Source organism: Pongo pygmaeus, chromosome 14, assembly GCF_028885625.2.
Source record: "Pongo pygmaeus isolate AG05252 chromosome 14, NHGRI_mPonPyg2-v2.0_pri, whole genome shotgun sequence".
Classification (NCBI taxonomy): Eukaryota; Metazoa; Chordata; class Mammalia; order Primates; family Hominidae; genus Pongo; species Pongo pygmaeus.
The window spans coordinates 123,698,900-123,840,680 of record NC_072387.2 but is presented as its reverse complement, the minus strand read 5'-3'; the positions used below and the strand labels follow the sequence as shown (position 1 = coordinate 123,840,680).

General features: G+C 53.2%; 3 protein-coding genes and 1 long non-coding RNA gene across 14 annotated transcripts; 1 reads left to right on the top strand and 3 right to left on the bottom strand.

Annotated features, from left to right (window-relative positions):
• Positions 1-24,525: 24,525 nt before the first annotated feature.
• LOC134738023 (uncharacterized) lies at positions 24,526-27,261 on the bottom strand. Its single transcript, XR_010123500.1, has 2 exons — positions 27,084-27,261; positions 24,526-26,363 (listed from the first exon to the last, which is right to left on the bottom strand). It is a non-coding gene; the product is annotated as an uncharacterized LOC134738023 (long non-coding RNA).
• GAS6 (growth arrest specific 6) lies at positions 27,260-75,721 on the top strand. 2 transcript variants are annotated; one of them, XM_054447099.2, is made up of 15 exons: positions 27,260-27,564; positions 27,656-27,822; positions 43,218-43,242; positions 44,672-44,734; positions 56,042-56,164; positions 57,981-58,103; positions 60,315-60,437; positions 61,278-61,399; positions 63,171-63,289; positions 63,435-63,624; positions 68,020-68,184; positions 69,584-69,752; positions 72,689-72,864; positions 74,060-74,288; positions 75,252-75,721. In XM_054447099.2, the coding sequence occupies exons 1-15, from the start codon at positions 27,480-27,482 to the stop codon at positions 75,404-75,406; spliced, it is 2,034 nt and encodes a 677-aa protein (XP_054303074.1). In that variant the 5' UTR covers positions 27,260-27,479; the 3' UTR covers positions 75,407-75,721. The 2 variants fall into 2 exon arrangements, with proteins under 2 accessions (XP_054303074.1, XP_063506745.1); XM_063650675.1 differs by having other exon boundaries at positions 27,267-27,564; positions 74,060-75,721.
• On the bottom strand, positions 75,639-83,756 carry LOC134738022 (uncharacterized). 5 transcript variants are annotated; one of them, XM_063650681.1, is made up of 4 exons: positions 80,860-81,526; positions 80,604-80,648; positions 76,741-76,803; positions 75,639-76,606 (listed from the first exon to the last, which is right to left on the bottom strand). In XM_063650681.1, the coding sequence occupies exons 1-4, from the start codon at positions 80,909-80,911 to the stop codon at positions 76,077-76,079; spliced, it is 690 nt and encodes a 229-aa protein (XP_063506751.1). In that variant the 5' UTR covers positions 80,912-81,526; the 3' UTR covers positions 75,639-76,076. The 5 variants fall into 5 exon arrangements, 3 of the variants coding, with proteins under 3 accessions (XP_063506751.1, XP_063506753.1, XP_063506752.1); XR_010123498.1 differs by lacking the exon at positions 80,604-80,648 and having other exon boundaries at positions 80,860-81,523; XR_010123499.1 differs by lacking the exon at positions 80,604-80,648 and having other exon boundaries at positions 75,639-75,933; positions 80,860-81,516.
• A 46-nt stretch (positions 83,757-83,802) lies between these two features.
• TMEM255B (transmembrane protein 255B) lies at positions 83,803-140,305 on the bottom strand. Of its 6 annotated transcripts, none has more exons than XM_054447103.2 (9): positions 140,149-140,304; positions 133,099-133,241; positions 130,198-130,260; positions 101,977-102,066; positions 96,889-96,969; positions 95,260-95,345; positions 94,197-94,356; positions 91,218-91,361; positions 83,803-84,303 (listed from the first exon to the last, which is right to left on the bottom strand). In XM_054447103.2, the coding sequence occupies exons 1-9, from the start codon at positions 140,192-140,194 to the stop codon at positions 84,136-84,138; spliced, it is 981 nt and encodes a 326-aa protein (XP_054303078.2). In that variant the 5' UTR covers positions 140,195-140,304; the 3' UTR covers positions 83,803-84,135. The 6 variants fall into 6 exon arrangements, 3 of the variants coding, with proteins under 3 accessions (XP_054303078.2, XP_063506750.1, XP_063506749.1); XR_010123495.1 differs by lacking the exon at positions 83,803-84,303 and adding an exon at positions 92,680-93,573 and having other exon boundaries at positions 91,222-91,361; positions 140,149-140,305; XR_010123496.1 differs by lacking the exons at positions 83,803-84,303; positions 91,218-91,361 and adding exons at positions 91,405-91,744; positions 92,680-93,573 and having other exon boundaries at positions 140,149-140,305.
• Positions 140,306-141,781: the final 1,476 nt, after the last annotated feature.

Sequence of the window (141,781 nt, the reverse complement as noted above, 5' to 3'; positions counted from 1 at the left end):
ATTTTAAAGTTTATGTAGAAAGGCAAAAGACCCAGAATAGCCAACACAATACTGAAGAAAAACAAAGTCACAGAACTGATACTACCTGACTTCAAGACTTACTATACAGCTATGGTAATCAAGACTATGTGGTGCTGTTGAAATAATAGACAAATGGATCATTGGAGCAGAATAGAAAGTCCAGAAAAAGACCCACACAAATATAGTCAACTGATGTTTGAAAAGAAACGAAGACAATTCAAAAGAGAAATGATAGTCTTTTCAACAAATGGTGCTGGAACAATTGGATATCCACATGCAAAGTTTAAAAAGTGAAATTAGATACTGATTCTACACTTTTCACTAAAAATTTATTCAAAATGGATCATAGATCTAAATGTAAAATGCAAAACTATAAAACCCCTAGAAGATAACATAGGAGAAAATCTAGATGACCTTGGGTATGGCAATGACTTTTTAGATACAACACCAAAGGCATGATCCTGTTGATGACAAAACTAAACTCTGCAAAATATTTTAAAAGGATTATTCTGAGCCAGTGTGAGTGACCATGGCCTGGGGAACAGTCTTAAGAGGTCCTGAGAAAGTGTGTCTGAGGTGGTCAGGTTACAGTTTGGTTTTATACATTTTAGGGAGACAGAAGTTATAAGCAAAGACATAAATCAATACACAGAAGGTATATATTGATTGATCTCAGAAAGGTGAGACATTGTGAAGCAGGGGCTTATAGGTCATAAGTGAATTCAAAGATTTTCTGTTTGGCAATTGGTTGAAAGAGTTAAGCTTTGTCTAAAGACTTGAAGTCAGTAGAAAGAAATGCTCGAGTTAAGATAAGAGGGGTTGTGGAAGCCAAGGTTCTTGTTACGTAGATGAAGCCTCCAGATAGCAGGCTTCAGAGAGAATGGATGGTAAAGGTCCCTTTTTGGACCTTGAAAGTTGTCAGAGTCTCAATTAATCTCTCCTAGATCTGGGGAAGGCCTGGCTGTATTAATGGAGATTCTCTACGGATGTGAATTTCCCCTACAAAAGGTGGCTTTGCAGGGCCATTTACAAATATGTCAAAGAAATATACCATGGGATAAAATATTTTCATTTTCTTCAGGGTTTGCTATCTGTCTTGTGATGCTATGCCAGAGTCAGTTGGAATTTGGTATCTTACTGCCACAGAGTCTTTGTCAGTCTCATGATCTCTATTTTAATGTAAATGTTGGTTAGCTGTGCCTAAACCCCAACAGGGAGGGGTTATAATGAGGTGTGTCTGACCTCTCTTCCCATCATGGCCTGGAATTTAGTTTTTCAGGTTTCTCTGGGATCCTATTGGCCAAGAGGGGGTCTGTTCAGTCAGTTGGGGGGCTTAGGATTTTATTTTTGGTTTACAATCCATAAAAGAAAGAATTGATAAGCTGGACTCCATCAAAATTAAAAACTGCTCTGTTAAAGACATTGCTGAGAGAATGAAAGGACAAGCCACAGACTAGAAGCAAATATTTACAAAACACATACCTGATAAAGGAATGGAACTTAAAATGTACAAAAGACTCTTAAAATTTGACAGTAGGAAAAAACAACCCAGTTAAAAAGTGGGCCAAAGATCTGAACAGACACTTCACCAAAGAAAATATACAGATGGCAATTATGCCCATGAAAAGATGCTGCACTTCATATGTCATTTGAGAATTACAAATTAAAACAGCAATGAGGCCAGGCCTATGGCTCACTCTTGTAATACCAGTGCTTCAGGAGGCCAAGGCAGGAGATTGCTTGAGGCAATGAACTCAAGACCAGCCTTGGCAACATAGCGAGACACCATCTACCAAAAAATTTAAAAATTAGCTGGGCATGGTGGCATGCACCTGTGGTCCTGGCTACTCAGGAGGCTGAGGTGGGAGGATCACTTGAGCCCAGGAGATTGGGCCTGTGGTTAGCCATGATCATGCCACTACACTTCAACCTGAATGACACAGCAAGACTCCATCTCAAACAAACACAAACAAACACCACAATGAGCTACTACTACACACCTATTAGAATGGCTAAAGTATAAAATATGAACACCAAATGCTAGGAAAGATTAGGAGCTCTGAAACTCTTGTTCATTGCTGGTGGGAGTGCAAAATGTTGCAACTGCTTTGGAAAACATTTGGCAGTTTCTTATAAAACTAAGCAACCTTTACCACATATATATAATGAAAACAAACCAAACTGTCTTCTCCTACTATACTGTCAACACAGAACACTTCTGGTCCTCAAAATGTGGAGGGGCTTTCTCCACAAACCTGTAATTGCCTGACGGGTTCTTCCTGCCTGCCATACAGACAAAATCAATTCATGAGACCATGGCATTGTAGTAAAGAAAAGAGTTTAATTGATGTGAGGCCGGCCCACATGGGAGAACTGGAGCTATCCCTTAAATCAGTCTCTCCAAAGGCTTAGAGGCCAGGGTTTTTATGGACAATTAGGTGGACAGGAGGCTATGGAATGGGTGCTGCTAAGTGGTTGGGGATGAAATCACAGGAGTGTGGAAAACAGTCCTCATGTGCTGAGTCAGCCTCTGGGTGGGGCCACAGGACCAGCCTAGTCATGAGACAGGAGTCCAGGTGGGGTCAATCTAAAAACATCTCAAAAACCAATCTTAGGTTCTACAGTAACGATGTTATCTATAGCAGTGGTCTCCAAACTTTTTGGCACCAGAGACAGGTTTTGCGGAAGACACTTTTTCCACAGACCGGGGGGTGTGGGAGAAGGTGTTGGGATGAAACTATTCCACCTCAGATCATCAGGCACTGGATTCTCATAAGGAGCTCACAACCCTAGATCCTTCTCATGTGCAGTCCACAATAGGGTTTGCACTCCTATGAGAATCTAATGACACCGCTGATCTGACAGGAGGCAGGGCTCAGGCGGTAATTCTTGCTCACCTGCCTCTCACCTCCTGCTGTGCCTCCTGGTTTTTAACAGGCCATGGACTAGTACCTGTTGGGGACCCCGATCTATAGAAGCAATTGGTAAAGACACAAGTCTTGTGACCTCTGCTCACATGACCTGAGCAGTAAGGGGTTATAGAAAGCATGCCTACATCTCAACAGATTTCAGTTCCTCCCATAATCCTATTCTTCTAGCCTTTCAATAGTCTTACAAAGGCAGTTTTCAGTCCTTGAGCAAGGAGGGAGTTAGTTTTAGGGAGGGACTATTATCCTTGCTTTCAAGTTGAACTATAATTCCTCCTGAAGTTAGCTTGGCCTACACCCAGAAATGACCAAGGACAGCTTGGAGGTCAGAAGCAAGATGGAGTCAACAATGTTAGATTTCTCTTACTGTCACAATTTTGCAACAGTGGTTTCACACCAAGCAATTCTTCAGCGCACACCAACAGAGTGCCCCATAATTCAATTTAATTCTGACACTAACTGAAGTTAGCACAGATGCCACAGGCTGAGGTATCTGCCTCACAAGATGGCCCTTATTTCCAATGCCAATTGCAAGTCCCAGGTCATTTTACCTGTGCTTCCAACCTTCTGGCTATCAACGGGGGGTTCTCGTGGCCCTCCTTGTGTTAGATTACTTGCTAGAATGGCTCACAGAACTCAGGGAAACACTTTACTTATGTTCACTCACGCATGATAAAAGGATGTAAATGAATAGCCAGTTAGAAGAGATGCACCGGGAGAGGCGCATGGGAAGGGGTGAAGAGCTTCCACACTCTCTGTGGGCACCACTCCAGGCACCTCCATGTACTCACCAACCAGAAGCTATCTGAATTCTGTCTTTTTGGGTTTTTATGGAGGCTATCATGTAGGCATGATTTGTTAAATCACTGTCCATTGGCGATCAACTTGACCTTCAGCCTTCTCCCCTCCCTAGAGGTTGGGGATGGGACCACAAGTGCCAACCCTCTATGCACATGGCTGGTTCCTCTGGTGACCTGCTCCATCCTGAGGCTGTCCAGGCATCCCCAGCCCCCAGTCATCTCATTAGCACACAAAAGACGTTTGTCATTCCACAGATTCCAAGGCTTTAGGAGCTGTGTGTCTGGGAAATGTGAAAAGGACCAAATGTACATCACAAGATCATGCTATACAACCCAGAAATCATGCTCCAAGAGATTACCCAAATGAGTTCAAAACCACACAAAAATGTGCACACAAATGTTTATAGCAGCTTTATTCATAATTGCCAAACTTGGAAGCAACCAGATGACCTTTCATGGGTGAATGGATAAGCAAACTGGTTCACCCAGACAATGGAATACTAGCCAGTGACAAAACAAAATGCGCTGCCAAGCCCAGAAAAGACATGAAGGAACTGTAGCTGTGTTTGCTAAGTGAAAGGAGCCAATCCAAAATGGCTGCACACTCTGTGATTCCAACCATATGATATTTTGGGAAAAGCAAAACTATGGAGACAGTAAGAGAGGAGTGGTTGCCAGGGGTGAGGGAGGAGGGAGGGGTGAATTGGGAGCACAGATGAGTTTAAAGCAGTGAGGCAGCTGCAATGCTAGAGTGGTGGACACAGCCATGACATATCCATCCAGTACACACAGTGGGTGTAGTGCAGACCATGGAGTTTGTATGACAGTAATGTCTCAGTGTAGCTTCACCTATTGTAACAAATGGGTCACACTCATGCAAGCTGTCATGTGTTTATTATTATTGTTTTAGAGACAGGGTCTCACTCTGTCACCCAGGCTGGAGTGCAGTGGTGTGATCTCAGCTCGCTGCAGCCTCGACCTCCCGGGCTCAAGCAATCAACCTCCCAAGTAGCTGGGAGTACAGGCACGCACTACGCCAGCTAATTTTTTTTTTTTTTTTTTGTAGAGATGGGGTCTCACTTTGTTGCCCAGGCTGGTCTCAAACTCCTGGCCTCCAGTCATCCTCCCACCTCAGCCTCCCAAAGTGTTGGGATTATAGGTGTGAGCCATCAAGCCCAGCCTGCAAGGTCTTAGGGAAAACTGTGGTGGTGGGGAGGGAACACATGGGGACACTGTACTTACTGCTCAATTTTTCTGTTACCAACCTAAAGGAAGAAACTGAGGCAAAACTAATGTGATTTATTTGCACTGAGCTGAGGATGGCTTTCCCCAACGTATGCCCAGCTTGCCTTGGGGAGTGCCCTCTGGGCCCTTTGTTGCAAGCAGGTTTTCAAAGGCAAAAAGGGGGCTCAGGGACTGGCCTGACACCAAGTTGTTCATCAGGAATTCTTACCAGGAGCAAGTGTGTCGGTGACAGGACGGTGGCCAGGCCCGCCTTTCCCCTCGTGATGGTCATCGTCCTCGAAATACCAGGAGGCAGCAGGACACCCCAGGGTCTAGGTTCAGTCTTTGGAGATGCAGTCCGAGGTTCTGTCTGCAGAGCCTCCATTCATGCAGACCAACATGGAACAGGACTCACGGGGGCACACGTCTCCGCCTTCCCATCAACCAGATTCATGTGTGAATTCCCACCCGGCCCTGAGTCACACCCAGTTTAGTGCTTTCCCTGGAGGAACACCTGCCGTCCTCACAGCAGGGATCTCCAAGGATGGCCCAAGCATTAGCTTCCCAGTGATACTGCTCGTTCCTGCTCGGAAACTCCTTTTCCACGGTGGTGAGATATTGAACTTGACTCATGGAATAGAAGCTCCCCGGGATGCCACCACCGTGTGAAATAGCAGGGTCCAATGTTTCTAATGCCAGGGTCCAAAGAAGCCCTCTGTTGCCACCAGATACATTTTGAACCCAGTTCATTCAGAAACCATGGTTGGTGGTCATCATCTACTTGTGTTCTGAGAAACCACAAAGTTCAACTTCAGCTCTTCAGTTATGGTCTTCTCATATTATTTTAGAATGTGAAATTTATCCCTCCTTTTATGTCGTGAACACAGCCTGCTCCGTATGATGCCCAACTCTCCTGTGACCCCTGGGCTTTCCTCGTGTCTAACGTTCTGGTTTTCTCCTTCCTTGAGGTCCCTGTGGCCTCTTCAAGGTCCTGCCTTCCTCCCATTTATTCTTTGTGGTTCTGTACAGACTGATGCATTTATTTTGCCTTTCCTAACTAAATATTCCTCACTCCATTCTTGATAGAGGGGAGAAGGGAGGGCAAAGAAGTTAAATTTACTTCAGGGCATCAAAATGAATGTCTACTTAATAACTTTGTAAAATGTAAAGTGATATATATAATTGTAAAGTAGTGTTAATTTTACCTAATAATTACAGTTAAAAAACATATCATTGGTTTACAGAAGTAACACTGCTTAGTGATGAGCTACACATCATCACCCATGCTGTGGGCATGGGTTATGGGGTCCAGCATGCAGCATTTTGGGGTTCATTTGCAGCTGTTCCAAGAGATGAACCCGCAGCTCAAGGGGGAGTGGGAAGTGGCTGCAGTCTCTTTTTTTTTTTTTTTTTGAAACGGAGTCTTGTTCTGTTGCCCAGTCTGGAGTACAGTGGCACCATCTCGGCTCACTGCAACCTCTGCCTCCTGGGTTCAAGCAGTTCTCCTGCCTCAGCCTCCCAAGTAGCTGGGACGACAGGCACCTGCCACCATGCCCGGCTAATTTTTGTATTTTTAGTAGAGACGGGGTTTCACCATATTGGTCAGGCTGGTCTTCAACTCCTGACCTTGTGATCTGCCCGCCTTGGCCTCCCAAAGTGCTGGGATTACAGGCATGAACCACTGCGTGCAGCCAGCGGTCTCGTTTTAATGTCTCCCAGGGCCTGATATTTTTAAAGGGCTCAAATTCCTCAGATAAGAAAAACTTATATTGAAGCAAAGACTGCTTCTGAGTAAGAACAACAGAAGCAACCCCAGCGCCTGGAATATTGGGGTTCTAAAAAGCGACTTCTTACATGAACTTTTAGGTTTTATTATTTTATTGTCTATGGTTGGTAGCATTTAATGATTAATCTGAACGTGACTTTGAAACATACACTATGGCACAAAAACAGAATTCCAATTCCAATCAATGATGGGAAGAGAATGTGTGGCCTGGGAAGACCTGGACCTTGTCTGCTTTGGAGTTATGTCTTCACCTCTAACCCTCCTGGCATACATTTGTGTAACTTGCAAGCTTGGAAGAACACATGTGCCTGATGTCCACACCCCATCCCCTGGAATCTGTGGATTGCTTGCTTACACCGCACCAGGGACTCTGCATAGTGAGCTCGGTGATGAATCTTGAGATGGGAGATGCTCCTGATGACCTGGTGGGGCCCAGGTAACCTGCAGGGTCCTCTTAAGGACGGAAAGGCTTGAGGCAGAGACTGGACACTGCTGTGCTGTGGCTGTGAGGATGCGTTAAGGGGCAGGAACCAAGGGAGGCAGAGATGGGACTCCCCCAGTGCCTCCCGACAGAGCCTAGCGGGCAACGCTGCCATTTCAGAACTGTAAAACGACAGATTTGTGTTGTTTTAAGTCAATAATAACAACAACAACAAAGTCAGGCTAATTCTTTCTTTCATTCAATAAATATTGAATGTGGACCATGTGCCCACGATGCTGGGAGTGAGGACACGGCTGTGGAGGACATTGCCGGGCACCTGCACTTGGGCAATGCAGCTCACAGCTGCACCAAGACTCACAGAGCCTCCTGCAGAAGCAGCAGAGGACTTCGCGGGCAGGGGCCAGGGGCGGGTGGGTGGAGAGAGCAGCAGGCGCGGACCGGGCCCTGGGATGGCCAGGTAGCAGGGAGCAGGCAGACCCTCCCTAAGAAACCCAGCACCCCGCTGTCCTCCCGGCTGCTGGCGCCCCCGCGCGCTGTCCCCCACCACCGCCCACCATCAGGCGCCCTGCTGGTCACGAGGCCTCTGCGGCCGCCTCAGTGCATGAGGGTTCCGTGAAGAGGGGTCGCGTGCCCCTCAGCCGGCATTCCCGGGGCTCGGGACCCCGGACCTCCCAGAGGAATCACCCTCCTATGCCAGAGCCTGGCCTCAAGGGAGACGCTGGCGTGAATCTACCCCGGCCCGCCTGGGAGGGGATGGGGCTCCGAGCCTGGTCTGGGCTGTCCACCTGGGCGTAAGCCTCACAGCCACTGCCAGGGGAGGGCCAACCTGGCCAGAGGCCCCGCCGTGGGCTGTGGAGCCAGCGCCTCCACAGCCCCGTCCATGCGGGGCAGGCCTGGTGTTCCCTGGCCACGGCCCGGTTGCCCATACAGCCGGTGCTGGAGCCTCGCGAGGAGGGGGTCGGGGACAACCGCATCCGTCCCAGTTCCCGCGAGGGCAAGGCGGGGCGCTGTCCAGGAAGAAACCCTGTGGAGGGAGGGGAGCGAACCTCAACGTTTCTTCCTTCCACTCTTGCAGGAAAATTTGGGGGAAATGTTATTAAGGCAGAAAGAGTGACCCTGTTCCTTTTTTGGTAACTCCATTCACTCCACTTCAACCATAAGAATCCCAACCAGGAAACTTACCAAGCATCACAAACCACCTCGAAAAGCAACACCACACAGCCTACACGCGAGGCCACTGAGGGGACGCACGCAGGGCCCCTGAGTGACGTGGGGATGCACGTGGGGGCGCTGAGGGACGTGGGGTTGCTGAGGGATGCATGCGGGGCCTCTGAGGGGACGTACGCGGGACTCGAGTGACGTGAGGACGCACGTAGGGCCCCTTAGTGACGTGGGGACGCACGACGGGGCACTGAGGGGACGCATGCGGGGACGCTGGGGGACGTGGGGGCGCTGAGGGACGTGGGGGCGCTGAGGGACACATGCAGGGGCGCTGAGGGACGGGGAGGGCGCCAAGGGACGTGGGGGCGCCGAGGGATGTGGGGGTGCTGAGGGACGTGCGGGGCGCTGAGGGACGAGGGGGCGCTGAGGGATGTGGGGGCACCGAGGGACGTGGGGGTTGCTGAGGGGACGCCCGCGCGGGGTGCTGAGGGGAGGCACATGGGGGGCGCTGAGGGACGTGGGAGTGTTGAGGTAACGCAGGCGGGGGACGCTGAGGGGACTCATGCGGCGGGTGCTGAGGAACGTGGGGGCGCTGAGGGGATGCATGCGCGGGGCAGTGAGGGACATGGGGACGCTGAGGTAGCGCACGCGGGCCACCATCGGCCAAGGATGAGACCATTAGAACATCTGCAATGGGTTGAAACGCCTCAAATGCAGTAAGATCCAGGAGTAATAACGATACTAAAAATAGCAACAATGACCTAAGTCACCTTTGGACATGCGGAAAACCAACTGTACCTCAGGATGACCAAATAGTTGATGAGGAAAAATCCCTCTTCAGAAAAGTATTACAGCTCACAGGTGAAGAAAGAAGACACAAAATCGGAGCATCTTCTCTCCGAAGCCCCACAATGGAATCAAGGGTGCAGGGAGATGGCCAGGCCTGCGGCACCCGAGAGAGGCCGTCTGACCCGGGTCCTCTGTGCGGGCAGAGAGTACTCCAGTGTTGTGTTCCCTCCAAAACTGGCCGCGAATCGCAGATGATGATGCCAGGATCTGCGCCCTTGCAGGAGAGACAGGGGTGTGGGGAGGATGCCGGCAGCCCAGGGCAGAGTCCAGACCTGGGGACACCGCAGGACAAGAGACAAGTCACGAGAGGAAGAAGCGGATCGAGCCAAGGATTTTTTCCTGGTTGGAAAAAACAAAGTCTTAAAAATCCTGTGGGATGCCAGGGAGTCCTGGGCGCTGATATCTGGCGGCATTAAGGAGTCACCATCAATTATTTCAGGTATAAATACAGAACTGGGGTTGGGTGGGGTGTTTGGTTCTTATCTTTGAGAATACTTTCTGAAGTGTTTATGGATAAAATAATATGATGTCTGGAACTGTTTTAAAATAGCCCAGTGAGGAAGCGGGTGGGGTGCTGGCCTTGGCAGGAACACGGGGCCATTGTGCTGGTCTCCCCACGTTGTATTGGAACTCACTATAAACAGCACCAGCAAGAGACGGCAGCCTGCCCTGTGCCTGCCCTGAGGTCACTCTCACTGTGAACTTGGCTCCCTCCAGCCCAGCTCTCACAGGGTCACAGGTGGCTTCAGCCAGTGTCCTGTGCAGGCTTCTTCCTGAAGGAACACAGAGTCCTGAGAGTGGGATTTCCTGCGGTGATTCTTTGGTCTCAGAGGCCCAAGGGACACGGGTGTTTGAGAATCTTCTCCATTTCCATCTGTATGATCTTTGCCTTCATTCTCCTCTCCTATTAAATAGAGGCCATCAGCACACTTAGACATGCCTGCCAGCTTTAAGAGTTTAGGGCTAAACAAATGAAGCACACAGTGCACTTCAAAGACTTTGAGAGGAAGGCTCAGTGTGCACAGAGGCCCTGGGAACCCTGAGCTTCCCCAGGATGCCCATCCTGAGCCCTTGGGGGGCATCTAACCCACTCAAACTCCAAACACTAGTCCCTCCACCATCACAAGGAAAGACAGGCGTGGTCCCCCACCCATCAGCGGTGTTGCTGAATCTGGCAGCCACCGTGTTTGTCAGACCTGCCTGCCTTGTTCAGCAGGGAAACCACTTGCTATGATGAATGGAGCTGCATGCGAAACTTAGATAAGCAGGCAGGTCGAAAACACCTCCCGTGCCAGCATTCCAGTTTTCTTGCTTGGCCCAAGAACCTGGTTTCATTTTGGAAAGGTGGAGGGAGTGTGGGGCGACCTTGTTGCCATTTTCAGGCATGGCTGGGCTCTCACACAGTCACTCTTAGAACAGACATGTCCCTGCCTGGAGGCCAGGCCCTCTTGGGTTCTGGGAACCAAGCCCAAAAATGTCAAACAAGTGGCAAAACCTTTAGGGTAATTTTCCTCTAACTCAAAAAACACCCGGCCGCTTCTCCTCCGCAGATGTTAAAGGTCCTTTTATTAGCATTGTCCTATTGTGTTTTTTTCATCTCTCAGACACAGACACAGGAAGCATCAACTCAGAGGCTTCGGCCAGGATGTGAGCCTGACTTTCGCAGCCCCAACTGGCAGGCTGACCTCATTTGAACTCCCTGGCGGTGGCATCCTGGAGACACCCACATAGCTGAGCTGGCACCGTAGGGTGAGGGCACCAGGGCCATGGGGACCCTGGTTGCTTGCCTCAGAAGCGGCCAGCAAGGGAGGCACAACATGGGGCTGTTGAGTGAATGTGTGAGAGGCTGCGGGTCCCCACAGTCCAGCCACCAGCGGCCTCACAGCATCGTAGGAGTCTGAGGTCCAAGACACCGGACTCACATCTCAACCCTGCCCTGTGCTGCTCAGAGCCAAGTCTAAGCTGCTGTGACAAAGAGGCCCCCACATGCAGCGGCTGCCACAGAACATGGTCATCTGTTTTTCATGCACACTGTAGCCCTGGTCATTCCAGCCAGAGCCCCCAGGTTTTGTTGCTCTTCCAGGGCACATTCTGGGCTGTGTGATGGAGGCTGGGCTGTGGGCTCCTCTGAGGAGGTAGAGGGATGCACACCAGGGCCCCCGTGTTGAGGCTTGGCTCCCGCCCCATCACCTCTACTCTGGTGAGGACACTTCCTGCAAAGGCAGCTGGATGCTCCTGCCTGGAGCTGCCCCTGGACCACAGAGCATCCAGGAGATGAATGCACTTCCAGCCCCGCCACCCTGGGGAGATGTACAGCTGAGGTGGCAGCTTCGGAGCAAGCAGGGCAGAGATGCTTCCCCCTGAGGTCCCTCCCAGCCCTGCTGCCCTGTCACTCAAGGTATGGGTTGGTTGTGTTCCCCAAAAATACATGTTAAAATCTGAGTTTCCAGCACCTCAGAATATGACATCATTTGGAAATAACGTCATTGCAGATCTAATTACCATAGTGCCCACTTATCCCGGGGAAAATGTTCCAAGACCCTGGTGGATGTCTGAAACCTCAGATAGTACCTAACCCTACATACACTGTGTTTTTTCCCATGTGTACAGACCCATGATAAAGTTTAATTTATAAATGAGGCATAATAAGAGATTAATAACAATGATAAAATAGAACAATTATAACAATATACTGTAATAAAAGTTATATGAATGTGGTCTCTCATTCTCAACATATCTTACTATAGTGTATTTTCCCTTCTTCTTGTGATGATGTAAATTGCTGTAAAATGCCACGTGGTGAGATGAAGGGAGGTGAGAGATGCAGGCATTGTCATGTACATGGAAAATTCCAGAAATAGACAATTCCTCGGTGTTCAGTTATATGCTGTTCCGAGCCATCCCATCCAAGCCTGAGTTGTCATTGGCCACTTGGCAGCCATCCCAGTGACTAGATGGGCTGTGGTGTCACAGTGCTTGTGTTCAAGTCACCCTTCTTTTACTTAATAATGACCCCAAAGCACAAGCGTAGCCATGTAATATTTGTGGAGCGTGGTTGACCGTGAGTGACTAAAACCCAGAAAAGTGAGATGGAAGACAACGAGGACCACTGTAGTTAGGATGAAGTTGTGACTGTGTCCTTATAAGAAGAAGGGTGACACAGGAGCCCATGTGGTGGTGGAGGCAGAGATGGAAGCTGTGAATCCACAAACCCGGGAGTATCTGGAGCTTCAGAGGCTGGGGAGGCAGGAAGGACCCTCCCAGCTGTTGGGGGAGCACAGCCCTGCTGGCACCTTGATTTTGGACTTCAGGCCTCCAGAGCTGAGAGAAGATACATTTCTGTGGTTTTGAGCTCCCCGGTTTGTGGTACTTTTCCAAATGCCCCAGGACACTGCTGCACCAATGCCCTTGACCTTCAAGGTCGCATTCTGGCTGATGGAGCTGACGGGCACCCCGGCTTCACTGCCCTTGGGCTCCCGCTCTGACTGGCCTGTGCTGAAAGGTTAAAAATAGCTCTGCATATATTAAAATAGCTATGTCAATTCTAAAGGCTCACACAGCTGCTCTAAATGTCTTGGATGCTCTTCAAAATAATATTTATAGGCCTCTTCAGGCTCTGTCGAACCAGCTTTTTTAACATTAATTAAAGCCAAGCTCATTTGTTTGTTTACAAGTTGGACTTGGCACACTTTTTAGCACTTAACAGGAGATGAAAACTGCAGTTTGTTCAATTTCCTTTTAATAATTTTGTTTACATTTTTGCCAGCACTCATAATCCAGGTTCAGTTTCTGCCAGCACTGATTTGGTTTATTCCACATGGCTTGGGCCACTGCGGGACTCCGTTTGTTCCAGGGCCACCTTCCTGTCACCTTTTACTGTTTCTTGAGTCAGCAAGAAAGGCAGATCCGACTGAAGACTCCAGCACTCTCCTCAGCTGCAGCCCCCACAAAGCTCCGTGAAGTCCTTTCCCCCACAGGACAGATCTGAGGCACCCACCGTTAGAAGAAAAGAGTAGAGAAATGATATGCAGGAAGAAGGCCCATTCTGATTCACCAATCGCGTGGACGCATTTTCCTACCAGGCTAGGAGGGAGGAAAGTGGAGCCCCACCCTGACTGCTAAGCCGTTTGCTTTGGTGTCATGAAAAAGAGTTCAGCTTCTCAAATCAGAGAGGAAAAGGTTTTCAAGGGGTCCCCTATTTCTATTATGTAAGCTTTAAATGACAAAGTGGACCTCTGGGGCCAACATGGGTGTGTGATGGTGGTTTTGTGGGATTCTCCCCATAGCCCCATCAGACGGCCTCACCTTATGGGTCTCAGTGGCCCCAGGTGCAACACAGCTCCTCCAGAAATGATGACAGCCCTGGCGACCAAGGACTCCCTGTGCCACTGGGTTTGCGCTCAGAAGTATATTCAATGATTTCCCCAGAAAATTCCAAGTCATCTCCTAATACTGTTTGTGAAAACTAAATGAATTGTCATGGTCTTCTTCAGGGACAGTTTGCTAGGAAGGTTGGTTATTGGCATAATTTTCCAAATCAATCAACTAAGTTATAAAACTTTCTCAAAGACCCTGATGGCTGTTACAAAGACAGAAAAGTGAATGGTCAGAAAGAAGTGTGAAAATTCACCCAGTATTGAGAGGACGAGGCAGGCGGATCACGAGGTCAGGAGATCGAGACCATCCTGGCTAACACAGTGAAACCCCGTCTCTACTAAAAAAATACAAAAAATTAGCCGGGCGTGGTGGTGGGCGCCTGTAGTCCCAGCTTCTCGGGAGGCTGAGGCAGGAGAATGGCGTGAAACCTGGGAGGCGGAGCTTGCAGTGAGCTGAGATCATGCCACTGCACTCCAGCCTGGGTGACGGAGCAAGACTCCGTCTCATAAAAACAGCCCAAGACAAACAACCACACGGCACACAGGCCTTCATCCTTGGCTGTGACGGATGCGCGTCCGTGTGGAGGGCCAGGCCTGTTTCTCCCATCACTAATTGAAGCCTCTCTGAGTTTCCATAAAAGTCTCCCCCTCAGAAGGGGCTCTCTGGAAATTTTAAATTATGTTGGTTAGGATAGTAACATACGCTTTCGCTTAAAAATCAATGGGTACAGAAACAAAAGCATAAAGTACGAAGTGGGATTCCCCTTCTCAGCCAGAGGCAATGATGTCAGCAGATCAACCCCAATACTGCTGCTCACTGCTTGAGGAGCCTGTGTCTTTCCTTATGTACGGTGGTCATGACACGGCCACCCCTCCACACGAGAGCGGGGGCATCGACTAAGGCCAGAGCCAGGCACCGGAAAGGCGCAGTGGCCCGTCTACCTTACAATGGTATCGCTAGGACCCACGTGCATTTGGGGCCCCACATCAAAGCTCCCCAAGCACTCCCCTTGAAATGACTTTGCTTATAGCTCACCTCCAGGAAGGGCCCTTCCCTAGAGAATAGAAGGACACAGTATCCCTCAGGCTCTGGGAAAGCAGCCATTATCCTGGAAACCAGGACTCCCAGGAGATTCTGTGCCTCCCTCATGTGGGCCATCTTGATCCCCACACAGACTCCAGACTCAGGTGCTCCTCGAGGCTGGGCATCCCTCCACGAGGTGGTCCTGGTACAGCCCCTCTGTCCTCCGCTCTCAGTCTTGTCTGATGAGCTCATGCCCGTTCACCACATGCTTCTGGGAGGAGGACGGTGAGGCGGGCAGCCCTCCTGAGCCCCTTCCTCCTTGCAGAGCACTTTCCTGGGCCTGATGCAGCGGGAGGAGCTGAGCAGTCCCCCATCCAGCCCAAAACAGGACACCTCAGGGCTCGAAACCCTCAGAGTCCCCACCCACACGCTACCCACACAAGGCCGATGCCTGAGTGTGAAACACAGAACACCTCCTCTGTCTCCATCTGACTTCACTGACTTCCCTGAGCATTAAAAAATAAAAACTAAAAATTAAATGAAACCCTGAAGGGTTTCAAAGCAGGGGAGAGGCCATGTCCAGACTGAAGGAGGCACATTCTTGATGAGTCCCTGGTCCAGCAAAACACCCACCTCAGATCAGCCCAATGCTTTTGTGTCGAATGCCACACATGTCATGGTATCCGTTTGTTTTTCTGGTTTTGCCCAGTCTGGAAGGCTTGGAGTCACAAAGTTAAGGTCATGAGGCATGAATGTGACAATTAAGACTGTCCCCATGACAGGATGTGAATCTGGACTTCAGGGTACAGGTCCGTCCCTCTGAGAGTGAAGGGGAACGTCCTGCCCACACCACAGTGGCACCTACATGACACCTAGTGACACCCACATGGCAGTGACACTGACACTGCAGCGACATCGATGTGGCAATGACACCCACACCTCAGTGATACCCACACTGCAGCGACACCCACATGGTAGTGACACCCATGCAGCAGTGACACCCACACCTCAGCAACACCCACGCTGCAGTGACACCCACACCACAGCGACACCCACACCTCAGCAACACCCACGCTGCAGTGACACCCACACCACAGCGACACCCACACCTCAGCGACACCCACTCCACAGTGACACCCCTACCTCAGTGACACCCGCACCACAGTGACACTTGCACCACAGCGACACCCACACCTCAGTGACACCCACACCACAGGGACACCCACACCACAGGGACATCCATGCTGCAGCAACACCCACACCTCAGCAACACCCACACCTCAGTAATACCCACACTTCAGTGACGCCCACACTACAGTGACACCCACACCACAGTGACACACACACCTCTTTTCTTCTGCAGCCCTGAAGTCACTCCCAGGCCCCAGGCTGAGGACTGGCCTCAGGGCATCATCAGAAACTGCAGAGGCAGGACAGTGCTGTTTCCTCAGCAGCTTCATGGAAAGATCCAGCCAAGCCATCTGAGGCTGAGCTTTGCTGCATCTTCCTGCTCCTGGCCAGTGTACGGGTTTCCTATCCTTGAAAGCAACACCTCACTTCCTGACATCCCAAGAGCTGAACATCTAGGTGTCAGGAACCCAGCGCCTCAAGGATCTGGGCACTCTGGATTTCAGGTGGAGCTGGCTGGTTTCCCACCCCAAGAAGAGGGCACAAGGTTGCTTGGGTGTTGCTGTGGCCCCGGCTCCCGGTGTCCTGCTGGAGGAGCTTTGCTTGGTTTCCCCTGATGCAGCCCCAGCAGCGGCAGCAGCGCCAGCCACATGGCTACCTCCCATCTCTGTGAAAGGGAGGCCTCACTGGACCAGAATTTTGTCAGACCTTCCAGCTGTTTCTGACCAACCGGCAGGTCCTGCAGCATGATGCACATTTGCTGTTCTGGGTGACAACCCCCAATCCCATGACCGGGTCAGACACGAGGGGCCATGCTTCTCTGGAGAGTGAGCTCAGACCATGTTACAGACACAGAGAAGTAGAAAATGTGATGAAACGGCTAATTATGTTGCTCAAATAGACGTGGAAATCCCACATCGTGGTGCCCCTCGGGGCAGGCGGCTCTGTTACCCTCGCTCAGCCACCCACAGGTGATGCTGGCTGGGCCCAGTGTGGCCTTCACCTTCCCCTGAGCCTGGCAACCCCGGGCTGCCTCCTGGGATGGGGCTGGAGCTATGTCTCCCTTGGGGATCAGGCAGCTGTTGGTCTCAGACGACACCTGGTTGGGCCCAGCCCCGCTGTGAGGGTGACAAGTGGAGCTGGAATTCCCACCCAGGCAGCTGACGCCACAGTCCAGAGCCCACGCCTCATCTCCGTGGCCTGGGCTGCTCCATTCTCATCTAAAATGGGGAGTAAGATAAATGCCCCACTCACCTCCCCCTCCCAGAAAACTCTCTCTGCCAGGCTTCCTGGGTAAAGCGGTGCCTCAGGTTCCAACACGGCTTGGTGCGGGTGCTGCCCCAGGAAAGAACTCCTTTACCAAAAACTACCAGACAGACCCTCACCCCGACCCCCTCCCGCCCATCACCATCAACACACATACACTCTCGACCTCCTTGCTCTCGACAGGCAAGGCTGTGAGCGGTGAGGAGCTGTGTGATGGGAAAGGGGGAACCTCCAGGCCAATGCACTCCGTCCACCTGGAGGGCTCATCACACACCTGCAAGGCCTGTCACATACCTGGAGGGCCCGTCACACATCTGGAGGGCCCACCATACACCTGGAGGGCCCCTTACACACCTGGAGGGCACATCACACCTGCAGGGCACGTCACACACCTGCAGGGCACGTCACACCCCCTCACACCTGCAGGGCACGTCACACACCTGGAGGGCCCCTCACACACCTGGAGGGCCCGTCACACACCTGGAGGGCCCGTCATACACCTGGAGAGCCCGTCACACACTTGGAGAGCCCCTCACACACCTGGAGGGCCCGTCATATACCTGGAGGGCCCATCACACACCTGCAAGGCCCCTCATACCTGCAGGGCCCGTCACACAACTGGAGAGCCCGTCACACCTGGAGCATCCATCACACAACTGGAGGGCCCGTCACACACCTGCAAGGCCAGTCACACACCTGGAGGACCCGTCAGATGCCTGGAGGTGAGCCAATGACTGCCTGCTCATGGCCTGGGGAGAGCTCTGACATCACTCAGAGGAGAAGCCAGGCAGAGCCCGATGACCCCTCGAGTGGGGGCAGAGCCAGGTGACCAGGAGGCTGAAGCAGCAGGGCATGGGGAGGAGCACGAGAGAAGAATGAGCCTCATGGAAAAAGGACTTTGGAGATTTGCAGAAGATCTTCTCCGGTTTCCAGCTAAATCACCACACCCTTGAGAAGAAATGACCCAAGGCCAGAGAAAGAACTACCTGGGCCGGGCACGGTGGCTCATGCCTGTAATCCTAGCACTTTGGGAGGCCGATGTGGGTGGATTGCCTGAGCTCAGGAGTTCAAGACCAGCCTGGCAACACAGTGAAACCCCATCTCTGCTAAAATACAAAAAGTTAGCCGGGCATAGCGGCATATGCCTGTAATCCCAGCTATTCAGGAGGCTGAGGCAGAAGAACTGCTATTCCGCCTCCGGGAGGCGGAGGTTGCAGTGAGTCGAGATCGGGCCACTGCACTCCAGCCTGGGTGACAGAGCAAGACTCTGTCTCTAAAACAAAAAAAGAACCACCTGAAAGGAGTAGAGGGACCAATCCCGTAGCTCTCACAGGTCCCGAATAGTTCCCGTTTCCATCCCTCAGCGTGGAAAATCTCATTATCCACAGGACATTAGGGTGAGTGCTCACAAAGGCTTTGCCTGGAGTGGCAGCTTTTGCCCTGACTCCCTGTGGCTCTGGTTTTGCCCTAACAATGCCTAAAAGCAAGACTTTAGAGATAAAAAATAAATTGTCTGAGATGAAGGATATACTGGATATAATTAACAGCAGATATGACATTGCAAAAGAATAGGGAACTTGAAGGCATAGTAACAGAAGCTAACTAAAATCAAACCCACGCAGAGGGGGAAAAGACTAAACAATGAAAACAGAATAGCCTTAGTGAGCTCTGGGAAAACTCCAAGCAGCCATCTGTATGTGTACCTGGAGTTCTCTAAATAAGGAGAGCATCCTGGGGACAGAAAACAATATTTGAGGAAATAATACCTCAAAATTTTCCAAATATAAAAATTAGAAACCCACAAATCCAAGAATCTCAATGAACCCCAAGCACAAGAAACTTGAGAGAAACTACAGGGCACAATGTGATAAAGTTTCTTGAAATTAGCGATAAAGAGAAAATCTTAAAAGCAGCCAGAGGAAAAAGACATGATGTACAGATGAACAAAGAAAAGAATGATTGCAGATTTCCTGTTGGAGACAATATATGCTAAAATATGGGAGGGCAATGTCTTTGAAATTAAAAGGCACAGGGGAAACTGTCCATCTAGAATTCTATTTCCAGTAAAAAAGATCCTTAAAAAAATGACTTTTAAAGACATACAAAAACTGAAAGAATGTGTCACCAACACACATACACTCAAGAACATTTTAAAGGTTTTTATTGAGGCAGACAAAAAAAATGATACCAGATTGAGTCTGCATCTACTCAAAGAAATAGCAGTGCTGGAAATGATAAAGATATGAGTAAATATTTTTTTCTTATTATTTAAATATTTTTAAAAGCATTGTTTAAAGCAAAAAATAGTACTCTGTATTGTAAGGTTTATGACATATATAGAAGTAAAATGCAAGAAAACAACAACATAAAGAGAGGAGAGAAATAGAAGCAGACTGCTGGAAGTGAACAGGTGACTCTAATAAGTTAAAGCTGTATAATAAAAATCACAAAGCAACACCAAAATAACACAACAAAGAGTTACAGTTAATAAGCCAACAAGGGAGAAAATTCTATCATAAAAAATTTGGTTAATCCAAAAGAAGGCAAAAAATAAAATAAAGGAAAGGAAACAAGAAATGGGAATAATGGAAAACAAACGACAAGGTAGTAGGTTTAGACCAAATCATTTTAAAAATTATAGTGAATGAAAATGATCTAATATCCCAATTAAAAGGCAAATATCAGATTGGATTAAAAAAAGGAAGACTCAGTTACATGCTACCTACAAGAAACCTACCTTAAACATGAAGACAAAAATAGGATAAAGGAAAAAGAATTTTAAAAATTATATATATATATATATATATATATATATATAAAACGCAAACACTAATCAAAAGAAAGCTGGCATGGTTATTTTAACAATCAGACAAATAGATTTTAGAGAAAAGAATATTATATCTCATTATGATAAAGGGATCAATTACTCAGGAGTACATAATTTTAAATATTTATGCACCAAATAAAAAAGTTTCAAAATACATGAAGCAAAACTTGAATTGTAAGGAGAAATAGACAAATCCAAATTCTAGTTGGAGATTTCAGCACTCTATTCTTAATAACTGATAGAATAAGAAGGCAGAAAATGAGCAAGGATATGGTAGACTTAAACAAGACTATCATCTAACTTGACCTGGTTGACATTTATAGAGCATTCCATCCAATAGGAGCTGAATAAACATTCTTTTTTAGAACACACAGAACGTTTACCAAGATGTACCATCTTCTGGCCACAAAACAAGTTTCAATAAATTAAAAAGAATTCAAGTCATATACAGTATGTTCTCTTTCCACAATAAAGCCAAATTATACATTGATAACCACAAAGATATCTAGAAACTTCCCAAATTGTTGGAAACTAAATAACACAGTTCTAAATAACCCATGGGTCAATGAAGATATTAAAAGGAAAATTATGAAGTATTCTGAACTAAATGGAAATGACTCACTTAAGTGTGGGATTTAAAACATGTAGGATACAGCTAAAGCATGGCTTTAAGGAAAATTTCTAGCATAAACATCTATATTAGAAAAGAAGTAAGATCTCGAATAAATGACCTCAGCTTTCCACTTAAGAAACTGAATAAAGAAGAGCAAATGAAACACACTTTATTTCATTTTTCTTCTGTGGGCAGAAGAAAGAACATTATAAAAATTGATTGTATAATGAGAAAATAGAAAATGACAAATAATAGAGAAATATCAATAAACCCAAAAGCTAGTTATTTGAGATCAATAAACTTGTTGAATCTCCAGCCAGAATGACATGACAAAAAAAAAAAAAGACAAATTGTCACTATCAAGAGAGGTGTCATTAATACATATCTACAGAGATTCAAAGAGTATTGAAGGGCCAGCCATGTTGGCTCACGCCTGTAATTCCAACACTTTGGGAGGCCAAGACGGGTGAATCACTTGAGGTCAGGAGTTCGAGACCAGCCTGGCTAACATGGTGAAACCTCGTCTCTACTAAAAATACAAAAATTAGCCAGCTGTAGTGGCACATGCCTGTAGTCCCAGCTACTCGGGAGGCTGAGGCGGGAGAATTGCTTGAAGCCAGGAGGCAGAGATTGCAGTGAACCAAGATCACTCCACTGCACTCCAGCCTGGGTGACAGAGTGAGACTCTGTCTCAAACAACAACAACAACAACAAAGAGTGTTGAGAAACTATTATGAGCAGCTTTATGTTAGCACAGTAAACAACTTAGATACAATGGGAAAACTTCCCCCAAAAAACAAATTACCAAAGCCAATAAAAAGAAATAGACTATCTATGAAAGTATACATAGAAACAGAGTCTTACTATGTTGCCCAGGCTGGAGTGCAGTGGCACAATCTCAGCTCACTGCAACCTCCACCTCCGGGATTCAAGCAATTCTCCTGCCTCAGCCTCCCAAGTAGCTGGGATTACAGGTGCCCGCCACCACGCCTGGCTAATTTTTTTGTATTTTTAGTAGAGACGGGGTTTCACCATGTTGGCCAGGCTGGTTTCAAACTCCTGACCTCAAGTGATCCACCCACCTCGGCCTCCCAAAGTGCTAGGATTACAGGCGTGAGCCACCGTACCCAGCCTTAAAGAATATATATTAAAGAAATTAAATTTATAGGTAAAAACCTCCCCACAAAGAAAACTATAGGTCCCGATGGCATCATTGTGATTTTTGCCAATCATCTAAGGAAGAAATACGACCAATTCTACACAAACACTTCCATAAAATTAAAGAGGAAGAAATACTTAACAATTCTATGAGGCCAACATTTCTTAGATATCAAACCAAACAAAGAAAGAAAACAACAGATCAGTACCCTCATAAACATTGATGCAAATATTCTTAACATGTTTTTGCAAATTGAATTCATCAATAATTTAAAAGTATGATATATCATGAACAAGTGGGGTTAGGGTTATTTCAGGGACACAAAATTGATTTAACATTCAAAAATCAATCAAGATAATTCACACATTAATGAATGAAAAAAAAACCCATATGATCATCTCAATAGAATAGATGCAGAAGAAAACTTTGATAATATTTAATACACATTCCTAATTTTTAAAACATAATTTGCAGGAAGCTAGAAATAGAAGAGAACTTCCTCAACCTGATAAAGATAATCTATGAAAAGCCTACAGCTAACATTATATTTAATGGTGAAAGACTGGGTTATTTTCACATAGGATCAGGAACAACACAAGAGTACACACTGTCTCCATTTCCAGTCAACATTGCATGGGAGGTTATTAGGCAGTGCAACCAGACAGAAAAGAATTAATTAGCACCCAGATTTGAAAGGAGGAAGTAAAAGTGTCTATATTTACAGACAGCATGATTATCTATGTAAGAAAAATTCTATTGAAGCTACAAAAAAATCAGAACTAATCACTGAATTAAGCAAAGTTGCATAATACAAGATAAATACACAAAAATTACAAGCAGTTTGTAATCCCAGCAGTTTTGGAAGCTGAGGGGGGTGGATTGCTTGAGGCCAGAAATTCAAGACCAGCCTGAACAACATGGTGAAAGCCCATCTCTACAAAAAATACAAAAAATTAGCCAGGCATGGTGGCACATGCCTGTAGTCCCAGCTACGTGGCAGGATCACTTGAGTCTGGGTGGCAGAGGTTGCAGTGGGCTGAGATTGTGTCACTGCACTGCAGCCTCAGTGACAGAGTGGGATTTCATCTTGTCTCAAAAAATAAATAAATAAATAAATAATGCCATTTACAATAGGACAAAGAAAGTGAAATATTTAGAAACAAATCTAATAACATATATATCAGGCCTGTACATTGAATACTATGAAATACTGCAGAGATAATTTAAGAAGACTTAAATAAATGAAAGATATACCGTGTTCACAGATCAGAAGCCTCAATATTGTCAAACTGTTCATTCTCTAAAAATTGACCTATAGATTTAATGCAATCTCAATTAAAATCTTGGCAGGCTTTTTGTAGAGAATGACCAGCTGATTCTAATATTCATATGTAGATGCAAAGAAAACAGAATAACCAAACAACTGCACACTTTGAGAAAGAAGAACGTTTGAGTATTTACACTGCCTGAGTATTTACATTACCTGACTTCAATTCTTGTTATGAATCTACTATAGTCAAGTCAGTGTGGTATTAACTTTAAAAAAAGACAAACAAATAAATGGGACAAATCTACAAATAGATTTGCACATATATTATCAATTGGTTATTGACAAATGTGCAAAGGCAAGTCAGTGGAGAAAGAATAGTCTTTTTAATAAATAGTGCTGGGATGATTGCATTTCCCTAGGCACATATGTACAGATACACACTTTGATTCATACCTCAGCATTTATAAAAACTCATTCAAAATGGATCACCATCCTAAATGTAAAACTGAAATCTACAGAACTTCTGTAATAAAATCTTTGTGACCTTGAGTTAGGCAAATGTGACACCAAAAGCAGAATCCATTAAAGAAAATAAGCTGCACTTCAAAATTAAGAATTCTGATCTTTGAAAGACACTTTAATTTCTTTTTATCTTGGAGACAGAGTCTTACTCTATTGCACAGGCCAGCCTTAAACTCCTGGGCTCAAGAAATCCTCCTGCCTCAGCTTCTGAAGTAGCCGAAGCTACAGGCACCCACTACCATGCCTGGCTAAAGACACATTTAATAGAGTGAAAAGACAAGCCACAGACTGGAAATAAATATTTGCAAACCACACATCTGATAATGGACTTCCTTCTAGAATAGTTATAGAACTCTTAAAACTCAACAAACAGCTCGACAATTGGAAAACCAAACATCCCAAGTGTATTAGTCCATTTTCACGCTGCCAATAAAGACACACCTGAGACTGGGCAGTTTACAAAGGAAAGAGGTTTAATTGGACTTACAGTTCCACGTGGCTGGGGAAGCCTCACAATCATGGCAGAAGGTAAGGAGGAGCAAGTCACGTCTTACATAGATGGCAGAAAGCAAAGACAGAGAGCTTGTGCAGGGGAATTCCTCTTTTTAAAACCATCAGATCTTGTAAGACTTATTCACTATGATGACAACAGCATGGGAAAGATTTGCCCCCATGATTCAATTACCTCCCACCAGGTCCTTCCCATAACACGTGGGAAGTCAAGATGAGATTTGGGTGGGGACACAGCCAAACCATATCACCAAGTAAAGGAAAAGAAAGAAAAACTGAAACAGATATTTCACCAAAGAAGATATCTGGATGGCAATAAGTACAACAAAATTTGTTCAACATCACTAGTTATTTGAAAAATGCAAATTTAAACTACAATGAAATACCATTATATACATATTAGAGTGAGTAAAAATTTTTAAAGTGACCACAGAAAGTATGGGTGGGGATGTGGAGCAACTGGGACCCTCATGCATCGAAGGTGAAAATGAAAAACGGTATAACCACTTTGAAAAAGTTTAAAAAGTTAAACAAATACCTACCATGGGATCCAGACACTCTGCTCCTAGATATTTCCCCAAGAGAAATGGAAGCACATGTGCACACAATGGACACACACATGAATGCCTACAGCAGCTTTATTTGTGATAGTAAAAATTTAGAAGCAAGTATAATGTCCCTCAACAGGTAAATGATAAACAAATTGTGTTATATCCACACAGTGGAATACTACTGAGCAATAAAAAGGAATACACCTGCAACAAGATAGATGATTCTGAAAATAAATATGTTAAGTGAAAAAACAGACAAAAAAGTGTACATACAGTATAATTCTTTTTATATAAAAGTCTAGAAAATGCAAACAAATCTATAGTGATAGAAAGCTGGTCAGCGGTTTTTGCATAGGAACTGGGATATGGGGTAGGGTAGGGACATTTAGGAGGGAGGAATTACCAAAGGGCATGAGAACACTTTTTTGGGTGATGGATATGTTCCCTAACTTGATTGTGATGATGGCTTCACAGGTGTACACAGCTTTCCACCTCATGGCCACAGACCGGTTAACCATCCATATAAAACATCCATTGCCCTGGGTCCAACCTCCTGCCCTCTGTGGAGATGAACTGTCTACTTCACCATTGATATTTCAGGTTGTACAATATAGTGCCTGTCAACTCTCCATTTTTGGAAAACATCCAAATTGTTTTTTATTCATTTTGCATTTCTGCCTTCGAACGAATTTCCTGCACTGGTAACTAGGTGAAGGATTTTGGAGTTATCTGGGGTAATGGAGACATCCTCCCATTGCACCCCATATTTGCTTTCTGTATTCCCCAGTTATAGAAATCAAAACGAGCAGTTGAATGTGAATGCATTTTATCAAACCAAGTCTCTACATGATAGGTGGCATTGTCATTACTAGGATAGTAACTCAGTAGAACGAGTGAATAGAGAATATGAGGAATGAGAGTGGGGTCCAGACTAAAAGGAGGCCAGGGGTCCTGAACTGCCTCATCCAACTGAGGTCATTCTGATACCTACTGACCTGAAGCAGCAGGCCCACGGCCAGGTGCAGATTGTCCCAGATGAACAGGCAGACGCTAGAGATGCTCATTCCTAAAGGGATCAAATAATTCTGAGAATTGCAAGAACTCCATAAACTCTCTTCTCCAAAACTACAAAAATGTGCAGAAAATAATTACGAACAATTTGTAGGAGCTTACACTCTTTGAAGTTTATCCATGGGCTGCTGGAACCCTTAGGAAATAATGGCTAGAAGTGCCTCAGACACTGCCTGGCACACAGTAGGTGCTCAATGAATTACACTGCCTGGCACATAGTAGGTGCTCAACGAATTATTTGTCTGATGAAGTGATCAAGGAGCCTTGTAAATACTGATTAAAACATGTATCACCCCATCCAATTTTGGAAACCAGTGCTTCTCAAGAACAAGCAGGAAAATTGACGTAATATTGTTTTGAAGTAGCCGTGGTGGTTTCAGGGCAGAAGCCCAGGGGTACTCCTTACTCCGCCTGCTCCAGTAACTAGCTGACATGGAAGTGCCTCGTCATTCTGGTTCAGACACAGGTGCAGATAGATGACCTCTCTATCCCACTTTAATTCTCTTTGAAGATCATTCCCACGGACATTCATTTGCCTAAATTAACATATTCATGCTCGGCCGGGCGCGGTGGCTCACGCCTGTAATCCCAGCACTTTGGGAGGCCTAGGCGGGCGGATCACGAGGTCAGGAGATCGAGACCATCCTGGCTAACACGGCGAAACCCCTTCTCTACTAAAAATAAAAAAAATTCGCCGGGCGTGGTGGCGGGCGCCTGTGGTCCCAGCTACTCGGGAGGCTGAGGCAGGAGAATGGCGTGAACCCAGGAGGCGGAGCTTGCAGTGAGCAGAGATCGCGCCATTGCACTCCAGCCTGGGCGACAGAGCGAGACTCCGTCTGAAAACAAACAAACAAACAAACAAACAAAAATTCATGCTCATAATCCCACTTTCAAACCAGTGACCTCAAAGATTTCTAGCAGCAATCCTATTCCATTCTTCCAATTACAGAAAGCAAAGAGAAACTGGATCTGGGGATCTCAGCGTTGAGCCTGCTGAGCAGAACGGCCATCCATTTTGGGGTTGGGTGCTGACTCACTGCCCCTCTACATTGCATTTTGGGGTGTGGGGATTTCCAGAGCAGGATTCTCCAGAGAGGAGTATCCAAGCTACCTCCTCCCCGCAGCAGGGGGATGCTGGGCTAACTGCCTGGTTCGGTTCCCCGTGAGTGGTCTGCTGTGTTTTGGTTCTGTTTGTTTGTGTGTGTTTTGCCTACGACTTTGCGAAATATTCCAAGACAAGAGCCAGAAAGTCTTGGTCTCTGAAGACAAGCACAATGTTGCTTTCAGCTTAAATATCTACTGGGAAACCTCAAGATTTTGAATGTCATCATTATGAAAAACAGAGATTACAAAAGGAAACCGTCGCATTTCACTCGCTGGCCCCCAGTGGGATTGGATCTGACCTCAGTGTATCTTTTTCTTTGGTAGGTTTTAAGTCTTGACAAAATGTGCCTAAGAATGAAGACTCCAAAAAGGATGCAGTAGATTCGGGGGGAGTGCGGGTTGGAAAGAGGCTTAAATCTTCACATGATACCTGGAATATGGTCAAAATGTACCTGCTCAAGTTGAACCAGGTATTGCGTCCTCCTTTTACCCCATCGCTAGTGAAGACAACCACCGCCTGGGGAGACGCTCCTTTTCCGAAACACTCGAGTCCCGCCGCGTCCCGGACGCTCCGCTTTCCCCGCGCCCGGATCCTCCCGGGAACCCGCGCCCCGCCCGCGCGCTGGTCCCGCCCCCGCCGCCTCCCCGCGCGCAGCCGCCCGAACACGCCCAGACCGAGCGCTCGAGGTGCCGCCGCCTCAGCCACCGCCGCCGCCGCCGCCGCCGCCGCCGCCGCCGCGATGTGACCTTCAGGGCCGCCAGGACGGGATGACCGGAGCCTCCGCCCCGCGGCGCCCGCGGCTCGCCTCGGCCTCCCGGGCGCTCTGACCGCGCGTCCCCGGCCCGCCATGGCCCCTTCGCTCTCGCCCGGGCCCGCCGCCCTGCGCCGCGCGCTGCAGCTGCTGCTGCTGCTGGCCGCGGAGTGCGCGCTTGGTGAGTCCCGCGGGCCCGAGACCCCGTCCCCGGGCGGCGGGAGGAGGCTCCGGGCGCGGCTTGACGCGTCCCCCTCTCTCCCTCCGGGCAGCCGCGCTGTTGCCGGCGCGCGAGGCCACGCAGTTCCTGCGGCCCAGGCAGCGCCGCGCCTTCCAGGTCTTCGAGGAGGCCAAGCAGGGCCACCTGGAGAGGGAGTGCGTGGAGGAGCTGTGCAGCCGCGAGGAGGCGCGGGAGGTGTTCGAGAACGACCCCGAGACGGTGAGCAGCCGGCGGGCGGGATGCGGGGGAACCCTTGGCGCCCGCGCGCCTCCAACCCCTCCCGAGAGGCAGCGCTGCTGCCGCCCCCCAGCTCCGCCCGGCGAGGCCTGGCCTCAGGGTCCCAGGAGCCCCAGCCCGCCCCGCGTCCCCCACGCCCATCCCCCAGCGACCCCAGGATCCCCGCGCAGGCCGGTGAGACGCTGCGGGGCTGTCCGGGAAACACTCGCTGTCAGACGCCTCCCCGCGGGGAAGCCGGGAGTCGGTTTCCAAAGTGCGAAAGAAACACAATGGTTAAAACCCAAACCGCTTCCCCGCGGCCCTCCCTCTGCTGGGCTGGAGGTGAGGGACCCCCGGGCCGCGCCTCGTCCTCCTGAGAGGGGTGGAGAGCAGTCCCCTCCCGAAAGAGGAATTGAAAGGGCCGAGGGCGGGAACTGCTTGCGGCAGCAGGTCCAAAAATATGATTCCAGGAATCGAGCGGGGCCGCATGCGGGAGGGGAGGGCGGCTCCGCGGCCCCTTTCTGCCAGGTGCTCTCCTAGAGGCAGCGGGTGCGTTCAGGAGCCCGGCGGTGCTGGCCCTGGCACCTCAGTTAGGAATGTCCTTGGAGAAGGCGGGGCGCCCGGGGGCAGCCTCCCGCAGGAGCCGCCGTGTGAGCACGGCCTGGCCACTCTATCCTGCGGGCTCGGGAGCGGGTGACTTTGGAAAGTCCGAGAAGGTGTGGATTCCCATTGACGTCCCTCCCTCCCTGAAGTCAGGGTGATTTCACAGCGAAGTTTTCCGTTCTGCTGGAATGTTCCTTTTAAAGAATTCTCCTGGGGTGGAATAAATGTCACCTGAGATGAAAGAGTGGTTCTGGATGAACCATGGAGGCCTGTTTCCGCTTACATTTCTAGTGGTTGACTTGATCCCTCTTAGATCTGCCTTTCTGAAAGCTCTGAGGCCGTCAGATGGCCACTGTGCACTTGTGGACATAGCTCATCCCTGCAGAGATGACGCACCTGGGGCTATTCCCCGGGGGCTGCCCACAGCCCCACAGGCCCCTGCCCTCCTTCAGCGCAGCCTAGCTTGGTCGCTCTCCCCGGCCTCTCTGTTTTCCCGTTTCTTTAATGATGAATCCTGGCCTGTGCTGCTGGCTGAGGCAGGTGGGCCTGTGTGCCCTGGTCGCTCGGAGTCGCCGCCAAGCTGTGGGGGTTGGTCGTGTGGCTGGTGCAGTGTCCTCCAACAGCATCCTCGTCCAGAACATTCTGCGTGCACAGGGACTGTGGCATGGGGCGTGCTAGTGATGGGAGTTGAAGGCAGCAGGGTCACCCCCATCCCACAGTACCCGCTCCGCGCAGCCCTGCAAGGCCCGGCCGCAGTCCCTCCTCGCTGTCCTCCAGGACCCGCAGGGCCCATGTCAATCAGACTGGACGCTGCCTGGACGTACTGTGCTGTTCTTCCCAAGTCAGTCCCCTACCTGGTTTTCCAATTTTAATTTAATAACTTTATTTACAAAGGTGTGAAATGAAGATAAGAAAATGAAAACAGCACTCAGGACCCCATCACTTTAATACAACTGCGGTTGCGTCACATGGTTTCTGTGCTGGCATGTTCATCCCCTCACCCTCCTGCATGTGGCTGAGTGGCTTTGGTGTCGTGGAGGCATCCCTCCCGTCCTCGCACAGCCTGGCCCTAGCAGCCTCTGTCGGCTTCTTTTCAGCATCATCTCAGTTCCCAGAGTTCTGCCTTCCTTCCCAGCCCCCACGCCAAATGATAACAACCCGCTTTCCCTCTGGTTTTTGGATCTGGCCATTAGCTTGCTGTCTGTTTCTGTTTGTTTCCAGTTCCTCCAGGCAGGTGGATGCTGGGGAGAGCCTGGTTGGGGCAGGGGCAGGGGCAGGGGCAGGGGCAGGGGCAGGGCCCAGAGGCTGCCTCGAGTCCCAGCCGGCTCCAGCACACCAGGCCCACCCCTCCTGGGATCCTAGTCTCCACTGCATCCTCTGCCACACTCTTGGGAGACCCCAGGCCCGAGGGGACTGTCCAAGCACAACTTCCTGCTAATGCATGAAAATCATCCACGAACTTCTCCCTATCAGAGGCCAGGGGCTCCTTGTCTTTGAAATGTTGCACACTTTGCATTTTGTGCAGTGAGGCTGATTGAGGAAAAGGGCTGTGGCCTGAGCTCAAGAGGTGACCAGGACCTGGCCATGGTGACTGTCAGAGCATCCTTGGGTCCCTGGCCTCCCCAGGCCCAGGGTCCTGATGTGTGGTCCTCCACGGGTGGTTGCAGGAAGATGGTCCCAGCCCCCTGCCATTTTAGGATGTGGGAAATGCCTGGCTGCCGTTAGTTAACACGCACCTACCCAGCCCTGGCTGTTTCCCCTGGGCAGGCTCCTACGACGGAGGGAAGGGACAGCTGGAGCCAGCTCTCCAGTGTGCTCACCTTCACGTCCACCTGCTAAGCTGCTAACCTGCCCGAAGCGTGTCCCACTGCCCCTCGCTGAGGCTTCTTCCTGGTTGTGCCTTCTTCCCGGAAGCACCCGCTCTGCAGCCCTTCCAGCAGGCAGATACTAAGCCCAGCACCCCTCCCAGGCTCCAAGCTCACTTGTGTGCTAACCTCTGTGCCCACCTGCTAACCTGCCTGAAGTGTGTCCCACTGCCCCAAGCTGGGGCTGCTTCCTGGTTGTGAGGGAAGCACCTGCTCTGCAGACCCCCACCTTCCAGCAGGCGGATACTAAGCCCAGCACCCCTCCCAGGCTCTGGCCCTCACCATACACCTGTGATTTAAAGCCCTGTTCTGCTGGAAGGGACACTCCTCCCACCTCCCCAGCCTTCTCTGCTGGAGCCGTGCCCCTCCCCAGACATTCCTCCAGGCTGGGCCGCCCCCACATGCCTTCCTGCTCTCCACCGCCCAGACCTTCTCCTTATCTTGTTTTCCTTTTTATATTGTTATTCTCGCTCCCTGGCCTTGCCTCTCCCTGCTGGGTTCCTTGCCGGAGTTTCTAATTCAGAGACGACTGGGTAACTCCCCACCGTGTCTCTGCTAAAGCTTTCCAGGCCTTTTGACTAAATCCTTGAAGGCCGTCCGGTTCCAGGGCCTGCTAAGGTCTCCGTAATCACCCCTTGATCCCAGAAAGGATCTGAGACTAGAGACTTATCCCAGCCCAGCAGTACCGCCCAGGTCCTCCGGTGCCTGCCTGGGAGCCTGTTTGTGCACTTTGATCCCCAGCCTGTGTGCCGGAAAATCATCCAGGTTGTGGTTCCTGATCCCATCACTTGGCTTTATCTGAGATAGGAAGCACGATATTCACCGAGGGCTGGTGGCCTTCCCTGAGGGTTGGCCTGGATTAGCCAACCTGTACCTGCACCCGCACCTGCACGACATGTGGCCAGGCCTGTGCTCCGAGGCCGGGTTTCCCTTCCCCCATCTCTTTCTTTGTCTCCCTCTGTGTTTCTCTCTCTGTCCCAGTCTCTCTCTTCTCCCCACTGCTGGTGGTGAGGAATTCTCCGCATGGGATGTTGGTGCATCCGTTTTCAAACTTGCTGGCTCGTCCTGAACTGCATGTGCCCTCCAAGCACCTTTTCCCTGACCTTGTGGATTCTTTGGGAACAGCTGGGGAAGGGGTACCCTTTATGGAAATGAAAACCCCTCTGAGTCCCCACTTGGGGACAGCCACTTGGCTGGGACACAGGCCCAGATGTTGGGATGGCCTAAAGGGAGGTCCCCGTTGGAGGGGAGGGCTGTACAATGTGGGGGCGCCTGGTGGGGAAGGTGATGGCCAGGCTAAGACCTCCCCTGCCCTGCCTTGACAGAGGCTGCAGCACACTCCCACACACAGACACATGCACACAGATACATGTGCACATGCACACACATTCACACACACACACTCGCACAGATAGGTGCTAACTCATGGATACAGGTGTGCACAGACACACCCCTACCCAGACACATGCACACATGCATGTATGTTCCCATAGACACAGATATACATGCACACACACAGGCACACACATACTAACAGACATGTACATACATATGCACACATACACATAGACATACGTACACACACTGACAGACATGCACACACATACACAGGCACACACATACTAACAGACATGTACACATACATGCACACATTCACATAGACATGTACACACAGTCACACACACTGACAGACATGCACACACATACACAGGCACACACATACTGACAGATGTACACATACATGCACACACTCACATAGACATGTACACACAGTCACACACACTGACAGATACGCACATACACAGGCACACACATACTAACAGACATGTACACATACACGCACACATTCACATAGACATGTACACACAGTAACATACACTGACAGATACACATACACAGGCACACACATACTAACAGACATGTACACATACACGCACACATTCACATAGACATGTACACACAGTCACATACATTGACAGATACGCACATACGCAGGCACACACATACTAACAGACATGTACACATACACGCACACATTCACATAGACATGTACACACAGTCACATACACTGACAGACATGCACATACACAGGCACACACTAACAGACATGTACACATACACGCACACATTCACATAGATGTACATACAGTCACACACACAGACATGCACACACATACACAGGCACACACATACTAACAGACATACACATACATGCACACATTCACATAGACATATGTACACAGTCACACACTGACAGACATGCACACACATACACAGGCACACATATACTAGCAGACATGTACACATACATGCACACATTCACATAGACATACGTACACAGTCACACACTGACAGACATGCATACACATACACAGGCACACACATACTAACAGACATGTACACATACATGCACACATTCACATAGACGTACGGACACACAGTCATACTGACAGACATGTACACACATGCATAATGACATACACACATGTACACACAGTCACATAGACACATATACACACACAGGCACACATGGATGCCCAGCCACGTGCATGCAGACACACACAGACACATGTGCACCCTCTCACACACTTTTCTCTTTCCACAACTTTGGGGTCAGAACACCACTGACAGCTGCATCAAGATCACTAAAAAGTGAGACAGGGTCCCGGGGCTCTGTGGCCCCAGCTTCCTCGGACCCCCAAGGTCTCTCCACTCCCAGAGCCCCCTGCCTGAGGGGCCGGAGCCGTTTGGCCAAGGCCTTTCCTCCTGGGCCCGTCCAGGAGGACAGCCTGGCCTCCTCTGAGGGCCGTCTTCCGTGCTGGCTCTGCAGCCCTCTCCTGTGCCTGCACCTGTGCAGATGCTTGTTTTCACCCAGGCGTCTGCAGGCACTTGGTGCCAGGCTCCTCCAGGGCTTTCTCAGAGGCAGCCGAGTGCCAGGCCCTACACACGACACCCTCACCCGAGCCGGAGAGCTTCACATCTGTGGAAAACTCTAATTAAAGACGTTTTGAGAAACGCTGAACATCTCCCTTTGTTATTTAGGAACAAAACACCCTTTTAGGAAGCAAGTGCTTATGGCTTCTTTCTTGAGATTCTGAGTAAAGGGGCATTAAGCGTGCTAGCTGGGGCATGCTGAGAACTTCCCAGGTTATGGTTTTACCCCAGAGCGATTGACAGGCATCCAGGTTTCCTCATGCTTCATTTTCCCCTGTTTTCTAAGGTTAAAATTGAGAGCTGTTTCTCCAATGCAAAGCTGATTGTTTAAGGGTTTCTTATTTGATGTTGGAAATGCTCTGGGCTCTTCCGTGGTTTTTATATTCCAGTGATTTCCTTGCAAACCTGGTGTGTATGCCTTGTAAATTTTGACCTTGACCAAGTGAAAGGTTCATTTTAAAAGTTTTAAAATAAATTTTAAAGGGGAGCTGGAAGTGGAATAAATTAAGAACAGTATCAGTTTTGCATTTCACTCTGACAGAGGCACTGTCTGCTCTGACTGACTGGTGTTGATTAAAAGTATAATATTCAAAAGAAATAGTAAAGTGCGTTGGGCCTTGTTAATGTTCTACTGATTTTCTTGGGCTCCGTTTTCAAATTGTAGGTGAAATTTTTTTCCTTCCAGTGTTAGTGCCTATGATAAGAAAATAAATTTTCTCCACATCTGTCCACAAACCTGCTAGACCCAGTTTTGTGACGACCTCCCCTTGGAACTTGGGGCTCCATGGAAAACACACAGCTTGACCCAGCCAGCCCCCAGAGAGCCTGGGCCGGTCACTGCAGTGGCCGGATTCTCAGCATACAAAGGCCAAACATTCGGCCAGGCTGGGACTGGCTCCCATCCAGGACCAACTGTCCACAGTACAGTAAGGCCACTGTCTGAGTCAACACTGTTTCTTTTCAGAATTGCTAAGTTGACCATCCCTGCAGAAGCAGAGAGGGCTGCAGTGTGGCACTCCTGCCCACTCCAAATTAGGGCAGCCCAGACACAGGAGCTCTCAGGGAGGCGCAGTGGGCTTTGGGTGTGTCTGGACCGTGTCCACCACACCTGGAAGATACTGTTCACTTCCTTTTTACACTTGTGGGAAATACATGACAGTGTTTACAGGCAGGCCGGCTTTCCGTTTATTTCAACCCTGACAATTGAATAGTAGCAGCAGATGATGAAACTGTTCACTTCCCGGTCACTCCCGTTCTCAGATCCATCGCTCAGCTCGTCCGTCGCTCAGCTGGTCTGTTAGTCTGAAAGATGAATCATGCACGGGTCCTCCTGAGAGTGCTGTTCTCGGGGTCTCCATGTGTGAAGTTGTTACATCCTCACGACAACTGTGTAACAGCTGTCACTGAGCCACTTTACAGATGTGGAAACTGAGGCCCTGAGAGGCTGTGGAGGGTTACAGTGTGTTCTGGGCATTTGAGCCCCACACTCTGTCATTAACTCCTGTGCTCGCTGGGACTGGGGGAGAGCAGGACGCGGCAGCACCCCCGGCCCCGCTGTGTGCTCCTCTGTGTGCGGGCGACTATGAGCGTACTGGCACCCACGTGAGGGCTGAGTGGTGCTGGTGTGGGCGCATAAAGCACAGGGCGGCTGCGAGGAGCTGGGTGTGTGTCAGTGGCTCGGAGCATGAGTCTCATGAACATGGCCTGCCAGGTGCGTCATGCTGGGCTACAGAGCCCATGGCTCCACCATAAATGGTGGTTTTGTGTTTGAACTTGAGCGCTGCTGCTCAATGAGGCCAGAGGAAGGCACCAACCTGCAGGCCTGGCCCATCCTCACAACACGGAAGGCAACCACTCCACTAGAGAGACATGTGTCCTGGCCACTGGAGGAGTCCAAGCGACCTTTAAGTCTCACCAGTCCTCAGAGCAACCCAGGTGAATTTGGGGCCTGGGCCTGGTCGTCTGGCCGAAGACCAGCTCAACTTGGATAATGCCGGAGGAGAAGCCTGTCCCTCAGGCAGCTGCCGGGGCGTCTGTGATTTCTGCTTGTGTGCACACTTGGCGACTGTTGGTGATGGTCGCAGTCAGGGCATCTGGTTGCCTTTACTGTCCTTACACCAGCTGGGCAGAGCTCAGGCCAGGAGCCCAGTGGGAGAGGCTGGGGCGTGACTCCTGGCGCAGAAGCGGCAGTGGCACACTGACGTCCCCAGCACAGCTGTCCCTGCCAGGCCCCTGCAGGTTGGATCTTTGGGTTGAGTCATGCTCGATGGTGCAGCCATCCTTTCAAGGGAACTGAGCTGTCCAGTGTCCCATGGAGCAGCTCCCCTTGGATCCGGAGAGGCCGTAAATAAACCTCCCCATTTGTAAGCTGGGAACAAACACGAACTTTGCAATCGTATTTGCCCTGGGATCATAGAACGTGGTGGCTGGCAAGACCCAGGCGTCCTCTCATCCTGTGCTTCTGTGAACAGAGGCCAGTAGCCCTCTGTTATTGAGGGGCTGGTCCCAGTTCGCTTTTTGTGGGGAAGACTCCGATGGAAGCTCAGGCCCCAAACTCCAAGGTTAGCACATTTTCTTGGAGCGATGGACACCTCCTAAGGTGAACTTGGGTCCAAGGCATGTGTGTGCGACCTGAAGCGTGGGCGCCATGTGCAGGAGACGCCCTCGCTGGAGGTGGGGACCGAGTCCACATGGTTCTAACTGCAGAATCACTGGCTCTGTGCTCATGACTATTTTATTTTGCTGTTTTATGTGATCACAAAGTACACTCTTGTTTTTCCCAAAGCATTTGCAGTGAGACGTCCCACTTCCTCCCCACGGCAGCTGTTGCGGGCACGAGGCTGCTCCCAGAACAGCGATGCCACCGGGGCCGGGGTGGGTACGGAGGAAGCCCCTTCCTTCCTCCTCCCCACCCTCTGCTCCCCCGCAGACTGGCCTCTCTTTAGTCAGCGCTTTCCCGGGCTCCCTTCTGTCCACCACGTGCAAACAGTCGCATGTCCTGGGCCTCTCTCCTTGTAGTGTTTCTTGTGGCTACATCCCTCCCAACCAACATCTGAGTGGCTTCCTGACTGGCTTCTCTCAGGGCCCGCAAGGATGCTGCCAAATGGCCAGAGACAGTCACTGCTCTGCACTTAAAAGCAGGCAGCCCTCGGCGGGGCTTGCCCTGAAAGACAGCGGGTCTTCCTTGCTGAGAGCCTGTGCTGGCCCAGGGCCTGTGGGGGCTGCAGCTCTGTTCCTTCCCTGCGTCCACGCTCACGTGCTGAATGTTGTGCACCATGGGACACCCTGCTGGGGGCTGTCGGGAGCGTGCTCTGTGTTTGGGGCAGAGACGGGCAGAGTGAGTCTCAGCATTACTGCTGTGCAGGGTGAGTCTCAGCATTACTGCTGTGCAGCTGCTGGAAGCCACTCGATCTCCTCTGTCTCGTTTGCCAAGAAGCCCATGAGAGACACTGATGTGTGTCTCAGGGCTTCTGTGAGAAGAGCTTGGTTACCCACCAGTTCAGGCACCACGTCAGTGCTGTGGGGCATGGAGGGGTGCTCACAGCTGTGCAGTCAGCTACAGAGGCCGTTCACATCATCCACATCTGACTTGGCAGTCACACCCAGGATGAGCTCCCAGGCAGAGGGCTCCCAGCAAGGGAGGGCGCACCTGGGCATGAGCTTGGAGGAGGGCAGAGGCACCTGTCACCACTGACCCTGGGCGCGGGTGGGCGTGCCGGGTGTACTGACTGTGCTTTCCTGGGGCCTGTCTCCCTCCAGGTCAGCCTGGGGTCCTCTGGGCTGGGGGCCGTGGGCACGGCCTCCTGTGGGCAGTGGGATCAGGACTTCCACTTTGCTCAGGGCTAGAGCAGCCTGCTGTGGGTGTGAAGACTTAGGAAACGAATTCGGAAGGAAGGAAAGGATTTTGCACTTCCCAAGCTAGAAGAACATGAATAGAGCCGGGCTGCCAGGCCAAGGGTCTGTAAGACGGCAGCTCTTCAGAGGCTCTGCAAATGCTGAGAAAGGAAGGCTCCCCAAGGGCAGTTCCTGTGGGCGTTACTCTGAGTTTTCTCTTAGAAGTCAAGTTCTTGGAAGACAACATTATGGTCAAAGGGTTAGTGAATTCTTGTGACCATTTCCCATGGAAAATATCAGAGAAAGTTATGGTGTTGATAAACAGAGTCCCTGCGCTCAGCAGTCTCAGCCCACTTGTCAAGTAAGATAAAGATTTTTGGAAACAAAATTTATGGCTGTTATTTGCTAAAGAGAATAATACATTCTTAGCACACTGAAAAATAACCACTATTTGCTGTGTGAATGCAGATGAAACTCACACAAAAAGATTTATGCAGTACTGACATTGGGTGTTTGCAGAAGGTTCTCCACGTTCACTGACCTCTGATCCTCACTGCAGCTCTGCGGGGACCGTGGCCCAAGGATGAGTGAGCGTCAGGTCGGGCCGTGCCCTTAATCCCCTGGCCGCCCCTCACCACCAGGCAGAGACCTTGCTGGGCCCCAAGGAGTTAAAGTGTATTCGGAGATGAAGGTGTTTAGGAAATGTTCTGGAACCTTCCAAACTGACTTTAGGCTGCGTGAGGTGCTTCCAGTTCAGTGCACGTTGGGCCCAAAAGTGTTTCCTGTCTTGTTAACACGCTGTGTTGTGTGCCATCACGGCATGGAGGTTTTGGCCATTTTTAAAAAGTGAATGGGCCCTCCCAGGGTCTAGTTGGATCAAGAGACCACTGGAAACCCTCACCAAGCTGCAGGTGGGTAGGCAGGGGCCCCAGAGCAGGCCTAGGGGAAGAGTCCCCCCCCGCCCCTTGGAGGGTCTCTTCACATGCTGGGTGCTGCTTGATTCCTGCGGCGGCGTGGGGAGGTCACCCCACCTTGTTCTGAACCACAGCTCTGGGTGAGGAAGCCTGTCACCAGGTCAAAGGTCATTTGGGGGTTGGGGCGTGAGAACCGCAGTGCCCTGCTGGTAGGGTTGCCGCATGGGTGGCCAGGCTACAGCCTGGCCCCCGAGGCCGACCCATCCTTGGGGACCCTGTGTGCAGCTCCCTGCCATGCTTGACCTTTGCCCTGTGGGTGGCTTTGAGCGGGGGAGACCTGGGTCTGGTGGTGGGCAGGGCAGGGGCAGAGGTGGGCTTGGGTCTTTGTGACACTGCACCAATTCCCATGGATTCTGCCGGCACCCACTGCCCTCCTGAGCAGAGCAAAGGCAGCAGAGGCGGATGCCAGGGTCCGGAGGTGGCATCTACTCATCAGATACTTTCTGTAGTTTTATAAAAAATTTGGGGCCTCATGTTAGACCCCAGCCAGACCAGGCTCCTGTCCTGGGGCTCAGCTCCCTCCAAGCTGCTTCGGGTTCAGTTTCCTCCATGCTTACGAAACTGAAGGGCAACGGGCGCAGTCCGGGAGGCGTCAGAGGAGGCGCCGACTCTGCTGTTCACACCGGGACCTTCTGCAGACGGGGCTCCCAGCCTCGACCAGCCCCGGAACCCCCAGCAGAGGGACGTCCAATCTTTTGGCTTCCGTGGGCCACATTGGAAGAAGAAGAATTGTCTTGGGCCACACGTAAAATTAACACTAACAGTAGCTGATCAGCTAAAAAGAAGGTCTGTGCCTAAAGCTCATGTTTTAAGAAAGTTTACGAATTTATGTTGGACGGCATTCATGGCCATCCTGGGCCACTAGCAGTTGCGCCAGAGCCTCGGGAGCGCGGGCCGAGCACCTGCCCTGCTTCACCCAGGGACGGGGCCCTGCACTGACCAGGAGGCTGCTGCTCTCCGAGTCGTCCCTGCCAGAACAGCAAAGCACACAAACCTCCGAGAGACCTAATGGCTGCATCCTCCATGCAGTGGGCACCACGCTTGTCACCTAGAAGAGTGGGTTTGGTAGATGTCAGTTAACAACAAGGATGTAAGTTTTAAAATCACGTGGGGGTTTGTAAACTTGAGGAATTACAGCACAAATACTTCCATATTATTAAAAGAAACAGACTGGGAGCATTGATTTTGACTTTTCTTCCAAGTACTTATCTATGATTTAAGTGAAACTGAGCATTCAGTGCTCTGTGGGAGTGAAAACTGCAGAACCTTGCACTTGCCCACTCATTCATTCATTCACCCATCCACCCATTCATTCATTCAACTATCCATGCACTCGCTCATCCATCCATCCACTCATTCCTTCATTTATTCATCCATCTCCATCCATCCAGTCACCCATTCACCCACTCATTCATTCACTCATCTATCCACTCACTCATCCACCCATTCACTCATCCATTCACCCACCCAGTCACCCACCCACCTATTCATTCATTCATTTATTCATCTATCTACTCACTCTCATTCACCCACTCATTCATTCATTCATCTGTCCATCCATTCACCCATCCACCCACTCACTCATCTAGTCATTCACTCATCCACCCACTCATTCATTCATACACCCACTCATCCATCTATTCATTGTTTTATTCATTCATCCATCCATCCATCCACTCACCCATGTATCTACGCATTTATTCATTCACCCACTCAGTCATCCATCACCTCATTCATTTATCCATCCATCTCCATTCATTTACTCATCCATCCACTCATTCATTCATCCACCCACTCATCCATCCACTCATTCATTTGTTCATTCATCCATCTCTATCTGCTCATCCATTCATTCCCATTCACTCATTCATCCACTGATTCATTCATTCATTCATCGATTTATTCATCCATCCACTCACTCATCCATCCATGCATCTGTCTGCTCACTCATCCATCCTACTCACTAATCTATCCACTGATTCACTCATCCATCCATTCATTCATCTGTGCATTTATCCATACATGCATCTATCCATCCATCTGTCTATCCATCCATCTGTTCACTCATTCATCCATTCACTCATCCATCCATCCACCCACTCATTCATGCATCCATCTGCCCATCCACTCATTTATTCACCCATCCATTCTTTCACGCACTCATCCACTGTCCATCTGTCATCCATCCATGTGTTTGGTGATGGCTCCTGAGGCCTCTGGGGGACAGTCAGCACCAGGCTCGGTGCTGGGCAGGTAGATGTTGTTTGTCTTTTTCCTCTTGAAGCTTCAGCTGACAGTGCAGTGGCTTGGGGTTTGCTCACTTATTTTTATCTGTAGCTGTTCAAATAAAACAGAAGCAGATCCCTAGGGAAAGGATTTCCAGGGGCCAAATGGCGCCATTTCCAGCCTGGGAATCCCAGCTTCTTCCCCATGTTGCCCTCACCTAACCCCAGCACGCCAACCCATTACCACAGGTCTTGCTCTTCCTAGGTCGAGAAGAAAGAGAGTCAGTGTGTACGTGAGGAGCTCCTGGTTCTAAATCTCGGCCTCCTGAGTGGTGGCCTCTGCTCCATGGGGACTCCTGGGGGTGCTGCTCTGGAGAGTTGGCTAATGCAGGGCTTCAGGCCAAGGTTTATGCACCTGAACAAGTTGTAGTGCATACAGGGGCGGGAGGGTTTTAAGAACAAAGTGCTCTATGTTTGGTTCTGCAGGTCAGGGAGCTTATCCGGGTGCCTTTACTCAAAGCCATTTCTGGGTCTTACATCTTTGGCTAGAATGTTCTCAGGACAACGTGAAATGTCTTTCTCTCAGGAGTGTATACCAGAATGTTCTTAGGACAACGTGAAATGTCTTTCTTTCTTGGGAGTGTATACCAGAATGTTCTCAGGAAAATGTGAAATGTCTCTTTTTCTTTCTCTCAGGAGTGTATAGCGTTTTTAGGTTTATTCGTCTTAGCTTTGCTCTTGCTTATGGTTTAACCATCTTTCCCCTAGTTTGCTGGTGGAATTAGCACATGCTTTCTGCCTCCATTACTGCTTCAAATAATCAAACATGTAAATTAGGATACAGTGCCCAGGGTTATGTGGTTTCAGAAACCCCATTCCCATAGGTGTGGCGAACTGAGAGGAGATTGGCATAGTTTTTCCATGAATAATGCCTTTTTGCAACAATAAAACTTGGTATTAATACAGATTACACATTAAGTAGTATGACTAGTCTTGATTTTGAAAAATAGAACAGACTTGCTGTAAAGCTGTGGTAATGCAAGCATTTGTGTATAGTTAGGCCGTTTGCTCACTAGTTCTTTGTTGTTTTCAATCCCTGGCTTCCTAAACCTGAAAGGACACCTTTTGCATCCCTCCTAAGTCTTTTATTTCAGAGCCAGAGCCTCCTGCTTTGAGACAAAGCCCCATCACTTCCCTTCTCCTTCCAAGCCTAGAAACCTGGTGCTGCCTCGTGTTGCTCCAGGACTCCACCAGGGCTCACTTGGTATGGCTGTTCTTGCCTTTTCTTGGAGTTTGCCAACCCATGACTAAAATTGGAAGTGAGAGAAATGAGGGCAGGCATGAGGGTGTGTGTTCCAGGTCTGCAGCCCTCCTGACCTTCAGGGCGGCCGCCCTACCAACAGACACATGAGCTGAACACCAGTTCACCCTGACCCTTCCTTTCTCTTAAGGGAGTAAGAATTTAAGAGCATCCCATCTTTCCTAGAACACAACTTTGTGAAAACACATCCAAGCAGGCCTCAGGAGGGTGTTGGCAAGGCTGTGGCGGGGCCTCCAGGCTCTTCCCACAAAAGGTGTAGTGAGGCCAGCAAGTGTGGGAAAGAGGTGGGAAGGAGGCAGAAAGGCTGTGCAGAGCCAGCGGACGAAGCCAGAGGCGCATTGCAGATGGCGCTGGGTACCGCCTCTGTCTGCTACTCTGCAAAATGCTACCAGTGCCTGCTAATCCTGACCTTCATGCCCCCAGGTGAATCCCACAACCATCCTGAAGCCAAGTTTCCTCATTCCTGATAATGGGATTAAAAGACCTTCCTGGGTGTTACTTGTGAGGATTTCATAAAATAGTGTAAAAATGCTGACTCATAGCCAGCATGGAGAGGCCGCTGGGACTGTTCTGCCATGACTATGGTCTCTTGGTTTAGAGCATTTAGGGCCAAACTGCTGGCATGGTTGACCCTAAGCTGGAGATTGGAGGCTACTTTAACCCCAAACTGCTGGCATGGTTGACCCTAAGCTGGAGATGGGAGGCTGCTTTAACCCCAAACTGCTGGCATGGTTGACCCTAAGCTGGAGATGGGAGGCTGCTTTAACCGCAAACTGCTGGCATGGTTGACCCTAAGCTGAAGATGGGAGGCTGCTTTAACCCCAAACTGCTGGCATGGTTGACCCTAAGCTGGAGATGGGAGGCTGCTTTAACCGCAAACTGCTGGCATGGTTGACCCTAAGCTGAAGATGGGAGGCTGCTTTAACCCCAAACTGCTGGCATGGTTGACCCTAAGCTGGAGATGGGAGGCTGCTTTAACCCCAAACTGCTGGCATGGTTGACCCTAAGCTGGAGATTGGAGGCTGCTTTAACCCCAAACTGTGGCCCTAGAGTCTGTGGGCCATGGCAAAAGGATCCTGAAGAAGTTTCCTGCCGGCCTCTGCTGGCCAAGTGACAGGCAGGTGGTTCCAGGACGCGACAGCTCACTTGTGTCGAATGTGGACCTCTTCAGTGTGCTTTCATGGATAAGAAGACCCTTCGTTACAGCCTCCATCCTCATCCAGTACCAATTTGTTTCACCAATACAATAAGTGCAAATCAATGCCCGTGTGCCAAAAAAAAGGTCTTTGGGGTTTTGAGAGACCTTTGTGTCAACAGGGAACTAAGGTCTTTGGGTTTTAGAGACCCTTATGTCAACAGGAACTAAGAGTGGGGTTTTACTTGGAAGCATTCTTGTCCTCCTGGGCAGGCCTCTCCCCTGGACACACCGGGTGGTGCTTCCTACGCAGCTGGAAATGGCCCTGCCTTTGCTTGTTGGTCTCACAGCAGTCGTGCCCCAGTCACTTCCCCTCGGTTCCCTGGGTGGGGCGGCCCTCCGGCTGCCCCAAGAGCAGCCTCTGATTAACCAGCTGATGCTTATGTTGTTTAGAGACCCTCATAGCGTGCCAGTCAGTGCTTGCCTTTTCTTTTTCTTTTTCCACAGGATTATTTTTACCCAAGATACTTAGGTAAGTCTCAATTACTTCTCTACTCTGGTTGTCGTAGAGGCATAGTTGGGGGTGCGTGTTTCATGTTGGAGGAATCTCCTCACCACGTAACTCTTGGAAGGAAGATTCTTAATCACATGGTGCACGTGGAACTGTCCGGAACATGCAGGTCAGAAACACAAGTTTCTCTGTTTATTTTATACCACAGCTTTATTCCGTGTTAGTGGAACCTCAGGCAAATGCTGTTATCTGCAAACCCCTTCTCTGAGTTGATGCCAGGCTCAGCTCCTTGTCAGGACATGTAATTGATTTTGTCCTCCGGTTTTCTGATCTCAGCACTAATCACTTCTGAAGTCACTGAGGACCCCAAAGGGGTCCATGTTCATGTGGGCTGTACTGACTGATATTTACTGTATTCTTAATTAAAACCGAGAACACTGAGTAGTGTTTCTGTTTAATTTGAAGAACCGGAATGCACAGCCATCAGAGCAGTTGGTGCATGTGGGGTGGCCTCTGGAGACCCCCACTGTACACTTGGGAAGGGAGGACAGCAAGAAAGTGAAACCCAGAGACCCTGGGTCAGCCTGTTTAACTGACACCATCTTAGAGCTCTTTGAGTGCATTTCACTTAGAAGGAGAGAAATGTATTCCAGGGTCTTCCTTTTTAATGTTGCAAAGTGCATTTTAGTAAATGTCCTCTTAAAGGGTCCTTCCCTGGGTCCATATCTGGAACAAACACAGTGGGCCTGGTACTGGCCCGGAAAGCCCAGGCACCAGCGAGGACTGAGTTCTGAAGCAGGGGGTGGCCAGCTGTCCACGGCACACCCACAGGAGGCCTTCTGCTGTTCATCTATGCCTTTCTGTGCCTGGATAAACAACAGTAACCTGCTGAAGGGCCAGGTCGAGAGGCCCCGCACCGTTCTGCACAATCTCACGTTTTGGGTCATCCCTGGATGTGCACGTGCCAGGCCTCGCCTCCCCCCACCGCCCTAGCGGGATGTCTGCTGTCAAGCTGTGTCCAGCCAGCCAGAGAGCATGGAGGGGCTTTCTCCAAAGCAGAGTGGCTTTCCAGTTAAGCACAGCGTTTCCCAACAGGGGTCAACTGGAAAATGAAGTTTAGCTTTCCGAGTACTGTCAGGAACTTAGTGAACATTCCCGGTGATTCTCCCGTACGGCAGAAGGAACCCCCCCGAAACGGTGGGCGGTGCTTTACGCACTTGACAACTGTGGGTGCACAACTCCGCTGAGTTGGTGGAGGCGGTTTCCTGTTTGTCAGGGTTGGGGCTAAAATGTTTTGTATTAACACAAGCTAAGCGGCATTGTTTCTGGAGGATGATAGCACCCCAGGTGAGGAGAGTAACTGCCTCTCCAGAGCTTCTCAGAAGTGGAGGCTCTGCAGTCCATCCAGTCTCGTAAGGATGACTGACATCCATTCCCTTTCTTCCTGCAGACTGCATCAACAAGTATGGGTCTCCGTACACCAAAAACTCAGGCTTCGCCACCTGCGTGCAAAGTAAGTCGGCCTCCTTTGCGCCTTCCTGGGAGCACTGTGGGTTTGGGTGGCTTTAGGATTGGCTGTGGTTTGTGGAGGGCCTTGAATAGTTCTGTTTTTTAAGGAGCTGTGGTCCCTTCCCGAGGCCTGCTCCCTTTTCACCAAACTTTCTTTTTTAAACAAGTAAATTTTGACGTTTTTAGCAATAGGCAATAAATGCACATGGAACAAAATGTAAATGTTTCACAGGGTGTGATGTGAAAGCCCATCCCCGCCTCTGAGTCGTCCAGTCAGACACCACCGTAGTTACAGTTCCAAGAATCTTGTGCTTAGACATGTAAACATGTATGAGCGGCCTTCCGCTCTTCACATGCGTGGCGGCTTGCACACGCGGTCTGTCCCATGCCTCTGCAACCCTGTCTGCGCAGGAGACCCTCTCTTAGTGTGTCTCACCTTCACGCTTGCATTTCCAGCCGGTGCATCATGTGAGCTTAGCCCATGCATGTTGGCTGATGTCCAGGTTATTTCCAATTTCCATCATTATAAACAAAACTGGCGCTACATCCTCATGCACCTGTCACCTCCCACACGTCTGAGTGTCTGCGGGATGCGTTCCCAAGGATGGAATCGCAGAGGCAGTCCTCATGTTTCCTTTGGATACAGATACTGCAAATTATCCCAGAGCCGCCTTTAGCCTCCGCCCCTGCAGGGGTGAATGAACTGTTTTTTTAAACTTGTGACCTCTTCCAATGTAACAGGCAAGAAATGACATCAGTCATTTCAGGTTTTGGTTTTTTTTTTAAGTAATGAGTAAAGCTGTGCTTCATAGGTTTAAAAACTGTGTATTTCTTTTCCTATAAACTGTTGTTTATATTTTTTGCCTATTTTTCTCAATTTGTAGGAGTTTGCAAATTAGCCATTGGAATGGCTAATTCCAATGTTGTCAAAAATTGTCAAAAATTTTTTCAGCTTGCCACAAGTCTTTTTTATTATTTTAAAATTATCATACAATAAGATTGATTGTTTTGGGTGTCCTGTGTGAATTTTAACATACCTGCAGCACAACCCACACAGGTCCCCTCACACTGGGTCTGTGGTCCCCTGGCGTCACGTGTGTCTAGTTTTAGATGAAAGGCCACCTTGGTGAGTGCCTGTGGGGGCCGAGAGTGGAGGCGTGGCGGTACAGAGTCATGCTGGGAGAGGCAGGAGTCTCTTCCCAGGCATGGCTTTGGAACTGGATCCCAGTCAGCAGAAGGAGTCAGAGATGGCTCAGTCCCACTCCCCAAGCCCCACGTGCTGTCCGTGGGCGTCCCTAGGCCTCCCAGACTTGGATCACAGACCCCAGCCCAAGGGCCACAGGCAGAGGAAATGCTCAGTGTAAACATGGGAATGGGAGGGTGGCCCTGCCCTGTGGCCCGGCCCGCCCTGACCTGCAACCATGCACAGTAGCCTGGTGCCACGTAGGGCCCAATGTCTGCATTTGGGGCAGAGGCTCCTGTGCGCTCAGAGGAGACAAGCAGATCCTGCCACACGTGTTTTATCTTAGTGATTGCTAGACCAATCTCTTCTTTTAAATTCTGTGTTCACACTTGTTATATTCTCTTAGTTCCTGGGCTTTAGGCTTCTCCCCAAGATTACAAAACAGTTACCTGCTGTTAGATGTTTTCATCTGTGACCCGCCTGTAATTTCTTTTGACATGATGGACGAGGTGGGGATCTAGACTGCAGGCACAGTTCCTGCCCCAACACCACACGTTTGAGTTTATCTCACCCCAGTGCCTCGCCTGTCCCAACACCACACATTTGAGTCTGTCTCACCCCAGTGCCTCGCCTGCCCCAACACCACACATTTGAGTCTGTCTCATCCCCGGTGCCTCGCCTGCCCCAACACCACACATTTGAGTCTGTCTCATCCCCGGTGCCTCTCCTGCCCCAACACCACACATTTGAGTCTGTCTCACCCCGGTCCTCGCCTGCTGCCGTCCTCATATGGGTATTTGGGAGATTTTCTGCCGGGTTTCCACAGGCTGTGGCCACAGCTTTAGACTCGGCCTCATGCATGCGGGTGGGTCTCCTATGCCCTCCTCAGTCTTTTTTCTGGTTGTCTTGCTTATTTTTCAATAAAATAAACCTTAAGAATATTCTTAAAAACCTAAAAAAGCCCTTTGGATATTTTTAACTGGGCTTGCCATTCATATATCGGAGACTGTGTCTGAACAGCGTTGCGCTTTCCTAACCCCGGCACCATCCTGTCCGTCCCTTGGAGCACTTTTCTTCCTGTGCGTCCCGTGCTTCCTTTGCTAAGTTCACTTCTGGCTATTTGCAGCAAAGAAGGCCGTCCTTTTCATGGCATCGCCTCGCTTGCTTGCATGGATGAAGAGGAGTGATTGCTACGTGTTCCTTTCTGTTCCCACCGCCCAATAGCGTTATCTTGTTTTAGTTTATTATTTCCTTTGTGGCATCAGCGTCCCCAAGTGCGGCCAGCTGGGGAGAGGAGGGCAGGGTCAAGATACTTGAGTTTGTTCCCTGTGTGATAGGAAGAGAATCTCTTGCTGTGGCTGGTGCCAGAGGCAACACATGCAGTTTCTAACGGGTCCACCTGCCCCAGGCCAGAAGCTCTGGCCACTCTCCCTGAGCCGGCCCTTGGAGGCTGCCCTGCCTGTGGCCTGGGGCTCTCAGCTTCTCCTCCAGAGCATGTAGCTGGGGCCTCTGATGTTCGTGTGCCTCAAAAGATGCCTGGCGGTGAGGAAGGTGCTTTGGTGGCCTGGTCACAGCAGGCAGCCTTGCACTCCCCTGGGAAGGCGCCTCCCGGAGGACGCGGCGGGGGCAGCCTCGCACTCTGTTCCTGTTCCCTCGTGAAAATGCTCTGACTTGGTGCTCGCGGTGCTGTCCTGGCTTCAGTTCACTGGTTATCGGTTATTGTGACATTAAAGCCATAGCCCCATGAAGTCCAAATTCAGCCCCAGACAAGCAGGCCCCCAGCGGGTCTTGCATGGGAGCCTGTGGCCCTCGGGCTGTCCCAGGACCCAGGCGGCACAGTGGACGGAGGGAGGAGGCCTGGGAAGAGTGTAGGCTGCGTTTCCAGGTGCCCCTGATGAGCCTCTGCTTCCATTTCTTTCCTTTCCCACGGACACATCCAGCTTCTCCACTGCGAACGCGCCCGTCCTGCCCTAGCGGCCACTTGGTGCTTGGATTTCTCAGCTCCTTTGACCCATGGGTTTCCCCAGGAAGGTCAGGTCCCCATAGGCGGTGGCCCAGGCAGCGGTCACTGAGCCCCGGCTACCAGGATCCCACCCCCGCCACGGGAAGTGTCCCCTCGCCCTTCCCTCGGGCGGACAGGGCTCTGGTCCTCGCTCGTCACCACCCAGGGAAGGGCCCTGGCCGCCCACACCAGCTTCAGATTCCAGCCACAGCCACGGCCACTCCCTCCCGTCCTTCAACACAGTCATGGGCCGAGCTGAGATAAACCCTTCGCCTCCTGAACTCTCCACAGGCGCTGGCACCCAGGGCATGACCACAGGCCACCGATGCCCTAGGCCCAGCTTGCGGGATGGGGGTCAGAGAGGTGGGTGCCCTCGGGGGCCTGCAGAGGTTTCTGTCTCCATCACTTTCCCTGTTGTGTGGAGGAAATTCCACAGATATTTGCTGGGCACCAGCTGAGTGTCCACCCCTCAGGTGTGGTTCCGTCCTTGCACCCTGGAGGTATCAATACATTCCCAACAGGGAAATAAACAAATGAGTTGGGGGAGGCCCCGGGGCAGGCGGCATGAGACTGGGAACCGCTTAAGAGCTGGGCATCTGGCAGGAGCAGGCACTGTCCCTCAGCCTCAGGGACAGAGGTCTTTCCAAAGGGCATTCCAGGCAAAGTCAAGACCGGGTTCCCAGCCCTTTGCGGGCAGGTGTCCACTTCTGAAATGGCTTTAATCTCTAACCAAACATCGTAGCGGCAGCGCACAGCATCCCCTAGACATCCCTCCACGGTGGGGGCCTCTGAGGGGGTCAGGTTCCAGTGCCGGAGGGTTGGGCCCTGCACAGGCCGCCTGCCCTGCCCGTGTCTGACTCCCTCCTGCCCCCAGAGCCTCTTCATCTGAGGCCAGGGTGGAGAAGCGGATGCACCCCTCGTTTCTCTAGTCCAGGCCAGACCTCCCTGTTCCAGGCCCTGCTGTGACCACGTCGACATCTCCGGACGCCCCGCGGACACAGCACCCAGGTACAGCCCGGCGACAGCAGTGTCAGGGATGGGGCCCCGGCTGGCTCCTGGCAGCTGTGCTGATGCAGAATCCCTGGTCCTGGTCCTCGTTTCCTCGTAACTCCGAAGGCCAGCCCCAGCCCCTGTGTGCTTCAGAGTAGAAAGCGTTTATAGCGATCTGCTGAAAATAGCATCTTAGAAACACTTCCAGACGCGAGCTCCGTCCACACCCACAAGCGTTCAGTTGTCAGTCATTTGTGCAAAACAAGCAAACTGGAGGTGTAGGGAGGAAACTGTGGGGTGTACGGAGGAAACTGAGGCTTATAGAGGAAACTGTGAGGCAGACAGAGGAAACTGAGGCTTACGGAGGAAACTGAGGCATACGGAGGAAACTGAGGCGTATGGAGGAAACTGAGGCGTATGGAGGAAACTGTGGGGCATACGGAGGAAACTGACGCATATGGAGGAAACTGAGGTGTATGGAGGAAACTGTGAGGCGTATGGAGGAAACTGAGGCGTATGGAGGAAACTGGGGCATATGGAGGAAACTGAGGGGTATAGAGGAAACAGGCGTATGGAGGAAACTGAGGTGTATGGAGGAAATTGAGTCATATGGAGGAAACTGAGGCGTATGGAGGAAATTGAGGCGTATGGAGGAAACTGTGAGGCGTACGGAGGAAACTGAGGCGTAAGGAGGAAATTGAGGCGTACGGAGGAAACTGGGGCGTACGGAGGAAACTGTGAGGCATATGGAGGAAACTGAGGCGTATGGAGGAAACTGTGGGGCGTATGGAGGAAATTGAGGCGTATGGAAGAAACTGTGGGGTGTATGGAGGAAACTGTGGGGCGCATGCAGGAAATTGAGGCGTATGGAGAAAACTGAGGCATATGGAGGAAACTGTGAGGCGTATGGAGGAAACTGTGGGGCGTATGGAGGAAATTGAGGCGTATGGAAGAAACTGAGGCATATGGAGGAAACTGTGGGGTGTACGGAGGAAACTGTGGGGCGTATGGAGGAAACTGTGGGGCATATGGAGGAAATTGAGGCATATGGAGGAAACTGGGGCATATGGAGGAAATTGAGGCGTATGGAGGAAATTGAGGCGTATGGAGGAAACTGAGGCGTATGGAGGAAACTGTGGGGCGTATGGAGGAAACTGTGGGGCATATGGAGGAAACTGGGGCGTATGGAGAAAACTGAGGCATATGGAGGAAGTTGAGGCAGACAGGAAACTCTGAGGCATACGGAGGAAATTGAGGCGTATGGAGGAAACTGTGGGGCATATGGAGGAAATTGAGGCATATGGAGGAAACTGGGGCGTATGGAGGAAACTGGGGCATATGGAGGAAACTGTGGGGCATATGGAGGAAACTTTGGGGCCATATGGAGGAAACTGTGAGGCCTACGGCGGAAATTGAGGCATATGGAGGAAATGGAGGCGTACGGAGGAAACTGTGGGGCGTACGGAGGAAACTGGGACGTACGGAGGAAACTGTGGGGTGTACGGAGGAAACGGGTGTATGGAGGAAACTGAGGCATATGGAGGAAACTGAGGCGTATGGAGGAAACTGTGAGGCATATGGAGGAAATTGAGGCGTATGGAGGAAACTGTGGGGCGTACGGAGGAAACTGGGGCGTATGGAGGAAACTGTGAGGCGTATGGAAGAAACTGGGGCATATGGAGGAAACTGAGGCGTATGGAGGAAATTGAGGCGTATGGAGGAAACTGGGGCGTATGGAGGAAATTGAGGCATATGAAGGAAACTGTGGGGCGTATGGAGGAAACTGTGGGGCATATGGAGGAAACGGGGGCGTATGGAGGAAACGGGGGCGTATGGAGGAAACTGTGAGGCGTGTGGAGGAAACTGAGGTGTATGGAGGAAATTGAGGCGTATGGAGGAAACTGTGGGGCGTATGGAGGAAATTGAGGCGTATGGAGGAAACTGTGGGGCGTATGGAGGAAATTGAGGCATATGGAGGAAATTGAGGCGTATGGAGGAAACTGTGGGGCGTATGGAGGAAACTGTGGGGCGTATGGAGGAAACTGGGGCGTATGGAGGAAACTGTGAGGCGTATGGAGGAAACTGAGGCATATGGAGGAAACTGAGGCGTATGGAGGAAACTGTGAGGCATATGGAGGAAATTGAGGCGTACGGAGGAAACTGTGAGGCGTACGGAGGAAACTGTGGGGCATATGGAGGAAACTGGGGCGTATGGAGGAAACTGTGAGGTGTATGGAGGAAACTGAGGCGTATGGAGGAAATTGAGGCGTATGGAGGAAACTGAGGCGTATGGAGGAAACTGTGGGGCGTATGGAGGAAACTGTGGGGCATATGGAGGAAACTGGGGCGTATGGAGAAAACTGAGGCATATGGAGGAAGTTGAGGCAGACAGGAAACTCTGAGGCATACGGAGGAAATTGAGGCGTATGGAGGAAACTGTGGGGCATATGGAGGAAATTGAGGCATATGGAGGAAACTGGGGCGTATGGAGGAAACTGGGGCATATGGAGGAAACTGTGGGGCGTATGGAGGAAACTTTGGGGCCATATGGAGGAAACTGTGAGGCCTACGGCGGAAATTGAGGCATATGGAGGAAATGGAGGCGTACGGAGGAAACTGTGGGGCGTACGGAGGAAACTGGGACGTACGGAGGAAACTGTGGGGTGTACGGAGGAAACGGGTGTATGGAGGAAACTGAGGCATATGGAGGAAACTGAGGCGTATGGAGGAAACTGTGAGGCATATGGAGGAAATTGAGGCGTATGGAGGAAACTGTGAGGCGTATGGAGGAAACTGTGGGGCGTACGGAGGAAACTGGGGCGTATGGAGGAAACTGTGAGGCGTATGGAGGCAACTGAGGCGTATGGAGGAAACTGTGGGGCGTACGGAGGAAACTGGGGCGTATGGAGGAAACTGTGAGGCGTATGGAAGAAACTGGGGCATATGGAGGAAACTGAGGCGTATGGAGGAAATTGAGGCGTATGGAGGAAACTGTGGGGCGTATGGAGGAAATTGAGGCATATGAAGGAAACTGTGGGGCGTATGGAGGAAACTGTGGGGCATATGGAGGAAACGGGGGCGTATGGAGGAAACGGGGGCGTATGGAGGAAACTGTGAGGCGTGTGGAGGAAACTGAGGTGTATGGAGGAAATTGAGGCGTATGGAGGAAACTGTGGGGCGTATGGAGGAAATTGAGGCGTATGGAGGAAACTGTGGGGCGTATGGAGGAAATTGAGGCATATGGAGGAAATTGAGGCGTATGGAGGAAACTGTGGGGCGTATGGAGGAAACTGTGGGGCGTATGGAGGAAACTGGGGCGTATGGAGGAAACTGTGAGGCGTATGGAGGAAACTGAGGCATATGGAGGAAACTGAGGCGTATGGAGGAAACTGTGAGGCATATGGAGGAAATTGAGGCGTACGGAGGAAACTGTGAGGCGTACGGAGGAAACTGTGGGGCATATGGAGGAAACTGGGGCGTATGGAGGAAACTGTGAGGTGTATGGAGGAAACTGAGGCGTATGGAGGAAATTGAGGCGTATGGAGGAAACTGTGGGGCGTATGGAGGAAATTGAGGCATATGAAGGAAACTGGGGCGTATGGAGGAAACTGTGGGGCGTATGGAGGAAACTGTGGGGCGTATGGAGGAAATTGAGGCGTATGAAGGAAACTGTGGGGCATACGGAGGAAACTGTGGGGCGTATGGAGGAAATTGAGGCGTATGGAGGAAACTGGGGCATACGGAGGAAACTGTGGGGCGTATGGAGGAAACTGTGGGGCGTATGGAGGAAATTGAGGAGTATGGAGGAAACTGTGAGGCATATGGAGGAAATTGAGGCGGACAGAGGAAACTGTGGGGCGTATGGAGGAAATTGAGGCATTTGGTGGAAACTGTGGGGTGTATGGAGGAAACTGTGGGGCATACGGAGGAAATTGAGGTGTATGGAGAAAACTGGGGCATATGGGGGAAACTGTGGGGTGTATGGAGGAAACTGGGGTGTATGGAGGACACTGTGGGGCATATGGAGGAAATTGAGGCATATGGAGGAAACTGTGGGGCGTATGGAGGAAACTCTGGGGCGTATGGAGGAAACTGTGGGGCGTATGGAGGAAACCGAGGCGTATGGAGGAAACTGTGAGGCGTATGGAGGAAACTGGGGCGTATGGAAGAAACTGTGAGGCGTATGGAGGAAACTGGGGCATATGGAGGAAACTGAGGCGTATGGAGGAAACTGGGGCGTATGGAGGAAACTGTGAGGTGTATGGAAGAAATTGAGGCGTATGGAGGAAACTGTGGGGCGTATGGAGGAAACTGTGGGGCGTATGGAGGAAACTGAGGCGTATGGAGGAAACTGTGGGGCGTATGGAGGAAACTGTGAGGCGTATGGAGGAAACTGAGGCGTATGGAGGAAATTGAGGCATATGGAGGAAACTGTGGGGAGTATGGAGGAAATTGAGACATATGGAGGAAATTGAGACATATGGAGGAAATTGAGGCGTATGGAGGAAACTGTGAGGCGTATGGAGGAAATTGAGGCGTATGGAGGAAACTGGGGCGTATGGAGGAAACTGTGGGGCGTATGGAGGAAACTGTGGGGCATATGGAGGAAACTGAGGCATATGGAGAAAACTGAGGCGTATGGAGGAAATTGAGGCAGACAGGAAACTCTGGGGCGTATGGAGGAAATTGAGGTGTATGGAGGAAACTGGGGCGTATGGAGGAAATTGAGGTGTATGGAGGAAATTGAGGCGTATGGAGGAAACTGTGGGGCGTATGGAGGAAACTGGGGCCATATGGAGGAAACTATGAGGCGTACGGAGGAAATTGAGGCATACGGAGGAAACTGTGGGGCGTACGGAGGAAATTGTGGGGCATATGGAGGAAATTGAGGCGTATGGAGGAAACTGGGGCGTATGGAGGAAACTGTGGGGCGTATGGAGGAAACTGTGGGGCATACGGAGGAAATTGAGGCGTATGGAGGAAACTATGGGGCATATGGAGGAAATTGAGGCCTATGGAGGAAACTGTGAGGCGTATGAAGGAAATTGAGGCGTATGGAGGAAACTGTGAGGCGTATGGAGGAAACTGTGGGGCGTACGGAGGAAATTGAGGCGTATGGAGGAAACTGTGAGGCATATGGAGGAAACGGGCATATGGAGGAAATGGGCATACGGAGGAAACTGAGGCGTCGGGAGGAAACTGTGAGGCATATGGAGGAAACTGGGGTGTATGAAGGAAACTGGGGCGTATGGAAGAAACTGGGGCGTACGGAGGAAACTGTGAGGTGTTGGGAGGAAACTGTGAGGCATGCGGAGGAAACTGAGGTGTACGGAGGAAACTGGGGGGCATTGAGAGGAAGCTGTGGGGCATTGGGAGGAAGCTGTGGGGCGTTGGGAGGAAACTGTGGGGCACATGGAGGAAACTGGGGCATACAGAGGAAACTGAGGTGTAAGGAGGAAACTGTGGGGCGTTGGGAGGAAGCTGTGGGGCGTTGGGAGGAAACTGTGGGGCATGTGGAGGAAACTAGGGCATATGGAGGAAACGGGCGTACGGAGCAAACTGTGAGGCATACGGAGGAAACACTGTGAGGCGTACGGCGAAGCGTCGCAGGAAGAAGCCAGTGTGGTTGGGCAGCTTCCCCAAGAAGTCTGGGACTCGTAGCTGGGGCCTCTGGTGAGCTCGGTGCCTGGACCTGCCTGGGAGGACAGGGGCTGTGTCTGTGCCGGCCACAGGCAGTGACTGTATGCCCTGGATGAGCTGGACGAACACAGCTTTGTGAACCACAGACCCGCCCGCTGCTCACCCTGGCACCGGGCACCGCTGACCCTGGCCAGGTGGGGAGGGAAGCGGCTCCTGCACTGACAGCCGAGCCCAGACCCTCTGGTGGAAACGCCACATTCTACAGACCTGGTGGGAAACGTCACCTTGGGAGCCTCAGGAACGGAAGCAACACACTGGCAGTGAGAGCCCATGCACTGAAGACTCCACGTGCCCCCACCAGAGCTGACCCCTTAGGACGACGCTGGCCCAGTGCCCTAGGGCCCTGCTGGCCCGGCCTGCGCTTTTCCCAGGGACTGGTCCTTATTGAACTTGTGTGGAATCAATGGACAGGAGCCCTCTCTCAGCCAGCAGGGGGCCCTACCCAGGGTTCCCCACGGAGCCGTGTGTGGCTAAGCTGAGCGTGGCTGAGTCCTCATGTGGGACTGAGCTGAGTGTGGACCGCGCCCCTGGGCACTGCCATGCCCAGCCCCGAGCTGCTTCTGCTCAGCCAGCAGCCATGAAAGGATTCTTTGAGCTCCGGGTGTAATTGTCGTTCTTTCTGCCAACTTCCCGGGGCTCAGGCTTGCGTAACTGCACTGTCGGGGGCTTCCCTGCCTGCCTCTGGGACGTGGTTTCGGTCCGTGTCCTGGAAGCGTGTTTGTGAGCAGCTCCTCATATGAACGTGTTTGTGAGCAGCTCCTCAGATGGGGGACTGCTTGGGAAGCAGCTGCGCTGGGACGGGTTCCCACCCTCAGGCCGTCACCCGTCCCCCTGATCTCTGGCCCTGCAGGAGCTGAGCCCAGGTGACCACCCTGAGAGAGGGCAGAACACACCTGGCCTAAAGCCATCAAGACACGTGGAGAGGGGGCAGCTAAGCAGAAAGAGGGGGGCTTTCTGGAGGACCCCTCTGGCAGTGCAGCCTGGGCCTGGGGTCCTCCCTGCCACACCCAGCGGGGAGAGTTCACCAGAGATGGGCTAGGGCTGGCCAGGGAAGGCAGAATGTTCTAAGTCTGCCTGGAAGCCCCCAGGTCAGCTGGGGGTTCTGTGTGCCTACTCCCTGGGAGGTCTGAGCTCCCGGGCCTCACGCCAGGCAGTTCCTGCTCCTTTGCCCTCAGCCCTTCCCGCCTCGCGTCCAGGCCTGCTGGCACTCCGTCCCAGTTGATCTGAGTTTTCCTGGAGCCAGCCCCAGGGCCCGCCAGCCTGTTCTATCAGCCCTAGGCCAGCACAGGGGGCTCGGGTGCCCGGGGCCTGCCTCAGCCTCCGCCCCTCAAAGCTCCTCCGGGCTGGACCCGAGACCCCACGGCCGCCCTGATCTCAGCTGCATAGGGCGCAGAGGGGCAGCTGAACATGATTTTCCACTTTGTGTCCCCAATCAGACCTGCCTGACCAGTGCACGCCCAACCCCTGCGATAGGAAGGGGACCCAAGCCTGCCAGGACCTCATGGGCAATTTCTTCTGCCTGTGTAAAGCTGGCTGGGGGGGCCGGCTCTGCGACAAAGGTACGTGAGGCTGAAGACAAAGGCGGGGTCTCCCTCCCTCTCCAACCCTGCCCTGATCCCCACTCCTCACTCCCACTCCAGGGCTGGGCCATCCTCAGGCTGCTCTCCGACAGCCCCAAGGAGGCTGCAGCCCTGAGGTATCCTGGAGCCCCAGGAGAATTGGGAGGAGCTGCGGTCTCCTTTCTGGGAGCAGGGCTGGAATGAAAGGAAACACCAAGTGATGCCTCAGCACCCACTGATTGAAAGGCGGGGGAGAAATTTCACCTCTGACCATCCTTGAGTGCAGACCTGTGGTGTCAGTGAAGACCCTGGAGGAAGAATAGCTCCAGGGCCTGGTGGAGACCCATAGTGGAGAGTCCAGCAGGCCAGCCTGTCCCCTTTGGCAAGTCCCACCCCACAGGTGGCCTAGGAGGGCTTTGCTAAGGAGTAGCCAGCTCTGGCCTGGCCTTGTCTGTCCTCAGGCACCCAGAGGTCACTCCTGGCCTGCAGCCTCCTCCTGCAAGCACATGGGCATCCAGGGAGCTGAGCCCTGTGGGCTGTGACTGCCAGCAGCTCCCCGGGCTGAGACTGCAGCTGGGGATCCCCCATGCCCTCCCACCATCTACCTCCACACGCAAGGCCAGGACCAGGGGCCATGAAATGCTGGGGCTGCTGAGGGGGATGTGAGGTCCAAGCCCTGGGATCTCTCTCTGCTCCAGGGCTGGGCTGTGCACTCCCAGGGTCCCTTCCTGCTCCAGGGCTGGGCTGTGCACCTCTAGGATCTCTCTCTGCTCCGGGGCTGGGCTGTGCACTCCCGGGCTCCCTCCCTGCTCCAGGGCTGGGCTGTGCACCCCTGGGGTCCCTTCCTCCTGTTCCAGGTCTGGGCTGTGCACCTCTGGGATCTCTCTCTGCTCCAGGGCTGGGCTGTGCACCCCCCGGGCTCCCTCCCTGCTCCAGGACTGGGCTGTGCACCTCTGGGATCTCTCTCTGCTCCAGGGCTGGGCTGTGTACCTCTGGGCTGCCTCCCTGCTCCAGGGCTGGGCTGTGCACCTCTGGGATCTCTCTCTGCTCCAGGGCTGGGCTGTGCACCCCTGGGGTCCCTTCCTCCTGCTCCAGGGCTGGGCTGTGCACCCCCGGGCTCCCTCCCTGCTCCAGGGCTGGGCTGTGCACCTCTGGGATCTCTGTTCCAGGGCTGGGCTGTGCACCTCTAGGATCTCTCTCTGCTCCAGGGCTGGGCTGTGTACCCCCGGGCTCCCTCCCTGCTCCAAGGCTGGGCCGTGCACCTCTGGGATCTCTCTCTCTGCTCCAGGGCTGGGCTGTGCACCTCTGGGATCTCTCTCTGCTCCAGGGCTGGGCTGTGCACCCCCGGGGTCCCTTCCTCCTGCTCCAGGGCTGGGCTGTGCACCCCCGGGGTCCCTTCCTCCTGCTCCAGGGCTGGGCTGTGCACCCCTGGGCTCCCTCCCTGCTCTAGGGCTGGGCTGTGCACCTCTGGGATCTCTCCCTGCTCCAGGGCTGGGCTGTGCACCCCCGGGGTCCCTTCCTCCTGCTCCAGGGCTGGGCTGTGCACCCCTGGGCTCCCTCCCTGCTCTAGGGCTGGGCTGTGCACCTCTGGGATCTCTCTCTGCTCCAGGGCTGGGCTGTGTACCTCTGGGATCTCTCTCTGCTCCAGGGCTGGGCTGTGCACCTCCGGGCTCCCTCCCTGCTCCAGGGCTGGGCTGTGTACCTCCGGGATCTCTCCCTGCTCTAGGGCTGAGCTGTGTACCTCTGGGATCTCTTCCTACAGTAGCCAGGGGCTGTGCACCCTTGGGCTCCCTTTCAGGCCTGTGCTTGTTCCCAGATGTCAACGAATGCAGCCAGGAGAACGGGGGCTGCCTCCAGATCTGCCACAACAAGCCGGGCAGCTTCCACTGTGCCTGCCACAGCGGCTTCGAGCTCTCCTCTGACGGCAGGACCTGCCAAGGTAAGGCCCTGGGGTGAGGCCTCTCTCCTCTCTTCTCTCTCCTCTCCGCACCTTCTATTTTTGGTCATGTCTGCTCTTCTGCAAGTGGCTGCTGCTGGCTGGGTTCCTATGGTTCTGGATGGGATGGGGCATCCTGCAGAGACTACACAAGCCCAGGCCAGCCGCAGCACAGGGAGCTGCTCGGCCCCACACCAGGATGACTCAGCCAGCATCTAAGGGCCAGAACTCAGGGGGCCGGCCCAGCCCATGAGGCCACACTGCTGGCTGTAGGGCCTCGTCCATTCCCCAGAGCCTCACAGAGCCTGGAAGTGCTCCAGGCACTTGTGTAGTGAGCTTGTGGGTCAGGGCTCCAGGCTAGGGTCCCCCCACCATCCCCTCTCCCCAGCATCCCCAGAAGCACCCCGTTGTTGGTCTCCCTCTGTCCCCTAAATATAGCCCTGCCCTCCCCACTTCCCTTCATGTTTCAGTCTGGGGCTCCCTCAGCCCAGGGCCAGAGCTGGGGAGCCCCAGGACACCCCAGAAAGTCACTGTGAATGTGCGCACCCCCGACGCTGTTCCAGGTGCTGCTGCTGCCACTGGCGCTTTGCCACTTTGCAGGGGGAGCACCTTCCTCCTCCCTCCCCACCTTGGATCTGGACATGCCCAGGCGTGTCCCTGAGAATTTCTGGCATAGTTCTTAGTGCTGCTGCTGACTGTCCAGGACACCGAACTGCGTGGACAAGACAGACAGTTCCTCAGGGAGAAACAGCCCCAGGAGCTGGAGAGTGAATCTGACCAGACAGGAGGGGCCACACCCCGTCCCCCGATTTCAAAAGGCGCTGCTATTTGTGTCCACTTTGGTGGTTCCCTTCTCTGACCACCCAGGAGTTAGTCCTGTGTGCAGATGACGTGATTCCCATCTTAACACATAAACCCATTTCCCCGTTCAGGACAGAGCCCCTCCCATCACTGTGCCATCCCTGACCTGTAAGACAGCAGCACCCCATGTTTAAAGAGAGGTGAAGACGAGGCCGATCCTGAGAGATGACGTCTAAAGCATCTCCCATGGGTCCCTGCACCAGTCGGGCACTCCCGGCAAAGTCTAGGCTCACAGTTACTGCCCATAGTGACAGAGGCATTCCCGTCTTTTTCTCCTCCTCCTCCTCTTTCTTCTCCTCCTCCCCCCAACTCCCCATCTTCCTCCCCATCGTCCTCCTCCTCATTCCCCTCTTCTTCCTCCTCATTCTCCCTCCTTTTTCCCCTTCCTCCTCCCCATCCTTATTTCCCCTCTCCTCTTCCTCCCCCACCCCTCCCCACCCCCTCCCCCACCTCCTCCCCCCGCCCCTCCCTCACCTTCTCCTCTTCCTCCCTGCTTCTCCTCCTCCTCCTCCCCCTCCTCCCTCCTCCCCCTCCCTCCTCCTCCTTCCCTTCTCCCCTTCTCCCCCTCCCCCTTCTCCTCCCCCTTCTCTCCGTCCTCTCCCTACCCCCTCCTCCTCCCCCTCCTCCCCTCCCCCTCCCCCTTATCCCTCTCCCTCCTCCTCTTCCTCCTTCCCCTCCCCCTCCTCTTCCTCCTTCCCCTCCCCCTCCTCTTCCTCCTTCCCCTCCCCCTCCTCTTCCTCCTTCCCCTCCCCCTCCTCTTCCTCCTTCCCCTCCCCCTCCTCTTCCTCCTCCCCCTCCTACTCCCTTTCCTCCTCCCCCCCCTTTCTCTGTGCCCCTGTCTTTGCTCTCCTCTGGTGACTAAAGGGCTCTTCATTTCAGGGTTGCCTCTCGTACCCTGGGGTGCTTGGCCATAAACAGCGTCTGTCCCACATTAGATGCTCAAGTCTTAGGATTGTGGTTTAACCCGGTAGTGGAAATTGATTGAAACCAGTAAATGCTTCTCTTTGGGGATGGGGTTTTAGTTTCAAATGCCCCCAGGGGGTTACTTTTTACTGCCCCGTGTCCTGTAACACCGTCATTTAAATGGAACAGCACAACGTGCACCACCGCCCCCCACCCCTCGACCAAGCAGGGCCCTTCCCAGCTCTCCATCTGCTGGGCTGAAATCAGCCTTCCCAGCTGGGCCTTGATCAGAAGCGTGCCCCAACACCCCGGGAGCTGCCTGGTCAGGGGAGGAGGGCACGGAAATGGGGCCAGGGCGCGCCGGCCCCGCAGAGCCTGGCCGTGACGTCCAGGTGGTGCCCTGGCCGGCCCCTGCGGCCGCCTGCTGCAGTTGGCCGGTTTTGCTTGCAGACATCGACGAGTGTGCAGACTCGGAGGCCTGCGGGGAGGCGCGCTGCAAGAACCTGCCGGGCTCCTACTCCTGCCTCTGTGAGGAGGGCTTTGCGTACAGCTCCCGGGAGAAGGCTTGCCGAGGTACCACGCCATGCAGTCACCCTCGGTTTCTCTGACGCCCAGGTCTAGACACGGTGCCAGTCACCGCCTGAGCCAGGGCAGTTGCTAACAACCGGGTGCTTCTGGTGAAAGAAAGTCTCTTTCTCCCCATTTCTATCAGCCTGGTAATGGCCTGTTCTGCCACCGTGCCCTCACACGCGTGAGCACACACAGGCACCCATGCCCCTTGTGCACACGAACGAACCGCACACATGCATATACATCGCATGTGCACGCGTGTGTACCCTTCTCCACCTGCATAGATGGGGCCTCTCCCCAAAGGGACGGGGAGCAGCAAGCCTCCCTCTACTGTTCTGTCTTTCCAGCCGCCATGGGGGGGCCCTGTTGGCTATAGAGCCTCCAAGAGGGGCCGTGCCCCCAGTGATGGGAACAGTGGGGCTGAGTAGGCAGACAGAGAGAGTGGGGAAGCCCAGGCTGCCTGCACCGACCTCCATCTCCCACCACAGCTGTCGGCTCCTCTGTGCTCCCGGGGACACCTCACTGCACGGCCCAGGCTCTGTGCTTCCCAGACCTGCCTTCCACACCAGCCCGGCAGCGGGGGTGGGTCTGGCTCGTTGGGAGCGCTCTCCTGGGACACCTGCAACACTTTTATTCTCTCAAGAAAGAACCCGGGCAGGAGCAGACCGAGGGGGCGACCTAGCTTTCCAGTGGGAGGACGCGACCCCCAGGCCGCCCCCATTAGAATCTGCATGTAATTCCTTGAGTGCACCTTGTGTGTGGTTTGAGCAATCGCGGTGTGATCCCGCGGCAGTACAGCGTAGAGGCCTCCCCTGCTCACTGCTGCTTCCCTCTGGCTGGCAGATGTGGATGAGTGTCTGCAGGGCCGCTGTGAGCAGGTCTGCGTGAACTCCCCAGGGAGCTACACCTGCCACTGTGACGGGCGTGGGGGCCTCAAGCTGTCCCAGGACATGGACACCTGTGAGGTAGGCAGCCCCTGGCCCCGCAGGCCCTTCACGGTGGTTCTGGGGGCCCTCGCCGGTGGGGGCTTTCGGGAGAAACGCTTCCGTGAAGACCTGGCCTTTGCTAAGGTGTTGGGGATCTCCAGGGCCATGTGGAGGTTTGGGATGAGAAATGCTTCTGTTCCCTGGAAGATGTTTGGTTGTATTTATAAAGTCTCTATGGCAACTCCCAACTCACAGTAGATCAGCCTGGTGTGGACCCCAGTGTGACACTCACAGGGGATCAGCCTGGTGTGGACCCCAGTGTGACACTCACAGGGGATCAGCCTGGTGTGGACCCCAGTGTGACACTCACAGGGGATCAGCCTGGTGTGGACCCCAGTGTGACACTCACAGGGGATCAGCCTGGTGTGGACCCCAGTGTGACACTCACAGGGGATCAGCCTGGTGTGGACCCCAGTGTGACACTCACAGGGGCACGGTCCCCACTCTACTGCGTGCCAGGGAGCCAGCATGACCGACCTGTCACACCGGGGCCTGTCACACCGACCTGTCACACCGGGGCCTGTCACACCGACCTGTCACACCGATCTGTCACACCGGTGCCTGTCACGCCGACCTGTCACACCGGTGTCTGTCACACCAACCTGTCACACCAGTCCCTGTCACACTGACCTGTCACACTGGTGCCTTTCACACCAGTGCCTGTCACACCGACCTGTCACACCAGGGCCTGTCACACTGACCTGTCACACCAGTGCCTGTCACACCGGTGCCTGTCACACCGACCTGTCACACTGATCTGTCACACCGACCTGTCACACTGATCTGTCACACCGGTGCCTGTCACACCAACCTGTCACACCGGTCCCTGTCACACTGACCTGTCACACTGGTGCCTTTCACACCAGTGCCTGTCACACCGACCTGTCACACCAGTGCCTGTCCCACCGGTGGGGATGCAGTACCCACATGTGGACGTTTCCGGGCAGGGCGGCTCTCGTCTTTCCTGTTCACCTTGGGCCTGTGCCTGTGGGGTTGATGAGAGTGAGCATTTATTTAAAAAGCAAAACCACGGGTGAAACAGTCACCAGGACAGCTTCTCGGAGTCACAGACCTGGATGCAGCCGCGGGGCTCTTGGGTCTGGGCTGCAACGTTCAGGGCTCCCAGCCAGCCCTCGCCTTGAGGTTCTTTGCCTTGCTGCCTCATGTACTCATGCAGAGGATGTCAGACCCCTGCCAGGCATCCAACTCACCCTGGCTGCCCACGGTGGGCAGAGCAGGCCTGGCTCAGCCCCAGCCCCTCCATCTTCCAGGGGTGTCAGCTCACACCAGATTTGGTTCTGTCCCCCTTCGGGCAGCATGGAGAAACTGCAGCCCAGAGCAGGGAACTTTCCAGGACAGCCATCTTCGAGGCATCCATATTTATTTCATAATAGTGTATACTTTTTAATGATTCTCTGTAATTTTTGTATGCTTGAAATATTTCATAATTTAAAAGCGTATGCTTGAAATGTTTCATAATTTAAAAATAAAGGGTCAAGGGAAATGAGCAGGGAAGGAGGTGACAGGGACCCCCGAGAAGCCCTGTGGGAAGCGGCTGCTGCAAGCCCGCCCTTCACCTGGGAGCCCTGGTGGTGGGGCAGGTGCGACAGCCTCTGGGGTCTCAGCAGCTAGAGGTGCGGTGGCCACTCCCGAGGCATGGGCGGGACAGTGGACCCGCTGCACACCGGGGCTCAGGGGGGCAGGAGTGAAGGCCACATCCCTGACCGGCGTGGCCCCCTGTCCGTGGCAGGACATCTTGCCGTGCGTGCCCTTCAGCGTGGCCAAGAGTGTGAAGTCCTTGTACCTGGGCCGGATGTTCAGTGGGACCCCCGTGATCCGACTGCGCTTCAAGAGGCTGCAGCCCACCAGGTGAGGAGGTGTCCACAGAAGGCAACACAACTTAGAATGGCCGAGACGCTGGCTTCACGGGGCCCGGGCCGGGGCTCGGCCGGCAGGGAGGGGCCGGGCATCTGCTTGTGCCCAGTGCTGACTCATTTCTCCTGTGGGTGCCCAGGCTCGTAGCTGAGTTTGACTTCCGGACCTTTGACCCCGAGGGCATCCTCCTGTTCGCTGGAGGCCACCAGGACAGCACCTGGATCGTGCTGGCCCTGCGAGCCGGGCGGCTGGAGCTGCAGCTGCGCTACAACGGTGTCGGCCGCGTCACCAGCAGCGGCCCGGTCATCAACCATGGCATGTGGCAGACAGTGAGTGTGCGGCAGCCGCCCCTTCCGGGCCTCACGGGGTTCTCCCTGAGCCAGACCCGGCTGTCACTTGCTTGTGCAACCGTTAGGAGATGAGCTCTGGGGCTGCACCTGCTGCATGCAGGCAGGACAGTGACCCCTGCCCCATTTAGTTCATGCTCTGGGGGACGGACCCCTGCCCTGTTTAGTTCATGGTCCAGGGGACAGACCCCTGCCCTGTTTAGTTCATGCTCTGGGGGACAGACCCCTGCCCTGTTTAGTTCATGCTCTGGGGGACAGACGCCTGCCCTGTTCAGTTCATGCTCTGGGGGACGGGGACCCCTGCCCTGTTCAGTTCATGCTCTGGGGGACGGGGACCCCTGCCCTGTTTAGTTCATGCTCTGGGGGATAGACCCCTGCCCTGTTTAGTTCATGCTCTGGGGGATAGACCCCTGCCCTGTTTAGTTCATGCTCTGGGGGACAGACTCCTGCCCTGTTTAGTTCATGCTCTGGGGGACAGACTCCTGCCCTGTTTAGTTCATGCTCTGGGGGACGGGGACCCCTGCCCTGTTTAGTTCATGCTCCGGGGGACGGGGACCCCTGCCCTGTTTAGTTCATGCTCTGGGGGATGGGGACCCCTGCCCTGTTTAGTTCATGCTCTGGGGGACAGACCCCTGCCCTGTTTAGTTCATGCTCTGGGGGACAGACCCCTGCCCTGCTTAGTTCATGCTCCGGGGGACGGGGACCCCTGCCCTGTTTAGTTCATGCTCCAGGGCTCGCTGTGGTGCTCTAGGCCTCTCTGCTATTTCATCACGTATCAGCCTGGCTCCCTCAGAAAGGGGCCTTGAGTGCAACCTGTGAGTTTGGTCTCCCTGAGTTCAGGTCGCTCTTGGCTCAGGTGAGAACCCATGGTTCTCAGCCCCAGGGGACCCTGGGCTGTGTCTGGAGGCCGTGCTGTTTATCCCGAGTGGGGTGGGGAACAGAGACCCCGGCTGCTTGATGCTACACGCAGGGTGCCCCACCAGGGGAGGAAGCCGCCACTGAACCTGCACCACAGCCCAGAGCTCCTGCCGTACGTGTCTCCCTGGCCGTGGCCAGGCCAGGCGCCGCCCGCCCACCTTTCCCTGTAGGACGGCGTGGACGCTGCTGTCCCTGAGCTCTGGCTCCCAGGGCCCGCTGGTCAGTGCAGCCATGCATGCCAAGGGTCCAGGTGACCTCACAGGAGCTGCCCCTTGCCAGAGACGTCCTGACCACCTGGACCCCAGCCCCATGGGCAACCTGAGGGGTCCTGGTTGGACCTGCACTTGGGCAGCTGTGGGCAGCGGTAAAACGCGTCCACCCCACGTCCCCATCCGTGGAGCAAGAGGGCCTGTAACCAAACAGGCTTCTGCCCACAGTGCTGGGCCTCCCTCACCACACTGGGCTTTCAGAAGGAAACGTTGGGAAGAAAGGTAAAAAGCACGTCTTGCCCTTCAGAAGTGAAGATGAAGTGGAAAAATTCACCCTGATCCCTGCAGATGAAACATTGTAGACTTGTATTTCCATTCTGCAAAGCAATGCCTTGCTCCATTTTTCCCAACCTCTTAAAGGAACAGCATCTCCAAGAGCAGGAGGCTGTTCTCAGCAAAGCTACAGAAAGCAAATGGAGCAGAAGCAGTTTCAGAGGTGGAGCCATGGGGATGAGGGGCCCGGGGCAGGTGGCCCAAGGCGAGGTTGCCTGGGGGGAGCAGTGTTGCAGGGGATGGAGACACAGGGATGAGGGGCCCGGGGCAGGTGGCCTGAGGCGAGGTCACCTGGGGGGAGCGGTGTTGCAGTGTAGTCCTGCCCGGTGACTCACAGCGGCTGCAGCACCCCACCAAGACGGGCCCTTCCCCAGCAGGGGTACCTCGTGAGGACCCCTCCCCAATTCCACCCTCTCTAGCTGCTCCCCAAACCCAGCTGACCCAAATTTGTACCATGTTTTTGTGATTCAGTTCAAACCCAAATACCTGAAAGGTGTTTTCACACAGGAAGAAGGATATTCTTCTGAAGCTTAGGAATATAGTGTATCTAGTGTTAGACTTTACAGGTTTTCTACGAGGAAAGTTTTTAGTGACCACATTGATGCATCGAGGGCCCTCCTGGCCCAGATGATGAGCATGGACTCTCTGAGGTTGGGTCCCTCTTGGCCCAGGTGAGGATCACATGGTCTCCCTGAGGTTGGAACCCTCTTGGCCTCAGTGAGGATCAGGTGGCCTCCCTGAGATTGGGACCCTCTTGGCCCAGGTGAGGATCACGTGGCCTCCCTGAGATTGGGACCCTCTTGGCCCAGGTGAGGATCAGGTGGTCTCCCTGAGGTTGGGTCCCCCTTGGCCCAGGTGAGGATCACGTGGTCTCCCTGAGATTGGGACCCTCTTGGCCCAGGTGAGGATCACGTGGTCTCCCTGAGATTGGGACCCTCTTGGCTCAGGTGAGGATCAGGTGGTCTCCCTGAGATTGGGACCCTCTTGGCTCAGGTGAGGATCAGGTGGTCTCCCTGAGATTGGGACCCTCTTGGCTCAGGTGAGGATCAGGTGGTCTCCCTGAGGTTGGGACCCTCTTGGCTCAGGTGAGGATCAGGTGGTCTCCCTGAGATTGGGACCTTCTTGGCTCAGGTGAGGATCAGGTGGTCTCCCTGAGGTCAGGTCCCTCTTGGCTCAGGTGAGGATCAGGTGGTCTCCCTGAGGTTGGGACCCTCTTGGCCCAGGTGAGGATCAGGTGGTCTCCTTGAGGTCAGGTCCCTCTTGGCTCAGGTGAGGATCAGGTGGTCTCCCTGAGGTTGGGACCCCCTTGGCTCAGGTGAGGATCAGGTGGTCTCCCTGAGGTTGGGACCCTCTTGGCCCAGGTGAGGATCACGTGGTCTCCCTGAGGTTGGGACCCTCTTGGCCCAGGTGAGGATCAGGTGGTCTCCCTGAGGTCGGGTCCCTCTTGGCCCAGGTGAGGATCAGGTGGTCTCCCTGAGATTGGGACCCTCTTGGCTCAGGTGAGGATCAGGTGGTCTCCCTGAGGTTGGGACCCTCTTGGCCCAGGGGAGGATCACGTGGTCTCCCTGAGGTTGGGACCCTCTTGGCCCAGGTGAGGATCAGGTGGTCTCCCTGAGGTCGGGTCCCTCTTGGCCCAGGTGAGGATCAGGTGGTCTCCCTGAGATTGGGACCCTCTTGGCTCAGGTGAGGATCAGGTGGTCTCCCTGAGGTTGGGACCCTCTTGGCTCAGGTGAGGATCAGGTGGTCTCCCTGAGATTGGGACCTTCTTGGCTCAGGTGAGGATCAGGTGGTCTCCCTGAGGTCAGGTCCCTCTTGGCTCAGGTGAGGATCAGGTGGTCTCCCTGAGGTTGGGACCCTCTTGGCCCAGGTGAGGATCAGGTGGTCTCCTTGAGGTCAGGTCCCTCTTGGCTCAGGTGAGGATCAGGTGGTCTCCCTGAGGTTGGGACCCCCTTGGCTCAGGTGAGGATCAGGTGGTCTCCCTGAGGTTGGGACCCTCTTGGCCCAGGTGAGGATCACGTGGTCTCCCTGAGGTTGGGACCCTCTTGGCCCAGGTGAGGATCAGGTGGTCTCCCTGAGGTCGGGTCCCTCTTGGCTCCAGTGAGGATCAGGTGGTCTCCCTGAGGTCAGGTCCCTCTTGGCTCAGGTGAGGATCAGGTGGTCTCCCTGAGGTTGGGACCCTCTTGGCCCAGGGGAGGATCACGTGGTCTCCCTGAGGTCAGGTCCCTCTTGGCCCAGGTGAGGATCAGGTGGTCTCCCTGAGGTTGGGACCCTCTTGGCCCAGGTGAGGATCAGGTGGTCTCCCTGAGGTTGGGACCCTCTTGGCCCAGGTGAGGATCAGGTGGTCTCCCTGAGGTTGGGACCCTCTTGGCCCAGGTGAGGATCAGGTTGTCTCCCTGAGGTTGGGACCCTCTTGGCTCAGATGAGGATCAGGTGGCCTCCCTGAGATTGGGACCCTCTTGGCTCCAGTGAGGATCAGGTGGTCTCCTTGAGGTCAGGTCCCTCTTGGCTCAGGAGAGGATCAGGTGGTCTCCTTGAGGTCGGGTCCCTCTTGGCTCAGGAGAGGATCAGGTGGTCTCCTTGAGGTTGGGTCCCTCTTGGCCCAGGTGAGGATCAGGTGGTCTCCCTGAGGTTGGGACCCTCTTGGCCCAGGTGAGGATCAGGTGGTCTCCCTGAGGTTGGGACCCTCTTGGCCCAGGAGAGGATCAGGTGGTCTCCTTGAGGTTGGGACCCTCTTGGCTCAGGAGAGGATCAGGTGGTCTCCCTGAGGTCAGGTCCCTCTTGGCTCAGGAGAGGATCAGGTGGTCTCCTTGAGGTTGGGACCCTCTTGGCTCAGGAGAGGATGAGTGTGGTTTTTCTGCCGTTGGGAGCCCCTTCAGAACGTGCACTTCCATCTTCTCATGGTGCTGCCTCTCTTCAGATCTCTGTTGAGGAGCTGGCGCGGAATCTGGTCATCAAGGTTAACAGGGACGCTGTCATGAAAATCGCGGTGGCCGGGGACTTGTTCCAACCGGAGCGAGGACTGTATCATCTGAACCTCACCGTGGGAGGTATTCCCTTCCATGAGAAGGACCTCGTGCAGCCTGTGAGTACCGTACCTGTCCCTGTGTAGACGCGCCGTGTGCTGGGGTCCCGGAAACGGTGTCAGGAAGGCTCAGTCATGCCCTGCCCTGTGTTTACCATTAACCAGGGGTGGGGAGGACCTAGAGGAAGGAAAGGTTTCCTAGAGTTTGACAAAGTCACAGTACAGCTATGTCATTAATTTTACCATCTCTTTTTATGAGACCCATCTAAGTTTTCATCTGAATTGATAATAAAGTTCTCTATTTTTCAATGGAGATAAGACACAATGAAATTATTATTATTTTTTCTTGAGACGGAGTCTCACTCTGTCGCCCAGGCTGGAGTGCAGTGGCGCGATCTCGGCTCACTGCAACCTCCACCTCCCAGGTTCACACCATTCTCCTGCCTCAGCCTCCCGAGTAGCTGGGACTACAGGCGCCCGCCACCACGCCCGGCTAATTTTTTGTATTTTTAGTAGAGACGGGGTTTCACCATGTTAGCCAGGATGGTCTCGATCTCCTGACCTCATGATCTGTCCACCTTGGCCTCCCAAAGTGCTGGGATTACAGGTGTGAGCCACCGCGCCCGGCCGAAATTATTCTTTAACAGAACAGTAAACTTTTTTGGACAATTTCCAAGAACATTTTGGGTTTTGTAACTCTGCCGTGAATCTCATAAGGAGAAAACAGCCGTGGTGGGCGGTCAGCGTGGGCCATTTCTCCAGGTCCCGCCTTCTCTCCCCTTCAGCACAGCACACGCCCGTGCCTCCGACCTGTGTCTCCAGCCCCCACGCGCTGACGTCTAAGCCTTCATCCTGGGTATTTTCACTTCCACACCAGATAGGAGAAAGGCACGCATGTCTTCGCGTCTGTGGGTGCTGAGTGTCGGCAGTGCCTGTGCAGAAGCCACCCCTTCGGTGTTGTGAGGGGCACCTGCTTCCCAGGCCCACAGACTGCCTGGTGCCGGGACCTTCAGTGTTGTGAGGGGTACCTGCTTCCCAGGCCCACAGACTGCCTGGTGCTGGGACTTTGCCTGGCTTGACCCTCCTCGTTTCACGGATAAGGGGGTTGCCCTGATTTGCCTACAGCCATATTGAATATTGAATAATTCACATGAGTGCTGGATGGTTAAACAATCCATACTGTTTGACCTCAGACCCACATGGCCTTTTCAGTCCTTTCCTAGCTTTAAAATTAACCTTTATTTCTTGAGCATACACCAGTGGAAATAGGTATTCTGCAGTGAGTCATTCTGTAAAGTGAAGAAACCTGCTGTGAAATGACCACCACCGACGGGACTGGTCCATTTCTGCCATAGATCTGCACATGCCGGGGCTGCGAAGGTGCCCACCCACTGGCTGGGGCGTCCAGCACGGGGCTTCTCGCTCCCAGGAAGCCACGGAGATTTCTCTGCCTTTCCAGATAAACCCTCGTCTGGATGGCTGCATGAGGAGCTGGAACTGGCTGAACGGAGAAGACACCACCATCCAGGAAACGGTGAAAGTGAACACGAGGATGCAGTGCTTCTCGGTGACAGAGAGAGGCTCTTTCTACCCTGGGAGCGGCTTCGCCTTCTACAGCCTGGACTACAGTAAGTCTTGGCTCTTACTGTTGGGGTGGCTGTGGCTGCACCTTCAGACAGGCATACGCTGAAAGCAAGCAGACGGCCTCAGATGGCAGTGTCAGGACAAGCTGAGGCTCCTCCGGTTCCGGGGCAGGGCGGGGTGGGCGGAGGTGCGGGCAGAGGCCCACCTCTCAGGATGGCCATGCAGGTCACTCAGTTCAGAGTCAGCCAGTGAAGAAGAAATGAGAGATGTGCCGAGAAGGTGCCTGTGAGGCCAGTGCCAGGAGGCCAGGGAGAGAAGGTGCCTGCCAGGCCCGCGCTGGGAGGCTGGGGAGGCTGGGAGCCTTACAGGGTCCTTTGCAGAAAGTCCTGAGACAGCACAGCCTTAGGACTTAGCCAGGGGCACAGGGAAGCTCTCAGTAACGTGGTGGACACTGTGGTCACCGATGACCCAGTGAGACATCTACAATGGGAGGTGTCTAAAAACAGCAGTGAAGCTGCCTGGGGGACAGTGAACCTAGGCCTGAAAAAGGGAGGACAGGGTGGATGTAAGCTGCTGGCCCAGTCCTGTGACGCCACGCTGCCACCCTTCCCAGTGCAGGCTCGGGGAGCTGCTGTGAGGATAGTGTTACTGCTCGGCCCCACCCTGCCTCACATCCCCACCCCACGTGGGCCCCACTGGGGCACCGCAGCCCTGCCCTGTTCCTGAACACCGAGCCGTTTATGGTGAAGCCCCCACACACACAGAGGGCAGGCAGCGCCCCCTCCGTCAGATCTCAGGGCTGCTGGCCCTCAATCACCCAGCAGGAACCCCAGGTTCAAGGGGGTCCACGCGGAGCAAAGGGGAGGGTCCTGCCCCGTCCTGAGCCAGATCCAGTGTCACCATCTCCCCCTGGGTGTCAAAAGCGTGACCGTGTCAGGAAAGACATCTGAGAAAAGCGCCGTCTGCCACTGGCTGGACTGACTGTGCACACGCTTCTCCCTCAGTCTTGATTTTTGCACTTATAAATCTAGATCATCATCATAATGTTTGACACGAAATCATGTCATATGAAATGCTTAAATCCTTTTTCCACTTAATATCATACACATTTCTTAGGGGTAACCTTACGCAGGCATCACAGGAGCCGTTTCCAGTGACTGCTGGCCGCGTCTGCTGGCCCGTTTTGGTCTATCCGGACAGAAGCAGTTAGAGCTCCATGCATTTCCAGTGAATCTCAAACTATACCAGTAACGTCTCTTATAAGACAGAAGAGACTTGCTGGGAATGGTAGCACTGGCCTGGCTCACTCTGCAGTGACTCTGCTGGGCTCAGGCTCGCAGATCTCCAGGTCTGTGCAGCCTCCATGCAAGGGGCCACGTGGAGCCGGGAAACCTTCCCGGGGAGAGCAGAGGCCGGTGCCCTCGTGAAGCCCCTGATGGCCAACATGTGCCCAGCCTCCTGTCGGGAGCTTCCTTTTTTTTTTTTTTTTTTTTTTGAGACGGAGTTTCGTCCTTGTTGCCCACGCTGGAGTGCAATGGCACGATCTCGGCTTCACCTCCCAGGTTCACACCACAACCTCCGCCTCCCGGGTTCAAGCGATTCTCCTGCCCAGCCCGAGTAGCTGGGATTACAGGCATGCACCACCACACCCGGCTAATTTTGCATTTTTAGTAGAGATGGGGTTTCTCCATGTTGGTCAGGCTGGTCTCAAACTCCCGACCTTAGGTGATTCACCCACCTCGGCCTCCCAAAGTGCTAGGATTACAGGCGTGAGCCACTGCGCCCCGCTGGGAGCTTCCATTTTAAAGGACACCGTCATCTCTCCCTTCACAGGTTATGGGAAGACTGGCAAACAGGAGAATTTTTGTTGTTACTTTTTGTTTCTGTTGCAATATTTTTGTTACTTTTTCTGATTTTGTGTGCTTCAGTGCCATAAATGGTTGTTGAGAACTGACGTGGCGGGTACCAGCTAGGGGACAGGCAGGACAGGCGATGTGGGTTTGAGGCGCACACAGCCCCGTGGGAAAGAGACAGGGAAACCAACACAATTCACTCTGACCCCAACCTCGGCCCACAGTGCGAGGCACCCGATCACAAATCTGTACACACAGTGATTTGGGGTCCTTTTTCCTAAAACAGCTTCTTTATCAGGACTTTGGAATTCTGGGTGAGATAGAAACACTGAAAACAGGGTGGAAGTTTTTTCTTCTGGCTTCTTAGTCCACGGAGGGCTCGGTGTGGAGAGGATGTGCCGTGGTGTTCTCCCTGGGAGAACCAGAATTCAGCCCTTTCTACTAACATATGTTTTGGGGCACTTTTGTATGAGCTGTGGATGTCACGTGATTTCATTCAGATGCATCACATATGACACACGTGAGGTTCATGCATACATGCAGCGCATGAGTGGAAAATCCCCACTGAGGCAGGAGCAGAGCAAAGACTGACAGTTCAGACCCCAGACTGCGCGTGCTCCTGACAGCTCAGACCCCAGACCGCCGTGCTTATGACAGCTCCCGTCCGCATGCTGTCGTAAACTCTCAGCCCACACTGGGCCCTGTGCTGCTACCTGGAAGCTGCAGGTGAGACTCGAGGCACGAGGCCACACGCGCTCTGAGGAAGGAGCTGCCAGGCGCTCCTGAAACAAGAGGACATCGGAGGGAGGCAGGGACAGGCCTGCGTCCCATGGTGCACAGCCCATGGCCCCTCAGACAGGTCTGTGTGGCCTGGTGGTCACCTACAGGGCATTTGGAAATGGGGTACTGGTGTGGCCAGGGAGAAGCAGCCTGGGGGTCCCCGGTGCCTCTGGGCTCCGGGCCAAGATCTGAACCAGTCTGTTGAGTTTTCCATCACGTCCCAGATCCGGGGCTGTCTGTGCGGCTTCCCGCTGCGGCTGGGACTGCATCTCTCGTGGCCCTGCTCCGACTTCACTGTAGCCTCTCCACCGTGCATAGCACCCTATAATGCACCGCTTTCATTGCAGTGCAGACCCCTCTGGACATCGGGACTGAATCAACCTGGGAAATAGAAGTTGTGGCTCACATCCGCCCAGCCGCAGACACGGGTGTGCTCTTCGCGCTCTGGGTCCCCGACCTCCGTGCCGTGCCTCTCTCTGTGGCCCTGGTAGACTATCACTCGACGAAGAAGCTCAAGAAGCAGGTAGGGCCTCCGCCACCCAGGGTGTCCTGACCGGCTCGACCCACAGGCACGTGGGCCGCAGTCCCTGGCAGGGGACGAAGGGGGCCTGCGGTGGGATCCCCAGGGACCCCCAAAGCCTCTGAGCAGAGGTCTGATGAGCCAAGCCCGGTGTGGGCCGCCCTTAGGGCTGTGGCAGTTGTTTGGACACCAGATCACCGCCACACGGCTGACTGAGGGGGCCGGCGCCTGCGAGCCACACTCAGCCCACAGTGTGGGAGCTTTTCCCCTGTTCGGTTGGGCAGATGGTGGCTCACAGCAATCTGAATTAGTCTTTCATGTTTAAGTCAGATGATTTCAGCAACAAACTCAGTTTTCCAATTTCCCTGGAAAAGATGGATCTGTGACCTCGGCCGGTGCCCCCAACAGCATCTTTCCCTGGGGGACACTGGGTGGAGTTGAGTGCAGCTGCCCCTTGGACAAGGTCCGCCCACCCCCAGTCCTCACAATAACTCAGCTGTCCTGGGCTGGGGGAGTCATGCTGTTTTCCCCACAGAACAATCAAGAGGTGACAGAGACAGGTTTTATTCTCTCATTCCTGTGCTGAGGAGGGAGACATGGGTCAAACCAGAGAGGCTCACGTTCTCCAAGTCTGCCCACCCCAGGGCCACAGAGCCCTCCCGCTTGCTTGGATACGACAGTGACAGGCTTGGTTCATGCAAATACTCGTTACCAGGGCCAGACCGAATCTCAGCATCTGGAATAAACAGCTGCTATTATGTAGCAATAGCTGACCCCTGGGCTGCTGGGCTGCAGTGCCAGCATGAGTGCCCACCGGCCTGGGAGGCTGCCACCGCAGGGCTGGGTCCTGGGTCCCCATCAGGGCCACCCCAGTTCCTGGTCAAGTGCGGCCTCGGTCCTGTGTGTGCCTGGTGCCTGGGGCTGGGGTTGACCCTCTCACACCCAACCTGGGGGCCACACTTGTTCCCCCACAGCCTCCCAGGCTGGCCCCTGGCTTTACATGCAGAGAAGCTGAGCCCCAGGTGGGGTGGGGACGTCATCCACAGTCAGCGAGCGTCCAGACCCAGGGCTGCAGGGAACCCTGGACAGAGACAGGCGTGCGGCGTAGGGGTGGCCGGCAGCTGTGAGGACCAGCTTGGACCTAACAGCTCATGTAGGGGCGGCCAGCAGGCCCTGACCACACCTCGGTCTCCGGCAGCTGGTGGTCCTGGCCGTGGAGCACGTGGCCTTGGCCCTAATGGAAATCAAGGTCTGCGACGGCCAAGAGCACGTGGTCACCGTCTCGCTGAGGGACGGTGAGGCCACCCTGGAGGTGGACGGCACCAGGGGCCAGAGCGAGGTGAGCGCCGCGCAGCTGCAGGAGAGGCTGGCCGTGCTCGAGAGGCACCTGCGGAGCCCCGTGCTCACCTTTGCTGGCGGCCTGCCAGGTAGGTGCTCCCTGCTCCGCTCACCCCGGGTGAAGGGCTCCAGGGAGGCTCAGCTTGGTCACCCCAGATCTAACCTGGACAGGCTGGCGTTTCTGGTAGTGAATGCGGAAGAGGACTTGTGTTTTAAGAGGCAGGAGAAGTCCAGGTGGGTCGTTAGTGGCCATTATGGTGCCTCGGTGCTGGTCAGGTCATTGGCTGAGGCTGAGAAACATGTACGGGGGCCGGCATTGGCCTGAGTCAGGCCCGGCGAACCTGCATCTTCAGGGAGCATTCGTCCACACCCATCAGACCAGCCCCAGGGGAGAGGGCTGGGCAGACCTCGGGCCAGGCTGCAGTTGGGACCCGCAGCTGTCACCACAGCTTTTAGCAGCGAACAGAGTGACCGCCAGCCCCTCCCATGTCCAGCAGGGCGTCCCGCCGTGTCCCACGGGCTACACAGCACAGAGGCTGGGACTGGGGACGTCCTTGCCGTGAGCCGGGAGGGTCAGTGGAAAGGCACGTGGGAGCTGGCAAGTCCTCGGCTGCCCGCAGGTTTTCACTTGCAGCAAACGGCAGGATTTCTGTCTTGGCTGCCAGACACAGACTCCACTTAGTTTTAATAAACAGAGCTTTGAAGAAGATGAGAGCGAGCCAGGAGGCCTGCAGCCTGAATGACTCACTGGGCACAGAAGAAGATCACGTTTAACCAACGGGACTGTCTGTGCTCCCAGCGGGGAAGGGAGGGCCGGCGTCTGCAGAGCCCAGGCTGGCAGATGCCTCCTGCTTGTCTGCCGGGTCTGCAGCCGAACGAATGGGGACGGAGAAGTTAGAGAAGAAAGGGAAATCCTGCCCTTTCAGAGGGAACCCAGGGCTGGCCACAAGCGCTGCCAGGGGTGGGGGGCTGGGCAGGGGCCGGCCACGCGGCAATCCCTGGGACCCGGGCTGGGCCTGCTAAGATGTGTTTGTTCTCTCCCCGCGGCCCAGATGTGCCAGTGACTTCAGCGCCAGTCACCGCATTCTACCGGGGCTGCATGACACTGGAGGTCAACCGGAGGCTGCTGGACCTGGACGAGGCGGCATACAAGCACAGCGACATCACGGCCCACTCCTGCCCCCCCGTGGAGCCCACCACAGCCTAGGCCCCTGCGGGACGCGGCAGGCCCCTCAGCCTCTGTCCAAAACAGCCAGGAGGAGCCTAGGGGCTCCTCACCACGTGCGGCCATGCTGAGAGCTGGGCTTTCCTCTGTGACCGTCCTGGCCTGTAACATATCTGTAAATAGTGAGATGGACGTGGGGCCTCTGACGCCGCGCACTCAGCCGCGGGCCTGGGCACGGGGAGGCCGGCGCAGGGCAGAGCGGGCTCGAAGAAAATAATTCTCTATTATTTTTATTACCAAATGCTTCTTTCTGACTCTAAAATATGGAAAATAAAATATTTACAGAAAGCTTTGTAACACCGCGTTGGCCGTCATCTGCTCCCCGCGGGGTTCTCCACACATAGCAGCATTTGGGATGAGCGGGGCTGCCAGGGCTCCAGGCCGCATGCTCAGCCACTCCAAATATCCCTCTTTCCTGCTCCTGGCCTGGTTGGGTGGCCACGGTCTGCTCTCCGGGAGCCTCTGACTCTGGTAGTGGCGGCAGGGGCTGGAGCCTCAGTTTACTTGTTCTGTAAATGGGGAGAAAGCCCTGCTCAGCCCCCACCACGGGCAGCCAGTCATTGCTGAGTGAGGAGGGCACGGTGAGGGCTTGGCACACAAATGTAGGCTGCTCAGGCAGCGGCCTCTGAGCCAGCCTGGGAGGGACCCCGAGCTAGGACCGAGGGTGGGAAGACACCGAGGCGGCGCTTGCACCCCGTGCCATTCCTGCCCCCACCCTCCTGCACAGACCCACTTGCTTCCAGGTCTCAAGTGTGTTCTGTTGAGAAAGGGAAACGCTGCTTTCTCTATGTCTCGGTCTGGGGTAGAGCTTGCCAGGAGCAAAGCCAGCCCTGCTTCCCGCGTCCCCACTGGCAGGGTCCCCATGTCCCTCAGCCTCAGCTTCCTTGTCTGCAAGAGGTGGAGCAGTCACTGATGCTCTCTGACCCCAGCAGGCCGCAAGTCTGCAGGGAAGGTCAGGGCAGCCGGAACGCCGCAAGGCGGGTGCCTGAAATGCAGTCGGGACCCTGCCTGCCTCCTGGAAGGATGTCGGAGCCGCAGCTGATGGGGGCCACGGAGTCACTGCTTCTCCTTGGTCCCAAGGGGACGACCAAGACTCGTGGCTTGACGCTCCCATGGGACGCAGCCGCCTGTGCTCGAGCCTCTGTCTGGGCCAAACATGGGTCCCCAGGGTGGGTGCGGTCACTGCAGGGGCCACACGGGGGACCAGGGAGGGTTTCAGCATCTGAGGCCCAGACAGATTCCACTTTAAGACCAAACCCCCACCCGTGCTCGGAGCAGCCCCGCCCCCCACCAGTCAGTCCCGGAGCTGCACCCACCGGGCAGGACAGGCTGTGCGTCGGGGCGTCTTTGCCTCTGCCTGGCTGGGGTCAGCACTTGACCTAGAGAAAAGCCGGGCGGAGAAGGACAGAATCCCTGAGAACCCATCCAGGGATAAATCGCCACAAATGAACTGCAAAGAGGTTTCTAGAAAGAGGCCTGTGGCTTTGAAGGCCACACGGGAGGCCCCGCTGGCTGGACTGACAAGGTGGCATCGGCTGAGGGGGCAGCCCCGGGCCGGGAAGGAGCGGCTTCCCTCTGGCCCCTGGCCTGACGGCTGTGGAACGGGCAGAGCTTCTCCAAGGCTCGGGAGCCAGCAACACTCACGCCCACCTGGAGGGACCCTGCCCGCCTGGGCTGAGCTCACTCCACGGATGGACGGCCAGCCAGGCGCCTTGCCAGGGGCCATGCACAGGGGGCCCCATCCCCGGCTGGCCAGAGCCGCCCAGCTCATCTACGCTGGAGCCTCCAGGCCCTGGTGGTCCCTGAACGTCCCCGGCAGACCCACCCTGTGTCTCTGGGGCTCTGGTTGACCGGTGCCAGTTATGGGCTCCTCGGGCCACATCCCATGACCCTGTGCCATCGTGGGTGTGACTTGCCCTGGACACGCCGGGCAGGGGCCTCTTGTTCTTCCCAAAATCTCGGCAGCATCTGGGCAGAAGTTCTGTCGATTCAGGGCTGCAGCCTGAATTCAGGACTTCAACCTAGTCTAAGAGGTATTGCAGGCAACTTTCGCTTCGGTACCGTGAGAAAATAGTGACGGGGGAGGCCCTGGCCTCAGAGGGCAGACGCCAGGCTCCCGTCGGCTCCCTTCAGAAACGTCCATCTGCAGCCAGCAGCCCTGCGTGTGTGTGAGGGCTCTCGCCAGCCTCGCCCAGCAGCACGTGGACCTTCCGCAGGCAGATGCGCTTTCTCCACTCGGGCCGGGACAGGTGGCCACTGGCTGCTCACACGGTCGGGGACCCACAGCCCAGGCCCCCACGCTGGCTCCGGGATGTCCAGGTGCTGGTTAGGCTGAGGATGGTCAGGCCCAGGGCTTGGATCTGCCCATCAGGAGCACAGGAGCCCAGTTCTGGGAGGGCTCAGGTGTGAATGCTGACAGCTCGCTAAGCAGGCCCACTCATCTGACCCCAACGATGCCGGAGCCAGCTGACCAGAGCTCCAAGAAGCCCGTGGAACACAGCCCCCTGGGCCCCAGGAGACCCCTGCACTGCCCACCACACAGCCTCACACGGCCACAGGGGCTGCAGCCGCACGCTGGTATCCCAGCCTCCAGCCTGGCACTGCAGCATCCATCAGATCCCAGCCTCCAGCCCGGCACCGCGGCGTCCGTCAGATCCCAGCCTCCAGCCCGGCACCGCAGCATCCGTCAGATCCCGGCCTCCAGCCTGGCACTGCAGTGTCCCTCAGATCACATTGGTGGGTGCCCCCCAGTGCTCTCCCAGAATGTTCCCCGGCTGGCTGGGAGCCTGCTCCTGCCCAGCCTCCATCCTCCCCAGGTCAAGACGGCCAGGAGCAAAAACAGGCAACAGCCAGCCTCGGGGACGGGGACATGGGGAGGCCCCCACAGACACAGGCCACAGTCACCAGTGTCCTCAGGACACAACCCTCCGCCTGGGTTTCTGCTCTGGCCCTAGAGGAATCAAGAACTTCTGTTTCCTGGTATTGTTTTCTTAGAGTTCTGGGGGTGCCAGAAGTTATAATAACCACTGTCCCAAACAAGCAAAACCAATGGTGCTAGGAATTGCAACACAGAGGCCCAGCCAGGCCTGTCACGTTGGCGACCTGGCACCCTCCACGACCAGGCATGTCTGGGGTGTGCAAGAGGACAGGCAGACAGAGCACGTGGTGCAAGTGCTGGTGCCCGGGGGGAGGGAGGAGGGATGTGTCCCCTGCAGGGAGGAGGGATGGCTCTGACTGCAGCCCATGGAGGGAGGAGAGATATTTCCCCATACAGGGAGGAGGGATGTGTCCTGTGGAGGAAAGAGGGATGTGTCCCCTGGAGGGAGGGGGGATGTGTCCCAAGGAGGGAGGGGGGATGTGTCCCCTGGAGGGAGGGGGGATAGCTCTGACTGCATCCCATGGAGGGAAGGGAGATATTTCCCCATACAGGGAGGAGGGATGTGTCCCCTGGAGGGAGGAGTGATGTGTCCCGAGGAGGGAGGGGGATGTGTCCCCTGGAGGGAGGGGGGATGTGTCCCCTGGAGGGAGGAGGGATGTGTCCCGAGGAGGGAGGGGGGATGTGTCCCGTGGAGGGAGGGGGGATGTGTCCCATGGAGGGAGGGGGGATGTGTCCCCTGGAGGGAGGGGGGATGTGTCCCCTGGAGGGAGGGGGGATGTGTCCCGTGGAGGGAGGGGGGATGTGTCCCGTGGAGGGAGGGGGGATGTGTCCCCTGGAGGGAGGAGGGATGTGTCCCGTGGAGGGAGGAGGGATGTGTCCCCTGGAGGGAGGAGGGACAGCCCTGACTCTGGGCTGGAGAGGAGGAAGGAGGCTTGGGATGTGTTTTGCAGGTGGGGTCCTTTGATCTGGCCGTGTCCTGTGCACAGCAGATGCAGCAGCACCCCCTCCTGGACACTCAGCCTCATGACAACACAAAATGTCCCCAGAGGTTGGCCACTGTCCCCTGGGCCAGGGCACCTCTGTGGAAACACTGCTCTAAGCAGTGTTTCCTCCTACTTCATGTAATACAGAAAATATGAACATCAGGTATTTAAATGTCAACGGAAGCATAAAGTGAATGTACAGCCGGGCTAATCCCAGCCCAGCCTGTTTGTAGGAGAAGCTCCAGCCACAGCCCCTGCCTGCAAAGCAAGAAGGGTTACTTGCCCCAGGGTCAAGATCTCCACGAGGGGAGAGGGGGAGGGTCCGCTCCATGGTGCCCTTGTTTCCAGCACGATTTCTGCTTACTGAATTCCATCAGTTAAAAAGTCTAGGAAACAGAAAGGGAAGTGGCGCGTGTTGCCGTCTGAGGATCTGCTGACGGGCTCCGGCCTCGTGGAATCCTCCTCTGCCTCCTTGGGTCTCCAGAGTTTTGGAGGCATCTCTGCTCCCACTGCGGGGCCTGGTGGCCACAGGGTCCCCAAGTCTGCAGGAGGAGCTGCTCTGTGTGGTGAAAGTGATGACCGTGGTTCTTGTTCACTGAGCACGGCCGGCGGCCAGCACTGTCCAAGGCGCCAATGCAGCCCCATAAGGCCATCTTCACAACAGCCCTGGGGCCTGTTTCTCCCACCCCCATTTCCATGGAGATGTGATTCACACGGCAATAGCCACGCCTCATGAGTGCAGGAGCATGGTTCGGTGGTCAGTCCATCCACGGGGCCGTCCACCCATCACCTCCACCTGGCTCCTGGACACTCCTCTTCCCACAAGAACCCGTGTCCCTGACCAGTGATTGCACCTCTCCCTCATCCAGAACATGCTTAGAACACGCTTGCCTCCCCAAAAAGAAACCGTATCCCTGACCAGTGACTGCACCTCCCTCCCTATCTCGAACACACTCAGAACACACTTGCCTCCCTGAAAAGAACTCGTATCCCTGACCAGTGACTGCACCTCTCCCCCATCCAGAACACGCTCAGAACACGCTGGCCTCCCCGAAAAGAAACCGTATCCCTGACCAGTGACTGCACCTCCCTTCCTATCCCGAACACGCTCAGAACACGCTTTCCTCCCCAAAAAGAACCCGTGTCCCTGACCAGTGACTGCACCTCCCTCCCTATCCAGAACACGCTCAGAACACGCTTGCCTCCCCAAAAAGAAACCGTGTCCCTGACCAGTAACTGCACCTCTCCGCATCCAGAACATGCTGAGAACACGCTTGTCTCCCCGAAAAGAACCCATGTCCATGAGCAGTGACTGTACCTCCTTTCCCAGTCGGCTTGTCTGTGGACACGCCTGCTCTGGACACTGCATATAAACAGAACACAGTCTTCATGTCTGGTGTCCTTCCCTGAGCACTGTGTGTTATAGCCTCACCCCTAGCACCCGTTAGAGCTTCCTTCCTCTCCGTGGCCGGGTGAGACCCGCGTGTGAATAGACCACTGTAGTAGTCTGTTTTCACACTGCTAATAAAGACATAGCCGAGACTGGGAAGAAAAAGAGGTTTAACTGGACTTACAGTTGCACATGGTTGGGGAGGCCTCAGAATCACGGTGGGAGGCAAAAGGCATCCCTTAACACGGCAGCAGCGAGAGAAAATGAGGAAGAAGCGAAAGCGGAAATCCTGATCAACCTGTCAGATCTCGTGAGACTTACTCACTATCACGAGAATAGCACGGGAAAGACCAGCCACCATGATTCAATTACCTCCCGCTGGGTCCCTCCCGTAACGCGCAGGAATTCTGGGAGATACAATTCAAGTTGAGATTTGGGTAGGGACACAGCAAAACCATATCACCCATGTCCCTTCCTCTCTCCGTGGCCGGTGGCCCCATGTGGACGGACCGTGTCCCTCCCCCACTCAGTAGTTGCCTCTGCTTGGGAGCTCTTGTGAGCAGCGCTGCTGTGTGAAATGTAGAAACTGAGGCAGGAGACTCCCTGTAACCCAAGGTCCCAAGCTAATAAGGTGGGGCCAGTCTCAGCAGAGCCCTGCCCAGGGCAATGCTCTGACCCTGCCCTCCCCAGGCATGACCTGCAGCTGCACTAGGCCCCCACCTCTGAGCTGCAGGAGAAGCCTGTCACCTGTGCTGTCCCAGTAAGGCAGGGAGTGCAGGTGGGGCCACAGCACCCCCAAACCCCCCAGCACCTCCTGCCCCACCATCCCCTCCACCCCATCTCCCGCGGCCTCCAGGGTCTCACTGGCCTTGGCTGTGTGTGGGAACCAAGCGAGGGCAGGATTGGGAGCCCATCCCTCCAGAGAAGGCTGGGATCAGAAGGCCCCAGCAGAGCCCAGAGAGGGGGTTCATCAGACCGTGACTCAGGCCGGCAGAGCCTGGTGGCCCCAGACAGGCTCTGTCCATATGAGACAGGTGCCCCTCGAGAGCAGCTGCCGCCCACACTGCAGGCCAGGCATTGGCCGGAGCCCTGCGCCAGGTGGGAGCTGCCCTGGGGCCTGGGGGACCCTCCAGCCACCACGAACCTTGAGTCAAATTGTTCACATCCTTTGTGGCTGGGATAAAGGATAAGGACATTTTTGTGGCAAGAACAAAATTGTTGACCTTGGAGTTGAATATTTTTGAACAGCTTTTGACTCTAGACAAGATTAAAAGTCAGGAAAGATCGACGTTGTGTTTGGGGGAAGCACTCTGATGCTCCCACACCGCACCCTGCGACTGAGGGGTGACATGAGGGGAAGGAAGGTTATTCCTGTGACTGCTGGCCAGGGCTCCAAGGGACAGAGGCTCCCTGCCCAGACCTGCAGTTCAGCTTCTCCGCTATTCGCACCCTAGGACAAGAGGCCCTGGGGCCTGCACCAGGCAGCTTCGGGGGCACAGGCCGAGCTCCAGGGTGCCCAGGAACCGCCCACACAAGACCACGGCACCGTCAGCGCCCATAGAGCCTTCCCTGAGGTAAAGTGAGAGCCTCGGGGGCTCGGGAAATCCATGGCACACTTTTCCTCCCCCACAGATGCTCGTGAGTGCGTCTCCCGACGCTCCAGAAACCTCTTGGTCTCTGCTGCTTGTTCAGCTTCCTACTCGGAGCCGGGCACCTGCAGCCCTGGAGGAAGCTGGTGGTGAGTTTCCAGACAGGATGCCGCACCTCCGGCTCGTGCCCGACCTCCTGGACTGGTTCAAGGGCCTGAGGAGAGGCCGAGACCACATTCTCCTGGAGAGCAAGCTCGTGAGGCTGGATTTTATAAAATAAAAATGATAAGCAGTGGCGGGTTCACAGACCAGAGCTGGCTGCAGGCCTTTCAGAGGCCCGTTGGCGCCCCTGGGCCCGGCCAGCCACCGTCCATGTGTGGATGTGCGCTGCGGGCCTTCTGCCCAGGAGCGCTGAACACAGGATGAGACCCTCCGTCGGGCAGAGGGAGGCTCCCGGGCAGTGGAGGGGCAGGAGGCTGTGTCTGCACGAGTGTGGCTCCCCTCCACCTTATCTTTTTTCTCCCAGATCCAGGACTGGGCAGGGGATAAAGTGCCCGCTCCACCTCCCAGGTGGGCGCTGTTCTGTGAAGTAAGCTGGAGACCTCAGACTCACTCGGGAGAAAAGCGGTACTTGTTTATCGTAGGCACGGGGGGCTTTGCAGGGAGGGACGTGAGGCCCTGAGAGCGGTGAGGCCTGGGGGCGCCAGCTTCCGAGGGGAGAGGGAGTGACTGGGGAACCGTGAGCGGCCCACAGAGCAGAGACGGCGACTTGGTGTCTTGTGGCGCATCCGGGGAGCGGTGGGATCGCCTCTTGCCCGCACTCCCAGCCGGGGAGTCCCTGGTTCCCGGAGGATCTGACTTTAGGAGTTCAGAGAAAGCCCCTCCCCACATCCAACACTTTTCAAGAAACTTCGGCTACTTTGGGGTGGCGCATCCTGAACTCCTGTCACTGGGGTGCCTGTGACCCACCCGGGACCTGTCCTGTGACCCACCTGGGGCCTGTGACCCACCCGGGACCTGCCGCTCCCCAGGCATGCTCACCTGTCTCCCCAGGTGTGCCTGGCAGGTGCATGCTGGGCCCGCGGGGAGCTAAGCTGGTTTCCACAGGGAGTGCTGCGGCCCCAGACCCTGAGCCGAAGGACCCCGAAACACTGTCCTCCACTATCCCAGCGGCCAGGGGTCCTGAGACACGGTGCGGTGACGGGGCAGCCACCGAAGGACAGTGGAAGCCCAGGCACCGTAGCTGGGAGACAGCTAGGGGAAGACCCTCACGCCAGTGGCCCAGGCAGATTTGTGTCCGGGGCTGGGAAAGACAACCGGGCCCCAAGATTCTGGCAACTCACAGGCGGTTAGACACAGCGCTGGGCGTTGGAGCCGAAGCGTCCTTCCCTTCCTGGCATACATCAGGAGCACAGCACGAGGGGCGGGTGGGTTCTGCCCTGCCCTTCTCCAGGACACAGACGCACACACGAATGTGTAACGCACAACACATGTCGGCAAACAAGAACACACAGGCAGGGAGGCACGGGGCCGCACCCTTTTTGCAGAATCATAATAATAGCTAATTAATTAAGGGATGTGAAAACATCAGAACAATTGCTCTCAAAGGAGGAGGCCGGGTGGGAACTTTCAGCGCCGTTTGGTGTGAGCAGAGCCCAAGCCAAGGTGTCACCAGCCTAGGTCTGGAGGGCCCCACTCCCTGCCTGGTCCCAGCCTCCCTCACCAGTGTGCCCAGGGAGGAAAGGAGGGGACAGACTTCTGGAACGTTCTCCTGGGTTCTCTAGGAGGTTGGCCACAGAAGCGGGATTTCTAGAGGCTGCCTTTTTTCTTTTTTTAAACAAACAAAAGTTATCTTTTACTCCACGCCTCTATCAGGGTGCATAGGGGGGTGGCTTCTCCCCCGGGGGAAAGTAGGTGGGTGTGTAGCGCGGTGGAGCCTGGCTGGGAAGCCCAGAGCCAGAGCTGCTTGGAGAGGGGGGCTGCAGGTCCTCAGATGAAGCCAGGGCAGAGGAGGGCGCAACTGGGAAGCGGCTGCAGGGCTGCAATAAACAGAGAGGGCCCTGGGTTAGCAGGTGAGACCACCCCTTGCCGGACCACAGGGAAGCCTGACATATACCAGGGCCACTCGCACGCCCCCCACCCACCCCGCCAACCCAGGGCCACTCACACAGGGCCTCCTGCAGACTCAGGGCTATTCACACAGGCCCCCCGCAGACCCAGGGCTATTCACACGGGCTCCCACAGACCCAGGGCCACTCACACAGGGCCCCCCGCAGACCCAGGGCTATTCACACGGGCCCCCTGCAGACCCAGGGCTATTCACATGGGCTCCCACAGACCCAGGGTCACTCTTACGCCCTCCTCCCCTCTGCAGAGCCAGGGCCACTCTTACAGCCCCCTCCCTCCCCGCAGACCCAGGACCACTCTCACGGGTCCCCCACCCCACAGACCCAGGACCTCTCTCACCGGCCCCCCCACAGGCCCAGGACCACTCTCACGGGTCCCCCACCCCACAGACCCAGGACCACTCTCACGGGCCCCCACCCCACAGACCCAGGACCACCAGAAGGAACAGCCCCAGCCCTGGGCAGAACAGGAGAGGGTGGCCAGGGCCTCATTGGCACAACCTTGGCCTCCGCAGCTGCATGGGGCGGGGGGTGGACGCCCCAGGAAGGGTGCGCCCAGACCATATCCCACTTCCTCATAGCCAGCGAGCCTCTGACCTGACTCCAAAACCAACAGTCAGGGTCCACCAGGCCGGGGGCCCCTGGGCTCACCCAACTCTTCATATTTAGGAAAGGCCCCATGTATGAACCCCATGCATCCACACGTCCAGCAGCGTGTGGCTGATTCAGTGTCACCGTGGCTGACTCAGCGGCTCACACATGCATCTGGGTGTTGCCGTAGAGGTATCTTCAGGCGTGATTGACACCCTTGCGTACAGTGCCTCAGCCCCCGGACACGGACGGCCCCTCCTCTCCACTGAGGGCCTTAAGGAAAGAGGCTGTGGTCCCCAGGAGAAGTGGACTCTGCCGCAGTGGCCTGGGCACTCCCGGAGCAGCGTCACCTTCCGTGGTCTCCAGCCTGCCCCCTCCCTGTGGTTGTGCATCTGCAGCCCCACAGTCGCCAGCCAGTCATTCAGAATCGATGGATTGATCTCTCTCTTCACATGTAGGTACCTGTATTCTCCCATAGGCTCTGCTTCCCTAGAGAGCCCTGACTAACACACATAGACCCACTCAAGTAATTCTGAGACCAGAAAAGCGAAGAACGACGCAGATTTTAAATTGATACATTCTAGTTTTTCTCCAACTGCCAACACACATCTTAATTGTTTTCTTTTTTTCCCCTTAAATTCTAGGGGGAACTTCTAATCAAATTTTAAATAAGTAAAGCAAACAAACTCCTTCTAAGAAATAACACAGGAAAAGTTTTTCAAACTCCAAGCTACCTGATGTGCTCTGTGCTCCTCTTCCCCCGCCTGCAGGGTCCCATGAGAAGCCAGCTGCCTGTCTGAGCCCTGGTGTGCAGGGTTCCCTGAGAAGCCAGCTGCCTGTCTGAGCCTCTCCCTGGAGAGCTCTGCACTGCGGACGCCCTGGGAGCTAGCAGGACCTCTCCTGACAGCAGAATTTCTGCACAGGCACAGGTGTAGGTAAGGCTGAGAATGGGGCCCTTCCTCAGAGGGACTGCGATGTTGAGGCTGACAGCCCAGGCTCATGGGATCCAGTGGCTCAGGGACACCTGCCAACCTCATTTCTTTCTTCCCCCGAAACTCACACAGGTTTCTGGCCACAGGCGACAGAGTGAGACACTAGGGAACATTCTCTCAAGTCTGCTGGGAGCTCCCAACTTCCAACTCCATAGCACCCGCTCTTCTTCACAGCAGATGAGCAGTTAAGGAAACTAAGGGGTAAACCCCAGGACCACAGATAAACCCCAGGAACCCATGGAGTAACTCCCTAGGAACCACCGAGTGAACCACCAGGACCATGGAGTAAAACTCAGGAACCACGGAGTAAACCCCCAGGAACCACGGAGTAAACTCTCAGGAACCACAGAGTAACCCCTCCCCCCAGGAACGACAGAGTTAAACCCCCAGGAACCATGGAGCAAACTCCCAGGAACCAGAGTAAACCCCCAGGAACCACAGAGTTAAACCCCCAGGAACCATGGAGTAAGCCCCAGGAACCATACAGTAAACCCCCAGGAACTATAGAGTTAAACCCCCAGGAACCACGGAGTAAAACCCCAGGAAACACAGCATAAATCCCCAAGAACCATGGAGTAAACCCCAAGGACCATGGAATAAACCCCCAGGAACCACAGAGTAACCCCCCCACCAGAAACCACAGAGTTAAACCCCCAGGAACCATGGAGTAAACCCCCGTGAACCACGGAGTAAACCCCCAGGAACCACAAAGTAAACCCCCAGGAACCACGGAGTAAACCCCCGTGAACCACGGAGTAAAGCCCCATGAACCACAAAGTAAACCCCCAGGAACCACGGAGTAAACTCTCAGGAACCACAGAGTAAACCCCCAGGAACCACAGAGTAACCCGTCCCCCCAGGAACTACAGAGTTAAACCCCCGGAAACCATGGAGTAAACCCCCAAGAAACACAAAGTAAATCCCCAGGAACCACAGAGTAACCCCCCCCACCAAAAAAAAACCACAGAGTTAAACCCCCAGGAACCACAGAGTAAACCCCCAGGAACCACAGCATAAATCCCCATGAACCACGGAGTAAACCCCCAGGACCACGGAGTAAACCCCCAGGACCACGGAGTAAACCCCCAGGAACCACAGAGTTAAACCCCCCAGAACCACAGAGTAACCGCCCCACCAGAAACCACAGAGTTAAACCCCCAGGAACCATGGCATAAGCCCCCATGAACCACGAAGTAAACCCCCAGGAACCATGGAGTAAACCCCCAGGAACCAGAGAGTAACCTCCCCCCCAAGGAACCACAGAGTAAACCCCCAGGAAACACAGCGTAACCTCCCCCAAAAAACCAGAGTAAACCCCGAGGAACCATGGAGTAAAGCCCCAGGAACCACAGAGTAATCTCCCCAGGAACCACAGAGTAAACCCCCAAGAACCACAGAGTAAACCCCCAGGAACCATGGAGTAAACCCCCAGGAACCACGGAGTAAACCCCCAGGACCATGGAGTAAACCCCCAGGAACCACACAGTAAACCCCCAGGAACCACAGCATAAATCCCCAAGAACCACAGAGTAAACCCCCAGGAACCATGGAGTAAACCTCCAGGACCAGGGAGTAAACCACCCCCCCCCCAGGAACCACAGAATTATACCCCCAGAAACCACAGAGTTAAACCCCGAAGAACCATGGAGTAAACCCCCAGGAACCATGGAACAAACCCCTAGGAACCACGAAGTAAACCCCCAGTAACCATGGAGTAAGCCCCCACCCCAGAACCACAGAGTTAAACCCCCAGGAACCACAGAGTAACCACCCAGGAACCACGGAATAAACCCCCCAGGAAACACGGAGTAAACCCCCAGGAGTAAACTCCCAGGAACCACGGAGTAAACCCCCCAGGAACCACAGAGTAGCCCCCCAAGACCACAAAGTAAACCCCCAGGAACATGGAGTAAACCGCCAGGAACCATGGAATAAATCCCCAGGAACCAGAGTAAACCCTGGGACCACGGGGTTAATCACTGAATGAGCAGGGCCCCCCTAGGGACAAGCCCTGCCCACGAGTAATCTCATAGGGGAAGGGAGGGCATATTTCTTAGTAACGGGGCAGGAACTCATCCTCTGCTGTGATGCCACGTCCTCCCATGCACTTCATGCCTGGCAAAGCTGCTGGGTGCAAGGAAGGTGATCTCTTTAAATTGTCCTTTTTATTAACTGCTCAAAACCCTACCACCAAGTCACTGTTCCCCATCCCCCACTGTCTCAAGTGGGAGTATTTTCTGCTGCTAACGACTTCCATGGAACACCCTGAATATTTTCTCTCCATCTCTGCAGAAGCAGAGCCCCTCCTCTGTTGTTCTTCTGAGGAGCACATGAGCCTCATCTGATTTGCCATCTCTGAAATCCAGTTATCAGCATGTGTATATTAAGCTCCCACACATGCTGGCACAAAGGCTGACTGGGCCATCTGAGGACCCCAGGCCTCCCCCAGAGGAAGAGGGGAACATCCACCCTTTGTGTAAAGCCAGAGCCCCAGGGTGGATGAGGGTGGAGCACCATGGGGATGAAGTGGATCTGCCCCTGCGTCCCCCACATCCCGTAAGCCCGCGTGTAACGGGGACGACCGCCCCCCATATCCTGTAAGCCCTCGTGTGACGGGCAGGACCACCCCCCACATCCCGTAAGCCCACATGTAACGGGGAGGACCACCCCCCACATCCCGTAAGCCCGCGTGTGACGGGGAGGACCACCCCCCACATCCCGTGAGCCTGTGTGTGACAGGGAGGACCACCCCCCCATATCCCGTAAGCCCACGTGTGATGGGGAGAACCATCCCCCATATCCCGTAAGCCCACGTGTGACGGGGAGGACCACCCCCCATATCCCGTAAGCCCATGTGTGATGGGGAGGACCACCCCACATCCCGTAAGCCTGTGACAGGGAGGACCATGCCCCCATATGCCGTAAGCCCGCGTGTGACGGGGAGAACCACCCCCAACATCCTGTAAGCCCGCGTGTGACGGGGAGGACCACCCCCACATCTTACACCTCTGTGGGGCTCACAAGCAGGGAGGACACACCTGCCTGAGGGAGTCACCAGCCCCTCCCTCCACAAAGCCTCACTGTCTCCAGGGTCCCAAGTCAGAATGCAAACTTGGAGAAGCCGGGCCCCTCACAGCCAGAGCTTCAGACAGCCGGGCCCCAGCACCAGGGCAGCCCAAACCAGCCCTGGAGCCAGATAAGAGGAAGGGGCTGATGGAACCACGTGTTGTCTCTCCTCTGGGGCCCCGAGGGGCAGCGGCTGAGGTTGAGGATGGAAGACAGCACGGGCCACCCAGGCTGTGCTCTGGGCTGCAAGTTCTTGGCACCCATGCGATTCCAAGTCCGTGTCTGTGCAGAGCTGCTTGGGGAGCACCTGCAGGCCCAGCGTCCCTGGAGATACCCCTGCCCCTGCAGGCCTCCTCCTTCTACCCCTGCAGGCCTCCAGTTCTGGGCTTGGCAAACTTCCCACGGGAGACCAGGAGGCCAGAGAGAAGCCCCCAGGACAGGGCTGTGGCCCTGGGGGCACGGTCCCTGCCATGATGGGGACGTCCCTGGGGCAGGGGCAGGAGGCTTGGGGAAGGATGAAGCTGCCTGTGGCACCACGCAGACGCGCCTGCCTGCAGGAGTGACCACTGCAGGGTCACTGGCAAAAGCTCCCGCCATCTGACCCTGGGGACCACATCTTCCCCCATCACAGAAATGGAAAAGATGCTTCTAGGCCAGACCTCCAGCAGGGGCCTTGTGTTCCCAGGGAGCAGGGCCCCAGCTTTATATTCAAAGTGAGAGGGGAGACTGAGGCACGAGGTGCAGGGATCCCTCCACAAGGAGATGGTGTCAGGCCCTGATCATCTCCACTGAGCCCAACAGCTGCCGTGTCCCGGGCATGACTGAAGGTGGCTGCCCCAAGCAGGCCCTGGATGCCAGGGACCCCCAGCAGCCCCACAGGCCCCTGGACCCCAGGGACCCCCAGCAGCACCATCTCCGTGAGTACCGGTTCCTGCTCCCTCCTCGGGGTCCCTGGTGCAGGTCCCCAGGGTGAGCTGAGAAGGTCGTGGCTCTCAGGCCCCGCTCAAACCTGAGCCCTCTCTGTCCTGGACGTGAGGGCAGAGTGTGCACAGGCCTGCCCCGGATGTCACTCTAAGGAAGATCTCTTCCTGCCAACGTCATGTGTTGGGAGCGGGTCCTCCTGTGGTATATCTGAAGACCTGTGTCATGCGTGACTCCAAAACTCACGACCCCCCACGTTCACCCTGCCCTTCCCCGTACAGAAACACATCACGGTGCCTGCTTTAATCTGCAGCTTCGTCAGGCTGGGCCTGACACAGCTCTCTCTGCAGAGGCTGCTGTTAACTCACGCAAAAGGACCTGCCAGTCAGCCGGCATGTGGGCAGTGCCTCCCACCCAGAAAGGAAGCCCATGTTTATCAGGACCAGGGTTCTCAACTGTGTCCCCGGGGGCACACGGCACGTCCAGGCAGGAGACACGGGACACGTCCGGACAGGGGGCACGGGGCACATCTGGAGACAGTTTGCGTTGTCACACCGGCGGCTCTGACATGCCACAGGCAGAGGCCAGGGCCCGCCAGCACCCTCAGCACCTAGGGTGCCCCAGCACGGCGGTTGGCCAGCCCTGAATGCCTGCAGTGCCGAGGTAAGAAACGTGGTCCGGTCTGTTTCACCCATGGCCACAGCACAGAGCTTCGTGGCACAGAAGGCGGTCATGCCCAGGAGTGGAAATGGGACAGGCAGGCAGAGGCCACTGTCCTGCTCGGCACCCCCATGGCCTCTCCCTCCGTCATCTCCAAGGTCAACAGCATCACGTCAGGATAAACCCTATGATGCCTCCACGTCTGCAGGTAAAATGGGGTTGGATTTTGGCAGATCCATATGGCTCCACCTAAATAACCTGGCCGTGCCCACAGGATGTCCACCAGCAGACAGAGGCAGGAGCCTCCACCACTACAGCGGGGAGCCGCCCAGGCCTGTGCGGGCCAGCCCTGGGGTCAGAAGATCCAGCTGCCGGCAGAGCATGGCGGCGGGTCACCAGGGCCACGCGCGGTCCCTGGCCATACTTGCAGTAAGGTTGTGCCCTGACGGCCAGGTTGTCACTGCCCCCCACCTCCCATCCCTAATCCAGAAGGTGAGGTGGCTGCAAGACCTCATCCCCTCTGACCCCAGCCCCGTCCTGTCCATCCCACTGCCTGCGACCAGCACGTCCAACTCCAGCAGGTGACAGTGGCCCTACCTGAAGGGGCAGAGGGTAGGGTGAGCAGGTCGGGACAGGCTCGGGCGTCGGGCGGAAGCCTGCGTAGGCCAGGATCTGCTGGACGGGGTTGTGGAGGGTCTGTGGTGGGACGGCTGGGCCATAGGCCAGCTGGGACAGAGGCACCTGCCATGGAGAGGAGACGGGTGGTCGGTGTGTACCCCCCAGTGGAGGGAGGGGCTGTCCAGCCTTCCTAGAAAGCCCAGCACCCCCTACCCCCGCCTCTCAGGCTGGAGCTGACCCCGGCCCAGCGTGCGTTTACACTCAGGGTCTCTACATCTTGGTCCCAGGGCCCCGCCACCTGCTAGTCACACCGGGTGACCGCTTGGCTCAGGCTCTCTTTTACTGTTTTAATTTTTGTGGGGGGGAAAAAAAGCACTGGTTTCCTTCTCTCCGGGCCCCAGAGTCTGCTTTGTCGGCACAGAAGGGTGCAGGTGGGGAGGGTCCTCTCAGCACCGGGCTGACGGCTCTCGCTTCCCCAAGCCTGTGCTCCAACCAGCGTGGGGTTTCTGGGGAATGCGAACAAAACCAAAGTCTCCTAAGCTCCCGTCCACACTCTCACTGACTCACTCAGGCAGTTAAAATTCTCCAAAGAAGGTGCCAGCTCCAACTCAGGCCCCAGCCGGCCTCATCCCCTACAGAGGGAGGGGCCCACGGCTCACACAAGCTTCAGGGCTTCCCGGGCCAGAAACGCGGGGACTGGGCCGAGGGCACCCGGGCTTCGCCTCCCTCCCCACCTTCACACAGGTGCCCCTCCACCTTCCCCAGCCCCCACCCCCGGGTTCAGCAGCACCCTGGAGGGAAGCCGGGGGAGATGGCAAAGGCAGGGAAGCCAGGCCGGAGCCGCTGCGAAGGGCTGGCCAAGGTGACAACCCGGGGACACGGTGACGACCCGGGGACACGGTGTCAACCCCGGGACAGGGTGATGACCCCAGGCCTGAGGTGTCCTTAAAGAGACAACGGTGCTACCCGCACCCCTGGGGCTGGGAGGGAGCCCCCTGCCCAGTGGGCACTGGAGGGTGGGAAGGGGCAGGGCCTTCTGGGCAGCTGGTCCTTGGTCCACACGTGCAGGAGGCCGTGCTTCTGCCTCAGACCCTGCAGAGAGCAGGGGGGCAGCCGAGGTGGGCCTGGGAGGTGGATGGGCATGGAGGGTCATGCTCTGTGAGGGAGGGGCAGGAGATCTGCAGTTCTGAGAGGTAGAGGGGTGGGGAGGCCTCTGAGCCAGGGGTGGCCTGAGGATGGGGCCGGGGCAAGTGCACAGAAACCAGAGAACACGGGGGCCACAGAGTCACACGCAAAGGAGGCCCCTGAGAGGCTGGCTCAGCCGCCCGCCCTTGCCGGCACGTTAAGTGCCTCCCACGCACCCGTCACAAGTAATTTGCCCTCGTCTACGAAGGGCACGTCCAGCTTGGAATGTTTAAATGGCAAAATCAATTAAACTCACAAGAGTGCCTGCTTGGTGGGTGTGAAGGTTAGCAAGCCCTCTCCTTGCTCTGCACCCCTGAGCTTTGGGTTCGAGGAAGACTTCCTGGAGCCGGGTGTGGCTGCATTGTGGGCTGGCCCTTGAGGTATCTCCTGTTCCTGATCCTGCACTCCAGCATGTTATCACGGGCTTTGATGAACACACGAGCCCCTTCCGGAAAACCCTGGACACCCTGGGCCTGTGCGGCGAGCATGGCGCCTGCACCAGACAAGCGTTTCTGTGTCCTGTCTACAGTCCGGCTGCAGTTCTTCCTAGGACAGCCGCTGAGAGGAGACACTGAACCGCCGAGGCAGAGAGGCTTGCACCGAGGAGACGCCAAAGGCGCCCGGAGCCCGCACGATCCTGGCAGAGACCCTTCCCGACCCCAGACTCCCACTCCCACCACAGGGGCCGGCCGGCTGTCACCGCAGAGCAAGGACCCCTGGGAGGCGCCTGTCTTGTGTTGGTGTGTGGGCGTCTACGGGCCCAGGGTGGGGCTTGGGGGGCCACTGGGTGGGGAGCCAGAGGGCTGGACCTCGGGATGCCAGGGTCACTCTCAGCTTCACCAGTTTTGTCTGGAAGCACGAAAGTGTTGAGAAAAGGAGGAGCTGAGAAGCAGATGGCAGGAGGGTTACAAACTGAGTTACTTTTTAGTCATGGGCAGTCTCTGGGATGAATAGGGCATGGAGAAGCCGCTCAGGAGTGTTTTCGCTGCCACGCTGGGCCGGGTCTGGCCTGCAGGATGTGCGTCTGCCTGGTGCTGCCAGGCGTCCTGGTGTGGGTGCAAGAGGGGGCGTCCCTCATCCCTGGGCTGCCGTTTGGATGTTCTGGGGTTGGGGCTCCCTCACTCCTGGCTGCCCATCCCTTACAGCTTCTCTGCAAGTTCAGGGGGTGGGGTTTGCTAGCTGCACACCACGAGAACATCTGGTTTGAAACAGGCGCCAGGTGAGGGCAGAGGAGGGAGAAGGGAGAGGACAGCCAGCCTGGGCCAGTGATTTCCCTGTGGTTTCCCGGGCGAGGGCCGGCCTTTCCAGGACGGGTCCAGCCCACCTCCCGCGAGGGGCCCCGTCCCTCCCTCCTCCTGCCCAGGCCAATCCTGGCTGTATGGGTCTCGCCTCTGGGGTTTGCGAAGGCATCAGCCCGGCCCCAGCCCAGACCTGCCCATCTGAAGCCCCAGGCAGTTGCTAACGATGGGAGCTTAGTGCACAAGGGCTGGGCCTCCCTCTTGGAGCTGAACATTGTTTCTTGGGGATGGCTGTGCCCACCTCAGCGGGGAGGCAAGGATTAAATCAGGTGATTCTTGTGACAGGCTTGGGACAGGACGGCCCCAAGGTGAGTCGGTGCACGCCAGCTGTCACCCTGACCCCTGCTGACAGACGCATGGGCTTCAGTGCCCCATCTGTAAAGTGAGGGCTGGAGGCCCCCCAGCCCACCCCGGGGAAATGGACCCGGAGCCCTGGCTCCCAGTGAGCAGTAGGCGTCCCACCGAGGGGCCTCACCATGTCCTTGAAGGCCCCCAGGACGGCGGCGGTGATGATGCCCAGGAACAGGCCCAGGACGTTTAGAACCGCAGAGGCCCAGAGCAGGCGGTACAGGTGCAGCACGTCCTGGCAGCCGCGGACGCCGATGAACTCATAGTAGGCGGGCAAGGGCTCTGCGCTGTACAGAGAGGGCACCACGGCGTCACCACACGAGGCAAGTGACCACCCACAAGTTAAACTTGTGTCCTCTGGACCTGAGCCCTGCAGGGCTGGGGGAGGAAATCAGGGCTGGAGCCCAGTCAACGCCTGTCCCTGCACCGCTCTGGGAGATCAAACCTATGTCTGATGGGATTGGCCTGTGAGGCTCCCCACCTGGGGCCCACAGTGGCAAAGAGCGGCAGCTGGGCCTGGCAGGCCAGCCCCTCCGCCTCGATGGCCTGGCAGGACGGGTGTCTGGGCCCTGGCTGAGCCATCTCTGTCTTCATGCCAGGATGGGAAGGCTGTCGGGATCACGGGCCCCTGTCCCAAGAGGGGGCCATGCCTGGGGCCTCAGAGGCCAGGCCAGGTTTAAACTCTCGCCCGACACACACGGGCTGTGTCCTCTTGGGCAGATCAACCTTTCAGAGCCTCTGTCTTTTCATCTGTGAAATGGACTCAATGTCCTTTCCTCATGTAAACATCTAAGGAGTAAAGGAGATGATGTAGGTGCAGGGGCCTGGGGAGGTGATGTCGGGAGCCGAAGGATGGGGGCCTCGCCCCTGCAGGCACATATGGGGGTCCCCAGCGTCCCTCACCTCCCGCAGGTGTAGACACGGGGGTCCCCAGCACCCCTCACCTCCCGCAGGTGTAGATATGGGGGTCCCCGGCGCCCCTCACCTCCCGCAGGTGTAGATACGGGGGTCCCCGGCGCCCCTCACCTCCCGCAGGTGTAGATACGGGGGTCCCCGGCACCCCTCACCTCCCACAAGTGTAGATACGGGGGTCCCCGGCACCCCTCACCTCCCACAAGTGTAGATACGGGGGTCCCCGGCACCCCTCACCTCCCGCAGGTGTAGATACGGGGGTCCCCAGCGTCCCTCACCTCCCGCAGGTGTAGAGGTCACAGCAGTAGCAGGTGTTGCTCCTCACCTTCAGCTGGCACTTGCCATCCAGGGAGTGACAGGTGACCTGGGGCAGAGAGGCCTTGTCAGGTCACAGGCCGCCCACCACCTCACCCACCTCACCCACCCCACCAAGGGCAGGGCTGCCTCGTGGGAGCTGGGAGCCGCCACTCAGGCCCAGCCAAGCAGCTGCCCCTCCTGACTTGCCCCCGACTCCAGATGCAGAGGCTTGGGGGCTCGGGGGCCAGGACCCTTCCTGCAGGAGAGGTCAGGGGCACAGGCTGGTCCCAGAGGCCGATAACCGGGGCTCGGAGGAGAGGCCTTGCTTCTCCATGATCCCAGGAGCAGAGGGAAGTATCAGCGTGCGTGGGCAGAAGGACAGAGCCCAGGAGGCCCTCGGCGTGGGGTGCACAGAAGCCTGAGAGCCTGGAGGGCGGCAGAACAGGCCCCGTCCCAGGGCGCCGTCCCCACAGGCTTGAGCACTGGCAGCCTCGGAAGAGACACCTGCCACCTCCGTGTGACAACCTTGAAAGCCCTGGCCAGGGGACACCCCCCAACACACACACACAAGACGGCTCCACACACACACACAAACACACACACACAGAGGACGGCTCCACACACACACACAAACACACACACACACAGAGGACGCCTCCCCTGACACACACACAGGATGCCTCCCCCCCACACACACAGGACGCCTCCCCCCCACTCACACACACAGTACGCCTCCCCCCACACACACACACACACAGGATGCCTCCCCACACACACACACACACACACAGAGGACACCTCCACACACACACACACACACACACACACACACACAGAGGATGCCTCCCCACACACACACACACACACACAGAGGACACCTCCACACACACACATACACACACACAGGACACCTCCCCCCTACACACACACGGGATGCCTCCTGCCTATCCTCCCCCCCTACACACACAGGATGCCTCCCAGCAGCTGCTGGAGAGTCCCAGACAAGCTGGCAGGTGCTGGCCACTGAGAGGGCCTCTGGCTCCTCCTCCTCCTCTGACACCCGTGCTAAGGATGAGAGGCTGTGTTTAGTTAAAGCCAGGAATCCACACAGGGCAGGCGCGAGACACAGCACCGTCACAGAGCTGTGCCCTCGGATGGTCCTGGAGAAGGCGGCGGCCGCCCGCGGGTCATCACTCCCCGCATCTCACTCACCTGGAAAGAGAAATGAGGTCACACTGCCGCTGTCGGTGGCTCAGGGAAATCCAGAAGTTTCTCGGACACGGTAAATGTATTAACCTTGCTTCTTATTGCAATAATTAAGTTAGAAAAATGCTAATTGGAAGAGCCATACAGAACTGGACACATGAACTCTGAGACTGTTGTGATTTAATGAAGCAAGTCGGGAGCTCTGACTCCAGAGTGAAATACAGCACATCGAAGTGTCAAGGCCCCAAACACAGGGGGCATCAATGGTTTACCACCTGCAGGGGAGACCCCCAGGAACTATTAGAATCAAAATATTCAGACCATGCCTGTGTGCAGGGAAAACCACGTGGGGTCGGTGGGGTTAGCTGAGCAAAACCCATGTGAATCTCAGTGCTCCTGCTCACCTCTGTCTGGTAGACGTCGTACAAGTACCCCACCCCACTGGAGTAAAACTGGCATCTTCCCGTGGTGAGGGGCCTCGGTTCCTAGAGAAACAGATAAACACAGATGGAATAAAACAGGTGCCTCCAGGCAGGAGAGGCCAGAGGCAATTCCCGTCCTGTGGGTCTCAGGCTCAGGGGCCTCAAGGACCAAAGCCAACACCAACTTGAGCCTCCCAGACAGAGAACACAAGACGGGAGACTCCATGATCCCTGCAGAACGGCTGGGCTGCTGCATCCAGGAGGGCAGACAGCAGAAAGCCCCATGGGAGGGTACCTCGGGCCATGCATATTCTCCATCAGTCAACAAGGGCAGCAGAAGGGAGACAGGTGCTTGGCCTTTTGAGGGGCATCCCTACCACCCCACACCACAGGTGTTAGGCTCCTGCATCGTTTCATAAAAGAAAATATTGTCTCTTCTACTAGGAAGGTAGCAAGAAGGATTTCAGACTAATAAACTCATCCCTCCAACCATCCAATCATCCACCCACCCACCCAACCATCCATCCAATCATCCAATCAATCATCTATGCATCCACCCATTCTTCCTTCCATCCTCCACATCTGTCTATTAATTCATCCATCATGCATCCATCATCCATCCTTCCATTCATCCACATCCATCCATCCACCCATCTGTCATCCATACTTCCATCCTTCCATCTGTCCAACATCCATCCATCATCCATTATCCATCCTTCTATCTATCCATCATCCATCCTTCTATCCATCCACATCCATCATCCATCCTTCCATTCATCTACATCCATCCATCCACTCATCTATCATCCATCCTTCTATCCATCCATCCATCATCCATCCATTATCCATCCTTCCATTCATCCACATCAATCCATCCACCCATCCATCCATCCATCCATGTATCCATCCATCCTTCTATCCATCCATCCATCATGCATCCATTATCCATCCTTCCATTCATCCACATCCATCCATCCACCCATCTGTCATCCATACTTCCATCCTTCCATCTGTCCATCATCCATCCATCATCCATTATCCATCCTTCTATCTATCCATCATCCATCCTTCTATCCATCCACATCCATCATCCATCCTTCCATTCATCTACATCCATCCATCCACTCATCTATCATCCATCCTTCTATCCATCCATCCATCATCCATCCATTATCCATCCTTCCATTCATCTACATCAATCCATCCACCCATCCATCCATCCATCCATGTATCCATCCATCCTTCTATCCATCCATCCATCATCCATCCATTATCCATCCTTCCATTCATCCACATCCATCCATCCACCCATCTGTCATCCATACTTCCATCCTTCCATCTGTCCATCATCCATCCATCATCCATTATCCATCCTTCTATCTATCCATCATCCATCCTTCTATCCATCCACATCCATCATCCATCCTTCCATTCATCTACATCCATCCATCCACTCATCTATCATCCATCCTTCTATCCATCCATCCATCATCCATCCATTATCCATCCTTCCATTCATCCACATCCATCCATCCAACCATCATCCAACCATCCATCCATCATCCATCCATTATCCATCCTTTGATTCATCCACATCCACCCATCCATTCATCTGTCATCCATCCTTTTATCCATCCATCCATCATCCATCATCCATCCATTATCCATCCTTCTATTCATCCACATCCATCCATCCACCCATCTGTCATCCATCCTTCCATCCACTCATCTATCATCCATCCTTCTATCCATCCATCATCCATCCATTATCCATCCTTCTATTCATCCACATCCATCCATCCACCCATCTGTCATCCATCCTTCCATCCATCCATCCATCCATGTATCCATCCATCCTTCCATCCATCCACCCATCATCCATCCATTATCCATCCTTTGATTCATCCACATCCACCCATCCACCCATCTGTCATCCATACTTCCATCCTTCCATCTGTCCATCATCCATCCATCATCCATTATCCATCCTCCTACCTATCCATCATCCATCCTTCTATCCATCCACATCCATCATCCATCCTTCCATTCATCCACATCCATCCATCCATCCATCATCCGTCCTTCTATCCATCCATCCATCACCCATACTTCCATTCATCCACATCCACCCATCCATCCATTCCTCTGTCATCCACCCATTATCCATCCTTCTATCCATCCATCCAACCATTCAGCCATACACCCATTTGTGGCCCTATCCAACTATCAATCCATCCGACCATCTGCAACATTCATGGAGCAGACACAGTGCCAAATGGTAAGGATAACGAGACACAGTTCTTGCCCTTAAGGGATTTATAGACTAGTGAAGCAGACAGACCCATAAACTGACCATTGCAAAGTGCTTGTAATTGCTATGGTAGAGGACAGCAGGAAGTACCAAAACTAAAATGCCACAAAACTGCATCACCTGCAAATAAGCTAGGGTTGCATTGCCCACGTTTAGTTTTATTAGTATTTCTCAAAGCGCTCCTAGTTCTGAACCAAGAAAAGTATTAGAAACCACTAGTAACACTGCAACAGATGAGACGGAGAATCACTCATCGGTCCTTTGGGCCCCCACTGGTGAAGTACTATTATGGCCGGATGCGTTCTAGGTGACACAGCAATGGAGGAAGCAGACACAAGTCTCTGTCTCTGGGTGTTTATCTTCCCCTGAGGGGACAGACATGAGACCACAGGTAACGATGAAGAGCCCAAGGGGACAGAGGCTCTTTCCTGGAGAGAGGGCAATGCACCCCAACCCCACGGACAGAGGCTCCTGCCGGGAGGGAGGGCGGCGTGCCCGAACCCCATGGGGACAGAGGCCTAGCAGCATGGTGTCCTCAGCCTCTCTCAACAGTTGGAAGGCACGCACGTCCCCATATGACGCCCTTAGAGCTGTAATTCACCGTCTGTCTTCTTCCTCAGCAGCACACGAGGCAGTGCCACGTTTTCCTCGATGGCGTCTGAGCTCCGGTGAATGCCGTCTGCGCATTCGTCCTAAAGTCAGCCCTGGGAGGCCCTGGCCAGGGGCCCTGCTTTGTTTCTAACCAAGAGGCTCCCACGCCTGCCTAGATGCACACCTTGCGTGGCCCTCCAGAGTGGACAGGCGCCTGAGGTCCGGAGCCTGGGGACACCCCCGACTGCGGTCAGAGACCGGACCCTGCTCCTCAGCGGAGCCACGGCCACGGGCGCCTGGAGCACAGTGGAAACCACCGTCTGGAAGCTGTGGAATAGCAAGTCACCCAGCCACCCGCTGAGAAAGCTCCCGTGACACACCTCCGTGGGAGTGTGTGTGTGTGCGCGCGCGTGCGTGCATGTGTGAGCGTGAGCATGTGAGCCGTGGTGTGTGCATGCGTGCACGCACATGTGTTTTGTGAATGTGCTCCCACACTTGCCTTCATATAATGAAACCGCTGGGGCAGACAAAGGGCTAACACTAACCTTCAGTGCCTTTCAGTGTGATTTATGGAAAAAGAAGGAAAAACAATCACAGGTTTGGTCTGAGAGTTCATGACAAGCAATTCGGCTGCTCCCGGGGACCAGCTGCCACCCAGATGGTGAGAGCCCACCCAGGAGCCCAGCCAGGGAGGAGGGGGGGATGGTGCAGCCCACCGGAGGCTGAGGACCCACCTCAGGAGGACACAGAAATGATTCCTCGGCCTGCGATTTTAGAGAAAACCTGTTCATTTAGAGGTGAAAAGTGTGTGGTGTGGTGTGTATGTGTGTGTGGTGTGTACTGTGTGGTGTGTGTGCTGTGTGCTCTGTGTGGTGTGTGTGGTGTGTGTGCTGTGTGCTCCGTGTGGTGTGCGTGCTGTGTGTGCTGTGTGCTCTGTGTGGTGTGTGTGCTGTGTGCTCTGTGTGGTGTGTGTGCTGTGTGCTCTGTGTGGTGTGTGCTCTGGTGTGTGGTGTGTGCTGTGTTGTGTGTGGTGTGTGTACTGTGTGCTCTGTGTGGTGTGTGTACTGTGTGCTCTGTGTGGTGTGTGTGGTGTGTGCTCTGGTGTGTGGTGTGTGCTGTGTTGTGTGTGCTGTGTGTGCTGTGTGCTCTGTGTGGTGTGTGTGCTGTGTGCTCTGTGTGGTGTGTGTGGTATGTGCTCTGGTGTGTGGTCTGTGCTGTGGTGTGTGTGCTGTGTTGTGTGTGCTGTGTTGTGTGTGGTATGTTCTCTGTGTGGTGTATGCTCTGGTGTGTGGTGTGTGCTGTGTTGTGTGTGGTGTGTGTGCTGTGTGCTCTGTTGTGGTTTGTGTGCTGTGTGCTGTGTGGTGTGTGTGGTGTGTGTTCTGTGTGGTGTGTGCTCTGTGTGGTGTATGTGCTGTGTGCTCTCTGTGGTGTGTGTGGTGTGTGCTCTGGTGTGTGGTGTGTGCTGTGTTGTGTGTGGTGTGTGTGCTGTGTTATGTGTGATGTATGTGCTGTGTGCTCTGTGTGGTGTGTGTGCTGTGTTATGTGTGATGTATGTGCTGTGTGCTCTGTGTGGTGTGTGTGCTGTGTGATCTGTGTTGTATGGTGTGTGCTGTGTGCTCTGTTGTGTGTGTGCTGTGTGCTGTCTGTGTTGTGTGGTGTGTGCTCTGTGTGGTGTGTGTGCTGCGTTGTGTGTGGTGTGTGCTACGTTGTATGTGCTGTGTGCTCTGTGTGCTGTGTGCTGTGTGCTCTGTGTGTTGTGTGCTGTGTGCTGTGTGCTCTGTTGTGGTGTGTGCTGTGTGCTCTGTGTGCTGTGTGCTCTGTTGTGGTGTGTGCTGTGTGCTCTGTGTGTTGTGTGGTGTGTGCTGTGTGCTCTGTGTGGTGTGTGTGCTGTGTGATCTGTGTGTTGAATGGTGTGTGCTGTGTACTCTGTTGTGGTGTGTGCTGTGTCCTCTGAGTGTTGTATGGTGTGTGTAGTGTGTGTGGAGAGGGAAGTTCGTTGTGTAGGAAATGAGACTTGCTGAGAGGAGAGACAGTCACTGGCAACCCCCAGCGTGGAGACTGACTGTGAAGCTGTCTGAGCTGAGATCTGCAAAATGAAATTGTGCTTTTTTCACGTCGACTCTTTCAGCCCCGGAAAGCGACTGTGCACACAATTACAGTGTACTCACAATGTGCTGTGCTGCAAATACACCGTCCACGATGGCACAGCAGAAGGCGGCCACCACGCCAAAACTGATAAACACGATCGCTGCCACCAGCTGCAACGGAAGAAGAGGTGTGGGTGCCCAGCTTTTACCAACCCCGGTTTTCAAACGCAAACCAATTCAAAGTCCCAGCTCGAGGGCGGGGCTTCTTTCACAGAACTGCCTCTTCTCACCTCTGCCTTTTGTCCTACGACTTCCAGCCCTGGCCAGGCCAGACTCCACCCTGTGGGTCGTCCTCACACGTCTATTCCACAAGACCCACCCAGGCACCTTCAGCACAGAAGGGCGTTGCCATCCCTGGGCCCTTGGCACGCGCCTCTGAGAAGCAACCGCTGACGGCAGGCCGTGTGCCCAACGCTAACGTGTGCTCATCACACGCACACACATGTGCACGCTTGCCACAGGCCTTTACAGTCATCGGATCAGCTTCACACACTGTTGCACAACCTGCTTTTCTTACCTAATCATCTTGGAGCTTGGAGCCAGGAATGGTTTAGAGTGCGTTAGTTAACCAGTGCACTCTGATGCATAGTTAAACAGCTGGCAATTTCTTGCCACTACAAACTCTGCTATAAAGCGGGGTGTCCTGCCCTAACCCTAAAAACTGGCAGGGAGTCTCCATCCCTGTGGAGCCCTGACCAGAGGGCAAGTGCTGTCATTCTCTTCTCGGTGCCTGGCTCGGTACCACACTGGGCAGAGCAGACCCTCCTGAATGGCCGCTGAAAACTGTGGCCCCGAGTTGGCATCTCGCTTGGTTCCGTCCCAGTGGATGAGTTGCCGGCTCGGGAAAGAGGTCCCAGTGACAAGCAGAACCCATCGGTGACAGCAGAGGGAGGGCCTGCGGCTCGGGCACTGTGGTGCTACTCAGGGACGGGGGAAGCCTGAGTCTGTTCGGACCTGTCCTGCGCACCAGGCACGAGCGTGGGTGCTCGTCCAGACCACTAAGCTCTCATCAAAGCAGAGCCGACTGAGCAGAGTGGTCTCCTCCTCACACTCGCAAAGACGCCCGGCAGAGGCACCCCGACCTTCCTTCTCCCTGGGGAGCCAAGTGTGTGGAGGAAGGAGTTCCATCGACGGTGACCCTCACGTGGAACTGCCGTGGCCTCTTCCCCCTGATGTCAGCATGGCCCTGTGTGTCCATCTCTGCCCTGGGCTGCACACCTGTCGTCACCCGCAACCCAAACAGCAGCCAAATCCAGCCCATCTGCCACGGCTCTAACGCTACCCGCTGGATTCGCAGGTGGGACGTGTTCCCAGCAAGCCCCACAGCAGCAGAAGGCGGGGGGTGGGGGCTGGCGGGCCCAAACCTTTCAGGCCATGGACCAGTGGTGGCCGCCTGCCCCTCCCTCTCCTCCTGACCCTCCACACCACAGGCCTGCTGGGGGTTCTCCCTGGAAGCCCCATCAGAGCCAGTCCAGGGCGCACCACGCTGCTGGCCAAGCCCTTTTGAGGAGGAAAGTGCAGCTTCTTTTTTAAACAGTGGGCACCCTCACTGCAAGTCTGGGTGTTTTCATCCTTCAGCAGAGGAAGAGCTGTCAACCGGTGGCTTCCTGGTGAGCCCACGCTTGGCAGTCACAGATGACACCTTGCATTAAATGTGAGTGATGAGGTGGCAGGGCTGGGGCAGTGGGCCGGAGAGCAAGTCCACGAAAGTCAGTGCATCCTCGGGTGGGCCCCAGACCGACACGGTCCCTGCGTGAGTTACAGAGAGATGGTTTTCCTACCTGCGGGCACCTTTCTTCTTCTAAGGCAACTTTCCGCCATAGCAGATCAGACAAGACATTCTAAGAGCTCAGACATCAAGCATGTGCCCTTCCAAAATACATATTTTAGGTTTACGAGAAGAGGCAGGTCTGAACAAAGTCTGGGCAGTTAGTATGAAGCTGGCCGACACCCCTGAGCTCTGGCTCCCAGTGGCTGTGTGAGGGGGCAGAGGGGGACGTGGCCACCAGACCCAAGGGCAGCACAAGGGTTCTTGGGGTAGCCTTGGACCGGAGCCCTTACCCTCGCATCCCCCCTTCCACCTCCCCAGGCAGAGCAGAGCAGAGCAGAGCTAGCACGTTGAGTCCTTCCGGAGGATTCTCTGAACTGCTGGGCTGGACTTGCCCCTTGTGGTCCTTGGTTCCCCCTCTGAAAAGGGAGGTGCTGGGCTCACTGACTTATTCATGAGCGTCACGGACGTTCCAGCGTCCCCACAGGATACGCAGCCCGGTGCTGCAGGCGCAGACATGAACAAAACAGGCGCATCCCCACCCTTCCCGCGTCTCACGTTTCTGGCATTTTATCATCAACTGCCTAAAAGAAAGTTGAGGTGCTCCCAGAAGGAAGCTGTGCAGAAAACCATGGCTGCAGTAGCCTGGGTCTGAACCAAAAGCTTATTTCTATTTGGACTTTCTACAGGCTGTGGCAATTTAAAAATCTCTTCTTCTGCCTAATTGCTCTGGTTCAACTGACTAAATAATGACGGAGCCCATCACATGGTGTAGCTGCCCAGTGTGCTGGAGGAACAGACAGATGAGGCAGGTTCCCCCTTCAACAGCTGACCCCGTCTGACGGCCACCATAGCAAAGCATAAGCCAGGACTCTGGGTGTACACACAAGGAAGGCCTCACTGCACCCTGAGAAAGAAGGAAGGCCTGAACTAGTCCTGGAAGAATAAACAGAATTTCCTCAAGGGGAGATGGGGAAGGTGCTGGGGGCTGCACGTCGGTGGGACTGGGGCCCACTGAGGTGGGGCAGAGGCCACTATGTGTGGGGCTGGGGGTGAGCTGCACCAGCGTGTTACTGTCAGAAGGTCGTCAATGCCAAGGATGTGTGGCCGAAGGCAAGAGACTTCCTTTGTCTCCCTATTTTCCTGGTGAAACTGCTGCATACAAGTAAAATGATTATTCTGCAGAGCTGTGTAAAAACAGCGGGCAGAAATTACACCTAACTGAAATTTCCTACATTCAGTTAGGTATAAATACGTAAAATACATTAAAAATGTAACTGTTTGAACAAATACATAAAAACACACACAGAAGGCTCAGAGGGCAACGTTCGAGGTTTCCCAGTCGGGGCCAAGCCCCTCCACCTTCCCAGAGGAAGATGAAAGCCGGCCTCCATCCGGGCCGCGTCCCCAGCTCTGGGGCCTCCCGCAGTTCTGGGGGATGTTGCTGCCCCACAGTGCACTCTTCTCGTGGGTGCCGGCCTGGATCAGGGGGCTGCGCGCCTCGCTCTAGCATTGCAGGGAGAGCGGTGTCACGTCCCATCATGCCTGCAGAGATGCTTCCAGCATTAGATGCAAGGACGCAGAGGGGCCGTGGTCCAGTCACCACTGCACACTCTCCTTAAGAACTCCCGGTTTCTGTTGGGCACAATTCCCAACCAAAGAGGCAGAAGGAAGAAAGACTTAAAGATGAATAAAATCACTTTAAAGCTTCCAAAGTTCTTTCGCTCAGCACATCCTTCTAATCCGCACAACTGTGACGTCATCATCACAATTTGCATTTTGCAGGTACGGCTCTAAGGACTTGGGGCTCTAAACATCTTTCGCTCAGATGGCGCATTAGCTAAGGAGCACAAGCACCCCTTCCCTGCTCCTGGTTGAGCCGACCACCCTCAGAGCCACTGGTGTCCCCAGGGGGACATCTGTCCACACGACGTCGCTCCCTCAGATCCCTGAGGGGTCTGTGACCAGTGTGGTCCCCCAGATTCGTTGAGGCTGCCCAACGTTAGGAAGCCCACATCTGCCTAGTGGGAGCCAAAGCCATCCCAGGAGGATCCAGCGTCCCTGTCCAGCTCGGCGGCCGGCAGGTGCCACCCACTAGATGCCCCGGCCACTTTCAGAAGTGGGTGGCAGGTGACTCATCCAGGCTCTGCTGGGTCTCTCACCATAAATACGTGCAGCAGAGACTCTGCCAGGATCTGCTGGCCCTGGATGTTCATCTTCCAACCCAGTAACCCCTCATGAATGCCATGGAGCCAGGAACCCGCTGCAACCCAGCTCTGGGCAGGACACAGGCCCAGACCGTTGAGAGGTGTTGATATTTCACCCCCATCCCATTTCACCCAAAGCTTCACACAAGCACAGAATTGTTAGAGCATCCCTAAAAATTGCAGGGTCTACCTTCCATCATCCATGTTTCATTAACACATTCGAACCTGGTCATGCATAACGCTTCCCACCCTGCGAACGTCCTCGCAAATGTCCCAGCTCTGCCTGGCTGTCCTTCCTCCCGCTCTTTCAGTGTGAAAGGTAAAATTCAGCGAGAGTGTGGCCACGCGCAGCAAGTTCAGTGCTAGGATGTCTACGTGTCCGGTCAGTCCAGCGCTAGGATGTCCATGTGCCCGGTCAGTTCAGTGCTAGGATGTCCACGTGTCTGGTCAGTTCAGTGTTAGGATGTCCACGTGCCCGGTCAGTCCAGCGCTAGGATGTCCACATGCCAGGTCAGTCCAGTGCTAGGATGTCCATGTGCCCAGTGAATCCAGCGCTAGGATGTCCACGTGCCCGGTCAGTTCAGTGCTAGGATGTCCACGTGTCCGGTCAGTCCAGAGCTAGGATGTCCACGTGCCCGGTTAGTTCAGTGTTAGGATGTCCACATGCCTGGTCAGTCCAGAGCTAGGATGTCCATGTGCCCAGTGAATCCAGCGCTAGGATGTCCACATGCCAGGTCAGTCCAGCGCTAGGATGTCCATGTGCCCAGTGAATCCAGCGCTAGGATGTCCATGTGCCCGGTGAATCCAGCACTAGGATGTCCACATGCCAGGTCAGTCCAGCGCTAGGATGTCCACGTGCCCGGTGAATCCAGCGCTAGGATGTCCATGTGCCTGGTCAGTCCAGCGCTAGGATGTCCATGTGTCCGGTGAATCCAGCGCGAGGATGTCCACATGCCAGGTCAGTCAAGTGCTAGGATGTCCATGTGCCCAGTGAATCCAGCGCTAGGATGTCCACATGCTCGGTCAGTTCAGTGTTAGGATGTCCATGTGCCTGGTCAGTTCAGCACTAGGACATCCACGTACACGGTCAGTCCAGTGATAGGATGTTCACGTGCCCAGTCAGTCCAGGGCTAGGATGTCCATGTACACGGTCAGTTCAGTGTTAGGATGTCCATGTGCCTGGTCAGTCAGCACTAGGACAGCCAGGAACATGAAAATGCCAAGAGCTTCTCATGGTGCTTCAACCCGAGTCCAGGCAGTGGTGTTGGGAAAGACATTGGAAATGGCCTCCTCCAGCTCCTCTGGCTGAGTCCGAAAGTCATTGCCAGAACCAGCCTCACGAGAGCTGCCTCAGGGAACAGCCCACATCCTCCTGGGCTGCCTGGCTCTGTCACGACTTTTTTTCCAGGTATTGTTAACTCTTGTTCAGATAAATTTTTTGTGACCTAGAACATGCATAGCAGGAACCAAATCAATTCTCCAAAGATACAAGCAACCCACTCTCCATAGCCCATGAGGACTGTGCGTGTCTACGGCCACTGCCAGGAGAAACTCTGTCCCTGCACTGGAGCCACAAGGCTCTGGACTGAAGGCTGTGAAGATCTCATTGCATTCTGTTGGGGCATCTTCTCTTGAGCAAAGGTCACCTTCAAATGTCTCTGCTCTCAGAGTTTACATTCCAACAGAAGAAAGTAGATTTTAAAAAAACCCACACTGAGCATAAGGTCGTGGTGATCAGAGGAAAAGAAGGAAGGCGATAAGGTGGGGAGGGAGAGTGGCCCGGGTGCGGCTACCTCAAGAGGGTGGCTGGGTCTCTGTGGTCTGGGACATTCGAGCAGAGAATCAACAAGGTGGAGACCCTGCCCAGGCCACACAGCAGCACCTGCAAAGCCCCCACAGCACAGCTTGTGGGTCTAAGGAGCACCAGGGCAGTCGGTCGGTGGCTCCCACGAGGCAGGATGAGTGGGGCAGGAGGGACGGAGGCGCGGCGCGGCCCCTGGGTGCAGTGGTCAGTGGGAGGGGAGCCAGCTGCCCTGGGGTTTCCCAGAACTCTGGCTGGGGTGAGGGCAGCGGCAGGACCCAGGCAGGAGGTGGCGGCGATGGTGAGGGGCAGAAGTGCGGGTGGAGTAGACGGGTCGAGTGTGCAGAGACAAACGGGTGGAGGGCGGCCACGCGGTGACACTGTGCTGATGACGGCACGGGGCAGGGCCCGGATGGGCAAGAGCAGCCACTTCCATCTCACAGGTCTGTTATCACCCACACGATGACAGCTAAGATGGCTGTGTACGCCATAAATCCAGCACTAGGATGGCCACGTGTGGCAGGAGGAGACACAGGGAGCCACCAGCCGAGGGCAGAGAGGAGCCTCTGCTGGGCCAGTGCCAGGCCACGCAGGCAGTGCGACCCCTGAGCCCCCACCCAGGCCAGCAGCTCCACCTGCGAGAGGCCACCAGCTCCGGCACCTGATGCAGCCTCTGCTGCCCATCCCCACCCCCTCCGCCTTCCCCTCTGCAGCATGGTGCCCCTGGCCGACACCTGGAGCCGCCCGTCCCGTCTTAACCACAGATGTCTTCTCGACGCCTCCTCCCCGTCCATGCCCTCTCCTCTGCCTCGCTTCCTTTCGAGTAAACCTCCTGGAGAGAGTGGACGGCACCTGCAGCTGGTTCCTCCTTCCTGGGTCACCAAGCCCAAATCTGCCCCTCCCAAGGTCACCATGCCCTGCCTGCCATCAAACCAGGGGCCACCCTCAGCCCCAGCTGACGCGATTCACCACGAGCATTTGACACATCCACGGCTCTCACACTCCCCTCCCCACTGCTTTCCCAGGCACAACCTAATTCACTTCACAAGCAGGTCCCTGCTCACAGTTGTAAGCCGTGTACAATTTCAGCTCATTAACAATCTCCTCTCCAGGTTCCCTTCTTCACGTCTGACCTGCACACCTGCCGTGCGGGTGTCCCAGAACCACAAAACTCAGGGGCTCCCCACATGGTCGCCACTGCCTACACCCTACACTCGCACCATCCACACCCTCCAAAGACCCTGAACTTTGACCTGCTCATTTCACCTATCATCAGTTTCTGTGAGCAAACAGAGAAGAGAAGCCGCACCACTCAGGTCAGCAACAGGCAGCCTCTGTCCTTTTAAGCCTTCCCCACACACTGAAGAAATTCTTAGAACGTTTGAAAACTGTTTTCCAACTTAAACCAATCAGGCATTATTTTAGTCTAGAATACATGTTTTTCAAATGCTAATAAGTAAGTGATAAAGAAGAGCAACAAAATTAAAATCCAGACCGTTGACTCTGGAAGACGGCCAGTGTAGCTCTTCCACCGACGCACCTGCGCGTGCACGTGGCTGACTGTGGAGCTAGGTTTGCACGAGGCCTACTGTAAGCTTTCTCTATTAGAGACAAAATTTTAAAATTATTTAATTATGACATATTTTCACATGTTCTGTTCATTAAAGTGTCAGAGTCCAGGTATGAAACAACGAACAACTAGAACCTCTCAGAAGTGCCTTATGGGGCCCATTGCCATGAGTAACGTGGTCTCCTGTGTGAAGGTACGCCCCGCCATTACTGCAGGTAACATGGTCTCCTGTGTGAAGGCACACCCCGTGCATGTCACATGTGTAACTAGTGAGCCTGGGACAGGGCTCACTCCTCCTACAAAACAGAGATGTGGCCTCCTTCTCAGTGAGTGAGAGGCCACTACAGATGATCTCCAAGGCCACCAGCCCAGACCGAGAAACGAGAAATCCATCGTAAAGGTTTCTTCTGATGGCTCCTCCGCAATTCCTTTTCCTGCCTGCTCTCTGGTGTGGATGCCAGGGAGGAAATTCACTCCCCAGCAGAGAGGAAGCAGCTGCTGCTGGTGACGAGAGTGATGACGGTGATGGTGATGACAGTAATGATGGTGATGATGGTGATGAGGGTAACGACAGTGATGATGGTGATGATGGTGACAAGTGATGATGGTGACGATGGTGACAATGGTGATGACAGTGGTGACAATGGTGATGATGGTGATGGTGATGATGGTGACGATGGTGACAATGGTGATGACAGTGGTGACAATGGTGACAATGGTGATGATGGTGATGGTGATGATGGTGACAACAGTGATGGTGATGACACTGACGATGGTGACGGTGACGGTGATGACAACAGTGATGATGGTGATGAGGGTGACGACACTGATGATGGTGATGACAGTGATGGTGATGACAGTGATGATGGTGACAATGGTGATGGTGACGATGGTGACAATGGTGATGACAATGGCGATGATGGGGACGGTGATGATGGCAATGATGGTGACAGTGGTGACCACAGTAATGATGGTGACAATGGTGACGATGGCAATGACAGTGAAGACGGTGGGGACGGTGATGACGGTGATGGTGATGACAGTGGGGACGGTGACAATGGTGTGGAAGGTGACAATGGTAACAGTAACAACAGCGATGACAGTGGGGATGGTGATGATGGTAACAGCAACGATGGTGGGGATGGTGATGGCGATGACAGTGAAGATGGTGGGGACGGTGATGATGGTGATGACAGTGATGGCAATGATGGGGACAGTGACAATGGTGTGGAAGGTGACGATGGTGTTGACAGTGGGGATGGTGACAATGACGGTGATGGTGATGATGGTAGGGATGGTGATGATAGCGATGACAATGAAGATGTGGGGATGGTGGTGACAGTGACGACAGTGATGGTGATGATGGGGACAGTGACAACGGTGGAGAAGGTGATGATGGTGACAATGGTGACAGTGATGATGGTGATGACAGTGGGGATGGTGACAATGTGACGGTGATGACGGTGGGGATGGTGATGATGGCGATGACAATGAAGATGGTGGGGATAATGATTACAGTGACAACAGTGATGGTGATGGTGGGGACAGTGATGACGGGGAAGGAGACAATGGTGATGACAGTGGGGATGGTAATGACAGTGAAGATGGCAATGACGGTGAAAGTGGGGAGATGACAGTGACAACAGTGATGGGGATGGTGACAACGGTGGGGAAGGTGACAATGGTGATGACAGTGATGACACTGGGGATTGTGACGATGGTGACGGTGATGACAGTGAAGACAGTGGGGATGGTGATGACAGTGAAGACAGTGGGGACGGTGATGACAGTGAAGACAGTGATTACAGTGACGACAGTGATGGTGATAGGGATGGTGATGACAGTGGGGAAGGTGACAATGGCAATGACAGTGAGGATGGTGACAATGGTGATGACAGTGATGACAGGATGGTGACGATGGCGATGACAGTGATGACAGTAGGGATGGTGACGATGGTGACAATGGTGACGGTGGGGATAGTAAAGACTGTGATGACAGTGGGGATGGCTCCGGGAGTGTCCGAGAAAACACAGGGATGTGTGAGTAAGTCAAGCCACCATCCCAGGTGTTTCTCCTGCCTCTCCTGAGCCCCTGAGGGCAACCCTATCATCCCTTCATCGAGACGAGGACAGGGAGGCCTGGGGACATCCAGCACCCACAGTCACGTCCAGAGTGGGGTCTCCAAGCCCAGCGGCAACCATTCCTACTTCTGACCCTGACCAATGACCTAAAAGGTTTCAAAACCAGGGAAAGCTCATGTTGGGGAGACTGAATTTCTAAATTTCTGCTGACTTAGAAGTTTCTTTAATTGAACTTTTCAGCTTTCCAGCCTCTCTCCTCCAGTGGGTCTATTTCTCTGTCAGTGGTCTAGGACCTCTCTTTGCTCATGCGTTTGCTAAAGACAACAGCAGGAGAGGCAGGACGAGGAGCAAACATGAGACCCCAGTGCCAGCTGAGTCAGAAACCGCAGCTGGGGGTGAGGGAACCCCACAAGCCTCCCTCTCTGCCCTGCAGTGTTTTGCCTGGAGGGCAACCTCTGTCATGGTATTAGAAGTGCAGGTGGAAACCAGAAGGCAAAGCCAGTGCCCGTGTGCAGGGCAGTGAACTTCAGGAAATGACTCTCAGCCTGGGCACTTTGCCAGTGACAGAGCAGGGGCATCACTGTCTTGGACAAACACTGCCATTTTAAGTTCCCTTTGACTAAAAACTGCCTAAATCCAGCCCCAGAAACATCAACTTACTGACTAATGTCAGCATGACCATAAACCACAAATGACACCTCCAACCAGAAACATTCCAACCTTGCAATAAAACTCTCCTCCACCCAGAAACATTCTGCTCCTGCAATAAGCTCCCCGCTTCCTAAACCCTTAAATACCCTTATATAAGAGAGAACACTCCTGACCTAAATTCACCAGAAGCCCCACTCAAGTTTATTCTCCAAAATAAACCTGTCTTTGATGGTTGAGCCACTTTTCATGTTTCTTTCCTCTTTAACTCTTACATTTGGTGCCGAAACCCAGGACAGGTGTTGGGGGCAGAGGCTGTCTTGCAACCCAGGAAGCCGTGGGCAGTGGCAGCTCATCCCAAGCTAATTCCTAGATCCTGAGGGCCTCTGGCCACCTGCCTTGTCTTTTCTCTCACTTTACTTTCCAAGCAATTTGCATAAGGAGGACAACTGACCCAAAGGGAACTGCGAGGCTTGGGCCAGGGCTACTCCCCAATGGGCTCTCAAAATCCTCAGGTCTCAGAAATCCACCTCCAACCGCTCACAAGGGGCATTTCACTCTCTAACCCTTGTCTCCTTCTCCTCCTCCTCCTCCTCCTCCCTTCTCCTCCTCCTCTCTTCTTCTTCCTCTTCCTCTTCTTCTTCTTCCTCTTCTTCTCCTCTCTCTCTCTCTTTGTCTTCCTCACGTGGCTCCAGTCTGGGAGGCCCTTTGCCAATTCCAACTGGAACATCCAACACCAGACACGAATCCAGCTGACTGGTAAGATCTGCCCTCCCCTGGCTTTCTCATGGTACCCAGGAAAGTCAGATCTGCTGTCCTGGTCCTCAGAGGACCAGTGGGATTAAGCTGGGGAAAATCTTGGGAACTCCCAGTCTCTTCTCAGGTTAATTGTCCTCTTTATAAACAGGAATCTTGGTCTCTGTCTTTCTTCTGGAGACACCTAGAACAAAAACAGACACCCTCGGCCTCCTCTTACCAGCCCACATGGGTGCCCAACAATCTCACATCCCTACACCCTCCCCGCTCAGCTGTCTCCTTCACAACCTCACCAAACTTGGCTTACAGGGGAGCCTAAAGCCAAAGCGTTTAGTTTTTTATGGTAACATGGCCTGGCCCCAATTCAAACTAGATAATGACAGCCAGTGGCCCAAAAACAGCATCTTTGACTTTCAAATTCTCAGGGACCTTGACAACTTTATAACCAGGAGCAGCAAATGACAAGAGGTTCCCTATATTCAGGCTTTCTTCAGCCCTGCCTATGTCATGCTTGCACCCCTCACGAAATCCTTCTTCTCAAAGAAAACCCTCCCCAGGTCTTCCCTTCCTCCGAAATCCCTTCCTCCGAAACCCCTTCTGACCCTGCAGATGAACCCCCTCCGTACTCTCGACCCTCTGCATCTGCTCCTCACCCGACCAAACCCTCCATCCTGTTGGCCCCTCCTACCCCCAAGCCTTTAGCCCCAAACCCCGCCCATCCTCCTTCTCCACCAGTCATCCATTCAGAAACTACCCCAGCCAGTCAAGCCACCTCTGCCATTCTCCCTCTCCAGGAAGTGGCTGGGGTTGAAAGCACTGCTTGCGTTCATGGCCCTTTCTCCACGTCTGATTTTCTCCACGTCTGACTTGTCACAGATCCAACAGCACCTGGAATCTTTCTCTGAAAATCCCTCTCATTATCACAGGGAATTCCTGCACATAGCCCAATCCTTTAATTTAACTTAGCGTGACACTGATATAATTCTAACCTCCACCCTCACGCCTGATGAAAAGGAGCGTGTGGCATTCAGCTGAGGCCAACACAGATAAACTCCATAATCAACCCCTAATATAAAACCCAGTGGCTAACAATGCAGGCCCCGTAGAGATCCAGATTGGACTTACCAACAGGGAGACACTGGCTTCAGGCAAAGAGACCACATGATCCCCGTCCCCTCGCAGGCATGGACAAAAATGCCCATAAGGCAGTTAATTATGAAAAACTCAGAGAAATTACACAAGAGCCCCAGGAAAATCCTGCCCTTTTCTTACCACACCTCACTGAAACGATGCTAAAATATACCAATTTGGACCCAGAATCTAGAGAAGGTCAAACTTTTCTCCTCCTCCAATTTGTTTCCCAATCCACCAAGATATCCAGAAAAAAATTATAAAAATTAGAGGAGGGTCCCCAGACACCTCAGTGGGACCTCCTAAATGCAGCCTTCCATGTCTTTAACAACACAAACGAGGAACAAAGAATTCAAAAAGACAAACATCTCCGTATAAATACCAGATGCTCACCTCTGCTGTCCAAAAGTCAGCTCCACAAAAAGCCTCCTGATAACCTGAAAGAAAATTCCCCCACCTCTCCGGGAGTCTGTTTCTGATGTGGCAACACTGGACACTGGGCAAAGGCTTGTCCTAAACCCCTGCTCCCACCAAACTGTGCCCAACCTGTGGTCTCTGGGGACACTGGAAAATGGACGGCTCCCAACAGGGACACCTTCCCCGTTCAGGTGGGGCTCATATTGAAGCCCCCTGACCATCACAGGAGGAAATCTCATCACTGCTGGCGCTGACCACGGAGGACTGAGGGTGCCCAGATCCTGCGCCCCCATGTCCAGTGAGTCCACGGAACCCAGGGTAACTGGGACGGTATCCGGTAGGTCAGAAGCAAGATGGAGTCAGTTCAGATCGTTTTCACTGTCTCAGTTATAATTGTGCAATGGCAGTTTCATAACTTTAAATGACTATCACAGTTTTCATAAATGATCTAGGCAAGTGATTAAAATAATTAGATAAATGTAATGGGACAAATATTTGTAAACAAACTTGTCATAATTTGGAATCTAAAGTTATATTAAATTAAACTACAGCTATTTCATTATTTAGGTTTTTCCAATAAAAATATATTACAGGAAAGCATTCTTTCTAAAAATTGTATCCTTTTTAAAGGTTAAATAATTTGTGTCTAATTCAAAGCTTATTTAAAGGTTTTATATAAAACAAAGTAAAAGAAACCAGGAAACAAGAGAGCTATAAAGAAAGTTATAAAACTAAAAAGTTGTAAAGACTATTGGTAAAATAAAAATATCTTCAAAAATGTAAACAGTTGGTCTAAATTATGCAGGTCAAATATTAGGTTTGTTAAATGCTTTTAGATCATAAACTGGTTCTTTGACTTAAAAATTGTTCAATTTATTTTGGAGCGTTAAATTCTAGATAAAGCCTGGGGACATAAGAAATTAGCCATGCCCCCTAGCTATGCAAAAAGGTATTAAAGAAAAGAGAATTTATACAAGAAAGGATCTTGTATGGTAAATTTTTATCCTAAAGTAAAATAACTGGTTGTTTGAAGACAGGGATGTTTAGGACAAGTCAGAAAGTCAACGCATGTGGTAGCTTGTCTGCGAAAAGAATGTATACAAGGGAATTTATGCAAGAAATGATGTAGAATTTAAAGGTGATTAGGCCTCCTAAATGCTTTATAAAATGCCACTACGACTCTTAGCCATACAACTTGCCTGCTTTATATCTAGGTAAGGCCTGGGACACACGGAGTTTGACGCTGGAATGAATCAGACCTTGTGTGCACTTCTGTCTAAGTCCCAGGCTTCCCACCTAGTACATCATTTAAAATCCCAAACTTACCAAGGACTTCACCAAAAGTGAAGGTTGCTAAGAGTTAACAGTGTTTCATGTATTTAAGACTATTGAAGAAACAGTTTACGTGCAAGGTGTGTAAGGAAAGCAAAATATACTTTTGGTAAAAAGACTATAAGGAGGCATGGGAATGTGAAATTTTGCCTAGATTAAAAGGTTAAAGGGTTGTTTTAAGTTGGATAAAATAAAAATGAAGGTTTAAGCAAATCATGAATGGTTGATTGTAAAGGAAATTCTATTTGTAAATATATTGGCTAAAGTTAAAGGGGTATCCTCCAGTTTTTCTGCAAATTAAGCATTAAAATAAAAGCTCAATGGGTTTCTCTTAGAGCACTAGCCTGCTCTTTAACAAAAATTGTAAAGAGTTATAAAAGGTCTATAAAAATCTTACCTTATGATCAAACATTAAAATTGGGTAAATATGTCTATAAAGTTTTATTAAGAATTGGGTTTAACATTAATAGTACACTAATGTAAAGGTGAAATTCGGCTTATTTGGTATAAAAATTATACAGGAAGCATTGTCAAATATGCAATGGTGTTTGGCTTTCTTTGGGCTATATTTGTATAAATATGTTATTGGCATGTGTTCCAAAGTTATGGGAGACTTCTATAATTCTGATATATTTTAGTGTACATTATCAGTAATAATTATCATTGTTATGTTAAAATTATTGTGTGCCACAAGGTAACAGATTTCCTTGTCAATTGTGTCTTTAACTATGGCTACCCTAAAATATTTTGTCATCCATAGGCAATTGTTGTCTTGTTTTGCTCCTGTTTAGAAGGTGGTTTTATAATCAGCTATAAAGCTTTACCAGGTGCTCTTCAATGCAGGTTTCTGAGAACTTTGAAGATTGTGACATCAGAATAGAGGAAAAACGTTCAGGACTCTTGAAGAGCTAAAATGTTCATTAATATCAGGCAGGACAGGAATTAACTACATGAACTGAACCAATAGGAGATTGGAGTGATCATTTTGACATTTTGCTTAAAATGTTGCTAATCCTTTGTTTTGCTGTTCAGAGTCAAGGAAACGTCTTTCGAGCTATTGACAGCTTTTAACAATTTCGTATACTCCCATGAGCAAAATTTGGAGCTTATTTGTTCCTCTCTACCTGATTTTCTCCAGAATTTGGAAACTATTTGTGACTATTCTTAAGTTATGACAATATAGTGATTTGCATAAGTGCAATAAGAATCTGTTTTCTTTTGTAACAGGACACAATTGGAGAAACTGGTTATTTTACCAAGACTTTGGTTGGAATGGTGTGCTTTCCTTTAAGGAATCAAACTCGACTAATGAAGCCAAGAAAGGCCTTGGAAACTGGCCTCCTCTTCTGTGTACACAGTCCCTGCACAGGGGTTCTGATCTGGGGTAAGTAAAGAATGTCACTTTCTGACAGGCCAGGAACCTCAACAGGAGAGGAATTCACCCAACTCATAGGTATTTAATGGTACAATTCCATGGCTGGGCTCAGCTTTAAAAAGTCTTATCTCAGATTCCTTCTATAAAACAAAGTTCCATCAAAGACAATTTAAAAGGCCTATGTGAAAAATAATTATTCTTGCTGCACTGTATACAAATAATTAAGCCAAGTATAATAAAGTAAACCAGTCCTACCATGTGTCTTTTAATAAAAATGGAAAACTGGAGAGAGAAAATTGTTTCAAAAACTATAGCACACCTGTTAAATTCCAGTCTTGTCTGATGTTTTTCAATTGTTATTATTTTCTACAGTTTAGATTAAATTCTAATTTTTCTGGCTACAGGTCTCCAAAATAATGTTTTCAATTCTTCCTTTTTCCCCACTTTTCTAACTGGAAATCACTGAAACCTAAGCTGTGCTTTCTTAAAGCCCCGTAAGCTGAAGACGAGATGTATCAGCAGACGCTCCCTCTACGCCCCCAAAACAGAGAGCGCTTCCGGGAACAAATCCACCTCTCCCACTCCTAGATGTATCAGCAGACGCTCCCTCTACAACCCCAAAACAGACAGTGCTTCTGGGAACAAATCCACCTCTTCCACTCCTAGATGTATCAGCAGACGCTGCCTCTAAGCCCCCAAAAGTCCAATGCTGCATTCAGTGCCCCGTAAGGACAACTCTCTCTCAGCAGGAAGTAGCCAGAAAGAACACATCACCCCTCATCCTTTTCAACTATAGGGTCTGGATTGACAGAGTAGGAACATCGCCATCTTGGACAAACACCACCATTTTAAGTTCCCCTTGATTAAAAACCCCCAAAATCCAGCCCAAAAAACATCAACCTAATGTCTAATATCAGCATGACCATAAACCACAAATGACACCTTTGACCAGAAACATGCCGACCTCAAGATAAACTCCTCTCTGACCCGAAACCTTCCAATCCTGCCATAAAACTCCCTCCACCCAAAAACACTCTGAACCTGCGACAAGCTCCCCTCCCTAAATCCTTAAATACTTTTAGTCTGTAAGAGAGAACACTCCAGACCTAAATCGGCCCGAAGCCCCTCTCGGGTTTATTCTCCAAAATAAACCTGTTTTTGACTATTGAGCTGCTTTTCATGTTTCTTCTTTCTTCAACTCTTACAGCCCGTGGCCAGGAGTGAGCATTTGTGGGTGTTTCTCTATGGGTCAGTTTCTTCTATGGGTCAGTGGAGGCCCTACCCAGGCTAGAAAAAGATCAACAAAAACCTAATGTCAGGTTAGTGAGGCAGCTGAGTGAAATTGGGACTCAGCCCCAAAGAGAAGATGCCACAGTACCACAGGTGATCATCGTCATATCATTACAGCAAGTGAAATCGAGACTCACTCGGGAGAAGACGCCACAGTACCACAGGTGATCATCGTCATGTCATTACAGCAGGTGAAATTGAGACTCACTCAGGAGAAGACGCCACAGTACCACAGGTGATCATCGTCATGTCATTACAGCAGGTGAAATTGAGACTCATCCAGGAGAAGATGCCACAGTACCACAGGTGATCATCATCATATCATTACAGCAGGTGAAATCGGGACTCACCCGGGAGAAGACGCCACAGTACCACAGGTGATCATCGTCATATCATTACAGCAGGTGAAATCGAGACTCACTCAGGAGAAGACGCCACAGTACCACAGGTGATCATCATCATATCATTACAGCAGGTGAAATTGAGACTCACCCAGGAGAAGATGCCACAGTACCATAGGTGATCATCGTCATATCATTACAGCAGGTGAAATCGAGACTCACTCAGGAGAAGACGCCACAGTACCACAGGTGATCATCATCATATCATTACAGCAGGTGAAATTGAGACTCACCCAGGAGAAGATGCCACAGTACCATAGGTGATCATCGTCATATCATTACAGCAAGTGAAATCGAGACTCACTCGGGAGAAGATGCCACAGTACCACAGGTGATCATCGTCATATCATTACAGCAGGTGAAATCGAGACTCACTCAGGAGAAGACGCCACAGTACCACAGGTGATCATCGTCATATCATTACAGCAGGTGAAATTGAGACTCACCCAGGAGAAGATGCCACAGTACCATAGGTGATCATCGTCATATCATTACAGCAGGTGAAATTGAGACTCACCCGGGAGAAGATGCCACAGTACCATAGGTGATCATCGTCATATCGTTACAGCAGGTGAAATCGGGACTCACCCGGGAGAAGACGCCACAGTACCACAGGTGATCATCGTCATATCGTTACAGCAGGTGAAATCGGGACTCACCCGGGAGAAGATGCCACAGTACCACAGGTGATCATCATCATATCATTACAGCAGGTGAAATCGGGACTCACCCGGGAGAAGATGCCACAGTACCACAGGTGATCATCATCACATCATTACAGCAGGTGATACTGTTGCTTGTCGCAGACCCAGCTACACACACAGGTTCAGACTCTCATCTTGCTGGGAGATGACATATTGAAGCTAAAGATCCCCTTTCCATCCCTCACATCTCCACCCCTGCCCAAAATCATTTGATTCCTGTTCAGCCAGCTTTTCATACTGCGCGGTTCTGTCAGACAGGAACATGCCTGTCCTGCACTGATCCCGCCGGAGGGTAGCTTGTTCCGAGCCTTCCTCTACAGGAATGCATCCCATCCACGTCTCCTGACAAGCTCAGGACTAGCCTTGCGCTGTCCACCCCCTCAGGCCCTCCACCCTGGCACAGGCAGCTGTGGGCTCCTCTCTGTGACCCTGGCCAGACCTGACCGATCCACAGTCGTCCAGGAAACCCCCAGAGACCACGCAGCCCTGCCTGGCACCACCTGGATTGGTTATTGTTAGCAATGGCTTCAGGTGGTGAATGACAGGGTCAGCCAAGGAGGAGGCACTCAGGGGGAGGCAGAGCCACAGCACCCACCCAGGAAGGCTCTGTCTGAGGCTGCCCAGGCTGCACAGGGCAAAGGCAGTGGCAGGAAGTGCCGCCCTCGCTCCCCCCACAAACTGGGGAGACGGCTCATCCCCCTCCTTAGGACAAGGGACCTGGTGCGGGGACCCGGGGATTCCCTTCCCAAGACCATCCTCCTTTCAGCAAAGCCTGGTGGACCCGGGCGGGAGCTGTTCTAGGTGCTGAAGCACGTGCATCCCGCATACCGCAGTCCCTGCCTTCTGGGCTGAGTCTAGAGTCAGCACAGCGCTGGGGGAGCTGCCCCCAGAGGCACAGCCGGGGCCACCGCACCTCCCCTCAGCCCCATAGCAGTCTGGGGTGCACAGTCAGCGGGTAGAGCTGGCAGCCTCCGCTACTGTCCAGCCCTGCACTGGGAACGGGCAGGCACTCCACCAGGCTTGGCAGGCACGGTTGGCCCCGCCCTGGTCACATAGCTGGCAAGAGGCTGGGTCTGGGTTCAAATCCAGGTGTGCTGGGTGTAAAGAGAGGCAGAGAGATAGAGAGGGAGACAGAGAGATAGAGAGGGAGACAGAGAGATAGAGAGGGAGACAGAGACAGAGAGATAGAGAGGGAGACAGAGAGATAGAGAGGGAGACAGAGCTAAAGGGAGACAGAGATTCCCAAAGTGCACCGCATCTTCTAACAGACGCCGAGGCTCCGGTGACATGTAACTCCCTGCGGAGTGGCCACAGAAACGGATCTGTCTGTGGCTTTCCATTAGAAATTCCAGGGCCCTGTCCAGAAATATGCAGATATTTGGACCCAGCCAGAAAATGAGTTGGATTTTCCAAACAAGCAGATGTGGATGCAGCTTCTGTGGCAGCAAAAATAGAAATTCCAGGTGTTGATTTCAGACAGAGCACTTTACAAGCAGACAGCCCAAGCACCTGTGGCCCTAGGCAAATCTCTACCTCTGTAACCAATGCATCCGTAGGCATTGGCTCCTGGGACCTGTGGGTGGGCGTCAGGGTTGCTCAGCATGGGGTGTGGCTCTGCTGCAGAACAAGGAGGAGCTTTTCCTGCTCACCAGGGCGTCAGCACCACCGGCTCACACATCAGGATGGGAGACAACCAAGGGAAAACCAAGGTGGGAACAGGTCACCTGTGCCCACTGTGTCGGGAAGCTCCAGGTCAGCGACCCCTCTGAGTGTCACACTCAGTCCCACGTGTCTGGGAGGCTGCACCCCAGCCCCTGCTAACCAGGTGTGCCCAGGGAGGCAAGGCTGCTCAGACAGCAGAAAAAAACAGGCATCCTGAGGGGCCTGCTAGGGCCCCACTGTGGCTGTGGGATGGAGCCAGCAGCTCTGAGGCGGGGTCACGTGTGCAGCTCACAGCTCGGACAGCAGCAGGGTGGGGATCTGGCTCCAGCCTGTCTGGGCTCAACGTGGCTGTCGGGAGGACGACAGGAAGCAGGTGCTGCCCGCAGAAGAGAGGCGCGTTTAAGAAACCAGAGCCGCCAAGTCGGCCCCTGAGTGGCAGGTGCACGATCCCACAGGCCTCCAAGTTCAGGGGCCTAAAACCTGGGACTTGGCTGATTTTCCTGTAACTAGACCTAGTTCCTGTGGCAGATGCCCAGGCAGCCAGAAAAGAAGGCAGGGCTGGCAGCCCCCAAGTCTCTCCACTCACCCACCCTTGCGCCAGTGCCCACCCTTCTCCCAAGATTAACCCAAGTCTGGAGGGTTCAGGTGGCAGTATCTTTGAGCAGAGAGTGGGGGATGGGACAGGGTCCTCTTTGAACTTCACCCCGTCCCCTGCAGGTGTGGCCTGAGGTGTTTGCATGGAGGAGGTGTGGACTGGTGTCCTGGGCAGGTCCCATCAAGGTCCAGGAGGGGTGGCCCGGAAGACTCAGCCTCAGCTCACAGGCCGCACATGGCTGCACACAGAGACCTCCCGATGCCACAGGCCACGTGCACCTGGGAAAGTCTGACTCAAGCCACCTGTGGGGCCGCAGGGGTCCCAAGGTCCCTGGGCAGGGACGCGGGGCCACTGGCCTCAGAGAAACGCCTCCCAGTGCCTGACAGGCACAGAGAGCTGGGGCCTCATCAGGGCCACACAAGCTTCAGGGAAAGAGGCCTCGGTGGTGAGGCTGTGGGCCCGACAGGACCAACCCCGAGCTGGGTGCCCAGCGAGTGTGGCCGCCTGTGCCCATGCTCCGCCTGTGCTCCACTCCCTTAGTTATTCCCCCGCCGTGGGTGAGGTCGTGGGATCCAGCGTTGGATGGCAAGTGGATGGGGCCACTCGACGCCTGTCCTCCAGAACACCCGGCCCTTGTGGGACCTACTCAGGGCCGTGGGGCCTTGGCACGGGCTCTTGCCCTGGGTAGCTCACAGCGTCCTCACCGGTGACCCGCAGAGCCGCCCAACACTGCCATCCAGGGATCCCAGAAACCACTCTCCACCAGCCCCACCCAAAGGGGCGGAGACCCTCACAGCTTCCATAGGAGAAGGTGCAGGGCCCGACGCCCCAGGAAGGCTGATGGGGCTCCCACGACAGCGAGGCCCTAAGCAGAAGCTAAGCAGGGCGCAAGGAAGGCAGCCGAAACCTCACCCTCCAGCACTTAGAGGAATGCAGAAAACGGGCTCGGTCCAGACCAAAGATTTCTGTGTGTGGTGTGTGTAGTATGTGTGGTGTGTGTGATGTTGTAGTATGTGTGGTGTGTGGTTTGTGTAGTGTATGTGGTGTGCATTGTGTAGTGTGTGTGTCATATGTGTGGTGTATGTATTGTGTGGAGTGTGTGTTGTGTATTTTGTGTTGTGTGTGTTGTGTGCTGTGTGCAGTGTATGTGGTGTGCATTGTGTGGTGTGTGTGTCATGTGTGTTGTGTGTAGTATGTGGTGTGTGTGGTGTGTGGTGTGTGTTGTGTGTGTGATGTGTGTCATGTGTGATGTGTGTGGTGTGTGTGCAATGTGTGTCATGTGTGATGTGTGTGGTGTGTGCTGTGTACTGTGTGGAGTGTGTGGTGTGTGTGATGTGCATTGTGTGGTATGTGTCGTGTGTTGTGTGTAGTGTGTGTGGTGTGAGTAGTGTATTGTGTGGAGTGTTGTATATTGTGTCTTGTGTGGTGTGTGTTGTGTGTGGTGTATGTGGTGTGCATTGTGTGTTGTGTGTGTCATGTGTGTTGTATGTGGTGTGTGTAGTGTATTGTGTGGAGTGTGTATTGTGTATTGTGTGTGTGTGGTGTGTGCTGTGCGTAGTGTGTGTGGTGTCGTGTGTGTAGTGTATGTGGTGTGTATTGTGTGGTGTGTGTGTCATATGTGTGGTGTGTGTGGTGTGTGTTGTGTGTTGTGTATAGTGTGTGTGGTGTGTGGTATATGTGATGTGTATTCTGTGTTGTGTGTTGTGTGTTGTGTATTGTGTGTGGTGTGTGGTGTGTGTGTCATGTGTGGTGTGTGTGGTGTGTGTTGTGTGTTGTGTATAGTGTGTGTGGTGTGTGGTATATGTGATGTGTATTGTGTGGTGTGTGTGGTGTGTGTTGTGTGTTGTGTATAGTGTGTGTGGTGTGTGGTATATGTGATGTGTATTGTGTATTGTGTGTTGTGTGTTTTGTGCTGTGTATTGTGTGTGGTGTGTGGTATATGTGATGTGTATTGTGTGGTGTGTGGTGTGTGTTGTGTGTTGTGTATTGTGTGTGGTGTGTGGTATATGTGATGTGTATTGTGTGTTGTGTGTTGTGTATAGTGTGTGTGGTGTGTGGTATATGTGATGTGTATTGTGTGGTGTGTGGTGTGTGTTGTGTATTGTGTGTGGTGTGTGGTATATGTGATGTGTATTGTGTGGTGTGTGTGGTGTGTGTTGTGTATAGTGTGTGTGGTGTGTGGTATATGTGATGTGTATTGTGTGGTGTGTGTGGTGTGTGTTGTGTATTGTGTGTGGTGTGTGGTGTGTGTGTCATGTGTGGTGTGTGTGGTGTGTGTTGTGTGTTGTGTATTGTGTGTGGTGTGTGGTATATGTGATGTGTATTGTGTGTTGTGTATTGTGTGGTGTGTGGTATATGTGATGTGTATTGTGTGGTGTGTGTTGTGTGTTGTGTATTGTGTGTGGTGTGTGGTATATGTGATGTGTATTGTGTGTTGTGTGTTGTGTATTGTGTGTGGTGTGTGGTATATGTGATGTGTATTGTGTGTTGTGTGTTGTGTATTGTGTGGTGTGTGGTATATGTGATGTGTATTGTGTGGTGTGTGTTGTGTGTTGTGTATTGTGTGTGGTGTGTGGTATATGTGATGTGTATTGTGTGTTGTGTGTTGTGTATTGTGTGTGGTGTGTGGTATATGTGATGTGTATTGTGTGGTGTGTGGTATATGTGATGTGTATTGTGTGGTGTGTGTGTTGTGTGTTGTGTATTGTGTGTGGTGTGTGGTGTGTGTGGTGTGTGTTGTGTGTTGTGTATTGTGTGTGGTGTGTGGTATATGTGATGTGTATTGTGTGTTGTGTGTTGTGTGTTGTGTATTGTGTGTGGTGTGTGGTATATGTGATGTGTATTGTGTGTTGTGTGTGGTGTGTGGTATATGTGATGTGTATTGTGTGTTGTGTGTTGTGTAGTGTGTGTGGTGTGTGGTATATGTGATATGTGTTGTGTGTTGTGTATTGTGTGTGGTGTGTGGTATATGTGATGTGTATTGTGTGTTGTGTGTTGTGTGTTGTGTAGTGTGTGTGGTGTGTGGTATATGTGATGTGTGTTGTGTGTTGTGTATTGTGTGTGGTGTGTGGTATATGTGATGTGTATTGTGTGGTGTGTGTGTTGTGTGACATGCATGTGTTTTGTACTGTGTGAAGTGTGTCGTATGTGTCTGTGCGTGTGCACACACGTGGGGCACAGGAGAATCGCCAGTTAACACTGTTTTATGCCCTTCCCTTTCCCATCCCTGTGGGACCAATGGGACTGTGCCAGGTTACAGAGCTCTTCCTGAAATAAATGATTCATATGTCTGTTTGGGTGAGGAGTAAACAGTAACTCATTCAGCAGTGGAAAAATATCTAAAGCTGATGTGATTTGGGGCATTCTTCAGATGTCACCGGAGACTAATATGATAATGGGTAGGGATGATGGTGAAGCCATTCCTAATGATCAGATTCCATCCCTTAAGTGAACAGAGTGAAATCTTTATAAATGAAATGATGCCATGTCTGGCCTTTGCTTCTAAACAACATGGGAAGAGAAGAAGCAGGCGGGGGGTGAACAGGACAAGTGATGGAGTTGGGTGGGGGGGCACGGAGGGTTCATTACGCGATTTTCTCCACCCTTGTATGTGCTTAAAATTTTCTATGGTAAAAATTTTAAATAAAAATAAATCGAGAAAAAAGTGTTCATGTGTATCTGGATGCATTGGAAATACACTCGTTCTCTCTCTAGCTAACATTGACAGCCTGCCTTGCTGCCTTTTGAAATAACTTGAATGTTCTGACATCTATGCAGTTAAAACCAGTGTATAACAATGGCCACTACTTTCTCGAAACCTGTCACGAACAAGACATTCTCATGTGCATTGGCTCAAATGTTCCCAGCCACCATGCAAATGAAGAAACTGAGGCTGAAATGCTTCAGTAAGTTTCCTAGGATCACGCAGCACTCACGGACAGCCAGGTTCCAGCTACCACAAGTATTAAATTAATGTGAGATTGTGAAATATGGGTTCACCATACAACATCAGCCCAGAAGAATGCCTCTCCTGAAAAGGCAGAAATGAGCTTGCACAGGCATCACAGACAACCCCTCAGAGGCTCTGGTCTGGGGCATCCGGGTGCCCCCCTCACCCAGGTGAGGGAAGCCCGTGAACAGGTGAACACCACACGGCTCTGGCAGTGGCTGTCACTCTTGGATCTTTATCCTGTCATTCCAGTACCCATGTGCTTTTACCGAAGCCATAGAAATGGTCCTCCTGCATCCAGATTGGAAAGGAAGAAGCAAAAGTGTTTCTATTTGACATGCTCTAGTAGATAAAAAATCCTGAGGAATCCATTTTTTAAAGAACTACTAGAACAAAGAAATGAGTTCCACAGGGTTGCAGATATTAGATCAACATACAAAGTCAACTGTATTTCTAAACACTTGCAATGGACAACCCAGAAGTTAAATTAAGAAAACAATTCCACTCAAAATAGCCTCAAAAAGAATAAAGTACCTAAGAATAAATTTAATTTGGTAAGTACTTCATTTGATAAATACTGAAGAATAAGTAAATTCGATATAAAACTTATACTCTAAAAACTACAAAACATTGTTTTTAAAAACTAAAGAAGGTCTAAACTGGGAAAGCATTCCATGTTCATGGATTGGGATACTTAACATTAAGATGGTAACACTCCCTACACTGAGCTACAGATTCAACACATCCCTGCCAGAATCCCAGCTGGCTTCCGTGTAGAAACTGACCAGTTGATTCTAAAATTCATATGGAATTGCAAGGGATTCAGAATTGCCAAAGTAACCCTGAAAAAGAACAAAGCTGGAAGACTCACGAGCCCTTATTTCAAACTTACTCTAAAGCTACAGTAATCAAGACTGTGGTACCGGCAAAAGCAAAGACATATAGATTAAAAGAATAGAATTAGAAGTCCACAAATAAACCATATATCTATGGCTAATTAATTTTCAACAAGGGTGCCAAGACCATTCAATGAGAAAAGAACAGTCTTTTCAGCAAATGGTGCTTGGACAACTGGATGTCCGCAAATGCATGAACATGGGTCCCTACCTCACACTATGAAGAAAGTTAACTCAAGGTGGATCACAGAACCAGATAGAAGAGTTAAAACTATAATAACTCCTACCTCATACCATACACAAAAGTTAACTCAAAGTGAATCACAGACCCAGATGGAAGAGTTAAAACTATAAAACTCTTCTAGAAAAATCTAGGGGTAAATCTTCATGTCCTTAGATTTGCAAAACATTCTTAGATATGACACCAAAAGCATGAACAACAAAAGAAAAAATAAATTAGAGTTCATCAAAATTAAAAACTTTTGTGCCTCAAAGGACACCATGAAGAAAGTGAAAAGGCAATGTAAAGAATGTGAGGAAATATTTGCAAATCACATATCTGAGAAGGGACTTGTATCTAGAATACATAAATGACTCTGATGACTCAACAGGAAAAGACAGCCCAATGTAAAAATGAGCAAAGGAAATGAACAGACATTTCTCCAAGAACATATGCAAATTGGCCAATAGGCACATGAAGAGATGCTCCACATCACTAATAATCAGGGAAATGCAATCAAAACCACGATGAGATACCACTTAACACACATTAAATGGCTAGACTCAAACAGTCAGTGACAAGTGCTGATGAAGGAGTGGAGAAACTGGAGCCCTCATGCCTGTCTGTGGGAAAGTAACATGGGGCAGCCACTTTGGAAAACAGTCTGGCAGTTCCTCAAATGATTAAACAGCATTACTGTATGACCCAGCAATTCCACTCCTAGGTACATGCCCAAAAGAAATGAAAATGCATTTTCGCACAGAAACCTATGTACAAATGTTCACAGCAGCATTATTCACAACAGCCAAAGGGTGTAAACAGCTGTAATGTCCATCAACTGGTGTACGGATAAGTGTGGCCCATCCATACAGTGGATTATTATTATTATCATTGTTATTATTATTATTTGAGACAGAGTCTTGCTCTGTCATCCAGGCTGGAGTGCAATGGCTCAATCTCGACTCACCGCAACCTCTGCCTCCCAGGTTCAAGTGATTCTCCTGCCTCAGCCTCCTGAGTAGCTGGGATTATAGGCATGTGCCACCACACCCGGCTAATTTTGTATTTTTAGTAGAGACAGGGTTTCACCATGTTGGTCAGGCTGGTCTTGAACTCCTGAACTCGTGATCCGCCCACCTTGGCCTCCCAAAGTGCTAGGATTACAGACATGAGCCACCGTGTCCTGCCCATATAGTGGATTATTATTCAGCCATAGAAAGCAAGGACATTCGGAGGAAGCTTAAAGACACAATGCGCAGTGCCAGACACCAGACACAGAGACCGCAGATAACACGTTACTCCCTCCACACACAAGCCCAGAGTAGGAATCTACAGAGAACGCATATCACACATTACTCCCTCCGCAGGCAAGCCCAGAGTAGGAACCTACAGAGACAGGAAGTTGATTCCTGGTTGCTTAGGCTGGGTAGGTAGGGTGCTAAGAGAAGGGTGTGGGTTTCTTGCTGAGGTGATTCATGTTTTAACACTGGCTGTGCTGATGGTTCATGCATCTGTGAATACACTAAAAACCATTGAATTGTGTGCTTTAAATGGGTGAGTTATATGGAATGTGGACTATATCTCATTAAAGCCATTTTTTTAAAAGGAAAGAAAAACAGACCCACACTGTCCACCCATCCTGTGCATCGCCAAAGCCCGGCTTCACACCCAGCTTCTGCCTCTTTGGGGAAATCTTATGGAAAAGCCTTCAAGAGGCCTTCCATCCTCAGGCCCACCCAACTCCCTGCAGGCACCAAGCAGCTCCAGACTCTGAAGAGATGCTGTCTAGAGACCATCACGGGGGCTGCTGGCTCCCAAAGGTGGCCTCTGTTTCCAACACCATTCTGCAGACTAGTGCGTGTAAGGCCTTTGCCCACCCTGGTCAGCTGTGATGCCCACCCTCGGGAGCCAACAACAGGGGGTGGGTGGGAGAGGAAATGCCGGGCCTATCTCTCCACCTCTTTGCAACTGCTAGCCAAGAACGGCAGCTCACCCTGCAGTGCACACTGTCTAATATGCAGAACAGAACACTTTGCTCCACCAGAATCCCAGTGTCTTTGCAGCCACCCCCAAACCCTCCAAGGACCTCCCACCCTCACACAATCAGGCTCCATCTGCCCAAGGGTCAGTTTCCTGGGCAGCAGTGGGAGTTTTCTGGGTCCCATGTGGGGTGATATGGTTTGGCTGTGTCCTCTCCCAAATCTCATCTTGAATCCTCATGTGTTGTGGGAGGGACCTGGTGGGAGGCAATTGAATCATGGGGGCAGGTCTTTCCTGTGCTGTTCTCATGATAGTGAGTAAGTCTCACAAGATCTGATGGTTATTACAAAGGGAAGTTTCCCTGCACAGGCTCTGTCTTTGCCTGCTGCCATCCACATGACAGGACTTGCTCCTCCTTACCTTCCGCCGTGATCATGAGGCTTCCCCAGCCACGTGGAACTGTGAGTCCAATTAAACCTCTTTCTTTTGTAAATTACCCAGTCTTGGGTACGTCTTTATCAGCAGTGTGAAAACAGACTAACACACAGGGTTCCAAGGGCACACACTGCGGCCCAGCCATCTCACCCTCCCTCTCGGCCTGGGAACTGGGAACAGGCAGGGGTTGGGGGCCTGACACAGGTCATTTGCACACTGGATGATACAGTAACATGACAGCTGGTGCAGGGAAGGCTGAGAACTCCAGCCTGCTCTGAGGCAACAACTGGGAGATGAGGCAGAAATGGCCCAACCACCTCCCCTCTAAACCCTGCTCTTAAAATTCAATCCTGGCTGCCACCATGAACTGACAAAATTAGCCAGTTTTTGTTTTTAAAGTTACAGTCCCCAAAACAGTGCATCAACAAAACAGACTTCCAGCTGAACCTGATCGCTGTTGCCGCGCATACAGCCACAAACATCATGGACAGGCAGTGTCTAGATTTCACTCTGCGTTGCTGCCGTGTGAACCGGGGGCTCCCTCCTGGTTTTATGTCTTTACCTCTCCTCTTAGTCTGGGCAAGATAAACATTAACCAAACTCAGACGAAAAACAAGACTCTAGAGCCACTGGCTCAAAAGGAAGAGAGGCTTATGCACATGTTTTTGCCTGAACTTTACAAACTAGGACTTAATTTAATTTGCCACCTCCGTCCCAAACTTCATGCATTCTCTGAGCTTCCCAGGCCTCACTGTTGGTGGCTGCACACCACATGAGGCTGATGCACCAGCAACCCAGGGCCATGCTCGCTTAGACTAAAGTGTGAATGGTACTCGCTGAACCCTGTATCCAGGACTGTGCAGGCCACAGCCCGGGAACCTCAGAGCTGGTCCCGTAGACACCAATGTGCTGGGGAGGCAGGGCTGACTCTTCTCAGAGCCCCAGTGCAGCTGTACCATCCCCTGATGAGGGACTCATGCTCCCCACCACCCCATGTTTGAAAGAAGCAATGTACTTTCTTACCATTTGCCTTCTATTCTCCACCAAGTTGATGCCAATAATTCCTAAGAAAGATCCGAAGCCGAGCTAAAACCAAAGGAAGAACGAGAGAGAAACACTCATTAACATCCCTGGAAGCTTAACACTGACATTTAAAGCAAATAATCCCGCCCTCAAACGCATTTTATCCAGGGATGAAGGCCAGACATCCCCACCTCAAGAACCTCAACCACTGAGCAGCAGGTGCGTCTGCTGGCATTGGGTGGGCGTCTCTGCAACGTCACCCGTCCTGTCTTCTCTGCTCAGAGGTTTTTAATGATGCATCTGTTTGGCTTGTGACTCTGGGGTAAGAGAAGTTCCCACTCCTCCCCCAGAGACAACATCTTTTCGGGGACCCAGGGCCACCAAGCACCACCATCTGTCCCGTCTTCTCCAGGCCTGAGGTGCCCCTGAGCATGGCTCCTGGGTAAGGTATTAGGGAACTACAGCCGTGTTTCAAAAGAAGGGTTGCCAGGCACCAGGGCCACCTGTGACACCTGCTTAAATGGCCTAACTCTGGCTGCTGCTTCGGGAGAGTGAGCAGGGCAAGCCGTTAGCAGGGAGGTTTCAGGTGTGGGGAAAGGGCACTTGGCCAGGCACAGAGGGGGCCCCGGGCTGCAGCACAGGCCACCAGGAGTCTGGCGGAGCCCCCTTGCTCTACAGGAAGCCCCAGCTCTGCGCAGAATGATGCCGGGATGTTGGGAAATAGACATGGGACTGTGCTGTCTTAGAACAGAGGCCACCGGCCGGGCATCCGCACCCTCCACCCGGGGCCTGTCCTGGCAGGTGATGCCCACCTGGCAGAGGAATTTTTAAAATCAGTGTGAAGAATATGCATTTCAGCAGCACCCACCGAAAATCTGGCTCAGAGCAGCCGGCAAAAGTGCCTCCCGCAGACAACATGGAGCTGCGAACAATCGTGCCGAGGCCTAAGACAGCTCTTGCTCACACGCAGGTGCGCTGGGCCGGTCACACTTCCCAGTGAGTGTCTGTTGGAAGGGGTGGCCTGCCCGGCACAGCCTTGGAGTTCCTGGGGCTGTGGTGTCAAGTTTAATGCACTGGAAACCGGACTTCTTTATGTAAATAGTTTTGCCTTTTCTGTAATTGTGTCTGTGTGTCTGTGGTGATAGACACGTACACATGTGGCTTTCACCAATGGTTTGAGAATTCTCCAGGGATAACAGGAATATTTCTTCACGTGCTGAGCTTCAAAATACTGCAGTTCAACTCCACAGTTCAAAAATATCAAAATTCCACTTCGATATACATGTATTAAAATACATCTGTTTCACTATGTTTTATTTTTTGGGGATTTGAAAAAAAACACACCTTTCTTGAAAATGTTGAGATGTTTTCATGTTCTGGCCGCTTCTTCTGAGATCAGCTTTTTAAGTCTCTACATTGGCAGAAAGTCTCCACAGAAGTAACTCTTAGCCACGTTTCCTTGAAGCTGCTTTTATTTGTCATCTCCCTAGTTTGCTTTCAGAACTGTCTGTGCTACAGGTCATTTCAATCTGGTCAGCACAGCATTAATTCATAGCCCAGAAAGTAGATTCTTTACAGAGCATAGCTTGAGCGTTAGCCATTGATGTTTTTGATTATGTTATTTTGAGGGAGCTCTTAAATAAGCTTGAGAACAAACCAAAAAAAACCAACCACTCAAGGCTGATTTTGATGTTTTGCAAATCACTTGGAGGTCCCTCCTCACAGCCGCTTGCCCTCTGGGCTCCCCTTTCTGCCCAGGAAGCAGAAAAACCCCTCACATGAGGCCAAGGTCCCCACACCATTGGCCTCTTGCAATTTTACTGATAAAGCTTTTTCTGCACAGATACTATTTGTATATGTTTATTCATAAACTATACACAGGTAGATAGTGTAGATGTCTAAGGCACACCCTAAGATATAAACAAAGGAAAATATAATACTGAAATAAACAATATTTGTAAAATATTTCTAAATACTGAGTGCCAAAAATCTTTCATCTTTGCTGATTGTCATCAATATTATTACCAATCTTGGTAGTACTTTAGGGGAGAGTAATGAGATTGAAGAAGCCGCATTTTAAAATCTTGCTTTAGCACTTTATGACATAGCAACCGGGCTCTGGGGCATGTGAAGGGCATTGCAGCTGATCCAAGCCACTCCAACAGAGGTTCACTGTGCAGAATGCAGGCACTTAGGAGAATTTTTTTACTAATGACAGAGGATGTAATTTCATAGTTCAAAAAACCTTGATACTTTTGAATCTGGGTGACCAATTCTTGCCAATTAGGTTACCATCAATTTATCTCGCCGCCTTACTGTCCAAAATCTGGCCTGACGGGTGGATGAGGTCAGCACCACCACCTTCTGGCCCTTCCCACACGATTATGTCACTAATACGATCTTTGACCCACAGCTTCTTGGTAGGAATCGTTTAAAGTTACTTTCCCCTTCCATGGGCTATGATGGTCGACCTGGTCCCCCAGGGTAAAATCCTTCCAGGACGCTGGGGGAGGCTCTGTCCGGCCTTTTTGGACAACCTGAGCTCCTGGCCCCTCCTCCACCTTGGACATTTCCTGTCGCCAGGCTCTGGCCCCCCTCCTGCCCTCTGGTCACCCTGTGACCACATCGGGCCAACCCAGACAATGGAGGGCACGTGGCCCTATTTTAAGGTCAACTTGGACCTCAACCCGAATTCCCCTCTGCCTTGGACCTGCCACCGTCCCAGGTCCTGGGGATTGGGATGTGCATGTCTGTGGGGGCCGTAACCCTGCCAACCACAAGCACCAATCGAAGCCTCCCCACCTTCAGCCCCAGCCCTGTGAGCTGGCGTGGACTCCACCCTGAGAGAGCCACACACCACCCTGCCCTCCCCTGCCCAGGCCGCCCGCTCGGCGCACTCACAATGATCCCTGGGTAGTAGCCCCCCACGGTCACATTCTCCGTCCTGGTGGTGGCAGCCAGCCCGATGGTCACTATGAGGACGGACACCAGCAGCAGAGACCCCACAAACCAGAGCGACGTCTTCTTCCTCCTCGAAAGCCCCTCTGTGGGGAGGAAGGCGAGGACCTGTCAGTGAGGGCTCAGGCTCAGGAGGGCGTCAGCCCGGCAGGCTCTGGGCCGTGCTCCGTTACCCAGGGGTCCTGGGATGCACTATCCCTGCCTGCCTCCAGGCCCACCTCAGGGGACCACCCCCAACCTCCATTAGATAACAGAATAAAATCTCTGGACCATAAGCCACTATACTGGATAGCCTGGTATTTGTGGCCAAACCTAATTCTAACTGTCACAGAACTCAAGAAAGCAAACTAGAAAGGACTCCTTCCTATTGGCTGCCTCTTCCTCTATCTGACTTTCACCCCTTGGTGTCCCCAGGAGGACAGGAGCATCTTTTGTTTCCTGTTTTATCACCACCATTCCCTCACAGACACACCCTCTCTACCCGCCTATCCCAGCCGCACCCAGAGGGGATAGGCGCGGGGAGAGAGGAACGCACACAGCAGCCATCCAGCTGTGCCATCTGTTTTGCTTTGTTTTATTTTTTGAAAATTGTATCATCTTGATCCCTGTGTGACTCCAAACAAAATAAGGGATTTAAAACACCATGGTAAGGTCTTCCTACTCCAAGAGTTTGAAAATCAACATTTGTGTGTGTGCACATGTGTAAGTGCGTGTGTGCGGGGAAAGCAGACCGCACACTGGAGAGCCGCCGGCAGCGAGGACGGCCATGCAGACATCGTCCACACCCTAGAAGGTCCACATCTGAAGATTTACGCTTCTGCAATCCCATCAGCAGAGCTCAATGGCAAGGCAAGGTTATCGCACCCAAGGAAGGGATTGTTAGGTCCTCAGAAATGAGTTTCACAAAACTATAAATCAATGTGCAGATGCAGAATTGCTCTGCTGATCTAAGAGAGCCGTTTTTATCCAGCTGACCCAGCAAGGGCGTGGCCTTGGTCACGGCCTTCCTTCAAGGCCCTCTGGGACTCAGCACAGCCCCCGGCACAGCCACCCTGCCTGCCTCTTGACCCTTGCAAAGATACATTTGTCCCAAGAATCTCATCCTAAATCGCTTTTTACCTTCCACCTTGGAGGGGACCAGATCACTCCATTCGCCAACGTAATAAACTATCGGCTCCCACCAGCCAGCCAGGCTGCCCCCGTCTTGGACCCACTGCACCGAGGCGGCCAGTGGCACTGTCCTTGGTGTTATACTCCAGGCCGCAGGCAGTGGTTTCAGCCTCTCCCTGGTTGCCCCATCTCCTGCCTCCTTAGAGGCAGGCTTGTTCTGGCATCCACAGGGCCTTTGCACCTGCTGTCTCCAGCTAGACACTCCCAGCACTCCCTGAAGGCCTCACTTAAATGCTACTGCATAGACACACGGAGTATAGTAGCCGCACTCACCCCTGTGCTCTCCACAGTCACCCCTTCACCCCTGCCCCTGCAGAGCATCCTCGCGTGTGAGAGGCAGAGGGGACGCCAGACAGACAGAGGCACACGCTGCAGGCATTGGAAAAGGCCAAGTTCAGTGGAGAAAACTTAAGCAGAGCTGGGGACAGGGCGCTCCGGATGTGTCACCCACACGCAGCGGGCGGAGGGCAGAGCCTTCCCTGGGGGGCCTGGTGATGGCACAGTGTACCCCTCAGCCCAGCACCACGGGTGTGGAGTGAGGCCCTCCTTCTGAAAGCCACCCTCCTGAGACACCAGAGGCTGCAGCCCAGTGCGGGCTAGGGAGCAATCCCCACACCCAGCCTCAGGAACACGCCCTGGGGTGCGGGGTCCCTGCAGCCAGGGCCACGCCTGTGCCCTCCGGGTCCCCAAGGCAGCTTCTGCAGGGGTCACGCTGAATAAGCCTAGAGGGGTGACAAGCAGGTGGGTGCAGGGGCGGGCACAGCACCAGGAGCCCCAAGGCCACGCCAGCGGCCCAGGACCTGGCACCTACACATCCGTCACCCAGTGTCTGTTAAAGTCATGCTCCCCCAGCCCCAACCCGTGCCCCCGTGTCCCACGCCCACGCCCCGGCCCATCTCATCCCAGGCCACGCCTGCCTTCCCGTGTGCGTGGAGCACGTCCTTTCTTGTCCTTGGTTGGGGAGGACACTCCCCTCAAGTGAGTGAGGCCCAGGCATCCGACACCTGCCCTGCATGAGGGGACCAGCGCTGCACCTGCCAGCCAGAACACATGGCCCAAGGCCTCCTCCAGCTCCGCCTCTCAGTCCCTCACTTCTCAGCCTCAGGCTTCCTTCCTCCTCCCCACGTCTAACTCGCACAGTTCTTCTCCATGTCTGTCGTGGTATTTCTGAACTAAAAGCCAACCCTCGTTGGACTGGAAAAGGTTAGGAAGATGATAACGACATTCGTACAAGGAAAAGGAAGACAGTGGGTATATGTTGGAAAGTGTGATTTTTATGCTGCTCACAAGAGCAAAGTGATTTTTTATAGAACACTCATAAAGTACTGAAAAATGCAAAAGGGAAAATAAAATTCATGGTAACCCAAATTAACAGGTAGGTATAAAATCTTATGGTCTTTTTTCAATGCACTATGTACTTTTTAAAACATTTGTTTCTTAAATTAGGACCACAATGTTTTATAGTAATTTTTTCACTGAAATCTTGCAATCTGTTAAAAACCTGAAAGGTTATATGTTCATGGTCGTTTGCCCGAGAGACAGGAGCGATGGCAACAGATCCCGGGTCTCTGTTGGGAAGTCGAGGTGAGAAACGGCAAAGCCATGCTGGGAGCAAGTGGACGAGAGGAAGGCAGGCACCTCCCGCGGGTGAAACTCCGTTCTGGTTGATTCATTTTAGAAAGGTAGGTAAACTTTTTTAAAATGGACACGAAATATAAAAATATATGCAATTCCACATTTTGGAAGTTAATGAAACAGCTATCATGGAATTACACAAAATAATCATATTAATGATAACACCATCTAGGGATTGGGCAGTGTGTCGATTTTCAGAGCAGCCTAACTTCCTTATCTCATTTGATCATGACCAGAGGCTCCAGGTCGCCCTCACCAGCCTCCATGCAACACCTGCCAATGCAGCCAAATGCCAGGTGCCTTCAACTCACGCAATTCCCGCTTCGGCCTTTCCTGCTTTTCCTTAGGCTCCCATTCCAATCTTTTGACTGTTTAAATGTATTTTAAGAGCAATACAATTTCTAAAACTAAATTTTATGGGACTAAGTATTTGAGAAAATTATCAGACAAATGCTGTCCTTCTCAAAGGATTTTGTTGTGCAATTTTTCTTAATTAAATGCACTGCATACATATAATATTATGCTCAAAATAATTAACCAGATGACTCAGCGTCTGCTTCGACCCACAGGTAGAACCTTCCGTGGGGCTCCTGTCCCAGCCTCCTGTGGGCGTCCATCTGTCAGGAACCCCATGACTGGATTCTGGTTCTTAAAGCCAGAAGCTCTGTTCGGTTCCTTGGCAGGAAGAGTGGGGGCCCAGCAAGACCCACTGGGCTAACTGCCCTTGTCAAGTCAATTGGTAACATGCTGACTTGCTAATTACTATGCGAAGAGTTAGACATATCTCCTCTGAAACCACGTAAATCCTCCTACAAACCATTTTCAACCTAACTTTGCTATGTTTACCCCTCTTTCCTGAGTCTAACTTCCCCCCCATCTGCTACAAAATAAAAAGCAGAAGGTATGAGCCACCCTTTTATCAGCATTCCTATCACAGATTCCTAGATTAATACAAGTCTAGAAAGACAGCAGAACTCACATGGGGCACCGGGAGCAATGGTTGCAAATCATGCCATTCAATTACACAATGGTGATATTTTGACTCCAGATATAATAGAGATAACAAAAAGAAGACTCCCAACCTTAAATACATTTTATAAATACATGACACAGCATAAAAATGAGACAAAAAAATAAACTCAAGAAAAGAAGGTGGGATATCTTTATAATTAGCATAAGAGATAAGCATTTTAAGGTCAGATTTTCAAGAGAAAGGGGCTTTCACTTAGAAGAAAGATAACTAAAATCACCTGAATAATTTCCTTGATTTTTCCTGTCCCGGAAATACTGTTATTACGTGCACTGTGAAAATTAAAGTGCTCCTAAGTGCCCCAACTATTAATTAAAATATCTACCAATAGGTTTCTATTGCAGAGGCAGCTTACAGGGACTGGACCCAAACCATTCTGGGTCTGTCCAGACACATTGTGTGGTCTTGGGCGGCCATTCAATCTCCCTGAGCCTGGGAGAAGAGAACCCTGTGAGAGCCAAGAGCTCTGTCTCTTGTTTGTCACCAGTTCCTGGGGCTCAGATGAGGACATAGACACATCTCCTGGTACAGAATGAATGAAGGCACTTCAGTCTCCTGATCTGACATAGACACATCTCCTGGTACAGAATGAATGAAGGCACTTCAGTCTCCTGACCTGACATAGACACATCTCCTGGTACAGAATAAATGAAGGCACTTCAGTCTCCTGACCTGTAGGATGGAAATCATGAGAACCACCTGCTTATCCACCTCTTGAGATTGTGATAAGCGTCCAGTGAGACATGATACGTGGGCTCTCATATAGGTTTTTGTAAATGTAATGCATATGCTAATCATCAGGGTGGTGTTAACTTTAAGATGGCATAGCAGTTATTCTTAACCAGCATTTCTCCCACTGGAGTTACAAGGAGTTCTGAGATGTGAAGCTGAATGGGCCAACAGCTACCTCTCCGCTATCAAGTGCGCTGATTTTTCTAATTCTAGTCTTCCTCAGGTGCAGCCCATCTAGGATATCTCAGAATATCACCTTGTCACTCCCCACCAGCCCCCACTTCTCCCACCCAACCTGCTCTCCCCTTCCTGGCTCCTTCCCCAGCCTTAGCTGGAGGAGCTGAACCACAGGAGCCTGTGCCCACGCCAGGTCCTACCTGGAAGACACGCGAGGCTAGAGGTCAGGCTCTCCCTGCCCCTCAGACCCACTTCCTCTCCTCCACAGAGCCAGGAAGGGGCATGTCACAAAGCATGGGAGGTCTCACCGCTTGGAAGGGTTCCAAGATCCGGCCTTCCTGCCAACCAGGCCTGGAACGCCCAAAAAGAAGAGTGAGTTCCATTTAATCAGTGGGGACAGCAGTCATGGTGTCAACGTAATAATCCCAGGTAAAACGGTAATCACTCAGCCATCAATTCCTCTTTTGTCCTGATTTTACACATGCCCAGGGTAGTGAACAAAGAAGGGCAAAGCAGAAAAACCCATAATCCTACCCCCAGGTACCCCAAAACAGAAAGACCATAGTCCACCCCCAGATACCCCAAAGCAGAAAAACCCATAATCCACCTCCAGACACACCAAAGCAGAAAGACCATAACCCACCCCCAGATACCCCAAAGCAGAAAGACCATAACCCACCCCCAGATACCCCAAAGCAGAAAGACCATAACCCATCCCCAGATACCCCAAAGCAGAAAGACCATAACCCACCCCCAGATACCCCAAAGCAGAAAGACCATAACCCACCCCCAGACACCCCAAAGCAGAAAGACCATAACCCACCCCCAGACACACCAAAGCAGAAAGACCATAACCCACCCCCAGACACACCAAAGCAGAAAGACCATAACCCACCCCCAGACATACCAAAGCAGAAAGACCATAACCCACCCCCAGACACACCAAAGCAGAGACCATAACCCACCCCCAGACACACCAAAGCAGAAAGACCATAATCCAACCCCAGACACACCAATGCTTCATACATTTTAGTAAAAAACCAGCTCCAAACAAAAAGACCCATAACCCTACCCCAGATACACCAATGTTTCATATACTAAAAAGACCAGCTCCAAGTATTGTTTTAAGGTTTAAAGTTCTTTGTCAGAAGAAAATCTAAGTTAGATGCTATTTTTAAACATCAAGGCATTCTAATAACGATAAAACTAGTTAATAATAAGTTATCATTATTAAACACTAATAGACTAATCCACATTAATACATTTGACCATAGAGCATTTTGCTTTTAGAGTGGAAGGTATGTAGTGGTTTCTTTTAGAAAGAAGCCAAATTATTTGATTATTTTAAGTAACAGTAATTCGTCCGGTTCCGAACGATGCCGCAGTAAAAGGGTTGTGAGGTTAATCCCCAGAAGTTTGTGTTGGATTATTTCTGAGGGAGCGGCAGAGCCCCCTAGACACCACCCCATCCCTCCCTCCAGCCGTCAGAGCTTCACTTTCTAGGGAACTCTGTTTCTCTTTTGTTTTGAAATCTGCCCAGCCCTCTCCCCCTCAGGAAAATATCCGGCATCCTTCCAGTCCTGGCCACTTCCCAGCAGAGCCCCCGAGCCCGGCTTGCGAACTGGTGAACACGCAACAGGTTTCCTGTTTTCCCAGCCTGTGCCTGGCTCCGAGGCTGCAGCGGGCTTGATCTGGGAAGTGGAAGAATTGGAGATTCCGTGAACACACCGGGGAGAAACACGAGAGAGGGGCGAGCTGAAACCAAGCAACACTGTCCAGTTCTGTGAGCGCCTCTGCACGTTCAAACAGGAAAAGGCTACCTGGCTCTTCCAAACGAAGTTTTCCCGGAAAATTGTGTAGGTTGGAATAAACGGAAGAGATGGGGAAGGAGCACACTTTGGGGCGCCTGTTCCTCATAATAAAACATAACAGGGCGAGAGAGGCAAAGAGGAACAGACACAGAGTCAGAGAAAGGCAAAGACTGAGGAGGCAGAGACAGAAAGAGAGAGCGAGAGAGACAGAGAGAGAGAAAGAGAGAGAATGAATGAACGAACCGGTAGGACGAACGCCCTACCCCACTGCGAAATGCAAAGTGTTCCAAAGACAGCTCGAAGGAGGCGGAGGGACCAGACCCCGGGCCGCGTCTCTGCACAGGTTCTGCCCGGGCCGGCCGGGGACCTGCACTCCCAGCCCCGGGGTCCCCACGCTCCCCCGCAGGAGCCGAGAGGAGCCCCCAGCCCCGCGCTCACCTGCGGGGTCCAGCAGGCCCAGGGGCCCGGGCACCGGCGGCTGCATCCCGAGGCCCCACCCGGCTCTCCCGGGGCCACAGCCACAGTCCCGCCGCCAGGAGCCGCCCTCGCGGCGCCGCCCTTTCCCCGCCCCCTGCACCTCCCCGCGCTCCGCCCGCCTCGCGTCCTTCCTCGCTCTACTCTCCCTTCTCCGCCGTTTCTTCTCCTCCCTCCCCCGCTGCCCCTGCTCCCCCTGCTCCCCCTTCTCCCCTCCACCCCCTCCAGCGGCCGCCTGGTTTCTGGAAATGAGGACGCCGCGGCCGGGAGTGGAAGCCAGGCCCCAGATAGAAGGTGCCTGGAGAGGACCCTGCGGACTCGGGGTCGGAGCCCCGGCCTGGGACGGTGACCCCGGGCCTCCCGCCGCTGGCGCCACGCTCAGCCCTTGGCAGTACGGCTGGGTGGGTCACCACGGGTTCGCCTCCCCATTGGCCGGTGACGGAGCTCCTTGGGGCTACAGCCAGCCCTTGATCTCTGGGTTCAGAGGGTGGCACGTGGTGTTACAACCCAGTCTGCGAGGAATGAGTAAATGAGGAACAAACGCATCTGGCACCTCACTCAGCAGCCCCGAGGCAGGGCTGACCGGCCTCTCCAAGGCCTGCGTTCTTGTGTCCACAGCACTGAAGTTGTTCTGAGTAAAATCTGCTGCTGGAAAGAAGGGCAAGGAAACACGGGGCCGGAAAGGGTGCCTCGTACAGCAGCAGGAAAAAATGAAGATCCTTCTAAATGTATTTTTAACATCTTTGAGTCAAGGACATCAGCGGTCCCGTCACAAAAGAAGATGCTTGAACGATCAATAAACTCAGCCCCTGGAATTAGGGGAACGCTGTGGGAACAAGAGGATGCGTTTCACCCTCATCCTATCAGAAACCCCCAAGGGTCAAACAACTTAAAGAGTGTTAATGAAAACGTGGGAATCTGCATTCACCGCTGGGATCACGCGTGGTGCCACCACTTTGAAAGCAACCTTTAGGAAAACTGAAGCAAGTAGATGACAAGCCAGCAATGTTCTCTTTCTAGATATGCCCAAGAACACAAACATAGATCTGCTCCTTAGAGCCAGGAGCCGTGGTTCTCAACCCTGGCTGTCATTAAAGTCATCCAGGAATGTCTTTAAAAGAAAAAACACTACTGCAGCCCTGAACCCAGACCAGATCAATTGAACCAGAACTTCTGGGAACAAACTAATAGCTAAGAATTCCCTAGTCATTCTAATAGGCCCTCCACTGTGAGAGAGAAACTACCACAAGAAGTATGCATGTACTAGAAGATGTGTACAGAATATTCTTCACAACACTGTGTGTCCAAAGCACCGGACATACCCTGAATATCCAACACGGGGAGAAGCGATAAAGAAATGGGCATATACAGTGAAATACCACATGGCAGTTAAAATAAATGAGAGCTACATGGATCAATGTGGATAAATGCCAAAAACAGAACGTGGAGCAAAAATGCAAGTGCACAGTACAGCAGCGAGTACGGCAGCGAGTACGACAGCGAGTACGGCAGCAAGTACGGCAGCGAGTACAACAGCGAGTATGGCCGCGAGTATGGTACCATTTATATAAAGTTTTAAACCATGAAAATTAACACT

Bases quoted from the DNA above. Each gene is read 5' to 3' on its own strand.
- GAS6 (XM_063650675.1), top strand. From the start codon at position 27,480: ATGGCCCCTTCGCTCTCGCCCGGGCCCGCCGCCCTGCGCCGCGCGCTG. The intron at 27,823-43,217 runs GTGAGCAGCCGG...CTTTTTCCACAG, and splicing joins TCGAGAACGACCCCGAGACG to GATTATTTTTACCCAAGATA. The intron at 44,735-56,041 runs GTAAGTCGGCCT...GTCCCCAATCAG, and splicing joins CTTCGCCACCTGCGTGCAAA to ACCTGCCTGACCAGTGCACG.
- LOC134738022 (XM_063650681.1), bottom strand. From the start codon at position 80,911: ATGCCTTTTGCCTCCCACCGTGATTCTGAGGCCTCCCCAACCATGTGC. The intron at 80,649-80,859 runs GTAAGTCCAGTT...GTTTATATGCAG, and splicing joins CTCCCCAACCATGTGCAACT to TGTCCAGAGCAGGCGTGTCC. The intron at 76,607-76,740 runs GTGGGTGCAGCT...TGGCCCCTGCAG, and splicing joins CGCACAGCCTGTCCTGCCCG to TGACCGCACCCACCCTGGGG.
- TMEM255B (XM_054447103.2), bottom strand. From the start codon at position 140,194: ATGCAGCCGCCGGTGCCCGGGCCCCTGGGCCTGCTGGACCCCGCAG. The intron at 96,970-101,976 runs GTGAGTACACTG...CTGTTTCTCTAG, and splicing joins TATTTGCAGCACAGCACATT to GAACCGAGGCCCCTCACCAC. The intron at 95,346-96,888 runs GTGAGCAGGAGC...TCTCTGCCCCAG, and splicing joins ACGACGTCTACCAGACAGAG to GTCACCTGTCACTCCCTGGA.